Genomic DNA, 143,658 nt, shown 5'->3' on the forward strand with positions numbered 1-143,658 from the left:
TTACTTATTTTCTGTTTATTCCTTCTGTTTTTTGTGCCTCCTTTTCCCTTTTCTTGCCTTCTTATGGGATACTTGAACATTTTTTAGTATATCATTTTAAGATGGCTATAGATTTTTAAAATATAGCTCTCTTTGTATAGCTTTTCAGTGGTTGCTGTTGATATTACATTACACATACTTATGATAGGTTACTAGTATCAACCTTTTACCAGCTCAAGTGAATGTAGAAACTTTACCACCTTTAGGTCCCTTTTTTCTTCCTTTACAACATTATTGTCTTAAATTTTACCTCTACATACATTGAGAACCATGTGAGACAATGTTATAATTTTGCTTTCATCCATCAAACATAACTTTAAAAATTCCAGAGATTATATCCACACAGATATTTACCCTAAAAATTGCCTTTTCTTCATTTCTGATGTTTCAAGCTGCTGTTATTTTCTTTTCATTTGGAGAACTTTTCCTTTATCACTTCTTTCAGAGCAGATCTGATAGTGGCAAATCACTTCATTTCCTTCATCTCTTAATATCTTTATTTCACCTTCATTCCTGAAAGATATTTTCACTGGATACAGAATTATGGGTTGTCATTCTTTTCTTTCAGCACTTAAAAAATATTTTGCCACTTTCTTCTCTCCTCCATGGTTTCTGATAGGGAATCTGTAGTTTTTCATATTGTTCCTTCTCTGTAGGTAATACATTGTTTCTCTCCAGCTGCTTTCAGATTTTTCCTTTATTTTTAATTTTCAGACATTTGATTATGATGTATCTGGGTGTTGATTTATTTGAGTTTATTCTTCTAGGGTTTGCTCAGATTTTTGAATTGGTAGGTTTATGTCTTTTACCAAATTTGGGAAGTTTTCAGCCATTATTTCTTCAAATATTTTTTGTGCACTGCACTCTTTTTCCTCTCCTTCTGGGCCTCCAGTAACATGAGTGTTAGATCTTTTGTTATTGTCCCATAGGTACTTATTCTTTTTTTTTCTCTGTTTTGTCTCTTTTGTTCAGATTGGATCATTTCTACTGATACATCTTTAGATTCACTGATTCTTTCCTCTTAAATCTCCATTTTGCTATTGAGTCCATCCAGTGAATTTTTTACTTATTTTAATTTTTCGTTCTGAAATTTCCATCTGGGTGGTTAGATATTTTTCTTTGATGAGACTTTCTATTTTTCAATGTTTCAAGAGCGTTCATATTATTTCTTGGAATATTTTTATGACAGCTGCTCTAACATCCTTGTTCAATAATTCCAATATCTTTTTCACCTTGCAATTGGCATTTGTTGATTGTCTTTTCTCATTTGAGTTGTTTTTCTTGGTTCTTAGTATGAGGAGTAATTTTTTATTTTATCATGGACATTTTGAATATTATGAGGCTCTAGTTTTTATGTAAATCTTCTATTTTAGCAGGAAGTCAATATCAATATGTTTATATTCAGAATGCACATTCTGGTCCAATTTTGTGGGCTCTGGTTTGAAGACCAATTTCGTTTTCACAGCCTTTGCAGAGCAGTTCTGGCCTGCCCCACTTGCGTGCTACCCTGAGGCCGATTTGAAACCGCAGAGTATTCCCCATTATAGTTCAATACCCAGAGCTTTTTCTGTGTTGATACTAGTTGGTTTCACACATGCACTGCTTGGGAAGGCATGACCAGTACTTCATACACATATTTAGAGAATCCCTTTTTCTAGCTCCCTACTCTCTATTTGAGAGGGGATGAGGTGCCACTTTTTACAGTTATTCAATTAGTGCAGGTTGTGGATAGCCAACAGGGCTCCTCCCCACAGTCCCCAGTACCTGGTAGGGAGGGGAGAGATGCCACCTCTGCTTTGCTGGTACAAGATGGGGATGGTCAACAGGGCTTTGTCCCACAGTCTCTGCAGTACCAGGTGGGGAGGAAGAAAGGTATGGGTTCTTTTGTGGTGTTTGCCTCGAGTAGGGTGGCTGTAACCATCCTGCAGAGCTACCCTCCTCATGGCCATTTGCTGGACAGAATGGGCTTTTTTTTTTTTTTAATATTGATTGATTGATTGATTTGGCTGCGCTGGGTCTTAGTGGTGGCACTCGGGATCTTCGTTGCTACGTGTGAGATCTTCGTTGTGTCATGAAGGATCTTTAGTTGCGGCATGTGGGATCTAGTTCCCTGACCGGGGATCGAGATTGGGAGTGCATAGTCTTAACCATTGGACCACCAGGGAAGTCCCAGAATGGGCTTTTCTTAGGGCTTGGTTTTTATGGTTTTTTTCTTTTGTTTTGTTTCGGGAGGGGCTTGTTGGCATTTTTCTACTTGCAGACTGCTCTAACACCCAAGCCAATATATAGGAGGCAAAACAAACAAACAGACCACCCAGGGAACTCACCACTGAGTTGTCCCTTGAGGCCCTAGCCAGTTTGCCTTCTGTTCTCCACCTTTTGAGAGGTTTTTTGATAGTTGTATCATGTATTTTGAACAGGAATTTTGGTTGTAATCAGCAAAAGGAAGATGATGGAATGTGCATACTCCATCTTCTATGGAACTGGAAACAACATAAGGCATTTAAAATTGTTTTCTTGATAAGTTTTAGAGCGTAACTTCTCATTTTAGTAACAGTACATTTGTTCCTGTATAATGAAGAATCATACTCATTTTGTGTATTATGTCACGTGGTCTCATACTGCAGCAGCCAGTAAAAACCTAACTCCGGTATACAACCCAGACCATCTTCCTAAAGAACTCTACTCTTCAGCCCCTCTGCCTTGGTACTCTGGGCTCATTAGACCTCTCCAGATCTTCTTCCTCGTTTCATTTGTCCATTTGGGCCCTCTTCTGCAGGTGGCCAGCTGTAGCCTTTCAACCCTTGATGAACTTACGGTAGGACTGTTGGGAAGATTAAATAGGTTAATACATGTCAAGCACTTAACGCAGCAGCTAGCATAGAATAAGCAGTCCTTAAATCATAGTAGTGGTTGTTATACCCTCAATTTGGCATAGCCTCAGCTTTAAGTAAAAGAAACCCAAACTGGGCTTCCCTGGTGGCACAGTGGTTGAGAGTCCGCCTGCCGATGCAGGGGACACGGGTTCGTGCCCTGGTCCGGGAAGATCCCACATGCCGCAGAGCGGCTGGGCCCGTGAGCCATGGCCGCTGAGCCTGCGCATCCGGAGCCTGTGCTCCACAACGGGAGAGGCCACAACAGTGAAAGGCCCGCGTACAGCAAAAAAAAAAAAAAGAAAGAAAAAGAAAAAAAAGAAACCCAAACTGTCTATGGTGTCCCACCAAAGTAGGGAAGTCAGATTTTTGTCAGCTTCAGTTTGAAGATGAAATTCACTCATGCAAACATTTATTGAATGCTCACCATTTGAGTACCAAAAGATGAACAAATAAGACACAATCCCTTTCTTCAAAGAGCCCAGAGACTAGAGTGGGGCGTAATGTATATGTGAATGAGCACAATTAAGTAAATAAATGCAACGAGGGGCTTCCCTGGTGGTGCAGTGCTTGGGAATCCACCTGCTAATGCAGGGGACACAGGTTCAAGCCCTGGTCTGGGAAGATCCCACATGACACAGAGCAACTAAGCCCATGTGGCACAAGTACTGAGCCTGTGCTCTAGAGCCTGTGAAGCCACAACTACAGAGCCGCGTGCCACAACTACTGGAGCCTGGGCGCCTAGAGCCCATGCTCCACAACAAGAGAAGCCACCGCAGTGAGAAGCCCGCGCACCGCAAAAAAGAGTAGCCCCCATCGCTGCAACTAGAGAAAGCCCGCGTGCAGCAATGAAGATACAACGCAGCCAAAAATAAATAAAAATAAATAAATTTACATTTAAAAAATGCAGTGAAAATAGTCTGTGCAAGATAATGGAGACACCAGGGTGGGAGTGGCCATGTGTTTGGGGTTGAGGAAGGGTTCACAGAGGTGGTAACACTTAGGCTGAATCTTGGAAGGTAAGTAGCTTTTGCCCTGGTGAATAAAGGCATTTCATGCATAAGCAGGAGGAACACAATTTCAGAAGCTTAAATCAGTGTGGCAGGTGGTTTAGTACCCACATAATCTGTCATATGTCTGCGGTTGGATTGAAATTGTATGTTTAGAGAAGCACACGAGAGAGACTCTAACCTGATTTCCAAGGTCCTTCATGATCTAGTCCCTACTTAATTTTCTAGCTTTTTTTTTAATCGATTCTTTTTGTTTTTCTCCAATTGAAGTATAGTTGATTTACAATGTTATGTTAGTTTCAGGTGTACAGCAAGTGATTCAGTTTTACATATATATATCTATTCTTTTTTAGATTCTATTTCAGATAGTTCCCTATGCTATACAGTAGGTCCTTGTTGGTTATCTGTTTCATATATATCTAGTTTTTTCTCTTGCCATGTGCATACAGATATTTATAATTTCATCTTATATAATGTATTAATACCTGCACAGTGATACACGGTGTCCATTCTTTACAAACCGCTTGGATCTGACTCTTGAGACAAGGCCAACAGCTGGAAACACATTCAATCCAAAGTATAAAATGAGAAAAAATAAATAAAACATTCAGTCATCGATCTGAATTGAGGACGAGGGGAAAGAGTACCGGGCAGCAGATGCTTGTGTGATGGCAACTTAAGTCTTTTAACTGTAGTCTTGCTGGATTTCCCCACCTCCACTGTGTTGTTGACATGCCCTGTGGGGTCTCTTTTTATCCACAGCTGCCTCAGGCATAGTTATTTGTACAGACTTCCCTTACTTTATCTGGATGAGACTTGGGCAGATTCAATTTTATTTTCCATGATGGGGCCGCTGGGGTAGGATAGTTACTAAAGCATGCAGCTTTTCCCCACTTTCACCAGTTTGGGAGCAGCCATTGCCTGCTCTGTCCTCTCCAGTCTCTTTCTTCCTAAGACACTGCTGACTGGAGGCTGCTTCTCTTCTCAGGGGATCCAGCATGGAGGGCATGAGCCAAGGCATGTGGTATCTCCCGTCTGTATCCTCCCCTGCAGCACTTTTCCCTTGCCCTCCAGGCTCTCATCACTCCGAAACGTAGCATTCAAACACACCAGCCTCTTTGGACTGCAACCTTTACACCTGTTGATTCCTCTACCTAAAGCTCTTTCCAAGGCTCCTCTTAGCACTTCACCCCCTCAGCCAAAGACAAGACTTCCTCACAGAGGCCTTTGCTGACTGACCCCCTAGGCTAAGTTATACCCCCTTCCTACGCTATCATGACAGCCTGTGGCAGATTGAATTTTCTGAAGATGGCCACAGTAATATTTCCCATCACATATGCTCATCTTACAATATAACCTTAAAGCTTCTTCCATCGAGTGGTGGGAGGTATGTCTCTTCCCCTTGAACCTATGCAGATCTTTATGATTGCCTTAACCAAGTAAGGTAGGACAGAATTGACTCTATGGTACTTCCCTGGCTAGGTCATCAAAATGCTGTGTGCTTCCACTTTTCTATCTGGGAATGCTGGCTCTTAGAACTAAGCTGCCATACTCCAAGGAAGCCCAAACTAACCCACGTGGAGAGACAGCAGGGAGAAGAAATGTGTACATGTTCCCGGCCCACAATTCAGCAGATGTCCCAGCTGACAGCCATTACCTATGTGAGTGAAGAGGCCTCTAAGTGATTCCAACCCCTTACCATCGATCACCCCTAGCCTTTCAGTCTTCCTAGTTGAGCTCTCAGATATTGCAGAGCAGAAACGAGCTAGAATCAAAGAATCTCTGAGGATAATAAAATGATTGTTTTATGCCACTGCATTCTTTATTGGTTTCTTATGCTATTAGTGACCGAAACAGTCTTTACTACTTTGATAGTTCCAGTGCTTTTCTAACTATTTGTTTAATGTCTGACTTCCCTGTCAAAGTACATCCTCCTTGAGGGCTGGTACTATGTCTGTAGTCCTCATTGCTGTATCCTGTGTAGTGCAAAGTAGGTAGTGGGTGCACAGTAAATAGTGAACTAATGACTAGAAGGTATGTGTTTCTTCTCCTAATGTGGCACGTGTTTCTGCTCCCAGAATTGCTTCTGGCCTGCGGTTCTGTGCTTACCAGGTTGATCCATCCCTCCCCGGGAATCACTTCTTTCTCCCCATCCTGACTGATCTATTGGTGAGAGATGCACCTGATTGTTTCAGCCACATTTTTTTTTTTTTTTTTTTTTTTGCGGTACGTGGGCCTCTCACTGTTGTGGCCTCTCCCGCTGCGGAGCACAGGCTCCGGATGCGCAGGCTCAGTGGCCGTGGCTCACGGACCCAGCCGCTCCGCGGCATGTGGGATCTTCCTGAACCGGGGCACGAACCCGCGTCCCCTGCATCGGCAGGTGGACCCTCAACCACTGTGCCACCAGGGAAGCCCTCAGCCACATTTTTAACTTACAGGTGGTACCTATAATGGTTCACGCCACCTCTGCAGGGAAAAGGGTGGAAACAGTGAAGAAACAGGAGGCTAGGAGTTCCAAAGACAAACTTGATCCATTTTTTAATTCTGTTAACAACAGTCTTGAGAGAATAAATACAGGTCTTACGTAGTTTGGTATTTTGTCCTTTCTGACAGTTCTTCACTGATAGTACGGTTGTTGGAGTTAACACGACTACTGCGCCATTGTGGACGAGCTTCAGGCTGCCCTCTAGTGGGAAGCAGCACAATAAAGTCCTATACGTATTACACCCTGAGGCATCCTGGACCTCTGCAGTGAAGAAAATTAGTGTAAGAACCAACTCTGTCTTGTTGACTATGTATAATCAGCACTTATGATACTACTTGGCATTTAGTAGGAGCTCAACTAATATTTATTGAACAAACTAACCAACACGCACTGTTTATGAGCACTAGCACGTTTCTTGAGAGCCTACTATGTTTAAGACAAGCCAAGCACTGTAGATGATGTAAATCAGGGCCAGGTAATAAATATTTTAGGCTTAGAGGCCATGTGGTCTCTGTCACAACTACTCCACTCTGCTCTTGTGGTGGAAAAGCAGCCACAGACCATACAAAATCTAATGTGTCTCAGTTCCAATGCAGCTTGATTTTTAATGAGTAGAATACGATAGAAATGGTGGTGTGAGACACAAGACTAAGGCCTAAAAGGCATTGTGGCTTTCCCGTTTCTTGCTCTCCCTTGGATTACTTGCTCTGTGAGAAGCCAGCTGCCTTGTGGTGAGGACACTTAAACAATCCTATGGATAGGTCCATGTAGTGGGGAACTGAGGCCTTCTGCCAACAGCTGGCAAGGAACTGAGGCCTCCTCCAAATAACCAGGCAAGTGAGCTGTCTTGGGAGCAGATCCTACACGTGACTGCGGCCCTCACTGATGTCTTGACAGCCGCCTCATCATCCTGAGCTAGAACCACCCACTTAGGCCACTCCCAAATTCCTGGCTCTGTAAGAAAGGTTTGTTGATTTAAGCTACTAAATTGTGGGGTAATTTGTTATGCAGTGACAGATAACATACATCCAGTGTTCCAGCATCTTCCCCATTGGATTACAGTGGTGCCACTATAGAACATCAGTTGACCACATGTCTTTTTCTGGATATTCTCTTCTGTTCCATTAAGCTATATGTCTGTGAGGTTTTTCCTTTTTTTTTAATTGGAGTATAATTGCTTTACAATGTCGTGTTAGTTTCTGCTGTACAACGAAGTACATCAGCTATATGTATACCTATATCCCCTCCCTCTTGGACCTCCCTCCTGCCGCCCCCACCCCATCGCACCCATCTAGGTCATCACAGAGCACCGAGCTGAGCTCCCTGTGCTATACAGCAGGTTCCCACTAGCTATCTGTTTTACACATGGTAGTGTATTTATGTCAAACCTAATTTCCCAATTCGTCCCACCCTCCCCTTTCCCCCCATGTCCACATGTCCATTCTCTACGTCTACATTCCTGCCCTACAAATGGATTCATCTGTACCATTTTTCTAGATTCCACATATATGCGTCAATATACGATATTTATTTTTCTCTTTCTGGCTTACTTCACTCTGTATGACAGACTCTTGTTTATGCCAACATACTGTCTTGATTACTATAACTTTTGCTGTAGTCTTGAAGTCAGGTGGTGTAAGTCCTCCAATTTTGTTATTATTGTTTCTTTTGTCAAAATTGACTTGGCTATTCTGGGTTCTTTGCATATCCATATAAATTTTAAATCAGCCTGTCAATTTCTAGTTAAAGAACCTACTGAGATTTTCACTGGGATTGTACTGAATCTATAGATCAATATGAGGAAAATGGCTATCTTCATGTTGAATATTCCAATCTGTGAACATGTATCTCTCCATTTATTTAGATCTTCTTTAATGTCTCTAAAAGATTATTTGCAGATTTACTATAATGTTTTAGTGCCAAAGTCTTGAACATATATTGTTAAATTTATCTTTAAATATTTCATGTTTTATTGCTATTATAAGTTGCTATCAAGCATTGGCTATATTCCATGTGCTGTAAAACATATCCTTGTAGCTTATTTATTTATTTTTGGCTGCATTGGGTCTTTGTTGCTGCGCGCGGGCTTTCTCTAGTTGCAGTGAGTGGGGGCTACTCTTTGGTGTGGTGCGCGGGCATCTCATTGCGGTGGCTTCTCTTGTTGAGGAGCACAGGCTCTAGGCGCAGGCTTCAGTAGTTGTGGTGCACAGGCTCAGTAGTTGTGGCTCATGGGCTGTAGAGTGCAGGCTCAGTAGTTGTGGTGCATGGGTTTAGTTGCTTTGCAGCATGTGGGATCTTCCCGGACCAGGGCTCAAACCCGTGTCCCCTACATTGGCAAGCGGATTCTTAATCACTGTGCCACCAGGGAAGCCAGTAGCTTATTTCTTTTATACATAGTAGTTTGTACCTCTTAATCTCCTACCCCATCTTGTCCCTCTCCCCACTGGTAACCACTAGTTTGCTCTCTGTATATGTGAATCTGTTTCTGTTTTTGTCAGTTATTTTCTGAGCATGCGTCTTGCCCTTTAGAAGGGCATTCACATGGCCTTCTAAATTCTTATACACAGATGATTATGAATGCTCTGATTACCCAAAGAAACTCTCCCCAGCTTTTCTTCCCAGACTTTAGGCAGTCTGCATTAATCTGTTAGGGGGTTGCCATAACAAAATACCAGAGACTGAGTGGCCTACACAATAGAAATTTATTTTCTCACTGTCCTGGATGATGGAAATGCAAGATCAAAGTGTTGGTAGGGCTGGTTTCTCCTGAGTCCTCTCTTCTTGGTTTACAGATGACCACCTTCTTGCTGTATATTCACATGGCCTTTTCCCCATACACATGCATCCCTGGTGTCTCTACCTCTTCTTATAAGGACACTAGTCATATTGGATTAGGGCCCCACTCATATGGCCTCATTTAACCTTAATTACATCTTTAAAGGCCCTATCTCCAAATACAATTACATTGGGGATTGGGGTTCAATATTCACATTTTGGGGGAACACAATTCAGTCCATAACAGCAGTCCGTTGTGTGTGTCAACTGTCATATTTTAGTATCATGTTTATCTTTGTTCTTTTTTTTTTCTTTAGAATTTTATCTGTATTGCTGGTTTTGACAATTTGGCTTTGATGTGACTTGTTATAGTTCTCTTTATATTTCTTGTACTTGGGATTGAGCTTTCAGAATTGTGGGCTTATATTTTTCATTATGTTTGGAAAGTTTGGGGCCATTATTTCTTCTTGTATTTTTCCATATCGCTACTTAACTTTTTGAACATATGAAATACAGTTAAAATAACTTTTAATGTTATTCTTTGCTAATTTTAACATCTGTGTCAGGTCTGGGTCGGTGTGGATAAATTGTTCTCCTCTTGACGGGTCGTGCTTTCCTGCTTGTTGGTATGCCTGTCCATCTTTGTTTGGATGTCAGACATTGTGAAGCTTACCTTGTGGAGTGCTTGTCATTTTTTATTCCCGTATGTTTTCTTGAACTTTGTTTTGGGATGCAGTTAAGGTCCTTGGAAACAGTTTGATCCTTTCAGGCTTTGCTTTTTGATCTAGGTAGGTCCAGATCAGTGCTCAATCTAAGGCTGATTATTTCCTCTTACTGAGGCAACACCTTCCTGAGTACTCTACCCAATGTCCTATGAATTATGAGTTTTCCCAGTCTGACCAGTGGGAAGAGACACTTTTCCTGGCCCTTTGTTAGTGCCAGATCCTGTTTCCTCTAATGCTTTTGGATGGCTTTTTCTTTGGCTTTGGGTAGTTTCCTCATAAACATGTACTCTTGAGTTCTGTGCTGAATACTCAAGGAGGAACCTCTGTACATCTCTGGGATCTTGTTGTGCAGTTCTCTCCTCTCTGGTATTCTGCCTTTTAAACTTTACTGCTTTGGTAAATGCTACTGCCTGGAAACTCCAGACAGTAAGCTGTGTTGATTGTGGGGCTCATCTCATTTAGTTCCCAACTATCGGTGATCTCTGTCCTTTGTTGTCCAATGTGTAGTGTCCTGAAAACCATTGTTGCATGTACTTTGTCTAGTTTTTGTTGTTGTTTTAGGTTATAGGGTAAATCTGTGGTCCCTGTTATTCCATCATGGTCAGAAGTAGAAGTCCCTTTCCATGTATTTCGATACATTATATTTTAATTCAGTTCAAAATATTTTCTAATGTCCCTTGAGACTTGTTCTTTGACCCATAGATTATTTAGAATTGTGTTGTTTAATTATCAAGTGTTTGAAAATTCTCCTTTTATGTTTCTGTTGATGATTTCTAGTGTAATTCTGTTATAGTCAGAGAACATCCTTTGTTTTATATCAATCCTTTTATGTTTAGTGACAATAGAATACTATTGAACATCTTCACCCTTCACTTTCCTATTTCACCATATTCCTTCTCACATCATACCTGACACTTGAAGTGTCCCACTTTCTGCTGTCACAAATGTAATAACCTTACAATAGTATAATTCCATTTATCCTCCCCACAATCCAGCTTTTGGTGATGGTTATTACATCTTTTTCTTCTATATTTGTTGTATTAATCTCACAATATCTCTATTATTTTTATTTGAAACAATCAATTCTTAAATTAAATCATGACTATCATAAACATAGTTTTTTATATTTACTCATTTATTTACCATGATGGTCTTTATTCCTTCCTGTAGTTACAGATTTCTATCTGGTCTTAGCTCCCTTTGTCTAAAGGGCAACCTTTAACATTTCTTAGAGTGTATTTTTATTCACAAGGAAATGTCTTTATTTCTCCCTCGTTTTTGAAGGATTTTTTGCTGAACGTAGAATTCTGGAATGACAAGCCTTTTCCCCTTAGCATTTAAAAGAAACCATTTGTCTTCTAGCCTGTCTTGTTTCTGATGGGAAGAAACATACTTGTATGTGGTTTTGTCAGCTTCATGGATCTTTAAGTTGTTATTTTTCACCACATTTGGGAAATTTGGATGTTATTTTAAAAATATTTCTGCCCCAATCTCACATTTTCTTTTGAGAGTCCAGCTACACATATGATAGATAGCACTATTTGATAGTGCTTCAGAGGTCCCAGAGGGTCTGTTCATTATGAGACAGTTTCTACTGATCTGTCTTTAAGTTCACTGACTCAATTTTGTTGTCTCCGATCTTCTGTTAAGCCTATCTGGTGAGTTTTTTCAATTATTTTATTTTTTAAGTTTTATCATTTGTTTGTTTCTTCCTTAGAATTTCCATTTCTTTGTAATTCTTTATCTGTTTGCTCATTAAGACCATGTTTTCCTTTAATTCTTTGGACATATTTATAATATTTCCCTTAAAATCTTGGTTGGCTAAGTCTAACGTTTAGACCATCTTGGGTTCATTTATATATACTGCTTTTTTTCTTGATTATGGATCACATTTTCTTGTTTCTTTATATGTCTAAATGACCTTTTATCAAATATTGTGCATTGTGAACAATACTCTGGAGTCTGTTATCTCTCTATGAAGTATATAGATTCTTGTTTTAGTAGGCAATGTAATTACTAGCTAATGATCTTACACTTGTTCAAGCTTGGTTTTGTTTTGTTTTTACAGATCAGTGGAGAGCCTAAAGTGTTTCCCATGCCTAGCTTGGTGAGACTCAACCTTCAAACTCTTTTCCTGTGGATCTTGTCATGGTTGACTTAGGCTTTATTAGGGCAGACCTAGAGTAAGTCTAGACTATGGTCTGTACCCCAAACTGTAACCTTTCTACTGTTTCAACTGGATGCCAAGGGTGTTAAAGATGCATTTATGAGATCCCTCCACTTTGGAAGCACCACAACTCCCTTGGCAATGCTCTTATCCAAGGACTGCTCTAACTCTGGTATCTTTGTTCGAATCTTAGCCCCATATACCAGAAAGCCCCATATACCTGCTTTCTGGTGAGCCTCAGGTTGTCTCAAGCTGCATATACAGCCTGGCTGTATTATTCAGGGTTCTCCAGAGAAACAGAGCCAATAGGATAGAGATACACACACACATATTTATTATTATTATTATTATTACTAACAGGAGAAATTAGGAATTGGTTAATGTAATTATGGAAGCTGAGAAGTCCCAAGATTTGTAGTCAGCAAGCTGGAGACCCAGGAGAGCTGCTGGTGTAGTTCCAGTCCAAGAAGCAGAAGAGCCAATAGTTTGAGCTCTAGTCCAAGTCTAAAAGCAGGAAAAGACTGATGTCCCCGCTCAAAGACAAGCAGAGAGAATTCCGGCTCATCCCTTTTGTTCTATTCAGCCCTTCAGTGGATTGGTTGAGGCCCACCCACTGTGGAAAGAGCAATCTTCCTTACTCAGTCTACCAATTCAAGTGTTTATTTCATCCAGAAATACTCTCACAGTAGTTGCCTCTTAAATTTTTGTCCATTTGTATAGTTGTTTATGGCAGGAGGACTAGTCTGGTATCACTTAATCATGGCTGGATAGGTTAATTTTCAGCTGCTTTTATAGTATTTTATTATATGAATTATACCACTGTTCATCCATTCTTGTGTTAGTAGACGTTAGACATTTAGATGTATTCAAATTGTCAATTATACAAATGCTGCTGCAATGACTATCTTTGTACCCACAGGGTTATGAGATACATTATTTCAACTTTATGTGATATTGCCAAATTGCTCTCCAAATTATATCATTTTACATATCCACATACAGCACACGAATTCCAGTTGTTCCACATCCTTGCCAAAATTTGATCTTGTTGAACTATTACATTTTTCTACTTGTGCAAATGAATGCAAAATGTTATCTTGTTACATCGATAAACCATTCCTAGATTACTGGTGAGGTTAAAATATATATGTACGTGTATGTACATATATATATACACACATGCATATACATACACATATATATACATGAACATATGTATATATTTATTATTGGCTATTGGATTTCCTATTCAGTAAGTTGCATTTGATATCATTGTCCTTCTTAACAATTGGGTCATCTTTTTGTTACTGATTCTTAGGAGTTCCTAATAAATTCTAGTTACTAATCCTTTTTTGGTTAGATGAGTTAGAATCATGTTTTCCTGGTCTTGGCTTGTCTTTTGGCAGCCTGTGCTGTCTTTTCCCATACAGAAGTGTTAAATTTTAATGTAGTGATATTTATCTTTGTTTTGCTAAATGATTTGTGCTTTTTGTGCATCCATTTCTTTGACCTCTAAACACTGGGTGCCCCATGGCTCAGGCCTTGGACCTCTTTATCTACATTAATTCCCAAGAAATCTTACTTAGTCTTGTGGCATCTGTACACTGATGGCTTTTACATCTAGCTCCTCTCTTGAACACCAGTAGTATATGATTATTTAAAGGACCCTTGCTGAGCAAGATACTATCTTCCTTCTTCCCTTATTGAAGTTTCTTGAATGGGACGTCCACAGCCGCTGCCTCCATTTCCTCATCTTCTATTCACTCTTTAACCCACTGCACCTTGACTTTGTCCCACTATTCCACTGATGCCAGTACTGTTTGAGATTTTTTTTTTTTTTTGACTGTGCCGCACATCTTGCAGGATCTTCGCTCCTCAATGAGGGATCAAACCCAGCCCACAGCAGTGAAAGTGCGGAGTCCTAACCACTGGACTGCCAGGGAATTCCCAAGATTTTTTTCTTAAGGAACACAGCCCATACCCTTTCCTTTTCGAATGAAGTTTGGTATGAAATTACAGTATATTGAACAGATAGAAGCAGAATTGCCCTGGCAATGTGTTGGGGTGAGAAGAACTGTTTGTTTTTCTCATCTCTCCCAGTTGCTCCAGAGGCATCTTTTTCTGAGCCTTTCCTATCTTTCCAACCTCCCTATTCCACCAAACATCGTAATCTCCAGCCATATCAAACTGTTTGCAAACTCTTGTGTCATACTCCTTTCCATCTCTGTGTTTCTGCAAAATCCTTCTTCATCTGCCTTGAACCTGCTTTAAGCCAGTTCTCTTAGCTCAAGTATCACCTCCCAGCCCATCTTCCCCTTTATCATTCCTTCCCTTTTTGTGCCTCTGTTATCACACTTACCACGATGAATTGTAACTTTCTATTTACACATTTTTCTTCCCTACTAAACTCAGGGCTTCTAGAGATCAGCGACCCTGTGTTTTCCCCCATTACTCTTTAATGTGTATCAGTAATAGAATGAGTAAATCAATGAATGAATGGCCAAGGAAGCTGAGCTAGGCCAAAGCCTGAATTAGCAGACCACCAAGTTTTTTTTTAAAGTTTTATTAAGATATAATTCAAATACCACACAATTTCACAGGGTTGTGCAACAATCACCATAATCTAATTTTTAAACATTTTTGTCCCCGCCAAAAGTAAACTCTACCCTTCAGTAGTCACTCTCCATCCCCTGACGCCCAACACACTCCCCGGACCTAGACAAACACTAATCTACTTTCTCAGGCCACCGAACTTAACAAAGGTAAATTGATCACAAATCCTAAAAATCTACCCGATTCTGGAGCATAATGTGAAATTTGGTAGATAATTGCCCCCCTTTATCAATGTGTACTGCAGAAACGCAAACTTCTATTGCAGCTTCAGGTCTGATCTGCAGTTTATTAGACTATTAGGCTGTTTGATCGGGAATTTATTAGTACCAGATCCACATTTAATGAGGGTGGATAGTTTGGGTTGGTCTTGATTTTTACTATTGCTGTTGAAGTCAACTCCCTTTAGCAGTTTATACTTTGGCAGAAAACTGAGTAACTGAAAAAACTAGCAGCCTCAGGTAGCAATTGTGAAAGTGCCTGATAATCTCTTCTAGGGTGTTTAGGCCCCTAGAAAATAAGCATTACGTGAGTAGTCGCTTTCCGGAGCTTTTATTTCTAACAAGATTCTTCCAAGAGGCTCACCTCTGGATGGGTGCTGTGCGGGTGTACACGAGGGACAAGAATCACAACTCGGCGTTTAGCTAGGCGGCATTTTCTTTAATGGGTCGGGTCTAGCGCGTCGCCCGGCAGTAGCGTTTCCCTACGCTGTCGCTCGTCCGAGTCGCGTGCGCAGTGACGCAGTCGGCGCGCGGTGACGCGACGCGCGGCGCGGTGCACGCTGGGATATTTAAGTCTTCTCCGCGGCGCGGAGCCGCGATGTCTCCGGCGGCTTCGGCGGCTGGAGGAGGCGACCGACGGCGGCCGTTAGCGAGTGTCAGGGACGGCCGGGGCCGGGGCTGGGGCTGCGGCGGGCCGGCTGGGGCGGCGCTTCTCGTCCTGTCGCTGCTCGGCCTCGTGCTGTACCTGGTGCCGGCGGCGGCTGCGCTGGCCTGGCTGGCTGTGGGGGCTACCGCGGCCTGGTGGGGACTGAGCCGCGAGCCCCGGGGTTCGCGCGCCTTCTCGCTGGTTCGGAACGCCAGGCGTCAGCGAACACTGCTCGCCTCGCCTCCGGCCAAGTCGGCAGTAAACGGAAATCTTCTAGAGCCGCGGAGCCTGCTGGAAGGACCCGACCCCGCTGAACTGCTCCTCTTGGGCAGTTACCTGGGCAAGCCAGGCCCCCCGCAGCCTGCCCCCGCCCCGGAGAGCAGGGACCTGCGGGAGAGGCCGGGCCGACGCCCACCCGCCCGCACCGCGCCGCCCGCTCAGTCGGCACATCCCCGTGGCGTTCAAGTTCACTCCTTCCTCCCCACTCCTCTCCTCCGGTCCTCTAGGAGGCCTTCCCACCGGTAAGATAACCCTGATCTTTCCCACACTCTCCTCTCTGTCGACGGGCTTTGAATTAGGGACTTGACTTTCAAATCCAATTTTCTTTTTCATTAAGTCCAAAGTGGATTCTGTGTCGTTTTGCCATCTTAAACACCTTGATGCGTGTCAGTCGTCTCCTGCCCCCCTTTACCCTTTGGAATGAGATGTGATGCCACAGCTGTTTTCTTCCTTTTAGTTCTTAAACCTGTCTGAATTTTCATACAGTATAGATTTAGCAGAATACTTGATAAACCATTAAGTATCCCTACTTCTAGTGAAAATGTCTTTATCTTTCGATTGTAGTCATAGAGTATGTTTTGTTAGATTTTTTTTCTTTGGCCCACTAAGAGAAATTCTATGGTTAGCCGAGCTCGAAGAGATGTTCCCAGGAAACACCTCTTTGATTGATAAAACTTGGTAGATAAAGATGATCAAATCAAAGAGACAGTTTCATTTAGTCCCAATAGCTGAGTGATACAAGAGAATACAAAAATTTGGTGAAACTATTAGATTCTTGAAAAGTACATTTATTTGAGAAGATGAATGTTTAGGTGTTATTAGGTGTTAAAAATGTTTAACTTTGAGTGTATGTTACTGATGGATTAGCATAAAAGAGTGAAGCATTCTTGAAAAGTTTCTCCCTACACATCCTAACACACACTTTTCTTCCATCGCAGTTTACTTGTGTGGGCAAGGTTTTCAATTTCCCTCTCAAATTGTTGAAGTCCATTGTAGGGACAGCTGTTAAGCAGCTGTCACTTTCTGCCCTTAGACGAAATGGGGGAAAGTTGCCATAAAAATACCATGTGGGGCTTCCCTGGTGGCGCAGTGGTTGAGAGTCCGCCTGCCGATGCAGGGGACACGGGTTCGTGCCCCGGTCCGGGAGGATCCCACAGGCCGCGGAGCGGCTGGGCCCGTGAGCCACGGCCGCTGAGCCTGCGCGTCCGGAGCCTGTGCTCCGCAACGGGAGAGACCACAGCAGTGACAGGCCCGCGTACCGCAAAAAAAAAAAAAAAAAAAAAAAAAACCATGTGTTCTTTGTTGCTTAGAAAGAGGTTTAAACTCTCTGTAAAATATCTGAACCCACGTGGTTCTTTAGTCATTTAAATTTTCTGACATTCCTTTAAGCTTCTTTGGTATCTCCCATTCTTCACAGGGATTGTGGGACTTTATCACATCGGTTTGTAATAACACCTCGAAGAAGATATCCAATTCAACAGACCCAATATTCCTTGCTGGGGGTACTTCCCACAGTATGCTGGAATGGTTATCACAAGAAGACTGTGCTATCTGCTCGTAATTCCAAAATGGTGTGCAGCCCAGTGACAGTGAGGATTGCTCCTCCAGATAGCAAATTGACTCGTTCTCCGATGTGAGTATTGTCGTTGGAAGAATAGACTCCTATTTGTCCACTTTATTCTTTGGTTATTCCTGTGACAAAGCAGAAAAAGAAGTAGCTGCTTATTTGAATGAGAAATCCCAAATTCTAGTAATTGAACCATCTTTTTGTTTTGTTTGCCTTGGATTGTAGCTTTAATTGCAAAGGGCAATTTCTGTGAGTGTATAAATTATACTTTTGTTTGTTGGTTAGCTTCTGATGTCCAGTGACTGAAGTCTGTGCTATATGGCATGGTAATTAAAATATCTTGATGCTGGAATCTTATCTTTCACTGTAGACGAGAGCAAATTATCAACTCAACACTGTCCTCACCATCAACTAGTGCCCCAGACCCATGTGCAAAGGAGACAGTACTGAATGCCCTCAAAGAGAGGAAGAAAAGGACAGTGGAGGAGGAAGACCAAATATTTGCTGATGGCCAGGAAAATAAAAGAAGGTAACAGTCCCAACAGAGTAATAACAGGCCTCTCAGGTGGGCTCCCGGGATTTGTTGAAATATAGATCACTCTCCAGAAGATCTAGAGGCCAGCTCCAGTTTGTGACCCTTAGTAGGTCCTGTTCTTTGGCTTTCATGGAAGAGCTTGGTAACAAGGGCTTTAATGCTGTTCATTTCCTAAGACACATGTTAGATAAATTTTGTAATTTACCTTTTCCATAAGTACTAGAGATACGCCAATAACTGTTAGCCATGTTAGCCTCATACTTTTGATACAAACGTGTTAAATTTTATTTTTGAGAGAGCATGCTTAAAGTCTTCGCCTCACAATCTCGTGCTGTTTAATTATTTGGGTAACCACCAGTTGCAGTATTGTGATTGTGCTGAGGGGAGTGCTTGGCAAAGAAAACTGAGGACTAGGGTATGGTAGACTTATTAGTAATGAGAGTAAAACCAATTTCATTATTTTGTTTTCAATAACTTAATGAAAATGGGTGTTAAGGCTTTAACAGGCTGCAAAGGAGTAAGTTAAGGAGTCCAGTCATTTTTCTAATTCAATAAATTGAGTACCCACTATGTGCCAGAGCCTATTCTAGGTAGAGCAGAGAGAGCTTTGAACAAGACGGAGTCCTCATGGGACTTGTTTGAGGAAAAGAGACCAAAAAATAAGGATAATAAAATAAGCAAGATAATTATCAATTATAAGTGTATAGAGATAAAAAACAGAGTGATATAACAGAGGGTAATGAGAAGGAGGCTTCTTTATATAAGGTGGGCAAAGAAGTGCTCTCTGAGGAGACAGTGGACCCCACATGTAAAATCATTGGCCCCATTACCTAGAGAAGATTGTTCATATCCTATAGGTTCAAAATTGGTCAGCTTTGATACTGTAGGTGACAAAATTGAGTAGGGAAATGTTAATCAGTGCAAGTGTATGTATGTAACGGGAAAATCATGTTATCATGACTAGAGATAGGATTGACAAGTGAGCAATTTGAGCTAATGTCAACTAGCTAAGTAGGAGTGGCAGGGGGTGGGGAGGTGTGGAGGTGGGAGAAGAAATAACTTTTTATGGTGCAGATAGGTTTCTCATGTTCTGCAGGGTGGTAATTTTGCTTGACCCCAGTGAGCCTATAACTGAGGATTCTGTACTATCTTTCCCATGATGGGAATAAGCAATGATTCTGTGCACCATGCATAGGCCCTTCTTGTATGTGATATGTAAAGTTTTTCCTTAATAGACTTGCCATATTAACCTCTAGAGCACTATAGGATGTGTGGGTTAATCCCTAAAGGGTTGTTTTTGTTTTCAGTTTGGGGACGGTAGGATGTTAAATTTGTGATTCTGCTACTTTGGTGAGAAGTTAGCAAATAATTGATACACCTGAAGAGTTCAAAAGGTCTTGAAGTATTTTCATACTTTTCTTACTGCCTGGACACTGTTAGCATAAATTTACCTTTTGGAATCTTTGGAGTTGAAGCATTCCCCTTCTTGTCTAGCATAGAACCTATGCTTCATAGGAATAGTATAGGGTCCCAAGAATATGGGAATATGATTTAAGGGGAAAGAAAAGTAACTTCATTTAATTGAGAGTTTTTTGATTTGTCTAGGCGCCATGATAGCAGTGGGAGCGGACATTCAGCATTTGAGCCCCTGGTGGCCAACGGAGTCCCTGCTTCTTTTGTGCCTAAGTAAGTTGAGCATCCATGGGTGAGATACAGACTGTTTGGAAAAAGGGAATCATCAGAGTTACTGTCCTGTAGACTTTCTTTGCTTTTTTGCATTGTTTTATTAGTTCAGGTTCAAATCTTTGAAGTCAGAGAGGAACATTTTGAGTAATTTGCCACAATAACTATCTTCTAATTCCTTTTAATATTTTTTCATTGATATGGATAAAACACACTAAGGCTAAGAGGGTTTATAAATATATTTAATAACCAAGTATATAAACAGAAAGATCACAAGGTTTATGCAATGGATAAAATGTAACAATATGAAATTTAAGATAAATATTAAATCTCTACATTTGAGTTTAAATACATTTGAGGAGGAATTGGCTGGGAGGAAAAGTGGCTCAGCAATATGTGTGAAAAGCCTTGTGGTAACGTATATGCTTAATTTGAGTCAGCAGTATGCTATGGCTGCCAAAAAAGCTAATGTGCTCCTAGTCTGTGCTGATAGAAGAACAAAGACTAGAATGAGGCCAGTGAGTGGTAGTCTTGCTCGTCTTAGCTCTTCTCAGATTGTCTGTGGAGTGGGTTTGGTTTGGTGTACTACACTGTAAGCATGTACACAAACTGAAATGCATTCTGAGTGGAGCAGCTAAGATTTTATGGGCTGGTGGTGGGTAAGGCAGTTTTGAAGGGGTATGAATACTAGCCCAGAGGAGAAAAATCTCAAGGAGAATAAGGAAATTTGGATAATGGTCTCCAAACTATGGAAGGACTGTCACGTGAAAAAAGAAAAACAGTTTGCTCAGTTTGGCTCCAAATAGTATCCATGGGTGAAAGTTAGAGGAAATACATTTTCATCCAGTATAAGAATAAACTGGTCCGTGGTTGAGTATCATAACAGGGGTTGGATGACTTATTCTACAGGAAAGATGTACAGGGAATTTCTGTTTCAGTTGGAAGCTGAGAAAAATGGTTGGTTTCTCTTAACTCTGATTTTTAAAAAAAACAGTTTTATTGAGGTATAATTGGCGAATAATAAACTGCCTGTTCAAAGTGTACAAGTTGATAAGTTTTGACTTGCATACACCTGGGAAACCATCACTGCAGTCAAGATAATGCCTGTAAACATCACCTCCAAAAGTTTCCCCATGCCCCTTAGTAATACCTCCCTCCATCCTGTCCGCATCTCCAGGTGTCTGCTGATCTGTTTCCTGTCACTGTAGATTAGTGTGCATTTTCTAGAATATTATATCAGTGGACTCATATATTTGATTTTTAAAATATTTGGCTTTCTCTTCCTGACTGTCAGATATATTTAGCCAAACTGTTAATAATAAAATTAAGAGCATTATGCTCTTTTATTAAGTTTGTTTTTTTTTAAGGAAGATTTTGTGTCCATGGACAAAGCCTTAAAAGAATGTCTTTAATAATACATCTAACTATCTTTTCCCCTTTTTATTAGGCCTGGGTCTCTGAAGAGAGGTCTCAATTCCCAGAGCTCAGATGATCACTCGAATAAGAGATCCCGCACCTCTTCTATGAGCTCCTTGACAAGCACATACACAGGTGGCATCCCTAGCTCCAGCCGCAATGCCATTGCCAGTTCTTACAGTTCTACTCGAGGTCTCTCTCAGGTACATTTGTCTTGCGCTGTGGGAGAAATGGGTTCCTAGCATTAATTAATCGATCAGCCAGTGTTTACTACCTGGTAGTTACTACCTGGTTATCTGTAGATATCTTCTGTCTGTCAGATATTGGGATTACCACTAACAGAAGATACAAACCCTTGAGTGATAACTATAGACCAGTGGAACAGAATAGAAAGCCCAAAAAGTAAAGCAATCATATGTGGAAACCTGATACAAGACAAATGGGCAAAGGACGAATAATTCAGTAAATGATATTAATTTAATCAAAAGGTAGATTGACTCCAGATTGCATTGGATCATAAAAGAAATTTATCCTATAGGCATTGAGAATTTAATGAAAGTTTTAAAAATATGAAGTGGTTGGGGCTTCCCTGGTGGCGCAGTGGTTGAGCGTCTGCCTGCCAATGCAGGGGATGCGGGTTCGTGCCCCGGTCCGGGAAGATCCCACATGCCGCGGAGCGGCTGGGCCCGTGAGCCATGGCCGCTGAGCCTGCGCGTCCGGAGCCTGTGCTCCGCAACGGGAGAGGCCACAGCAGTGAGAGGCCCGCGTACCACAAAAAAAAAAAAAAAAAAAAAAGAAGTGGTTGTAATTCTTTTTTAGAAAGAGGATGTAGTATAGCCTAGGGAACAGAGCAAGCTTTGCTACAGATGTGGGTTTTTGCAGACAGATGTGGGTTCCAGTCTTGGCTCTGACACCTAGTAGCTCTGGGGCCTTGGGCAAGTAAATCACTTAAACTCTCTTTGTCTCATTTCTAAATCATTGTTGTAAACACTGAAGGTAGTGTTTGAAAAGTACCCATTACAGTGCCTGTTAATAAGTGGGTACCCAATATGTTGTAGCTAGGAAAAAATAAAGCATGTGTGGAGGAAGATTTTCAAGGGGAGAAAAATTTTGAGATAAGTTAATCTATCCAGAAGACTCTTACAGTAATATAAATGAAAGATGAGTGTGATAGGTGAGGAATAGTATTTAATTTGTGTCTCTTATGAGTGAGTTTGAGCAGCTTTTCATATACAGTATTAGAGAAACATATTCCAAATGAACTAAAGATTTAAATGTAAAATAGAAACCGTAAAAATAAATGTTTGCAAAAGCAGGCTTCTCGGAATTCCCTGGTGGTCCAGTGGTTAGGACTCGGCGCTTTCACTGCCGGGGGCCCTGGTTTGGATCCCTGGTGGGGAAACTTAGGTCTCACAAGTGGGAGCATCAGTTGGTACAGTTCCCTAGAGGGCAGTGTGGCCATTGTTATTAGCATTAGAGATGCACATGCCCTTTGATCCAGCAGGTTTACTTTTAGGAATTAACCCTACACATATACTCAAAGACATATACAAGGGTGTTGATTGTAGCATTATTTTTGCAGAAGCTTGGAAACAATGTAAACATACCTTTTTAAGGGGCTGGTTGAATGACTTACATTATTTCCATAAGTTGAAATACTGTGTAACTGTTAAAAACAGTAAGGCAGCTTTAATAGGCACTGATGTGAATGAGCTCAAAATATTATATTTAAAAGCATGGTGCAGAACTGTGTGTATAGTGTCCTCTATTCATGCTGCTGGTTTCTTTAATCTTTTGATGTGCGTAGAATAATGTTGACAGGAAACTGTAATAGAAGCTGTAATAACTATTGGATAGGAAGGAAACTTTTTACTGAATTCTTGTTGGAATTTGTAACATGTGCTACAATATTACCTTTCCTGGTTTCAGAATTTTTTTTAAGTATAGATAACCGTTAAGTAAAAATTCCCCTGTCCTGGCTATCTCAGTGTCCATCCCATAGGCACCTATTGTTAACATTCCTACTATGTATGTAAACACAGATGATACACAAGATTTCTGGTCTGTTTAACAAAATGGAATCATAGCATATATGGTTTTTCTACATCTTTTTTAATCATTATATATTGCATAGCATTCCATGTCATGTAATCTATCTAACGGCTGTTTTAAAATTAGAGTATAATGTGCAGAAAAACAAATATAGATGTACAGCTTCATGTAACCACCACCCAGGTCAAGTAATAAATCATTTTCAACATGCAGAAGCCCCTCTCATACCCACTCACAGCCACTACTTCTTCCCTTCTTCCTTCCTCAATATTAGCATCATATATAGTTTTCCCTGTTTTTGAATTTTATATAAATGGAAACAGAATATGCTTTCTTCTGTGTTTGGCTTCTTTCATTCAACATTTTACTTGTGAGATTCATTCATGTTGTTGCATGTGGTCATAGGTCTTTCATTTTCATTGCTGAATACTGTTGCATTATATGAATATACCACAATTAATTTATCCATTCTACCATTGGACATTTGAGTTTCTAGTTGGGAGCTGTTACGCATAATGCTGCTATGGACATTCTTGTATACGTTTTTTTTTTTTTAATTTAAGCATAGTTGATTTACAATGTGTTAATTACTGCTACAAGCAAAGTGATGATTGTACATAATATACATCCTTTTTTTAAAAAATTTTTTTGTTATGGTTTATCATAGAATATTGAATATAGTTCTCTGTGCTATACAGTAGGATCTTGTTTATTCATCCTGTATATAAAAGCTTCCATCTGCTAACCCCAACCTCCCACTCCATCCCTCCCCCAACCTCCTCCCCCTTGGCAACCACCAGTCTGTTCTCTGTTTGTGATTCTGTTTCTGTTTCATAGATAGGTTCATTTGTGTCATATTTTAGATTCCACATGTAAGTGGTATCATATGGTTATTTGTCTTTCTGACTTCACTTAGTATGATAATCTCTAGTTGTATCCATGTTGCTGCAAATGGTATTATTTCGTTCTTTTTTATGGTTGAGTAGTGTTCCACTGTATATATGTACCACATCTTCTTTATCCATTCATCTGTTGATGGACATTTAGGTTGTTTCCATGTCTTGGCTGTTGTGAATAGTGCTGCTTTGTATAAGTCTTTTTTTCTCCGTACTGCACAGTTTGTGGGATCTTAGTTTCTCGACCAGGAATCGAACCTGTGCCTCCTGCACTGGAAGCGCAGAGTCCTAACCACTGGACCACCAGTGGTCTAGGGTTATTCCCTGTATAATTCTTTTTAAGGTGATGTTTCAGCTGATTCTCCTACCAGCGCAGTATGAGATTTTGTTCCTGTGTTTATACATCTTCACTAACACTTGGTGTTGCCTGTCTCTTTTAATTACCCATTCCAGTGAGTGTGAAGTAGTATTTCATTGTGGTCTTAATTTGTATTTCTCTGATTAATAATGAAATAGAGGTATCAACTGTTCATTGGCCATTTGTATTTTCTTTTTTATGAAGGGCCTGTTCAAGTTTCTTGGCTCTTTTCTATTAGGTTTGTCTGTCTTTTTCTTACTGATTTTTGTAAGGTCTTTATATGTTCTAGATACAAGGTCTCTGTGAATTATATGTGTTGCAACAAGTAAGTGTCCTACTCTGTGGCTCACCGTTTCATCCTTTTCACTTATGGTTAGTGTATTTTGTGTACTGTTGAGGAAGTCTTTGCCTGCCTAAGGTCATGATGATATTGTCTTATGCTACCTTCTAGAAGCTTTATTATTTTTCCTTTTTAAATTTAGATCTATAATCCTCTTGAAATTGATTTTTTTTTTTTTTTTTTTTGCGGTACGCGGGCCTCTCACTGCTGTGGCCTCTCCCGTTGCGGAGCACAGGCTCCGGATGCGCAGGCTCAGCGGCCATGGCTCACGGGCCCAGCCGCTCCGCGGCATGTGGGATCTTCCCGGACCGGGGCACGAACCCACATCCCCTGCATCAGCAGGCGGACTCTCAACCACTGCGCCACCAGGGAAGCCCTTGAAATTGATTTTTATGTGTGATGTAAGGTAGGGATCAAAATTAGTATTTTTCCATCTAAATATCTATTTGACTCAGCAACGTTTATTGAAAGGCCCGTCCTTTTCCTATTGCTCTGCAGCACCACCTTTGTCATAATTTGTGTCAGTATATCTGTAGATCCATTTCTGTTGATAGATTCTGTTTTGTTGCACTGGTTTGTTTTTCTGCCCCGTGCCACACAGTCTTTAAGTTTTGATATCTAGTAGAGTAAGTCATCCAACTTTCTCATTTCTCTCATTCCTCTTCAGAATTGTCTTGGATCTTGGCCCTTTGCATTTCTATATAATTTTATCATCTTGTCAATTTCCATACCAAAAACTTTGCTAAGATATTGATTGGGATTGCCCTTAATCTACCAATTATTTTGGAGAGAGTTGACATTTACAATATTGAATCTTCCAGTCCATGCACATGGGTAGTCTTCAGTTATTTACATCATCTTTAACTTATCTGTGCAGTGGTTTTACATATTTTTTATTACATTTATTCCTAGGTACATGTTTTTGATGCTATTATAAATAGCATATTAGAAATTTGTTACTGATACATAGTCATACAACTGATTTTTGTATTCAGAAAATTTGCTAAATTCTGAATATTCATCTGTATATTCTTTAGGATTTTTGTATGTACATCATGTTGTCTACAATAATAACAGTTTTTTTCTTTCTTTTTAATTCTAGTATTGTTTTTTCTTTTTAGTTTTTTAGAAATTAATTTTTAAAATTTATTTATTTTTGGCTGTGTTGGATCTTTGTTGCTGCGCGCGGGCTTTCTCTAGTTGCCGCGAGCGGGGGCTACTCCGTTTTGGTACACGGGCTTCTCATTGCGTTGGTTTTTCTTGTTGCGGAGCACGGGCTCTAGGCATATGGGCTTCAGTAGTTGTGGCATGCAGGCTCAGTAGTTGTGGCTCGTGGGCTCTAGAGCGCAGGCTCAGTAGTTGTGGCGCACAGGCTTAGTTGCTCCACGGCATGTGGTATCTTCCTGGACCAGGGCCAGGGCTGTCACCCATGTACCCTGCATTGGCAGGCAGATTCTTAACCACTGCGCCACCAGGGAAGTCCTTGAATATTATCTTCTTACATACTTTTTTGTTGTTTTGTTTTACTGTCAGACGTTGGAGGGGTGGGGGGACAATGACTTGAAGCTCTGAATGATAGTATCTTCCTCCAGAGAGGTCTGTCTTTTGCCTCTGGCAGGCAGCTAGGATTGGGACAGATTACCCCTGTACAGTTGGAACTGACATGATTCTGAGTTGGTTGTCAGTTCTTGTGAGGGCTGGTTTATTTCTGATTTGCCCTGTACCCTACTATGTAGCCTTTGGGATTCGAACCAAAAGCCTAAGGTGTATATTAGGGCCCCTCTACTTTGCAAAGCCCTGAATTCTGGTTTTTGTCTTCCCAGCCCTACAGGGCTGCCGAAAGCTTTTCTCAGCCTCTCAACTGCAGCTTTTACTTTTGGAAGGAGCAGTCGCCCTGAGGCTCCTCACCTGCTGGCTCCTCTCCTCTGTCTTACCTCCACAGTGTCTCACTGCCTTGGTAGCTCTCCATACCACCATACCTTCAAACATATGTATTTTATATTTGCTTCAGCATTTTTAGTTTGTCCTCCACAGCAGGGTTGGTCTGAAACAACGTAGTCAATATGTAATAACCCATAATGGAAAAGAATCTGAAAAAGAATGTATACACACACATATATGTATGTATAACTGAATCACTTTGCTATACACCTGAAACATTATAAATCAACTATATATCAATAAAAACTAAATAAATGGTGCTTATGCATTAAAAAACAAACAAACCCATAGCCTGAAACATGGTCAGATTTTGTTTTAAAGCACCCTCACCCCTGGTAGAGCCTGTGACGTCACTACGGCAAGTAATATACTCACTGACACTAATAGCTTCTGGGTGTTTTATTGTAAGTAGTTACCAGTCCCCTGTTTGTGTGTGATATTTGAATATATAATGCTGTCAGAAGGAGAAGTTCTAGAACGGAGAGCATAGTGTACTTTCAATTTTGATCATAATTATCTTTGAAATGGTCCATGGCATGAGTTATTTTAAATTATCAAGAAAGTAAGGAAGTCATTGGAAGCGGAGATTAGAGTAATATGAAAGTTCTTTATCTTGAAACTTCTCTTTCAAAGAAATGTGTACTGAAGCAGTAAACATGCCCAGTAGTCAACAGAGAGCCCTTCTATTTGGTGCAAGTGGTAGTAGAGATATTTGACTTAATTGTATTTTTCCAGAGGAGCAGTAGTATATACCCAACCCACAGCTACCCAAACTAGAAGTTCTAGCTTTGATATTATAAAATCATTACAAATATTAGACTGGTGCCAATTAGAGAAAGTGAACTGTCCTTAGATCTCGTTGTGCGTGACATTGATATCTTCGTAAGTCTTATATAAGACTTGTCATTTTCCAAAGTAGGAATAGTAACCCTGGCCTTCAAAACCTCAAAACCCTAGCTTGCATTTCTGACCCCATCCCTTATTATTCCTTTACATACACCCTATATTTAAGTCAAAGCAGCATATTTGTTATCTTGTAAGAGCACCTAATTCCTTCCTGCTTTGTTGCCTTTTCTTGTCCTGTTCTCCAACCGGAATCATGTGTCCATCCTACTGCAAGCCTGTAAAGTTTGTCTTTCTTCAGGTGTTTTTGTCAGATTATGAAGGACCATCACAAATGTCACCTTCATCCTTTATTATTCTTCTAACCGAACTCTGCATAATCTCTCTCTTCTTGGACTCCTTTTTAGAGACTTCATTCATCTCTTATCTATTATAGTCAATTTGTGTACCATCCTATCTCTTTTCTAGATTATAAATTTATTGATGATGGGAATGGTCTTGCTTCTATTCTTTGTAAAGTATAAAGGATAGTACCTTTATGAAATAGGAACTTGACAAAAATTGAATTACAGTGCAGAACTAAATTGACTGCTGGATACATAGATTGTTTCTTTTTATGACTTGCCTTGGTATAGCCTTTGCCCACTTTTCATTTGATATGTTTATTATGTTTATATGGAATTGCAAGACTTTCACTTTTACATGTTAAGGATATTATCACTTTAGTTGAATATATCTACCTTTTAATTTTGTTTCTAGTTATGTTTTTATTTCATTTTGGAGTGTTTTTGTTTCCTGTCCACATACATTTTATTTCTAGTTTATGGAAACATTACTGTGGTTGAAAATTCAGATGGTACAGAGTATATAGTAAAGTCTCCTTCCCACATGGAGAGATTTTTATTTAGAGAGGTTCTTAGTTGTCCTACAACAGTCTGTCAGTTTTCTCTCCTTTGTTTCTGGAATAGAAAGTCTTTTCCCTACCCCAAGTTATTTAAGAGCTCATTTGGTTTTTTTAAATAGTTCTTTATGACACCTGGATTGTGTGTGTGTATAGTCTATGAAGTAGAGATAGAACATTTTCCTCCTAATTGTTGAACCAGGTTGTCTTCCACCCTGGCTAAAGGTTAGAATCACCTTTGGCACTTCGTTAAAAATACAGGTGTGAGGCCTAAGCACTTGTTGTTTTTTCAGATGGCTGTCCTTTCTCGTTATTTACCTGAGCGTAACGTAAAAAACTATTACTGATTTCAGCTTTTTCCTCAAGCTTATTCTGAGTCTCGGTTTCCTGACATTAGTCTTATGGAACTACTCTACTGCTTTACCACCTGTCTTTGATTTAAAACCCTCTTTACCTTTCTAAAATTTTTATGAAGTATTGTTGCCTCCCTGTTTGTGCTTATATGATGCAATTTTACTGAGTAAGAAATCACTAGAAGCTTCTCAGTAGGAAAATTGCCTATGGTGATAGTTCAGTATCTTTGTAAATAGGCCAGAGACAGTGAACCTATTTGCAGAGAGCTTGCTCTTTGTCAAGTACTTTGCTGCTAGGCCCCTTCGAAGGAGGCAGAGATGAAAACAGACTACCTTTGCTATCAGGGGACTCCACTTGGTGAAGAGACAGATGCATGGATAATTATAACGATAAATACCACTGATGCTGCAAAAGTCATAGATGTTATGATCGTATATATGTGTGTGTGTATATATATATATATATATATATATATATTTTTTTTTTTTTTTTTTGCGGTACGCGGGCCTCTCACCGCCGCAGCCCCTCCCGTTGCAGAGCACAGGCTCTGGACGCGCAGGCCCAGCGGCCATGGCCCATGGGCCCAGCCGCTCCGCAGCATGTGGGATCCTCCCGGACCAGGGCACGAACCCGTGTCCCCTGCATCGGCAGGTGGACTCTCAACCACTGCGCCACCAGGGAAGCCCCATGATCGTATATTTAAAAAAAATAAAGTTAATAAAGTAAAACTGAAAATTTAATGAGAGCAAAACTAAATTAGTTTATTAGCTTATCTTCATTGGAACAGTTTAATTTACTTTTATCATTTCCACAGACAATATAGAGTAAACGTGTATGCACATCATAGCTCTAAACCATTACTGAATGTGACAGTCCCCTTTTTAATATACGCCAAAAGTACATTCATTCTTTCTACATTTATTAGTTAGCGTTCCGTTAGTTTTTCAGGCTTTTTCTCCTGTAGTTAATACTGGCAATTGACTTTCTTTTCAGGAGCCTTCCTTCACAAAGAAATACTTTTTTAGTTACCTAAAAGGAGATTTTATATGCAGTGATAAATAGAACCACAGCATTATATTGAAGGTCAGATGATAAACTATCAACTAGGGTCAGTCACGTTATTTGTGTTTGCCTTTTAGCTGTGGAAGAGGAGTGGACCCGGTTCATCTCCCTTCTCTAGCCCAGCCTCATCCCGCTCCCAGACACCAGAGCGGCCAGCAAAGAAAATAAGGTAATCCATTATTGTTTGCTGCGTGGATTACTAAGCGGTCAGGAAAAGAGGGACGTTTACTCGGCTGTTAGGCTTTCTGCAACTCTGATTTGGAGGATCAAAGAAATTAACATCTAGAGGACAGGGAAAGGCCCGCCTGAATCGCTCTCATCTCTTACAGTTCTTTTGTACCAACTGTAGAGGCCTCTGGCTCTCTTCCTCACACTGTAGCGTGAGTGACAGGGGTGCAAGAGTAGAGGCCACACAGAATAGAATGAACGATGTCATCAGGCAGCGGACTTCCATGTTTTTGACTCCAGCTGACCTTCTAGGTACCTACAGTCAAGTTGAATGTCATTCTGTTAGGGATCAGATCTGTGACTAGAACTTTCAGGGACTTGGTGGGTTGTAAGTAAGGTTTTGAAGATCACTGATTTGTGCTTGTTGTAAGACAAAGGTTTCTCCTTGGTTTCCATGAACTGCCTCCATTCTTTTCTGTTGGAATTTTCTTTTGACTTCTTTTATTTTTTCTCCTGGCATACTGAGGTCTTATATCATGGTTGTTCTAGACCAGTTGGTAGGTAAGCAGGTACAAGAAGTTATCCAGTACTTTTTGTCAGCAAGTCTTTCTTAAACTTAATTCTGCCTTTTCCTCCTACAGAGAAGAGGAGCTTTCTCATCATTCTAGTTCTTCAACTCCATTGGTAACAGACAAGGAGTCCCAGGGAGAAAAGGGTAAGTTGATGAATGCACTAGGGTGGCTTTTGGTGGTGGAAGTGTTGAGCATTGCCTTGTGGACGGCCTGTTAGATACAGAGACAGGAGTTTCTGTCCTTCAGAAATTTATAGTCAGGTAAGGGAGAAAGGTGACACAGACAGGTACAGTATAACGTGTGGTAACAGTGGGCTACAGATAAGCTTAGGTTGAGGTATCTGTGACCAATCCAGATAATTATTGTCCAGCAAGCAGTTGTATACCTGCATTTGGAGCAATTCTGCCTTTATATCCTCTTGACTATATAATCTTTTTTTTTGTGTGCGGTACGCGGGCCTCTCCCACCGCGGAGCGCAGGCCCAGCAGCCATGGCCCATGGGCCCAGCCGCTCCGCGGCCTGTGGGATCCTCCCGGACCGGGGCACAAATCCGTGTCCCCCGCATCGGCAGGTGGACTCCCAACCACTGCGCCACCAGGGAAGCCCTTGACTATATAATCTTTCAGACACCATCCAAGAGCCCAAATCATGGAAGATCGAATCTTTCAGAGATACCCATTGAAAACTCAATGTTAAAAATGGGATAGGGCTTCCCTGGTGGCACAGTGGTTGAGAGTCCGCCTGCCGATGCAGGGGACACGGGTTCGTGCCCCGGTCCGGGAGGATCCCACATGCCACGGAGCAGCTGGGCCCGTGAGCCATGGCCGCTGGGCCTGCGCGTCCAGAGCCTGTGCTCCGCAACGGAAGAGGCCAGAACAGTGAGAGGCCTGCGTACCGCAAAAAATACAAAACAAAACAAAATTTAAAAAAACGGGATAGACAAACCTATCCATTTCTGGCAGAGAGGAGGAAGAAAACAAGTCTTTCTTTTTTTTTAGTTGCAGATAAAACCACATGTAAGAAACAGAACTCGTGGAATTCCCCATCAACACCTGGCAGCTCTGGGCGGCGTAAACGGAAGGTTCAGTTGCTGCCCTCCAGGCGAGGGGACCAGCTGACCTTGGTATGGTCTTGTCCATCTACCTCTGCCCACCCCCACTTAACTCTGTCTTAGGAAGGCTAAATATAGGCTTCTTCCAGTTTCTCCTGATTGACAACTTCTTTTTCTCTTTGGTAGCCTCCACCTCCCCAGCTTGGTTATTCAATCACTGCTGAAGACTTAGACTTGGAAAAGAAAGCTTCTTTACAGTGGTTTAACAAGGTCTTGGAGGATAAGACTGGTAAGGAATGTAGATCAGTTTCACACCCCAGAGAGGGTTTGTTTCCTTTGGTTTTATTTTGGTCTTTCTCATCTAGGAAGTCCATTTGGGTCCTCAGTGGAATCTGGAGAACAGTGAGCACTGAGACTGAAGGGAAGCCTTTCTAAATGAGTTGTCCTGAGGCCCTGAACTCCCCGTGCTCCATGATATGCCACTGGAAAGAATTCCCAAACAAGGGAGGACAATGTCATCTTTTCTTTCTTCCCTAGATGCTGCCTCAAACTCTGTCACTGAGAACCCACCTACCAGTCAGTCTTCTTTCACTTTTACCCTGCCTGCTGCTGGGACTGCTTCATCCCCAGCCTCCCTCCCAGCCCCAAGCACTAACCCACTGTTGGAGAGCTTGAAGAAGATGCAGAATTCCCCAGGCCTACCATCCCTTCCCGGTGAGTGGGAGAGCTTCCTTTAGAGCACGTAACGACATCAGCCTTTGTTTAGGTGGAAGTAAAAGCACCGTGCCCATCAGCTGCTGGAAATTGCTGCAAAGGTTGAACCTATTCTAACTTCCCAAACCTGAGCTGGTGCAGGCTTAAGAGCTTTAGAAATCTGTAGTCGGGACATTTTAGGGAAGGGCTGCGACACTTAAAGCTGGGGAAGGCAGCTTAGCTTTGGTAGTCAAATAGCTCTTGATTTGAAACCCAGTCCCTTAGCTGCTCTGAGCCTTGTTGTCTTCATCTGTAAAATAAGAACAGTGCTCACCTCATGAGGTGTCCCTGAAGTATAAACGGTCACATGGTTAAGGTGTCTTGTCACATGCTTGCTAGACGGCAGGCACAAGGTAATAGGCTTCCAAGGACCTGCTGGCTGTTCCAGCCCCTTGCCTTCTTGGCACTGCATATATACATACTCCTCTACTGCACTTCATCATAGTGTAGAATATATTAGGTATTCAGCCTCTCCCAGGGCTCATGGGCAGAGACCATCTCATTCATGGTCATATGCTCTGTACTTAGCGCCTGGTGGGTGAATGTAATATAGTACATCTTTGTTAGATGAATAAGGTTTATCTACATAATTAATTGGACTTGAGTTCAGGTAATTGGATTTTTTCTCAGTTTCTACACATCTAACCCCCAACTGGGCCAAGTTTTATCCTCTTCTGTTTTTCTTATGACCTGTGAAGGGTAGAAATTATGAACACTTCTTTGACTTTCAGGAATGAACAGTTTAAAGGCCTGTGGTATAGATTTAGTCGTAATTGTTGACTGTTGAATCCCTAGCACTGTGCTAGGCATTGAACACTGCATCATGTTTGAGATATTCCAAATTCACTTTCTCTACTCTTCTTCCCAGAATCTGCCGGCGTGGCAACCACTGTGGCCCATTCGCCTCCGAAGACACCCAGCCCTCTGGCCCCTCTGGGCTCTTCAGAGTCAGCACCCCTTCCAGGCACCTCTGAAGACTCCAAATCCACCACCACTTTCTTGGGGCTGACCCCTGCTTCTCCCCCAGGACCAGTCACTGACGCCAAGTCACCTCCGGACCCTCAGGCTGAGACATCTGCCAAATCCCAAGCCCCGTCCGCCCCGTCTCCCAGCCCCAAGCAGAGTATTCTGTTTGGAATGCTGAGCACCCCACCTGTTAACCCTCCTGCCTCTGCGGCCCCTGCTGTGTCTTCAGCATCTCCCATGTTCAAGCCCATTTTTGTGGTCCCACCTAAAAGCGAGAATGAGGGCCCCTTGCCCTCTAGCCCTTCCAAGGTCACAGCCGCGGCATCTTCCAGCTCAGCCGTCCCCATGACGACTAGCAGCCCACCCCTCACTTTCAAGCCTATCTTTAGCAACATGGGGCCACCTGCATCTGTGCCCATGTTAACTCCCTTCTCCCTCAAGCAAACAGCTACTCCAGCCACTACCACGAGCGCCCCTCTCTTCAGCGGCCAGGCTGGCGCCACCTCTGCAGTGGTGTCCATGACCACAGCCAGCACCTCCGCAGACTCTGCTCCGAAGCCCGCGTTCAGCTTCGGTGTGCGCACCGCGACCAGCACCCCGTGCAGCGTGACTAGCACCACCGCTTCCGCCTCCCAGCCCTTCCTCTTTGGGACTCCCCCTGCTTCCGGTGCCAGCTTCACCCCAGCCGTGGGCCCCATATTCCAATTTGGCAAGCCTCCCGCCATGCCCGCTTCAACAGCAGTCGCCACCTTTGGCCAGTCCCTTCCCAGTGCCGCCCAGACTGCCCCCAGCAGCAGCAGCAGCAGCAGCAGCAGCAGCAGCACAGCCAGCTTTAGTGGCTTTGGCAGCACCCTCACCGCCTCAGCCCCAGTCAGCAGCAGCCAGCCCACGCTGACGTTCAGTAGCGCCACCGCCCCAGCATTCAACATTCCCTTCGGCCCGAGCGCCAAGCCACCTCCCCCGTCCTACCCAGGAGCCAACCCCCAGCCCGCCTTCGGGGCTGCGGATGGGCAGCAGCAGGGGGCTGCCAAGTCGACCCCCGTCCCCAGCTTCGGCAGCTCTTTCACTTTCGGAAACTCTGCAGCCCCGGCCCCGACTGCGGCTCCAGCGCCAGCCCCGGCCCAGCCAGCCTTTGGTGGCACTGCGCAGTCGGCCTTCAGCGGTCTGAAGGCCACGGCCTCTGCCTTTGGCACCCCTGCCAGCACCCAGCCAGCCTTTGGCAGTACCACAGCTGCCTTCTCCTTCGGTGCAGCCACCACCTCTGGCTTTGGAGCTACAACCCAGACCGCCAGCAGTGGGACCAGTAGCTCAGTGTTTGGCAGCACAACACCATCGCCCTTCACATTTGGGGGACCGGCAGCCCCAGCCGGCGGTGGGGGCTTTGGGATCAGTGCGGCCACCCCAGGCACCAGCTCTGCCTCTGGAGCGTTCGGCTTTGGAGCGGGACAGAGTGGGACCACTGGCAGCACGACCCCTTTCGGGGGAGGCTTGAGTCAGAACAGCTTGGGCGCGCCCAGCCAGGGCACACCCTTTGCCTTCAACGTGGCCAGCACGCCGGACAGCAAACCTGTGTTTGGAGGTAAGGTCAGGAGTTGACTTGGTCTGCTGTGCGGCGGCTGTTCTTGGGGAGCTTTACGTTGTGGTAGTGAAGAAACAGGTGTTAAATGTGTAAATAGTGTGGCAGGTAGCAATAAAAGTATGTGATTAATGACTGTGGAGGGATGCCTTTCTGAGGAAGTAACAAATTTAACCTCCGAGACTGACAAGAAGAGCTTGGGCTGTGGCTGGGGGGAGGTGTGTGTGAGGGCACCGCAGGGCCTGTTGAAAGTGGTCGCTTTGGAGCTGGGGAGAAGATGGGATGGGATCGCAGGCAGCTTTGAGGCTGGAAAAGCGTGCTTGTGAAGTTACAGTGAGGCCATTCGGCACCGTTCTTTTTCCCCAGCGCCATTCAGTTACGAGATACAGACCTAAAATATAAGTGGTAGCCGGCAAGGCCCGCCTGTTGCAACTCACCAAGTAAAGCAGCAGGGGCGGTGGCCCGGAGGTTCTCTGAGGCTGAGGAAAAGCAGGAGCCAGAGTTGCTGCGGTGGCGAGTGGGGAGCCAGTGCAGTGCCTGCAGGGGAGGCGGGAGTGGGGGGAGAGACGGGGCCCAGGCCGGGCCCCAGGAAGCCAGAAAGACGCCCACCCCAGCCCGGCCCCCCACCCCTACCCCGGGACGAGGAAGAGCTGGGAGAGCAGGCGGCCCTCCCCGCGGGACTGGTGCGGATGGCAGCACTCAGTGAGGGCGGGGCGTTTTCTGGTGGCTGAGTCCCAGTGGGCCCCAGGGGGAGATCAGGGGACCCACCGGGTGGAGGGGAGGAGACCGGTGAACAAGGAGAAGAGGCATAACGCTTCTAGTCCTGGTGGAAGGGAGGTAACCGGGTCAGGCTACAGGTGGCGGTCCACTGACGGTCATCTGCTGCTGTGTCTGGTGGCCAAGGGAATGCAGAGGCCCTACGCCGTAGGTGGTCAGAAGGCAACCTGAGGGGCTTGTCTCCACCGCGGCACAGCTGTTAGCAGGCTGGGAGGCCCACCTGGGGCAACGCGTGTTAAGGCCTCCTTCCAGTAGGCTGAATGGGAGCTAAGGGGCCCTGCGGGGAAGGCCCTGCTGGGAGCAGACCCCCCCACTAGGCTTATAACCCTCTGCTTTGAGGCCCTCTGCTCACCGGCCTGGTCTCTACAGTTCTCTGCTGTCTCTTCATCCTAGGCACCTCCACACCCGCCTTTGGTCAGAACACCCCTGCTCCTGGGGTGGGCGCATCAGGCAGCAGCCTCTCCTTTGGGGCATCCTCAACACCCGCCCAAGGCTTTGTCGGAGTTGGACCTTTCGGTAAGCGGCCAGTCTCCTCGTTGCCAGTGTGACCTGTGTATCTCCTCTCTGAAGATGGGGTGGGGTGGGCTGGCAGCTCCGGCTCTCCGAGCGCCGTCTGGGAGTCCAGCACAAGCCAGGTTTGGAGTTGGGCAGCAGAGATGAGAAGGAGCCAGACTGCTGGCACGCCAGGTAAAAATGCCTTCCTGGGCCTTGCTCCCAGCCTATCTGTGGTCTTGGGATTTTGCCTTTTTAATAAGCCCTCCCCCGGAAGAATTGCTAGAGCTTGGCGAGGCTTTCTCCCAGCATCCGGTGTTCTTTAGAGACTGCTCTCAGGTAGCAGCTACCCTGATGAGATCTTGTTGAATCTTTCCAGGATCGGCGGCCCCCTCCTTTTCCATTGGTGCGGGATCCAAGACCCCAGGGGCTCGACAGCGACTGCAGGCCCGAAGGCAGCACACCCGCAAGAAATAGCCTTTGCCCCTGCCCCCCACACCCCCGCCTCCCTTGCCCAAATCTGGACCTCAGCACCTGCTAGGAAGAGCCTCTGACCCTTCCAGTTCCATAACGCAGACCTGCCCCAGACCTCTGGCTTCGGCCACCAGGGAGGTGGTGGCAGCCCCAGGGGCTGTTTCCCTCTTCAAGGAAGCAGAAGCCTCGGGCCTCTCGAGGGAGGAGGGGGAGGCAGGATGTGGCGGGGCAGAAGCCTATTACTACCTTACTTGAACAGTTCCACTGGTGAGGCTGGAGAGAACTAAAGAAACATCTGTACATATCGTCCACTGCCTTCCCTGACTCTCGTTTAGTGTATGAGCTTGGTCAGGCGGCCACCCTTCCCGCCTTTTCCCTGAGAGCCAGCTTTGCCGGAGGGCAGCAGGTAGAGCCCTCACCCACTTGCATCTCTGATATGCACTTGATGGGATTGGGGGATGGATTATCCCTAAAACTTTACCTTGCTTGGCTTGGCTATAAAAAGTGGTTCTCCCCCTCTGGTCCCATTAGGGGACTCTGTTTCCCCATTTCTCGCTGCTTCATCCCTTACTGGTTCCTTGCAGGATCGATTCCATTTAAAATGATCCTGACTCTAGCTTTGCCTTTGGAGACCCCAGCGGGTGCTGCTCCTGCTGTTCCACTTCCTCCTGCCAAGTCCGAGCCGCTGTTTCATCCCCGACCCTCTCTGCCAGTTTGGCCCCTAAAAGCTTGGTGGCTCAAGACTGTTAGCCTGGCAGACCCAGGGGTGATACCTTCCCCAGGAGAGGGAAGCTCCTGGAGCAGGCAGGACGCCCCCGCTGCTTTCAGCTGCCTCCTTGCCCACCGTCCCCGTTGGCCTCATTGGGCTCGTCTGCCTCTCCGGGATCGTATGTCTAAAGCCTTGTCCTGTGTTACTTTGTCTGATGCTCACGTCTATTGCTCTTTGAATCGAGTTTGGAGGAAGAACTGAATTGTATGAGTGGCGGCATGTTGGTAGTGCCGGACTTAACTGTTTCTCAAGTTCCTGGGGCCTCGCTAATTGAATGTGGAAAGTAGCACCACTTATGGCTACAAGTGCCGAGTCCTGAATTTTCAAATGGTGTTTTGACTTTAAGGGCTGGCAGCCCAAGGAGGATGGGTCTGAGGGGAAGCAAAGGCCTCTTCCCTCTGCTGTTTCTTTCCCACCTGCCCAACTTCACCGTAGGCTAGATCACTTGTAGTATCTGTTAGAAAACCTAAATTAACCACATTTTAAAATTGTATCTTACTTCCTCCACCCCTTCCTTCCTTCTTCCTTGGTTCCAAAACCACATACCCCAGGCCCAAAAACCTTGCTGCCATGCCCATCCTCTTTGGGAGAAGTATGAATGCGTGTGTCTAAATTAAAAGGAAAAATATTTAAACATTTTTTAACAAAATAAAAATTTATTTTTGTATTTAAGCTAAATTGCCTTTTAAATTCCTTCAAGCTTGGTTCATTGAGGTGGTTAAGTATAAATGCTATTGACTAGAAATTTAGCTGTATAGTTAAGTTATGCCTGTGTGGAGAAGAGGCTCAAATGCTGTCCCAGGCAGCTTTCCTGAGGGACTAGAGCTCCTTCCGGAAACACAAAATGTAATTCTTATTTTATAAATAATGTGATGTAGATGTAACTAGTCCCCCTCCCCTTGGTGAATGAGCGTGAATGTTGTGTGGCAGGCAGGGGACTGTGCCTCCCCAGCCCCAAGGAGAGCTCTGTTAGTACTTAACTGTTGTGTGTGGAGCTGAGGAGGGACCCGAGCCTCAGACACCTGCGCCTATACCTTACATAAGGTAGCCCCTCTCAGCTTAGTACCTGCAGCTACAGCTAGGTAATTTACCTCAGTTCCACAGGCAGGACGGTTGATCCAGGAGCCCCCTGAAGCGGGCGTCCTGGCGCAGCCTGAGTGTGAGCGCGTGAGTGCGAGTGTGGACATGTACGTGCACTGGACAGGGACGGGAGGCTGGGACTTTCCATTACAAATACAGACTGAATTCCTGTGAGTCTAGTTGGAATTTTTAGTATGAACGTGAGATTGTTCTCCTCGCTTATGTCATTAAAAAAAACTGTGATCTGTCGTAGACCATGTCCTGCCTTTTATTTATGTGGGAAGCAGTGCATCTCACCAGCAAGAACAGAGCCCAGGGAAGGGACCCACAGCACAGGGATATCCGCTCTTTCCAGCTGGAGAAACACGGTTACCAGTTTTCCTCCTCCAGCCATAAAAAGAGCCTTTGCAAACAAAACTGCTGCCTGGGGCTGAGGGCCTGAGACTAAGCTTGAGAGGAGGACCTGAGGGGTCAAGGCTCTGAGCACCTGCTACATGCCAGGCTGTGAGCTGGGAGCAGCTGTTGCTTTTCGCCGCCTCTTCTTTCTCTTTGGAGCTGGGTTGGGTGTAACTTCTGGGGCTGATGCTTCAGCCTGTGAGACGGAGCTGGAAGAAAAGAAGAGTGAGTTAGATGTGCCCCAATCCTCCAGCGTCTTCCAAGCAGGCCCCCTGCTCACTCACCTTGGCACCTCTACCCGTTCAAGTACAGCAGTGAAGAAGCCGCCAGTGAGCGTGGTCTCAGGGGAGGCCCGGAGGCAGTGCTCAGCACCTGGAAAAGTGCCAAGGCCTCGGTGTGGCCAGGAGGGGAGGACAGGAGCCAGCCTGCAGAGAGGAAATGGAACGGGCTTCTAGGTAAGAGGGCAGCCCTCGCCCCAAGACCCTGGTGGACACCCACTACCTGAAGGCTGCTGGGCTCTGCTGCAGGGCGGCTCGCACCACGTCTTCGTTCTCCTCCTGGTAGAGGGAGCACGTGGAGTAGACGAGGCGCCGCAGGGCGGGGAACGTGAGCGCGTGGCTCAGCGCCCGCTGCTGGAAGGCAGCCAGTGCTCGCAGGCGCTCCTGGCTCGGTACGCCGGTCCCGGGCTCCTCCAGCTGTCTGGTCAGCATCCCTAGGGAAGAGTGCTTTCACCACACGCTGCCTGATTTCGTATGAAATCCCCACATACAGATGAGCACATCTGACCATTCACAGGATAACCTGAGCCAGAACTAAACCCGAGGCCAAAACGAACGACCACCGCCACACACACCCCCATCCCCGCTCTAAGGCTGCTCTGGATCTGTGGGGCCCTTGGCCGCGTTTTCCCCCATCTCACCAGAGCCACTACAAGAAGGATCCAGCAAGATGTACTGGACCTGACGATAACGCTGGTCTGAGGGCGAGACCTCCAGGAAGTCCTGCTCAGCCAGCTCACAGCAAGAAACCCCGGCCCGGGCCAGCAGCGTAGCCGTAGAAGCCAGCCGCTTGGCATCCAGGTCAAAGGCAAAGATCTTCCTAGGGAGGAGGGCAGAGTTGAGGTGAACTGAGAATTTATGTAACACGTAAGAGCCCGCAGGTCTGACACAGTGACACGTACCTGAAGTCAGGACACACAGAAAATCATACTTAAATGTCTTTAAATTGTCAATATTTAAAAAGGGTCAGTGGGGGACTTCCCTGGTGGTCCAGTGGTAAAGATTCCACCTTCCGATGCAGGGGACGTGGGTTCGATCCCTGGTCAGGGAGCTAAGGTCGCACAGCCTGTGCACCACAATGACCGAGCTCGCGCACCTCAATGAGAGCCCACGTGCCTCAAACTACAGAGCCCACGCCGCAACGAAAGATCCTGCACGCCTCAACCAAGACCCTGTGTGCCACAACTAAGACACGACACAGCCAAAAATAAATTAAAAAATTAAAGTGAGTCATGTGAAGTTTAAAACAAAGTTAAAAAAAGTAAAGGTCAGTGGTTAGAAATAACTGCCCAGGGCCCTCTGCCCCAAGGGCTAAGGGATTCACATCTCACAGGTGTAACCCACTGGGAAGCTTAGGGAACTGCCCTAGGTCCAGGAGAAAATATTTAAAGGGAAGACCTCCTTTCAGCCTTCATGACCTACTGGAGTTGAGTTCCTTATTTCTTCTTATAAAATATAGGATCAGACCCCACCCCACTCTGTCTGACCATGGCACTCACCCTTGGTTCTTCAGAAGGGCAGCCAAGTGACTGGTCTTATTGCCTGGGGCAGCGCATGCATCGATGACATGGGAACCTGGAGGTGGAGCCAGCAGCATGGCCGGGAGACAGCTCGCCTGGCGGCGCAGAGCACAGGGGCTGGCTCAAAGGGACCCCAGGCTGACCACTCCCCTCCCGCTCCTCCCATTTCCACCCATCCACCCTACCTTGTCTTGTAGGATGAGGTGACCAGCTTGGTACAGTGGATGTTCATGCAGATCTGTTCGGGCAGGAAACACGAGCAACTCCGGCAGCAAGGAATCCAGAAGAAAGCACTTCCCTTTGAGGGCCCGTACGTCCTCGAGGCTGCCGGGGAATAAGAGCGTTCATGCCACATTTTCTGAACCCCTCCGTGCCAGGCAGCAAGCCAGACATTTCACATGTCACCTAACTGCTTATTTATGCAACAAACGGTTAAAACTGCTATGAGTAAATTAACAAGCTGATAAGATAGAGGCAGCAGTTAAGAGAACAGGCTTCTCAGGCCAGACTCTAGGTTCAGGATCCCACCTCCATCATTTACCAGTGGCGGCAGCACTGACACTTCAGCCTCTGTCTACAGTTCTGGAAAATGGTAGATCTCGTGAGGATTAAATGACATGCAAAATACTTAGGAAAATATTTTGCACAAATTAGACACTCACTAGCCAGTACTATTAAAACACAACCCTGGGGAGAGGGGCCTGGTTCAGGGAGGTAAATGCTGAGCTGATTCCTGATGTTCATATAAGTAACCTGAGGAGGTAAGGTGAAAACTGTACTCTCCACACTGCAAAGGAGCATTGTTCATTCACCTGACCCACGTAGAAAACAGGCCTAGAGAATAACAACTCAGAAAGCTATGAAGTAGCAGGGCTGGAATTCAAACCTAAACACAACCATTCTCTACCACCCTGGTCACTAAGCAGCATGCTAGAGGCAGATGGGGGAACATCTACAACAGATGGAGAGAGAGGGAGAGAGAAGAGGCAGCTTCCCAGAGCTGTCAAAGGACAGACCAGGAGGTAGGTGAGTGCAGGGAAGCCTGGGGTGAGGAGCAGCAACCACTGTAATAACAGGTGCACAGAGTGCATGGCAGATGGGCCTGGAAAGGAAGCAGGGGGCACAGCGCAATGGAGAGCCACGGGTTTTCAGCAGGGGAGTAAAGCATCAGATCTGGCTGCAGATCTCTGCAGCCAACACAAGGAGGACAAACATGACAAGAAAGTCTGGAAGTGGGGAGACCAGTTTAGGAGATTATTCTGCCAATCATGATAGGATATGATGCTTAAACCCAGGCAGTATCCAGGAGGACAAAAAGAAAGATGCTGAAGGCACAGTAATAAATGACTGAAAGGAGAGGAGGGAAGCATCTATGATGACTCAGTTTCTGCCTTGACCAAATGGGTGCATAATGGTGATATCTGTTAGGTTAAAACAGGGAATGCACAAGATGCCAGTGTCAGGAACGCAAGGATGGTTCAACACCCACAAAGTAATCAATGCGATATACACAATTAACAAAAAGGATAAAAATCACATGACCATCTCAACAGATGCAGAAAAAGCATTTGAAAAAATTCAACACCGGGCTTCCCTGGTGGCGCAGTGGTTGAGAGTCTGCCTGCCGATGCAGGGGACGCGGGTTCGTGCCCCGGTCCGGGAAGATCCCATATGCCGCGGAGCGGCTGGGCCCGTGAGCCATGGCCGCCGAGCCTGCGCGTCCGGAGCCTGTGCTCCGCAACGGGAGAGGCCACAACAGTGAGAGGCCCACGTACCACAGAAAGAAAAAAAAATTCAACATCCACTCATAAAAACTCTCAACAAACTGGGTATAGAGGGAACACACCTCAACATAATAAAGGCCATATATGACAAGTCCACAGATAAAATCATACTCAATGGTGAAAAGCTGAAAGCCTTTCCCCTAAGATCAAACACAAGGCAAGGATGCCCACTCTCGCCACTTTCATTCAACCTAGTATTGGAAGTCCTAGTCAGAGCAGTCAGGCAATAAAAATAAAAAGCATCCAAATTGGAAAGGAAGAAGTAAAACTGTCACTATATGCAGATGACATGATTTTATATAAAGAAAACCCTAAAGAATCCACCAAAAAACTATTAGAACTAATAAATTCAGTAAGGGTGCAGGATACAAAATCAATATACAGGGAATTCCATGGCAGACCAGTAATTAGGACTCCGCACTTTCATTGCCAAGGGTGCGGGTTCAATCCCTGGTCAGGGAACTAAGATCCCACAAGACATGTGGCATGCCCCCCCCCAAAATATATATATACGAAAATCTGTTACATTTCTATACACTAATAATGAACTATCAGAAAAAATTAAGAAAACAATCCCATTTACAATTGCATCAAAAAGTAAAAAATTCCTAAGAATAAATTTAACCAAGGAGGTGAGAGAGAGACCTGCACACTGAAAACTATAAGACATTAATGGAAAAAAACCTGAAGATCAAAAAAAAAAAAAAAAAAACCTGAAGATCACACAAATAAATAGAAGGATATTCTGTGCTCATGGATTGGTAGAATTAATACTGTTAAAATGTCCATACTACCCAAAGAAATCTACAGATTTAACACAATCCCTATCAAAATTCCAATAGCACTTTTCACAGAAACAGAACGAACAATCCTAAAATTTGTATGGAAGCTCAAAAGACCATGAATAGCCAAAGCAATCTTGAGAAAGGAAGAAAAAAGCTGAAGCATCATGCTCCCTGATTTCAAACTATATTGCAAAACCTATACTGCAAAACCACAGTAATCAAAACAGTATGGCACCAAGGAGAAGGTCAAGGTGGCAGAGTAGGAGGACGCTGAGCTCACCTCCCCCCCAATGAACATAGCAAAAATACATCTACAATGTGGAGCACTTCCCACTGACAACAAACTGGAGACTAGCAGAAAGACTCTTATACAACCAAGGGTGTAAAGAAAAACCCACATGGAATATGGGTAGGAAGAGAAGCAATCAGGTCAGGACCTGTGCCCCTAGGAGGGGACAAAGAAGAGAGGGATTACACAATCCTCCTTGGGTTTCAGGATGCTGGCACCATCTGGGTGGCATCACCTGAAGGACCACATGGAAGCTGATTCCCTGCCACAGACACCCTCACTATTCATTACCAAGAGGAACTCCTATTGATACTGTGGTGTAATACTTGTAGACTTCTAAAAAATCAGTATTTATTAACAACCAGGAAAAAAATGGAGCTCATACTTAACATATGACTCCATGACTTGTTTTCCCATTTGCTATATTGTCAATAAACATTCACACCATCAATGTAAGCAGCTCCCTGATATTTCACAGTCTGGATAAAACCAAAATTTACTGAACCAAATACATATTGTTGGGATATTTTAGAATAAATGTAGATCGAGACCAATTTTCCCCTATTTGAAACAAAATTATGAACATTTCAGAAGTGCAATCTAACGATAAATGACTAAAAGCAAAATTGCTCAAAAAGGATACACAGGGCTTCCCTGGTGGTGCAGTGGTTAAGAATCCGCCTGCCAATGCAGGGGACACAGGATCAAGCCCTGGTCCAGGAAGAGCCCACATGCCACAGAGCAGCTAAGCCCACATGCCACAACTACTGAGCCTACGTGCCACAACAACTAAAGCCCGTGTACCTACAGCCCGTGCTCTGCAACAAGAGAAGCCACCACAATGAGAAGCCTGCGCACCACAACGAAGAGTAGCCCCCCTCTCACCGCAACTAGAGAAAGCCTGTGCGCAGCAACAAAGACCCAACGCAGCCAAAAATAAGGGTGCTCAGGTGAGTGGTTCAAACCACATTATTAGGCACCACAGCCCTAGGGTCTGACACCAGGAAGATGAATCCCCTTAGCTGGTTTGAAAACCAGTAGGACTTACAGAACAGCTGTTAGAAACCTAGATTCCACTCATGAAAAACAAGCACATGCTTGCTTACTCCAGGGAACAAGGTGCAGGAAGCTGACTGAAACAGCCTGGGACTCTGGCTGGTTTCCTGCAAATGCCCCAGCCCAGTGCACACCCCAGCCCACGTCAAGCAGCTGCACTGATTCCCTGGCTCTGGCACAGCTCTACGCTAGGGAGAAGGCTGCCGGTGCCAAGGACAGTGCACAGTTTGGGGGGTGGGGTGGGGACGAAGCCAGCTCAGACCTGGCATGGCATTCAGTTGGGGCAAGGGCAGCCATTACTGGCATTCGTAGAAGCAACAGATCAGGAGTGGTCTGGAGCTCTGACTGGCATGCCAGGACTGCCCCAGAGTGTGCCCCAGCCCGTGCCAAGCACCCACTCCAGCCCCTCTTGCTCCAGCACCACCCCCTCTGGGGCAAAGGTGCCATTGCTGGGAGCAGGGTAGAAAGCACACTTAGAGGAAACAGAACCAGTTCAGACCCAAACCTCGGCTTCTGCTCCAGTATCCTGGGACCAGACACCACTCTCAGTAGGGCAGTGACAGCCACTGAGAATAGGAAAAGCCCTGGCTCACACCTGGCTCTGGCTCTAGCTCTAGCCCCTCCACCTCCAGCCCCACCTCCCACCAAGGTGAGAGCTGCCAGCACACCCTGGGGAAAGACATGACCTGTGCTTACTTTAGATCCAGTTCTCCCACCAAAGGCACTGGGCACACAGAGACTGCATAGTGATGCTCCCACACAAGGATACCCCTTCGAGACTGGGATAGGTAACTTTTTCACCTAATTTCATAAAGTTAAGCGAAATAAGAAGACAGATGAATTTGCTCCAAACAAAAAAAACGGAAAAAACCTGAAAAAAAACAACTAATGAAACAGATAAATAATTTACTAGATAAAGTGTTCAAAGCATTAGTAATAAGAGTGCTAACTGAACTAGGGAAAACAGACGAACACAGTGAAAATTTTTACAAGGAACTAGAAAATATAAAAAGGAACCAAGTCAAAGCTGAAGAATACAGTAAGTGAAATGAAAAAACACACTAGAAGGAATTAACATCAGATCAAGTGATACAGAAGAACACACACTTGATCTGGAAAACAGAATAATGGAAACTACCTAATCAGAACAACAAAAAAATCTTTAAAAAATGAGACCAGTTTAAGGGATCTCTGGGACAACATCAAGCGTACTAATATTCACATTATAGTGGTCCCAGAAGGAGGGGAGAGAGAGAGAGGTCAAAAATGTATGTGGTGAAATTATGGTTGAAAACTTCCCAAACCTGAAGAAGGAAACAAATATCCAGGTATAGGAATCACAGAGAGTCCCAAACAAGACGAACCCAAAGAGACCCACACCAAGACATCAAAATTAAAATGGCAAAGTTAAGGAGAGAATTCTAAAGGCAGCAAGAGAAAAACAAAGAGTAACATACAAGGGAATACCCAGAAGGCTACCAGCTGATTTCTCTGCAGAAACTTTGCAGGCAAGAAGGGAGTGGCATGATATATCTAAGGTGCTGAAAGGGAAAAACCTACAATGTAGGATACTCTGTCCACCAAGATTATCATTTAGAATTAAAGAAGAGAGAAAGAACCTCTCAGAGAAGCAAAAAATAAAAGAGCTCATCACTACTAAACCAACTCTAAAAGACATGTTAAAGGGTTTTGTCTAAGTAGAAAAGAAAAGGCTATAACAAGAAGTAAGAATTTATAGGAAAGGAAAAATCTCGCTTGTAAGACAAACATATAGTAAAAGTGTGGATCAACCACTTAAGCCAGTATGAAGATTAAAAGACAAAAGTTGTAAAATCAACTATAACTACAATAAACAGTTAAAGGATAAACATGAAGATATAAAACATGACATCAAAAACACAAAACATAGGGGAGAACAGTGAAAAAACATACATCTTTTAGAATGTGTCTGACCTTAAATGGCTATCAGTTTAAAACAAGTAGATACAGTTATAGATCAACATATATGAACCCCATGGTAACTACAAATCAAAACCTACAGTAGAAACACAAAAATCAGAGAGAAAGGAGCACAAGCATACCACTTAAGAAAAATCATCAAACCACAAGGGAAGAAACTAGGAACAGAGAAGAACTACAAAAACACCCAGAAAACAAGCAACAAAATGGCACATACCTATCAACAATCACTTTAAATGTCAATGGACTAAACGACTCAATCAAAAGACATAGGTAGCTGACTGGATTTTAAAAAAAACAAGACCCATCTATATGCGGCTTACAAGAGACTCACTTCAGAGCTAAAGACACACACAGACAAGTGAGGGGATGAAAAAAGGTATTTCATGCAAATGGAAATGACAAGGAAGCTGGGGTAGCAATATTCATATCAGACAGAGTAGACTTTAAAACACAGTCTGTAACAAAAGACAAAGAAGGGCATTATATAATGATGAAGGGATCAATAAAAGAAGAGGATGGGGCTTCCCTGGTGGTGCAGTGGTTGAGAGTCTGCCTGCCAATGCAGGGGACATGGGTTCATGCCCCGGTCCAGGAGGATCCCACGTGCCACGGAGCGGCTGGGCTCGTGAGCCATGGCCGCTGAGCCTGTGCGTCCGGAGCCTGTGCTCCGCAGCGGGAGAGGCCACAGCAGTGAGAGGCCCACGTACCGCAAAAAAAAAGAGGATATTACACTCAATAACATATATGTACCTAATATAGGAGCATCTAAATATATAAAGCAAATATTAACAAACATAAAGGGAGAAACAGACAGTTATAAAATAACAGTAGGAAACTTTAGCACCACACTTACATCAAGGGACATATTGTCCAGACAGACAGAAAATCAATAAAGAGGCTTCCCTGGTGGCGCAGTGGTTGAGAGTCCGCCTGCCGATGCAGGGGACACGGGTTCGTGCCCTGGTCCGGGATCCCACGTGCCGCGGAGCGGCTGGGCTCGTGAGCCATGGCCACTGAGCCTGCGCATCAGGAGCCTGTGCTCCGCAACAGGAGAGGCCACAACAGTGAGAGGCCCGCGTACCGCAAAAAAAAAAAAAAAAAAAAAAAAAAGAAAATCAATAAAGAAACAGTGGTCTTGAATTACACATTAAACCAGTTGGACTTAATCGATATCTACAGGACATTTCATCCCCAAACAGCAGAATACACATTCTTTTCAAGTGCACATGGAATATTCTCCAGATAAATCACATGCTAGGCCACAAAACAAGTCTCAACAAATTTAAAAGAATATATCAAACATTTTTCCAACCACAACAGTATGAAACTAGAAATCAATCACAGGAAGAAAAATGGGAAAAACACAAACACATGGAAACTAAACAATACACTACAAAAAAGCCCCAATGGGTCAATGAAGAAATCAAAAAGGAAATCAGAAAATACCTTAAGACAAATAAAAACTCAACTTTCCAAAATCTATGGGATGCAGCAAAAGCAGTTCTAAGAGAGCAGTTTATAGCAAATACAGGCCTACCTCAAGAAACAAGAAAACTTTCAAATGATCAACCTAACCTATCATGTAAAAGAATCAGAAAAAGAACAAAGCCCAAAGTAAGCAGAAAGAAGAAAATAATAAAGAGAAGAAATAAAATAGAGACCAAAAAACAAACAAACAAAAAAATAGAAAAGATCAATGAAATCAAAACCTGATTTTTTTTTAAAGGATAAAATTGATAAGCCTTTAACCAGGCTCATCAAGAAAAAAAGAGGGCTTCCCTGGTGGCGCAGTGGTTGGGAGTCTGCCTGCCGATGCAGGGGACACGGGTTCGTGCCCCGGTCCAGGAGGATCCCACGTGCTGCAGAGCGGCTGGGCCCATGAGCCATGGCCGCTGAGCCTGCGCACCTGGAGCCTGTGCTCCGCAATGAGAGAGGCCACGGCCATGAGAGGCCTGCGTACCGCAAAAAGAAAAGAAAAAAAAAGAGAGGACCCAAATAAAAGAAATGAAAAAGGAAATATTACAACCGATATCATAGAGATTAAAAAAATCGTAAGATCCCATTTGTTTATTTTTATTTTAATTTTCATTACTCTAGGAGGTGGGTCAAAAAAGATGCTGCTGTGATTTATGTCATAGAGTGTTCTGCCTGTGTTTTCCTCTAAGAGTTTTATAGTATCTGGCCTTACATTTATGTCTTTAATCCATTTTGAGTTTATTTTTGTGTATGGTGTTAGGGAGTGTTCCAATCTCATTCTTTTACATGCAGCTGTCCAGTTTTCCCAGCATCACTTATTGAAGAGGCTATCTTTGCTCTATTGTATATTCTAGCCTCCTCTGTCATAGATTAGGTGACCACAGGTGTGTGTGTTTATCTCTGGGCTTTCTATCCTTTTCCATTGATCTATATTTCTGTTTTGTGCCAGTACCATACTGTCTTGATTACTGTAGCTTTGTAGTATAGTCTGAAGTCAGGGAGCCTGCTTCCTCCAGCTCCATTTTTGTTTCTCAAGATTGCTTTGGCTATTCGAGGTCTCAAAGGAAACCATAAATAAGAAAAGACAACCGTCAGAATGGGAGAAAATATTTGCAAGTGAAGCAACTGACAAAGGACTGCTCTCTAAAATATACAAGCAGCTCATACAACTCAATATCAAAAAAACAAATAACCCAATCAAAAAATGGGCAGAAGACCTAAATAGACATTTCTCCAAAGAAGACATACAGATGGCCAACAAACACATGAAAAGCTGCTCAACATCACTAATTATTAGAGAAATGCAAATCAAAACTACGAGGTACCACCTCACACTGGTCAGAATGGCCATCATCAAAAAACCTACAAACAATAAATGCTGGAGAGGGTGTGGAGAAAAGGGAACACTCATACACTGTTGGTGGGAATGTAAATTGATTCAGCCACAATGGAAAACAGTATGGAGGTTCCTTAAAAAAAATAAAAATAGAACTACCATACAACCCAACAATCCCACTACTGGGCATATACCCAGAGAAAACCATAATTCAAAAAAGCATAGGCACCCCAATGTTCATTTCAGCACTATTTACAACAGCCAGGACATGGACGCAACCTAAATGTCCATCAACAGAGGAAAGGCTAAAGAAGATGTGGTATATACACAATGGATATATAGATATACACAATGGAATATTACTCAGCCATAAAAAGGAATGAAATTGGGTCATTTGTAGAGACGTGGATGGACCTAGAGAATGTCATACAGAGTGAAGTCAGAAAGAGAAAACCAAATCTCTTATAATAACGCATATATGTGGGATCTAGAAAATTGTATAGGTGCTTGCAAAGCAGAAATAGAGATACAGACGTTTAGAACAAATGTATGGATAGCAAGGGGGAAAGGCGTGGGGTGTGAGGAAGTGGGAGACTGGGATTGACACATATACATTATTGATACTATGTATGAAACAGACAACTGTTGAGAACATACTGTATAGCACAGGGAACTCTATCTAATGCACTGTGGTAACCTAAATGGGAAGTAAGTCCAAAGGGAGGGGATATCTGTTATGTGTACAGCTGATTTCATTCTGTTGTGCAGTGGAGGCTAACACAACATTGTAAAGCAACCATACTCCAATAAAAATTTAGAAAAATCAATCTGAAAAAACAACATAAGAGAATACTATGAACAAACAGTTATATGCCAACAAAAGACAACCTAGAAGAAATGGATAAACTTCTAAAAACATACAATCCTACAAGACTGAATCAGGAAGAAATAGACAAATCTGAAGAGACCAATCACTAGTAGTAAAATTGAATCAGTAATCAAAAAACTCCCAGCAAACAAAACTCCAGGACCAGATGGTTTCACAGGGAAATTCTACCAAATATATAAGGAAGAGCTAATACCTATCCTTCTCAAACTATTACAAAAAAACTGAAGACGGAACACTCCCATATTCATTCTACAAGGTCATCATTACCCTGCTACCAAAATCAGACAAAGAAACACTCCAAAAAAAAAAAGAAAATTACAGGCCAATATCTCTGATGAATATGGATGCAAAAATCCTCAATAAAATATTCGCAAACTGAATTTTAACAATATATAAAAAGGATCATACACCATAATCAAGTGGGATTTATTCCAGGGATGGTTCAATATCCCCAAATCAATCAATGTGATACACCACATCAATAAAAGGAAGGATAAAAATCACAAGACCATCTCAATAAATGCAGAAAAAGCATCTGAAAAAATTCAACATCTATTCATGATGAAAACTCTCATCGAAGTTGGTATTAAAGTAACATATCTCAACATAACAAAGTCTGTATATGACAAACCCACAGCTCACATCATACTCAATGGGGAAAAGCTAAAAGCTTTTCCTCTAAAATCAGGAATAAGACAAGGATGCCCACTCTAGCCACTTCTATTTAACACAGTATTGGAAGTCCTATCCAAAGCAATCAGACAAGAAAAAGAAATAAAAATGCATCCAAATTGGAAGGGAAGTAAAACTATCACTATTTACAGATGACAAGATAAAGAAAACCCTAAAGTTGCCACAAAAAAACTGTTCATTAGAAAATGAATCCAGTAAAGTTGCAGGGTACAAGATTAGCATTATACACTTTTCTATGCACTAATAATGAACTATTAGAAAGCAAAACAATCCTGTTCAAAAGTACATCAAAAAGAATTAAATAACTAGGAATAAACTTAACCACAGAGGTTAAACTTAACCACCTATACTCTGAAAACTATGACACTGATGAAGGAAACTGAGATGATACAAAGAAATGGAAAGATACCCATATTAAGGGATTGGAAGAATTTAAATTGTTAAAATGTCCATACTATCCAAAACAATCTACAGATTTAATGCAATCCCTATCAAAATATCCATGACATTTTTCATAGAACTAGAACAAATAATCTTAAAATTTATATGGAACCACAAAAGACCCTGAATAGCCAAAGCAATCTTGAGAAAAAAGAACAAAGCCAGAGGTATGAAGCTCCCAGACTTCAGACTCTACTACAAAGCTACACTAATCAAAACAGTAAGGTACTGGCCAAAACACAGACACACAGATCAATGAAACAGAACAGAGAGCCCAGAAATAAACCCACAAACTTATGGTCAATTAATCTATGACAACAGAGGCAAGAATATACAAAACAGAAAAGACAAAGTCTCTTCAATAGGTGGTGCTAGGAAAAACAGACAGCTGTATGTAAAAGAATGAAATTAGAACATTTTCTCACACCATATACAAAAATAAACTCAAATCAATTAAAGACCTACATGTAAGACCAGACACCAAAAAACTCCTAGAAGAAAACATAGGCAGAACACTCTTTGACATTAATTGTAGGGGAATTCCCTGGCAGTCCAGTGGTTAGGACTCTGTCCTTCCTCTGCAGGGGACACGGGTTCAATCCCTGGTCAGGGAACAAAGATTCTACAAGCTGTGTAGCGCAGCCAAAAACAAACAAAAAAAAAAACTAGCAATTTTTTTGTTTTTTGATCTGTCTCCTATGGCAAAGGAAACAAAATAAATAAATAGGACTAGTTAAACTTAAAAGCTTTGGTACAGCAAAGGAAACCACTGACAAAATGAAAAGACAACCTACTGAATGACAGAAAATATTCACGAATGATATGACTGATAGGGATTAACATCCAAAAACATATAAACAGCTAAGACAACTCAACATCAAAAATACAAACAACTGGGCTTCCCTGGTGGCACAGTAGTTGAGAGTCCGCCTGCCGATGCAGGGGACACGGGTTCGTGCCCTGGTCCAGGAAGATCCCACATGCCGCGGAACGGCTAGGCCCGTGAGCCATGGCCACTGAGCTTGCGTGTCTGGAGCCTGTGCTCCGCAACGGGAGAGACCACAACAGTGAGAGGCCCGCGTACCGCAAAAAAAAAAAAAAAAAAAAAAATGTGGAGAAGGCATGAATAGACATTTTTCCAAAGAAGACATACAGATGGCCAACAGGCATATGAAAAGATGCTCAACATTGCTAATCAGAGACATGCAAATCAAAACCACAATGAGCTATCACCTCACACCCATCAGCCATCAGAAAGGCCATCAACAAAAAGAACACAAATAACAAATGTTGGCAAGGATGTGGAGAAAAGGGAACTCTAGTACACTGCTGGTGGGAATGTAAATTGGTGCAGCCACTATGGAAAAACAGTATGAAGGTCACTCAAAACACTAAAAATATAACTACCATATGATCCAGCAATTCTACTCCTGGGTATATATGTGAAGAAAATGAAGTAACACTAATTTGAACAGATACATGCACTCCAATGTTCATAGCAGCATTATTTACAATATCCAAGTTACTGAAGCAACCTCAGTGTCCATCGATAGATGAATGGATAAAGAAAATGTGGCATACATACACAACAGACTATTACTCTGCCATAAAGAATGAAATTCTGCCATTAGCAAGAATGTGGACAAACTTGGAGGGTATTATGCTTAGTGAAAGAGAGAAAGACAAATTCTGTATGTTATCACTTATATGTGGAATTTAAAAATAAATTAACAAATACAACAAAACAAACAGATTCACAGATACAGAGAACACCACAATGGTTACCAGTGGGGAGGGGTGTAGTGGAATAACTGAGGACATGGAAAGGAGACGTGACCCATGAGCCCCCCCTCGGCAAACCGAGGGCTAGCGAATAAGTCAGAACCCCTCGGCAAACCGAGGGCTAGCGAATAGGCCAGGACTGCAGGCAGTCCTGGATACTTTGGGCACTGATCCATGAAATGACCTCAGTATAATCAGAACACAAGGAAACGTCCTTGTGCTACTTTAGTATAATCAGAATGATGGGAACACAAGGAGATGTCCTTATGCTGCTTATGAGCTCAAGGACGAAGCACGGCATGTCAAGAAAGCCCATTGTTGCTTGTATAATCAATAAAAGCATATGTTGCTGCTTTGGATTTCTGGAATGTTAAGAAAACAAGTCTTAAGACGTAAACATAGATAATGCTTAAATAAAAGCTACCACAGCAGGACAGACGGCGCTGTATTCTACTGCTGTGCTTCTGCACAATTCATCTCGTGTGATGAGCTTACTTTGGGCCCTGTCATAACAAAAGTACAACAGAGGGGGAAGGAGGGAGGGGCAAGATAGAGGTAGGGGATTAAGAGGTACAGTACAGAGAATGTAGCCAATATTTTATAATAACTTTAAATGGAGCATAATCTATAAAAATATTGAATCACTATGTTGTATACCTGAAACTAATATAATATTATAAATCGACTACACTTCAATTTAGGAAAAAAAAACAGTACGGTATTGGCATGAATATAGACACAGATCAACGAATCAGAATAGAGAAGCCAGAAATTAACCCACAAATATATGGTCAAGTATACAGTTAAGGAGCCAAGAATATACAGTGAGGAAAGGACAGTCTCCTCAATAGATGGCATTGAGAAAACTGGACAGCTGCGAATAAAAGAATGAAACTGGACCACTATCTTACACCGCACACAATAAATTAACTCAAAATGGATTAAAGACTTGAATGTATGTGGCATATTACTCAGCTATAAAAAAGAATGAAATCTTGCCATTTGTTGACAATATGGATGGACCTAGGGGTTATTATACTAAGTGAAATAAGTCAGAGAAAGAAAAATACTGTATGATTTCACTTATATGTGGAATGTAGAAAAAAGATGAATAAACGTAACAAAACAGAAACAGAGTTACAGATACCAAGAACAGGTGATTGCCAGAGGGCAGGAGGGTGGCAGGGAGGAGAGAAATAGGTGAGGGAGATTAATAGGTGAGGGAGATTAAGAGGTACAAGCTTCCTTGGGCTTCCCTGGTGGCGCAGTGGTTGAGAGTCCGCCTGCCGATGCAGGGGACACAGGTTAGTGCCCCGGTCCGGGAAGATCCCACATGCCGCGGAGCGGCTGGGCCCGTGAGCCATGGCCACTGAGCCTGCGCGTCCGGAGCCTGTGCTCCACAACCGGGGAGGCCACAACAGTGAGAGGCCCGCATACCACAAAAAAAAAAAAAAAGAGGTACAAGCTTCCAGTTACAAAAAAAATGAGTCGGTCTTCCCTGGTGGCGCAGTGGTTACGAATACGTCTGCCAATGCAGGGGACACAGGTTCGAGCCCTGGTCCAGGAAGATCCCACACACCGCGGTGCAACTAAGCCCATGTGCCACAACTACTAAGCCTGCGCTCTAGAGCCCACAAGCCACAACTACTGAGCCCACGTGCCACAACTACTGAAGCCCATGTGCCTAGAGCCCGTGCTCCACAACAAGAGCAACCACTACAATGAGAAGCCCGCGCACCGCAACGAAGAGTAGCCCCCGCTCACAGCACCTAGAGAAAGCCTGCACGCAGCAACGAAGACCCAATGCAGCCAAAAATAAATAAATAAATTTTTTTTAAAAATGAGTCACGGGTATGAAATGTACAGTATGGGGAATATAGTCAATAACTATGTAATATCTTTGTATGGTGATGGATGGTAACTAGACTTATCAATTGTGGTGATCGTTTTGAAATGTACAGAAATATCAAATCACTATGCTGTGTAACATGAATTAACAGTGTTATAGGTCAATTATACTTCAAAAACAAATCAACCAACTCATAGAAAATGAGATCAGATTTGTGGTTACCAAAGATGAGGGGGAACTGGATGAAGGTAGTCAAAAGGTACAAACTTCCAGTTATACAATAAATAAAGTATTAGGAACGTAACATACACCATGATAAATATAATTAATACCGATATATGTTACATATGAAAGTTGTTAAGAGAATAAATCCTAAGAGTTCTCATCACAAGGAAGAATATATTTCTTTTCCATCTCTTTCATTCTGTATCTATGTGAGATGATGGATGGTCACTAAACTTACTGTGGTCATCATTTCATGATGTATGTAAGTGAAATCATTATGCTGTGCACCTCAGACTTCTACTGTGCTGTATGTCAATTACATCTCAATAAAACTGAAAGGAAAATAAAAGACTTGTATGTAAAACCTGAAACCATAAAATGCCTAGAAAAAAACAGGTGTAAGCTCCTTTACATCATCCTTGGCAACGATTTTTTGGATTTGACACCAAAAGCAAAGGCAACAGGGGCTTCCCTGGTGGCGCAGTGGTTGAGAGTCCGCCTGCCGATGCAGGGGATATGGGTTCGTGCCCCGATCCGGGAAGATCCCACATGCCACGGAGCGGCTGGGCCCGTGAGCCATGGCCGCTGAACCTGCGCATCCAGAGCCTGTGCTCCGCAACGGGAGAGGCCACAACAGTGAGAGGCCCGCGTACCACAAAAACAAAACAAAACAAAAAAAAAGCAAAGGCAACAAAAGCAAGCAAAACAAACACAAAAACCAAGTGACACTACATCAAAGCTTCTGCACAGCAAAGGAAACCATCAACAAAATGAAAAGGCAATCTATGGAATGGGGGGAAATATTTGCAAATCATGTATCTGATAAGGGCTTAATATCCAAAATACACAGCGAACTCATACAACTCAACAGTTTATTAAAAACACCCAATTAAAAAATGGGCAGAGCCTCTAGAGAGATATTTTTCCAAAGAAGACATACAGATGGCCAACAGGTACACTACACTGTACGGTTGTTAGCATAAGTGACACCATCATAAGTCAGGACAGTTTCTCCTGTCCTGCTGACTCTACTCAGGACTGTACTGTGCAGTAAATCTTCTCTGCCGTCAGGGCTTTGTAGTTAATAGACAGTGTTTAATAATCATTAGGACCAGTGGCCTCTATGCTCCGTTAGTCCCCAAACAATGATGAAAACCTTCGCTGGTGTATTCCCAGCACCCATGAGACTCGTTACTGATTTATAAATCTTGACTTAGGAATGCACGCCCTGTTTCCAAGGACCTACCCGCATACCCTAGGTTAACTATAAAATTGTCCCATTGGCCCCTCTGCTGTGCAGAGTGCAGCAACGAATCCTTCCAGATTGTTGTCTGACCAATCCCACCCCGTAAGTTACCCTATAATAAACTGATCCATTGATTATCTAGAGCTGCCTGCCTCATTTTTCGGCCTCCTGATGCCTTCTCAGTTCAGTGGGCACTTTTCATTCCCTCCATCCTCCAACAATTGGCAAGCCAGTCAGGAAACTGAAAACGACACAGGAATGGGTAAAGGGGCAGTAAAGCCCATTGATGGTAGGGGAAATCCCAGGCTGGCCAGCCACTTCCACGTGCAGTGATTTGGCCAGGCTTAGGGAACACTTCCAGCCAGTTTGTGAGTACAGGGATGCCCCCAAAACACCAAAGGGCTTATGAGATATATCAACTGAAGCAGTGGGAAAGCAAAAAGTGGAAAAACAAAGTAAGCTATTGCATTGCATGACCTTTGTTATGCGCTCTAATGACTGGCACAGAAAAAGAATTACAGCTCAACAGGGAACTAAAGAAGACTAGAGGGGCGCCGGCATTAGAAAGGGATGTCCAGATGGCATGTTCCACCACTTCAGACATAATTAAGGACAATACAACAGGAAGAACATGTTGAAGTGATAACATGTAAGATGCCTAAAATGCAGGGCCACAGGCTGTTCCATTCAAACGTGAGGAGCTTTTCATAGGAGAACTGGGACCCCAAGAGGTGGGATCCTTGGGATAACTACATGTCAGAAGATGTGGACATAACTCTAGAGGAGGAAGACCTGCAGGCAAGACCTCTGATCCAAACTACAACACAGGCCACTAGGGAGCCAGGAGATAACCGAGACGAGATCCCTAGAATCCAAGACACAACTATGCGGGGATATTTCTCCACTGAGTTAGAATTCACTGGCAGGTTTAAACAAAAGAGTAGGAAAGGAATTGCAGCCTGGGTGCTCCGTTCATGGGATACTGGGAGAAATGACATTATATTAAATGAGTCAGAAACATCAAAAATGGCCTTGGTCACAGCACAGCCCACCCTCCAGCAACATTTGTATGCGACTGGGTTGGGAGAAACTCAAGGGTGGCTACAGCCACCTTGATTGACTAGATACGTGCAGGTATACACACGGCTGGGCCAAATGAGGGGGATGTGCCGTCCCCATCCTGAAGATGGGCCTCTACGCAAGAGTTACAAGAAATAGCTACGGGAATTGGGAACAAAGCATGCTACCTATGCTCCTAATTTCCGAGAACTTGATGAAGAGTTATTTACAACAGGTATAAAGGATGGTATCCTGCAGTCTACTCTAGGAGCTTGGTACGGGACCTTAGTTTCAGTTTTGGCCCCAATGGTTAATCGACTCATTCAGACGGGGCACCCATGACAGCTGATCTAAGCAAAACTGAAAAGATCTGGCATAAGAGAAACAGAAGGGGAGACAAAGGCAAAGAGAAAAAAACGAAAAGTGAGGACACTAAACAAAGGGGCCCAACTAGAATTTCCCACAATTATGGTAAGACCTGGTATTAGCTGGAACCCGTAAGGAGAATATAAATAACCTAATCCGATCCTTTTAACCTCATGGAAAGCATTACCCAATGAAATAAGTTTACTCTTCAGCCAGCAAGAGAAAAAGAGGAACAGGCTTAAGCCTATGCTCCACAGGGGCAGGAAGATAACGAACAGGGGTGCAGGGCTTCCCTGGTGGCGCAGTGGTTGGGAGTCCGCCTGCCGATGCAGGGGACGCGGGTTCGTGCCCCGGTCCGGGAGGATCCCGCGTGCCGCGGAGCAGCTGGGCCCATGGGCCATGGCCGCTGGGCCTGCGCAGCCGGAGCCTGTGCTCCACAACGGGAGAGGCCACAGCAGTGAGAGGCCCGCGTACCGCAAAAAAAAAAAAAGAACAGGGGTGCATACGCCCCACTCCTAGGGGTTAGGGGTGAAGTCAAGGTTGCTCCTTGGTGCAGGCCACAAGGGGCAACTGGAGGTCCCATACTGAACTATTAGTCCCACACCAATAAACAGACTGTCCTGGCTTTAACAGACACTGTGCCAAGTGTACCCTGATTTATGGGAATCCATCCAAGTTCCAAGGGGAAATACAAGCCACTGATGGATATGGAGGCCAGAGGTGAGGATGAAACAAGTGAGCCTGTATTTACAAGTTGGAAGACCCCCCACCCCCCGGACCCTGCTCATCCCCTTCTGGTTTATATTTTCCCCATACCTGAGTATATTTTGGGTGTGGATGTCCTACAGGACCTGGACCTCATAACCAGCATGAGCGAGTTCCACTTATAGATCCGAGCAGTCAAGCCTGCAATGGTGGATCATGGTAAACGGGATCCTGTAAAGTTGCCTATCCCGTGGAGAGTGGTGGCAATAAAAAATATCACCTACCTGGGGGACAGGAAAAAATAACAGCTATTGTCAAGGAATTAGGGAAGGTGGAAGTTAAAAGACCGGCACAAAGCCCGCTAAATAGCCCCATGTGGCTGGTGGAAAAACCAAACCTGGCGCATGACAGTAGATTACAGAGAATTAAACAAGGCAACACCTCCCTATCTATGCAGCAGTTCCAAACAGCCCAACCCCTGGATCCAATTCCTCTTCCCTTTAGACAGATCACTGTGTCATAGGTTTGTCTAATACCTTTTTCAGCACACCCTTAGATAAGGAGTCCCAGGACCAGTTCACCTTCACGTGGAATGGGAGACAACAGACTTTTACTGTCTTATCCCAAGGTTGTCTGTATAGTCCTGCTGTATGTCATGGGATGGTGGCCTGGGATTTGGAAAACTGGGCTTTCCCTCCCTCTTTAGTTCTCTATCATTACATCGATGAGATGTCAAGCTGTGATGCCTTGCGCTCTCTTCCCCAAGCCACTACGCCTCTTCAGGAACATTTAAAAGCACAGGGATGGGAAGCAAATGTCAACAAGGTGCAAGGACGGAGACAGTCAGTAAAGCTCTTTGGAGTTACCTGGTCTGGCAAGACTAAAGTGATGCCTGAGGCTGTTTTGATAAAACACAGGTATATCCCATGCCCTGACATGTAAAAGAACTACAGGCCTTTATAGGTCTGCTAGGGTACTGGCACCCTTCTACTCCCCACCTCGACCAGATATTAAAACCACTATATGCTTTAATGAAAAAGAACAATCTGGGACTGGAATACCCCACAAGAGGCTTCTGCAAAGGCCAAGCTGATTGTCCAAGGACTGAGGGTGTTAATGCCAGGTGCAAGTTGTGAATTGGATTTAAGTATATACATCCAGATGGGTTTGGGTGGAGGCTCTGGCAGCAACAAAATGGGAAATAAGTCCTGCTAGGAGTTTGGTCTCAATAACAGAAAGGGGCAGAGAACCGGTATGGTCCTAAAGAAAAACAACTGTCAGCAGTTTACCTAGCCTTACAACAAACCAGGGGTCTGACCACTGACCTACCGGCTGACATACAGAATTCCTACCTGTGTGCGACTGAGCACCTTACAAAGTGTAAGCCTACTCAACAGAAAAGCACCCTCTCCCGGGAGGTGCATGCCTGATTAGGGCCGGTGACCTACAGCGACCCACCAAAGACCCCCGCAACATCACCTGCTGCATCCCCTCTACCACAGGTACAGGGAGATACCGGGATGCCCCCTGCTAACACATGATACACAATGTCAGCTGTAGGGCCAAGCCGCTCGGTGGTCCTCCACAGCTGCTTGGCTCCGGATGTCCTCTGGTTCAAGGGACTGAACCAAGTAGTCAGTGGGCAGAACCCAGAGCCACGTGGCTGGTGATCACCCACAAACCCATGCCCCTCAAGCTTACCACTTGGCATCAAAATAATCGGGAAATATTAAATAAACCTCTGTGGGGGGCTGAATTGAGGGCTGATATTTGGACTGCCTGCGCGCAACCAGGTGCCAGCATGACCTTATGGCACTCGTCAACTCTGCCTGGTCATCACGAAGTAGCTGCATTAGCAAGAGCTTTGTTGCTGGAAGAATTACAGACCCCCTCTGACATGGCGGACTGGCTCCACCGAAAGTCGGGACACAGAGGCCCCAAAACTTGGGAAATAGTAAAAAAGCAGCATTTGCCTCTCCAATACGCAGACCTCTGAGTCACAGATAAGGGCGGCCCTCAGTGTCCTTTGAAGTGCCACCCTCTTCGACACACCCCAGGGTACACTGGACGCTCTGACCATCCAGTTACCAGATGACAAGCGGACTACATAGGGCCTTTGCCAGTGTCAGAAGGACATAAATATACTCCAACCTGTGCTGACACAGCCACTAGATTGATGCAATCCTTTACCAGTAAGAAAACCAACTAGGCTGCAACAATCAGAGGCCTGTCAAAATTGGAAGTTATGTATGGAACACCAGCCCAAACTGACATGAACAAGGAATCATTTCACTGGACATGAAATACAAGAGTGGACAGAAACCCCAAGAAATACTTTGAACTTTCCATCTACCATACAGTCCCACCATGGCTGGCCTTATAGAGCATGTCAACATGTCAGAAGCCACATTAAAAGCCCCATCTCCTAGACTGCACGTTAAGAGGTTGGTCCCTCCCCACTCCCTCCACGTTAAGAGGTCTGAAACTATCAGATGATTAAATGCTGCCCCCAGGATGACAACCTGCAGATGAATGGCTACCTGACCAGACACCAAGAGCCTGAGACTGCAGGTTCAGAAGGGAGGCCTTAAGCCTACCCTGTAGGAAGGTCTCCTTTCGCCACTGCCACAGGACCTCTGACCTACTGTTACTGTAATTCATTAGCATTTAAATTGGTCTCCCCCTTCCAGGTGGCTTGGTATCCTAATCCCTTGGGGCCTGGGTATTGCCTTCCCTCAATCAGGCCTTTTATATGTTAATGGGCCCCACCCAGACCCAAATCTCTCCAAAGCAATAGCACAAGGACCTGAAGTGGGTTTGCTCAAGTGGGTTCCTGCTGAGGCCCCAGGTACTGAAGACATTAAAGGACAAAATGAGTCGTACCACCTGCCAGGAAAAAGGCCAAAACCAGGGGTGGTTTTGGCCAACGGTGATCAAACAGCTACGGTGCTCACAAATGAGGATTTGCCTACCTTTCACCCCTAAAACATCTGTTTTATCACTCATAGTGTGTGCCTCATAGACTCCCTGGCTCTGGTTACCAGAAATGTCCTCCTCTCCTGGGCCTCAACATATGCGAAGGTCCACAATCGCTCTGACTGCTGGGTCTGCAGCCTGCCTCCAATGCAGAGGAGATGCTGTGGACAGTTCATCTGTCCCACAGAACGGGACAATGGCTTGGTGACCAAAAATCCCCTTGGTGATCTGGTTCCTATACATGAAAGTTCTGTTTGATTATAGTGACTCTAAACAATATGTTTTTTCCCTGGTGCAAAACTGGTCAAGTAATCCCTGGACTCCCACAGCTTATATTTGGGATGGTTTAGTGTGGCTGGGAGCTGCACAAGGAGTCTTGATGTCCAGAGCCCCCACCTGCATAGGAAGGACCAACCACGCCCAAACAAATCACAGATGTATGGGGGGCTTCCCTTTGAAGTCTGCTGAGGAACTCACAACATATCAAATGATGAACGGACAGGAACGGAAGCAGCTTCCTATAGAACAGGCGACTTCATGGCTCCCAAACAAGGGATCTGGAAATGTGGAGCTTATCTGTGGCCTTATTTGCCCTAGTGGACGGGCCAATGCGCCGTCTCTTCTGGGCCGTACATACACCTCTTTACCAGGAGTTCCCTATAACCTTCCTGCTATTAAGTCCAGGTGGTGGGCCCATCATAGTATGTCATGGTGGGAATGGCCGACAAACAAGAAAACCAGTGTAAGTGCTAAACTAGAAATCCAAGTGTTAGCAATTTACCCCATCAGCTTTGAATGACTCCCATCTCTCCATGAAACCAGGAAACCACTCAAATGAGAAAGGTGGTGCTGCAAAACTATATGGCCTTAGATATGCTGACAGCCTCACAGGGAAGGACACGCACCGTAACTGGGCAGGAATGCTGCATTTACATCTTCATGTGAATCCAACATAACCGATTAACACTCCCATATGAAAACAGTCATTAATCAAATGGATGAAATCCCCTTTGCCCATGCTTTACCCACTGGCTTACTTCCCTCCCAGGTAAATGGAGAACCATAGTTCTTACTATACTTTTGTTTATTAGGAACACTTTGTTCGTGCTACTTCTTATACTGTTGCTTTGGGCTAGGGATACAAAAGCCACCTCTCGATATCTAGCCCTAGGGTCTACGTGGAAAAATTACAGACAAGATTATACGGGCCATCACGATGTCAGGAGTGGAGTATATGGCTGTTAACATAACTGCCACATCTTGGGCCCTTACAGTTTCTCCGGTCCTTCAGCTGATCCTACCCAGAACTGTACTGTGCAGTAAATCATTCCTATGTCATCAAGGGCTTTGTAGTTAATAGTGTTAATAATCATTAGGACCAGGTGGCCTCCGAGCTCTGTGAGTCCCCAGAGATGAAAACCTTCACTGACATATTCCCAGTGCCCACAGGACTAGTTACCCGTTCATGAATCTTGACGTAAGAATGCACATCCTGTCTCCAAGCACCTACCCCATACCCTAAGTTAACTATAAAACTCTCCCAATGGCCCCTCGGTGGTGCACAGGACAGGCATGAATGCTCCCGGGCTGCTGTCTGCCTGATCCAGATCCCACCCTGTGAGTAAGTTACCCTGTAAAAAACTCATCCATTGATTAGCTGGAGCTGCCTGCCTAGTTTTCAGTCTCAAGATGCCTTCTCAGTACAGTGGGTGCTTTTTGTTCCCTCTGTCCTCCAACATATGTGAAAAGATATTCTACATCACTAACCATCAGGGAAATGCAAATCAAAACCAAAATATCGGAGAGGAACCAAGATGGCGGAGTAGAAGGACGTGCTCTCACTCCCTCTTGTGAGAACACCAGAATCACAACTAGCTGCTGGACAATCATCGACAGGAAGACACTGGAACTCACCAGAAAAGATACCCCACATCCAAAGACAAAGGAGAAGCCACAGTGAGATGGTAGGAGGGGCGCGATCACAGTAAAATCAAATCCCATAACCGCTGGGTGGGTGACTCACAGACTGGAGAACACCTATACCACAGAAGTCCACCCACTGGAGTGAAGGTTCTGAGCCCCACGTCAGGCTTCCCAACCTGGGGGTCCGGCAACGGGAGGAGGAATTCCTAGAGAGTCAGACTTTGAAGCCTAGCGGGATTTGATTGCAGGACTTCGACAGGACTGGGGGAAACAGAGACTCCACTCTTGGAGGGCACACACAAAGTAGTGTGCAAATCAGGACCCAGGGGAAGGAGCAGTGACCCCAGGGGAGACGGAACCAGACCTACCTGCTAGTGTGTTGGAGGGTCTCCTGCAGAGGTGGGGGGTGGCTGTGGCTCACCATGAGGACAAGGACACTGGCAGCAGGAGTTCTGGGAAGTAATCCTTGGCGTGAGCCCTCCCAGAGTCAGCCATTAGCCCTACCAAAGAGCCGGGAAGGCTCCAGTGCTGGGTTGCCTCAAGCCAAACAACTAACAGGGAGGGAACCCAGCCCCACCCATCAGCAGACAAGCAGATTCAAGTTTTACTGAGCTCTGCCCACCAGAGCAAAACCCAGCTCTACCCACCACCAGTCCCTCCCATCAGGAAACTTGCACAAGCCTCTTAGATAGCCTCATCCACCAGAGGGCAGACAGGAGAAGAAGAAATACAATCCTGCAGCCTGTGGAACAAAAACCACGTTCACAGAAAGACAAGATGAAAAAGCAGAGGGCTATGTACCAGATGAAGGAACAAGATAAAACCCCAGAAAAACAACTAAATGAAGTGGAGATAGGCAACCTCCCAGAAAGAGAATTCAGAATAATGATAGTAAAGATGACCCAGGACCTCGGAAAAAGAATGGAGGCAAACATCGAGAAGATACAAGAAATGTTTAACAAAGACCTAGAAGAATTAAAGAACAAACAAACAGAGATGAACAATACCATAACTGAAATGAAAACTACACTAGAAGGAACCAATAGCAGAATAACTGAGGCAGAAGAACGGATAAGTGACCTGGAAGACATAATGGTGGAACTCACTGCTGCAGAACAGAATAAAGAAAAAAGAATGAAAAGAAATGAAGACAGCCTCAGAGACCTCTGGGACAACATTAAATGAAACAACATTCGCATTATAGGGGTCCCATTAGGAGACGAGAGGGAGAAATGCCAAGAGAAAATATTTGAAGAGATTATAGTTGAAAACTTCCCTAACATGGGAAAGGAAATAGCCACCCAAGTTCAGGAAGTGCAGCGAGTCCCATACAGGACAAACCCAAGGAGAAACACGCTGAGACACACAGTAGTCAAATTGACAAAATTTAAAGAAAAAGAAAAATTACTGAAAGCAGCAAGGGAAAAATGACAACATACAAGGGAACTCCCATAAGGTTAACAGCTGATTTCTCAGCAGAAACTCTACAAGCCAGAAGAGAGTGGCATGATATACTTAAAGTGATGAAAGGGAAGAACCTATAACCAAGATTACTCTACCTTGCAAGGATCTCATTCAGATTCGATGGAGAAATCAAAAGATTTACAGACAAGCAAAAGCTAAGAGAATTCAGCACCATCAAACCAGCTCTACAACAAATGCTAAAGGAACTTCTCTAAGTGGGAAACACAAGAGAAGAAAAGGACCTACAAACACAAACCCAAAACAATTAAGAAAATGGTCATAGGAACATACATATCGATAATTACCTTAAACGTGAATGGATTAAATGCTCCAACCAAAAGACACAGGCTTCATGAATGGATACAAAAACAAGACCCATATATATGCTCTGTACAAGAGACCCACTTCAGACTTAGGGACACATACAGGCTGAAAGTGAGGGGATGGAAAAAGATATTCCATGCAAATGGAAATCAAAAGAAAGCTGGAGTAGCAATACTCATATCACATAAAATAGACTTTAAAATAAAGAATGTTACAAGAGACAAGGAAGGACATTACATAATGATCAAGGGATCAATCCAAGAAGAAGAGATAACAATTATAAATATATATGCACCCAACATAGGAGCACCTCAATACATAAGGCAACTGCTAACAGCTATAAAAGAGGAAATCAACAGTAACACAATAATAGTGAGGGACTTTAACACCTCACTTACACCAATGGACAGATCTTCCAAAATGAAAATAAATAAGGAAACAAAAGCTTTAAATGACACAATAGACCAGATAGATTTAATTGATATTTATAGGACATTCCATCCAAAAACAGCAGATTACAATTTCTTCTCAAGTGCGCACAGAACATTCTCCAGGATAGATCACATCTTGAGTCACAAATCAAGCCTCAGTAAATTTAAGAAAATTGAAATCATATCAAGCATCTTTTCTGACCACAATGCTATGAGATTAGAAATGAATTACAGGGAAAAAAACGTAAAAGACACAAACACATGGAGGCTAAACAATACGTTACTAAATAACCAAGAGATCACTGAAGAAATCAAAGAGGAAATCAAAAAATACCTAGAGACAAATGACAATGAAAACACGATGATCCAAAACCTATGGGATGCAGCAAAACCAGTTCTAAGAGGGAAGTTTATAGCTATACAAGCCTATCTCAAGAAACAAGAAAAATCTCAAATAAACAATCTAACCTTACACCTACAGGAACAAGAGAAAGAAGAACAAACAAAACCCAAAGTTAGCAGAAGGAAAGAAATCATAAAGATCAGAGCAGAAATAAAAGAAAGAGAAACGAAGAAAACAATAACAAAGATCAATAAAACTAAAAGCTGGTTCTTTGAGAAGATAAACAATATTGATAAACCATTAGCCAGCCTCATCAAGAGGGAGAAGACTCAAATCAATAAAATTAGAAATGAAAAAGGAGAAGTTACAATAGACACCGCAGAAATACAAAGCATCCTAAGAGACTACTACAAGCAAATCTATGACAATAAAATGGACAACTTGGAAGAAACGGACACATTCTTAGAAAGATATAACCTTCCAAGAGTGAACCAGGAAGAAACAGAAAATATGAAGAGACCAATCACAATTAATGAAACTAAAACTGTGATTAAAAATCTTCCAACAAACAAAAGTGCAGGACCAGATGGCTTCACAGGTGAATTCTATCAAACATTTAGAGAAGAGCTAACACCCATCCTGCTCAAACTCTTCCAAAAAATTGCAGAGGAAGGAACACTCCCAAACTCATTCTACGAGGCCACCATCACCCCAAAACCAGACAAAGATACTACAAAAAAAGAAAATTACAGACCAATATCACTGATGAATATAGATGCAAATATCCTCAACAAAATACTAGCAAACAGACTCCAACAGCACATTAAAAGGATCATACACCATGATCATGTGGGATTTATCCCAGGGATGCAAGGATTCTTCAATATATGTAAATCAATCAATGTGATACACCATATTAACAAATTGAAGAATAAAAACCATATGATCATCTCAATAGATGCAGAAAAAGCTTTTGACAAAATTCAACACCGACTTATGATAAAAAACTCTCCAGGAAGTGGGCATAGAGGGAACCTACCTCAACATAATAAAGCCCATATACAACAAACCCACAGCAAACATCATTCTCAATGGTGAAAAACTGAAAGCATTTCCTCTAAGGTCAGGAACAAGACAAGGATGTCCACTCTCACCATTATTATTCAACGTAGTTTTGGAAGTCCTAGCCACAGCCATCAGAGAAGAAAAAGAAATAAAAGGAATACAAATTGGAAAAGAAAAACTGTCACTGTTTGCAGATGACATGATACTATACATAGAGAATCCTAAAAATGCAACCAGAAAACTACTAGAGCTAATCAGTGAATTTGGGAAAGTTGCAGGACACAAAATTAATGCACAGAAATCTCTTGCATTCCTATACACTAACGGTGAAAAGTCTGAAAGAGAAATTAAGGAAACACTCCCATTTACCACTGCAACAAAGAGAATAAAATACCTAGGAATAAACCTACCTAGGGAGACAAAAGACCTGTATGCAGAAAACTATAAGACACTGATGAAAGAAATTAAAGATGATACCAACAGATGGAGAGGTATACCATGTTCTTGGATTGGAAGAATCAATGTTGTGAAAATGACTATACTACCCAAAGCAATCTACAGATTCAATGCAATCCCTATCAAATTATCAATGGCATTTTTTAGGGAACTAGAACAAAAAGTCTTAAAATTTGTATGGAGATACAAAAGAGCCCGAACAGCCAAAGCAGTCTTGAGGGAAAAAAACGGAGCTGGATGAATCAGACTCCCCTGACTTCAGACTATACTACAAAGCTACAGTAATCAAGACAATATGGTACTGGCACAAAAACACAAACACAGATCAATGGAACAAGATAGAAAGCCCAGAGATAAACTCACGCACCTATGGTCAACTAATATATGACAAAGGAGGCAAGGATATACAATGGAGAAAAGACAGTCTCTTCAATAAGGGGTGCTGGGAAAACTGGACAGCTACATGTAAAAGAATGAAATTAGAACACTCCCTAACACCATACACAAAAATGGATTCAAGACCTAAATGTAAGACCAGACACTACAAAACTCTTAGAGGAGAACACAGGAAGAACACTCTTTGACATAAATCACAGCAAGATCTTTTTTGATCCACCTCCTAGAGTAATGGAAATAAAAACAAAAATAAACAAATGGGACCTAATGAAACTTCAAAGCTTTCACACAGCAAAGGAAACCATAAACAAGACCAAAAGACAACCCTCAGAATGGGAGAAAATATTTGCAAACAAACCAATGGACAAAGGATTAATCTCCAAAATATATAAACAGCTCATGCAGCTCAATATTAAAGAAACAAACAACCCAATCCAGAAAAGGGCAGAAGACCTAAATAGACATTTCTCCAAAGAAGACATACAGATGGCCAAGAAGCACATGAAAAGCTGCTCAACATCACTAATTATGAGAGAAATGCAAATCAAAACTACAATGAGGTATCACCTCACACCAGTCAGAATGGGCATCATCAGAAAATCTACAAACAACAAATGCTGGAGAGGGTGTGAAGAAAAGGGACCCCTCTTGCACTGTTGGTGGGAATGTAAATTGATACAGCCACTATGGAGCACAGTATGGAGGTTCCTTAAAAAACTAAAAATAGGGAGCAGGAGGAGCGGGAGGAAAAAAAAACAAAAAATACTAAAAATAGAACTACCATATGACCCAACAATCCCACTACTGGGCATATACCCAGAGAAAACCATAATTCAAAAAGACACATGCAAAAAAAAAAAAAAAAAAAAAAAAAGACACATGCACCCCAACGTTCATTGCAGCACTATTTACAACAGCCAGGTCATGGAAGCAACCTAAATGCCCATCGACAGATGAATGGATAAAGAAGGTGTGGAACATATATACAATGGAATATTATTCAGCCATAAAAAGGAACGAAATTGGGTCATTTGTAGAGACGTGGATGGATCTAGAGACTGTCATACAGCGTGAAGTAAGTCAGAAAGAGAAAAACAAATATCGTATATTAACACATACATGTGGAACCTAGAAAAATGGTATAGATGAACCAGTTTGCAGGGCAGAAATTGAGACACAGATGTAGAGAACAAACCTATGGACATCAAGGGCGGAAAGTGGCACAGGGGAGGGGGGTGCTGGTGTGATGAATTGGGAGATTGATATTGACATATATACACTAATATGTATAAAATGGATAACAAGAACCTGCTGTATAAAAACAACAACAACAACAAAAAAAACCCCAAAATATCACTTCACACCTGTTAGAATGGCTATTATCAAAAAGATAAGAAATAACAAGTGTTGGCAAAGATGTAGAGAAAAGGGAACACTTGTGCACTGTTGGTGAGAACATAAATTCATGCAGCCACTATGGAAAACAGTATGGAGGCGCCCTAAAAATTAAAAATAGAACTACCATACAATCTATCAATTCTACTTCTGGGTGTTTATCCAAAGAACACAAAAACACTCAAAGAGATACATGCATCCCCACATTCATTGCAGCATTATTTACAACAGCTAAGTCATGGAAACAACATAAGTGTCCATCAATAGAAGAAGTGGATAGAGAAATTGATATATATACACAACAGAATATTATTCGGCCATTAAAAAGAATAAAATCTTGTCCTTTGTGACAACATGGATGGACCCTGACGGCATTATGCTAAATGAAATAAGTCACACAGAGAGAGACATACATTGTATGATCTCACTTTTATGTGGAATCTAATACAAAAACAAAAACCCAAGCTCATAAATACAGAGAACAGACTTGTGGTCACAAGAGACAGGGGGTGGGGTACAGGTGAGCAGAATGGGTGAAGGTTGTCACAGGGTACAAATTTCCAGTTATAAAATAAGTCCTGGGAATGTAATGTACAGCATGGTGACTACAGTTAATAATATCGCTTTGCATATTTAAAAGCTGCTAAGAGAATAAATGTTAAAAGTGCTCATCCTGAGGAAAAAACTTTACAACTATGTATGGTGCCGGATGCTAACTAGGCTTATTCTAGTGACCGTTTTGCAATATGTGTAAATATCAAATCATCACATTGTACACCTGAAACTAATAATGTGTTATATGTCAATTTTAAAAAAGGACGCTGCAAAATAATCCAATAATGCATTTAAGTACACTGTTTTGGCAGCATTTCTCTTAAATCTTAAATTTTGAATGAATAAGTTAACGTTAAAAAAAAGACAGTGCAGAGTTCAAAAGAAAGATGAATTTGGTTTGACAAGTGCTGCGACTGTGGTGTCTGTGAAGCAGTAACATGAACCTGAGAGTAGGACAATAGGAGAGAAGCCTAGACTGGGAGACTGAATGATCAGGTGAGAAGTAGGAGTCAGAGCCAGAGAAGAAATTGAGGGATACATTTAGAAAAATGTATCAGTAAAACAGGGCTCCCAAGAGAACCACTGTTTAAAGGATGAAGGAAGACAGGCCTTGAAAGGAAATGGAGAAACTGCTGGAAAAATAGGAAGAAAACCTGAGCGCAGTCACAACCACCCTGACTCTCTCCCCACTGATCCCTTTCCCCAGGCTCCTTCCTAGATGAGAGCAGCCATTCACGGTTCGAAGCTCACCTGGAAGCCCGACCCTGGTAGGAGAATCCTTGTCTCTTAAAATAATCAACTGCATCCTCAGGGCAGGTCTTCAGAGTGTTCACTCGCACAAATCGAGGCACCTGGGAGGCTAGGAAACCATCAGCAGTGAGTGGGCAGGAACATGGACGGCTCTCTCCTGAGGGCCCGATGGCTACCTCCACCTCCACAACTCCTTCCAGCTCACCTGGGCCAGGTTTGGATCCCCCTTCCAACAGGTCCTCATTCTGGCTCACACCTCGGCGAACCTTGAGCCGGGCCAACTCGGCCTTCAGCCTTGCCTGGTGCCGGTCCAGCAGAGGCTTCCATCGGCCCCCGCGCCCTTTAAAGCCTCTTCCCAGCAATAACTCATATACTAGCACCTGGAGATGGGGAAAGGAAAACAGAAAACCTTGAGCATGAATATCTTGGAACGCCACAGTGTTGGAATTGGAAGAGCTAAACAGACCACCTGTAAAGACGGTAACAGGTAAAAGTGAAACACCTCATTCAAGGTCACACAAGAAATTAATGGCAGATACATGATTTGAACCTGGTGCCTTGCTTCCCAATCCTGAACCCTTTCCCCACGGCTTCTCACCAGGAAAGCTCTGGATGCCAACCCTCCTCCCTGGTCAACGTCACAGTTTTGTTTTGCCTAGAGAGTCCCTGCCGTCGCTACTTTGCACTTCCGTTCTTTATCTTTCACACAAGACTCGAAGGTAAAGCATGTTTATCCCACCTCAATTCATAACCCAGCGAGGGGCTGCGCCTTCTCATTTCAGAGGAGCGACTTGACAGAGTCACACCGTGCACGGTGGCGGAGCTGGGACCAGGTTAGGAGGGGCTCACCCCGCCCGCCCCGCCCCCCCCACCCCGTCACCTTGGCCAAGTGTGGACGCAGCTTCTTCTCGGCGCGGAGAAGGCCGGCGCTGGCTATCACTGCGTCCAGCACGGTGGAGTAGCGCTGCGTCTCGCACACCAGCGCGTACAGCTGCTTCACGTTCTGCGCGAGGCCGAGAGAACCCAGGTGAGGCGGGGGCCGGGCCGGGGGAGGCCCCGGCCGGGCCCCCCTCCCGGGCCCGAACTCCGAACCCCGTACCCCGCTACCTGGAAGCTGCTGCCGTACACCAGCCCCTTGAGGGAGCCCTGGCGACTCTCCACGCCGGCCAACACGGCCGCCGCCGCCGCGTACAACGCCATTCTCCACGCCCACGCGTGCGCCTTTACGGCTCTGTCGCGAAGTGCGCCTGGCTCCGCACCGCCCATCCCGCCCGGACTTCCGGGGTCAAAGGGCACGGAGGTTCCAGATCCGGGAGCCACAGTGCCCATCCAGGTCCCCACAGTGACCATCCAGGTCCTCACAGGGCGTGTGCCAGGTGCCTGGCAGGGAGTGGAGGCCGACGCTGGGAGCCCGGTTCACCACTTCTTCGTAGCTCTTCTCTTTTTTCTTTCAATTTTTGCCGATTTCACAGGCAAACAATGAGATTTTATTGATGTTTTAATTTCTGTGATTGAGGTTGAATATTTTCATGTATTATTGGTCATTTGTATTTCTGTTGTGACATGTAGATGTCTTTTGTTCATTCTTCTACCATCTTTCCCTTGGTGCTCTTTATGGATTAACAATATATACCTCTTATCTTAGGTTTTGCCATTTCTTCCAATTTATTGTTGCTTTTTTTTGTTTTCTGGCCATGCCGCGCTGCCTGCGGGATCCTAGTTCCCCCAAACAGGGGTGGAACCCGCGCACCCTGCAGTGGAAGCACAGAGTCTAACCACTGGACTGCCAAGGAAGTCCCTATTGTTGCTTTTTAATGTGGTTTATAGTTGTTTTGGGCAACATAGAGTTCTCATTTTTAAGATACTTACCTTTATGGTTTCTGCCTTTGATGTCATGCTTGAAAACTGCTTCACGCCGCTACAATATAGAAATCACTTATGGCTTCATCATTTCACACTTAAATCCATTTAGAATTAGGTTTGGCACGTGATGTGAGAAATGGCTCTTTGTTTCCCAATGGCTAGCCTTTTATGCAATCCTTGTGAGGATTCATCTATAGGAACGTTTCCCCAGCCTCACCCATGGGAGGACAGGGATTGTGTGGTATTTGGGTCTACAGCACCCATGTGGTTACTGGTTACATAATGGGTTGATTGAGAAGAAAAAAAAAAAAACCAGTACACTTGTATCTCAAGCATTCAAGTAGACAGGACTCCATGAACTAGAATATTCCAGCCTGTATATTCTCTGTATTACTAATAGCACATAAGCAAGCATTTTGCAAGAAGGTTGACTCTAGTCTACAATAAAATCACTGAGTCACTTAAAGGTTTAACGCATTCCTGTAGCTCTAGGTTGGTTCGTAAGTGATCTTTTAGTGGAACTCTCCTCCTCCCCCATCAAATTACATCATCTGTTTTCTTCATAGTACCTATTCCATATGTGGTTATGATTTATTCTCTGTCTCTCCATCTGGCTCCATGAAGGCAAATCCTTGTCTGTCTTGACACTCATCTACCTTTAGCTCCAAGACCAGTGTCTTTCTCACAGTATGGACTTAATAAATATCTGTTGAATGAGCGAAGGAGTGAATGGATGAACAGAGCACAGATTGATGTGGTTCTGGACAACCAGCTGTACTAGAGTTGACCCATCCTAAAACAATCCCTCCTCCTTCAGGTGAGTGGGTAACAGGTACATCAATATTGATACAAGTCCACAGTTTATTCAGATTTCCTTAGTTTTTACCTGATGTCGTTTCTGTCCCTGAATCTCATCCAGGACACCACATTACATTTAGTCATGTCTCTCAAGGCTCCTCCTGTCTGTGACAGTTTCTCAGACTTTCCCTGTGTGTGGTTACCTTGGTTACCTTAAGGAGTCCTGGTCAGTATTTTGTCGAACGTTCCTCACTTGGAACTCGTCTGTTGTTTTTCTCATGATTAGACTAGGGTTATGAGTTTTGGAGAGAAAGACCACAGGTAAAGGGACATTTTCATTACGTCAGAGCAAGGGCACATAGTACCAAAGTGACATCACTGTTGATGTTAACCGTGACCACCTGGCTGAGGGAGTGTTTGTCCAGTTTCTCCACTGTAAAGCTACTCTGTAACCCTCTGGCCTCTCTGGCAGGATGTCACTATGTGTAGCCCACATTTAAGGAGGCTATTATGCTCCCCCTCCTTGAGGGTGGAGTATCTATGTAAATTACTGGGAATTCTGCACAGATTTATCTCTTCTCCCCCATTTAATTAAACAGTCATTTATTTGTATCAGTATGGATTCAGGGATATTTATTTTATACTTTGGACTGTAATCCAAAATATTTTGTTGCTTAGATTATTCTTGTTTTGACCACTGGAAGTGCTTTCAGTTGGCTCCTATATCCTTTTCACAGGGCTCTACTACTGTACTTTTTTTTTTTTCACGTTTGTCTGGGTTGGAGCATTTCCTTGCCTTCTGGCACTACAAGATACTGAGGCTCACTTGGTGTATTTCCTGTTCTAGTCCCAGAATCTCCAAGGAGCCTCATTCCTTTTATTGTAGAATGGTATTAAGAAATCAAGATCTGAGTGCTAGCTGACCTGGGTCTGTCAATTTTTTTTAATGTTTTACTTATTTTATTTGTTTATTTTTGCCTGTGTTGGGTCTTCATTGCTGTGTGCGGGCTTTCTTCTAGTTGTGGCGAGCAGGGGCTGCTCTTTGTTGCAGTGCGTGGGCTTCTCATTGCAGTGGCTTCTCTTGTTGTAAAGCATGGGCTCTAGGTGCGCAGGCTTCAGTAGTTGTGGCACACAGGCTCAGTAGTTATGGCTCACGGGCTCTAGAGCACAGGCAGGCTCAGTAGTTGTGGCACACGGGCTTAGTTGCTCCGCAACATGTGGAATCTTCCTGGACCAGGGCTCAAACCCACGTCCCCTGCATTGGCAGGCAGATTCTTAACCACTACGCCACCAGGGAAGCCCTGAGTCTTTTAATTTTTAAAATGTGACCATTAGAAAACATAAACCTACATATGTGGCTCATATACTTCTGCTGGACAGCACTGCCTCTGTCCTAAAAATGCCTTCTCTTAATCCCACCTTCTCCCAAACTCTTGACCCAGCTTACTTTTTCCCTTCACTATCAAACTTTTTTTTAAAATTTATTTTTGGCTGCGTTGGGTCTTCATTGCTGCGTGCGGGCTTTCTCTAGTTGTGGCGAGCGGGGGGCTACTCTTTGTTGCAATGCATGTGCTTCTCATTGTGGTGGCTTCTCTTGTTGCAGAGCACAGGCTCTAGGCGCGTGGGCTTCTGTAGTTGTGGCACGTGGGCTCAGCAGTTGTGGCTCACGGGCTCTAGAGCATAGGCTCAGTAGTTGTGGTGCACGGGTTTAGTTGTTCCACAGCATGTGGGATCTTCCTGGACGAGGGATCGAACCCATGTCCCCTGCAATGGCAGGTGGATTCGTAACCACTGTGCCACCAGGGAAGTCCCACTATCAAACTTTTTAAATGGAGAATCAGCAATCTTTGCCTTTACATCTTCATCGCATGCTATTATCTAACTGCCTGCAGTCCGTTTTCCACCAGCTGCACTGAGATGGGTCCCTCCCAAACTACCAAGAATCTCCAAATATTCCTTAGGCCTTTCCTGCTGAATCTGGGGTTTCATGGCACTGTTGAACACACCTTCTTTGTTGGTAAGCTTTGGCTTCTATGACCTCTCCTGCTAGCATACCCTCCCATCTCTCTGCCCGTTTCTAAGGTTCCTTGGCAACCCCGTCTAAGCTGTTCCCCTAGGTTCTGGTGTTCCATTCTCTGACCTCCTTTCTGTCAGTCGGATATTTTCTCCCTGAGCAGACTCGCCCACTCCCACACTGTCATTATCACAGGACAAAGTTAACATACACTAAAGTAGCACAGATGCCCCCCACCCCGGATCAGCCCCCACCATCATCTCCAGGCCCAGCTCCAGCTGCAGCATCCCTTTTGGACCTAGATCCCTGAAGCCTCTTCTCCTCTGCCTGTCTTCCACTTCTTTCAGCTTAAATGCCAACACCACACGAAGAATTAACTGCTCTTTCCTCTGCCTTCTGCACATTGGATGTGTATCAGTTAAGATCTTTCGGTTGCAGGCACAAACACTAACTCTGGTTAGCCAAACAACAGAGGGGATTTATTAAATGGGTGCAGAAGTATGCCATTGTGTCTGTCAGGGTCTGGCTGGAGGCAGAAAGGTGCACATAAGTGAGTAGCTGAGTTTAAAGAAGGGACTGTTTCTAAAAGAACAGTGGGAGTTAAGGGGCCCCTACGGAAGACGGCACGGTGCTCACTGTTCAGCGACAGGAACAAGGGAAGAGCAGCAGAGGGAGAGGGCTGCCTGCCAGGAGTCTTTGGTAGAGGGAAGGCGCCAACGCATAGCCCAGCAGGCAGAAAACCAGGAAAAGAAATACCTCCAACTCCCTCTACTGCCCTGGGATCTCCTGCCAGGCCCTCCCCTCAGCTGAACCCAACAGGAAGCCAGAGGGGTTTGCATTCCAGCGGGGCCAGCCTCCCAGGACACAGCATGGTGGAGAAGGGTGGAGAGTGGAGGTAGACTGATGGAATTGAAGGAAGAGCTGCAAAACCAAAAACCAAGTCTGGAAGGTGTCAAGCATACAGCAACCAAGGCCAAGGCCCGACAGATTCAGCTGATCAAGAGACAACAACCAGCTTTTGATTCAGTTTATTACTTACATAGACAGCAGGAGGAAGATTAGCGAAAGGTGGAAGCTGCACGTGGGCCTTGTTGCCCCGCCGAAAAGGGTGGTGTGGAAATCAAAGGGCTCGTGGCTGCACCTTGACTTGTGGGATATCCCGTTGCTGAGGAGCCAGTTCTAGATGCGGCTAAGCTCTTTTATAGACTGCAGCCCTACTGGGAGGGAAGTGGGGCAGAAAGCTTCAGAGCTTCTCACAGCCAGGGAGGTGATGTCCTGAGTCTCCCGTGAGGATAAAGGTCGGTAAAGATGGCCTTGAGGTAGCGCCTCACGATCTTCCTCCCTCTTCTGTTCCTGGAGGATCGTTCAGATAGGCTGTGGGTTGAGACTTCGTCTGTGTGGCCGATGTGGATTCATGCCAGGGTGACAGGGCAGGGCTGTGCCCCAAGGAAGGCTCTTGGACGGGTCCACAGACCTCAGGGCACAAGGCTGGGGAGCTTCTCTCTAAAGCACCAGACCTCAGATGACTCAGCCCCAGCCACTCTCTCTCTCTCTTCCAATTTTCATGTTCTTGGGAAGGAATTCAGCTGTCCCAGCCTTGGTCTGGGGTGACCACAGGGCAGGCTCAGCATGCACAGACCTGGGTTCTGGACCCACTCCCATGTGCCCGGCAGCTTTCAGGGATGGGCCACACCCCCACCTGGCCCCTACTTGCTTCTGCTCTGCAGGAGTGTCATTTCCATCTTCTCTAACAGAGAGGGAAGTTGAGAGAAGTCTCTGGGGACAGAGCAATGACGGAGTGTTTGCTGTGACTAACCAGAGACCAATGGGCAGGGGGTGGAAGCAAGATGTGGCCCCACCAGAGGCTGGAGCTGCTTTTAAAGGCCTGAGCATAAAGCAGTGGGTACGTACAGCGGTTGATAACTGCAAATCATTTGAAAAGGAAGAAATAACGTCAATTTATGATCCTTAAAGTCATTTAAAGTTCACAGTGATGGGGGGAAGTCATGTGTGGGAGCGTTTCCACCCTCAGGGGGAAGAGTAAGCAGAGATCGCGGTTAGGAGGGCCCAAGGGAAGCCCAGCTTGACCCGCGGGCCCCACGGCCTGGTTCCACTGGTTAATAAGCAGGCTAATAGCCTGGAAAGAGGTTAATAAACACACCCCTGACTGCTGGGGATGGGACCGTGGTCCTTCTCTCCCTATCGTTAAACGTTTCTAGGGACACCCAGGCAGGAAGACCTCCCCGAACGACTGCATAACCTCTGCTCACCAGAGCCGGTAGGACCCCTCAAGCCCCCGTGCCCCCCTGGGAAGGCAGCCCCCCGAGCAGCGCTACAGCTTGGTGGGCTGCGGGCGGGCGAGGTGGCTGGGCCCGCTGGGCGGGGGCAGCACCAGGGGCAGGGAGTTGCTGCCCCTCTCGTGCCAGCACGTGTCCAGGATGGGGTAGAGCTTGCCCTGGAAGTCGGCCTGGAACGTGTAGAGCGGCCGCAGGTCGTCAGGGCGGTCGGCGTCGAAGAAGGTGAGCTCGCCCTGCTCGTAGTGCAGGTAGACGCCGATGCGGTGAGGGTGGCCAGCCACGGGCAGGGGCGCCCGCGGGCAGCCAAAGGCCTCGTACACCCGGCCCTCCTTCAGGCCGATGAGCCACACGCCGTGCCCTGGGGACTTGCTCAGCTTGCCCTTGCGACTGGCTGTGCCCTTGATGACCCCCAGGCGCCAGTCGCTCTTGCTGCCCACCACCACCTCCCAGTAGTGGCGGCCACAGGAGAAGCCCCTGCTGGCCAAGACGCAAGTGCTGTAGTCGAAGCGCTCGGGCTGGCTGGCGCGCCGCTGGGCCAGGAGCCCACACTGCACCACCGTGTTGCCCTTGGAGAGCTCCAGGAGTGGGTGGGCCGTGGCAGGATCCAGCTTGAGGGACTCCGGAGCTGGGAGAGATCAGAGGAGATGTGTATTCAAGCCTCGCAGAAGGCGGCAGGCCCTGCCCCAAGGGAGGCCGATGGCAGGCCCTGAGCTCCTCGGGAGAACTGAGTCGGCCTCTTCCCTGTATCCGCAGGGCCTAGAAGGGGCGGGGCCTGGAGCAGGCAACCCTGAGGACATTTGCCGAATGAGTGAATGATGCCTAAGGGTGGAGAATGGGCTGCTGCAAGCCCAGGCATTCTGGCAAGGGAAACGGTGCAGGCGGCCTGCCTAAGGCGGAGGTGCCAGTGGAAGGATCTGGGAGACGGCCTGTCACGTGGGCACCTCAGCTTCACTCCCCAGGTTTTCTGGAGCCTCTAACAACGGCAGTGGTTTCTTGGATACCCTAGCAGCCCAGTCAAGGACAAATTATCCCAACTGACCTCTTTGCTCGCTGCCAGCTAAGCAGTTTACACCTAAAACGTGCAAACAGCATTCATGGTTCAGAGATTACCTGCAGGTTTTGTTCCCCCCTTTCCCCCTTTTGTTCTTATATCAACCCTGTTTGTGCCTTTGTTGGATGAAATCAGTCTATTGTTTGATCTTATGTGCTAGTAATGAAGGAGTTAAAGGTCCGAGTTATTTTTTGGCAGAGCAGCCGCTGCCATTTATTAAGTACTAAACTACACACACACACAGACACACACACACAGACACACACACACACGTCTACTTAGAAACTATGCAGCCCAGCAAGGTGGGCTCTTTACAGATGAGGAAACTGAGGCTCAAAAATTACACCACTCTCCCAGTCACTAGTAAGAGATGGAACGGGGCTTGAGCTCCCCCTGCTGGCGGAAGCCCACCACCGCGCCCTCACCGTTAGCTGTGCCAGCCCCCCCTCCAGTTCTCTGCACCTCATACACTGGAAGGAGGATGGGTGGGTGGGGTCTCACCTGGCAGAACCTTTCGGAAGAGCCTTTTCCACGCAGTCAGCTTGATGTCAGCCTGGTGCAGGCCTGGTTTGAAGGAGATGGGGCTGAACGCGCCTTCCAGGGGCCGGGCCTGCTGGAGCTCTGCACTGGGGGCAAAGGTCCACAGTGATGGTGGAGCTGCTTACCGTGCACCCCAGCCCTTCACCCAGATGCAGGTCCAACCAGCCAAGCCACAGCTCAGAAGACCGTGCACTGAAGATGCCCACCGTGTACCCGCCCCCCTCTGAGGACCTGCCTCCTTCCTGGAAGGGGAAACACTCTACATCAGTAGCTCTCAAAGTGCAGGTCTGGGAGCAGCAGCAGCATCTGGGGGCTTGTTAGAAACGCAAATTGTCTTGGGTCCCACCCCAGGCCTGCTGAATCAGAACTCATTACTGGGGCCCAGTGGCCTCTGTTTTAATTGAGCCCTCCAGGTGGTTCTGGTGCACTGTTTGAGGACCACTTCTCTGTATCTGGTGACCCTGGCCCCCAGCTCCAGCTGGAGTGGAAACCAAACTCAGTCAGTCAGATCCTCTGTCCATTCATTTAAGTCAATGCTCCTAACCAAATTGTCCTTAAGACTAAGGGAAATTGGAGAAAACAAGGAGACTCTCATAAACGTGGCAGAGGAAGGCTCAGGAACTGCACAGGTGATTCATTTGTTGGGTTTGGAACATGGACCCAACCCCTTCCTACAAGCCATGGTGCATGTTTCCTTACCCACCATCACCCACCTCATCTCCTGTTCTGCTCTGCACCATCCTTTACACCCATGATACTGAAATTCTCACAATACTCCAAACCTGCACACACTTTACCCTTTCACGTGAGTCAGCGTGCCTGGCAAACGCCTGTCCTCTGCCCTTCTCAGCCATCCCACCTGTGTGCTGTCTTTGCCGATCTCCCCCCAGTCACCTCCCCCTCTGTGTTAATTCTTTAGCTTGTGTGAACTTCTACTGTTCTAGGTGCCCATAGTGATGTAACCATACTTCGCCGCCGCCTCCCACAAGGCTTGGAGACCCCTAAAGGCAAGGCTGTCACTTTCCCTGGGCTCAGTACTGAACCAGATGTGGGCAGCTGCTCCCGGCACCAGTAAAACTGAAGGGAGGATCTAGTGGAGATGAGACGCCCATGCCCGCAGCCACCAGGCCCTCGCTGAGAGTGCCCTCCGAGGTTATTACCTGGAGGCCATGGCATGGTACTTCTGGAAGACAAGAGGGAGGAGGGTTAGAGCATGGACGAGGCTATGCGGAAGCCGACAGGAAGGGGGAGGCGCTTGGAGCCCCAGTGGCCTTGGCACAGGGGACACTCCCTTGTCCACTCACCCGGATGAACTCATGGTGACTCTCGTTGCCGAACTGCTCCAACACACCCACAGCCTGGACTAGCCGCTCCCGAGCGCCCCGGGCCTGCTCCAGCTGCATGTCCAGGGAGGCCACGAGGCCACGGGTGTGACCCTCCACCCCCTCCAGGCAGCGGGCCTTCTCCTCATCCACCAGATGGTGCAGCTCCTGGAACTCACTACGGATCACCCAGCTGAAGACATCAGACTCATTCTGGGACAGGGAAGGGCGGGTCAAGGCAGGAGCCATGGCTGACCTCGGCGTCCCCAGAGCCTGGCAGCTCGGGCCTTCTGACCAGGCTGGTCCTGGTACCCAAGTCCCAGGGCTGACTCCTGCCAGGTGTTCACACACTGTGCCTGGGGATCCCGGATGTGGCCCCAGAGAGAGGACGACAGTGGCAGGGCAGGGGCTGGGCCCCCAGCTCCCAGTTCCAACACAGTGGCTCTCCTTTTGCCCATCTTTGCTAACAAGTGTGAACGTAAGATTTTGCTTTATCACGGGGTTCCACAACTGAAAAAAAGTCTGAAAGGCCCTGGAGAGCAGACTTTGGAGTGAGATAACAAGGGTTCCCCGTGTGACCCTGAGTTCTGCCTCCATCAGATGGGGTAAAGCGGGCTCCCTCTCCAGGATGAGGAAGATTAATTGAGTTGACTTTCAACGGATGCCGGTCTCCTGCTCGTTTCATGACTACCTGTAGGGCCCAGGCTCCACAGACTCCCAGACCCAAGTACCCCTCATTTAGGAAAAGCAGACAGCCACCCAGGGCTTCAAGCCTTTCCGTGCCTGTGCTCTAAGGTACTAGGAGGGCGTTGCCCAGGCTGTCAATGTCAAGCAGCCACAGGTGGCGGAGGGCGGGCAGTCATGCCCACGTGTTAAGCTGTTTACCTCCGGGACTTGGGTTCTAGGTTATCTCAGTCTCAAGGACGTGGAGGACACAAGCCAACTTGGCGACAGTCCTGACAACTGTGCTGAATTCCTCCAAGAGCCTTTGCACTTCCCCCACCCCACCCTGGAATGCTTTGAATTCTGGCTTTAAATGGAAGGCATGGCTTCCTGTGAAGGACAGATTAGAGCTGGGCTCTGCAGGAAAGGGAAGGCAGGTGGCCGGCCCCAGGGGAGGGCACGGAGGGGCGGGGCGCTCACGACAATCCGGGTCCTGTTGTTCACCAGTCTGGCGATTTGCTCCTCCACCTTCTTCTGCTCCTGCTTCAGGTCGGAGATGAGGGCTGCTAGCTCCTCCTGGAGGCAACAGGCCCCATAAGCCGCTGACCCCTTCACCCCCACCCCCCACCCCCAGCTCCCGGGGGCAGCCCCGATGGCCACAAGCACAGAATAGGAAAGGCTATTCAAGAATATTCCACACTGACAGCACGGACTGCCTGGACGGATCTCCACGTCATCACTCTCTATGCCGTGGACAGAGATGCTACACGTCGTTACAGCCACCAGAAGTCACCACACAACATCCAAGTGGGGCGACTGCCAATCTGAAGTCAGCACTCCCTGCGTGGAGTGCTGCCCGTAGGGAACCCACCTGGGAAACTTGCTGGTCACCAGAAGGTCCAGAATTAGTGGGCATTTCATCAGGAGTCATCACAGAAAGGCTGGCCCCAAGTGAAGCCAATGGTGCATGCAATGGCCCAGGGAGGGGTCACCTGGTGACCCCCCACTCCCTATGAAGACCTGAATCCATCTCCAGCAGGCTTGGGCCCAGCCTGGATTTAGGGCCTCCCAGGCTGAAGTTAACTTCTCCTAGGTTGCCCTGGCCCCATATCTGACTTAACCTTAGGGATCCAACCAGAACCACCTAGAGCACCAACTGGCCGCACGACCTAATGCAGCCCTGCTGGTTTGTGCCCATGGAGTGCGCAGAATCTTTGGCTTAGACAGTGCCCAAGCAGAAGTCAGCTGCAAGAGCCTTTCCGGAAGGGAGCTAAGAAAAAAATAGAGCCAGCATGGAGATAAATGAACACAGAGTCCTTGCTCTCCATAACAAGGCATCGATCTCATAGGAGCCTGAGAAGGGCATCCCAGTGGTAACCCTCCCAAGGCAAAGAAAGATGGGACTAGTTCCTTCTCATCAACTGGGCCACAGTGAGTGGAAACAGAATTATGCAAATAAATAAAGTATCTTAAGATCCCAATCAATAGGAGAAAACAGGAATGCATGAAAGAGATCTGATAATGGAACGTAACTTAGTTGCAGCACACGGAGGAGTCTTGAGATCATAAAAACCCACATCCGAAAGCAGGACCCAAGCCCTCCCAGCTCCTAGCCAGAAATGACGGGCTCCCAGGAGTCTCCTCCTCCGCCAGGCAGCCCTCTGCTGATAAAACTCGACTCAGTTTCACTGTACTGCAATTTGGTTTCCTCCTTTCACACTCCCCTAAAACTACTCTTGCCAAGATAACCAATTCTTACTGCTAAACCAGACAGGCTCTTTTCAATCAGCAGACATTTCACACAAGTGATTTCCTTCTTGTCAAAATGCTCTGTTCCTCTGATTTCCTGGAGGCTACATTCAGCCAATGTTCCCGCTCCCTCAGTGAATTCCTTCTGGCTCCTTTTCAGAGTTTTCTCTCTACCCAAATCTTAAGTCCTGATGCTCCTGGGGGCATCATCTTCCCCATCACTCCTGCAGACTCTCCTGGTTGGTCTTCGCCACACCTGTGGCTTCAACGACCGCCTGTATGTAGATTACTCCTAATCTCTTACTCCCAGCCTCACTCTCCAATCTATCCTCTGGCAGAGCGATGGAGCCACATCACGACTCTGCTTAAAACCTTCCAACCCTGGTTCTCTGAATAAACCCCTAATCCCATCTCATGTCACACAGGCCTTTTTATGACCTGACCCCCGCTTACCTCACCTCACTCTCCCTCGTGCTTATTGGAACAATGTAGAATTCCTCAAATGTGCCATGCTGTTCGCCTCCTGGTCTTTTGCACGCGCTCTTTTTATACTTAGGATGCTTTTCCTCCCTTTCTTTTCCTTTCAAGTCCTCCTTATGGTTCAGGTCTCGGCTTACCAGTCCACTTCCTCCAAGAAGCCTTCCCTGACCACCTGAGACCACGCAGGAGCCATGTTCCAGATGGTCTCACCATTGCCTGCACTTAACCTTGACAGCAGCACCTGACACACGGGACTCTGTCAGACCCCCAGACTGTGAGCTCTGGTGCAGGGTGAACTTCTCGCCCACTGCTGTACCATGGGCGCCAGTGTAGCACCTAGCACATACTAGATGCCCAGGAAATGCCTGTGGGTAGGGGAACTTGGTGGACGACCTGGCTTGACCCTGTGCACCTTTCCTACTTCTCTCCCAGGGTTGAAGGAGCAAAGAAATGCTGCCCAGAGCACTCAGCCAGGAAAGCCCTGCAACAGCTTCCAGGGGCCCCTCTGTCTACGGATCTCAATGCTTTTCCCTCGTCCTGCCCCCTCCCCTGAATTTCCTCATTCCTCATCCTTACTGCCCCGAGCCGCCCACCCACCCAAACACTGGGCCAGGTACCCTATTACAATTTACTTCCAAAAGCCCTTCCTGTCCTTCCTTGATCTGGTGCCAGGGGAATGAAAACTGGCCTTGGTGAGTCCTAGCTCTGCCACTGACAAACTGTATGAGCTTGACTAAGACCCTTACCTTCTTGGAGCCTGTTTCCTTATTTGCAAGTACGACAATAACCTCACTCTTCATAAACCTTAGATCAATAGACTAACCTAAGATGGTATCATTATTATTATTCTTCATCGTAAACAGTGATCTGCTAGTTCTGAGGGAACAGTCCATGAAGGCAGGAATCCATTGATTCCACAAATACATTTTGGGCATTTACTACCTGGCTGGCACGGTCCTAGGCACGGAAATATCCCAGGGAATGAAACAAAGTCCCTGTCTTCACCTGCCTGAGAGTGCAGTCCCCTGAGCGCTCAAGAATCTAATGAGGGCTACAGAGAAGACTAAAGCAGGGGAGGGGGCTAGCACGTGACGCAGGGGGCTCTCCATCCGGTGGGTCACCTAGTCCCCAGCACCTGGAGACTGGAGCCGCTGCTCAACAGGTGATCGGTGGATGAGCAAATGCTCCGCAAGTTCTGCTCCAGAACAAGGCTGACCCTGGACCCCTCTGTGCCGGGCGATGGCCCCAAGGCCTCAGGACCCGGCTCTGTGTCCCCAGGGGCGGCCCGGCTCCCCACCCCCCAGCAGCCTCACTGCCCACCTTCATGCGGCTGTAGACAGTAGAGACAGGCGTGACCCGGTGGTGCTGGTGGGAGCCCAGCAGGCCGCAGAGGCCGCAGATGAGCTCCTGGTCCTTCTCACAGAAGAGGCTGAGAGGGTTCCGGTGGTGCGCACAGACCTGGGGCTCAGGGTCCCCGGGGAGCTGCAGGGCTTCAATCACCCTCGCCAGGGAGACGTTAGGCGGGGAGCTGCTGCAGTCCACCTCCTGCCGGCACACAGGGCAGCGCAGCTCCGAGTCTGGGTGACGGGACAGGGACAGCAGGCAGCCCTTGCAGTAGGAGTGGCCACACTGCAGCATCAGGGGCTCCTTGAAGACCTCCAGACAGATGGGGCACTGCAGGCGGTCCTCCAGCTCGGGCATGCTCACTTGCCACGCCATCCACGGAGCCTGCTGGAGCCCAGGGCGGCCTCCCTGGAGCCTGCTCTCTCCACTCCTTTGGCCCCCAGTCCCCAACGGCCCTGAAAGGAGAGGCTGTTAAGGACGCCAGTCTTTGATTCCAGTCCTGACCCGCTATGACTTTGGATCTGTTTTCCCATCTTTAAAACAAAGGGCTTAAATGAAAAGTGTGGTCAGTTGGAGGTCCCGGAGTCAACATTTTTAACTCGGATTTGGAGGTAAACATGAAAGAGGCCATCTGCAGGGTCATATGGAGTGACACTAATATTGCAAGCTCCAGCCCAGTAGGTGTCCTGACCTAGAACTGGAGAGCAAAAACAAGCCAAGGCCTTTCCCACCTTCTAGATCAGTTCTCAAACTGGCGAGCAGCTGCTGGAAGCAGAGTTACCATAGAATTCCTGAGTCACCCCTTCACACATCTCAAATGAACCCCAGAAACCTGCACTGACAATTGACACCTCCAGGCCACTCTAAAGCGGAGTTCTGTCTTAGAACAACACTGTTCCAGAGAGTCTGGGACCCTGGAGAGTGGTCTGCTGAACTCCCACCCTGCTCCTCTGTAAACACTGACTGGCGTCTCACCAGAAGTCGGCAGTGGGCCAGGGGAACCCCACACTGGACTACCTGGCTTCTCGGGATCCGCCGAGCCCCCCACCGGGGCCTCACACCAGCATCATTGACTTGATCTGCTCCGCCTTCTCTTCTCCCCAGGATGGGACAGCAGATGCAGAGATCTGGGGATTGTAGCTGGACACCAGTTCTACCTAGTCTCTGCTCCTTTCCTCCTCCCCTTTCCCAGAAACACCCTGGTGTCCTCAAGGTCACTCAGAATCAGGTGGAACTAGGCCATATCACGGGACCGGGGAGGCAGCCTCTGCTCCGCCGGCTCTGATAGCGGCAATACTCAGGTGCTCGCCTTGGCCAGGCATGGGGGAGGGGCAGAGACAGAGGGACTGGGTACCTATTCATATCTCACAGACCCCAAACGGGAGTGGACTCGTGCTTTGACACAATTCTTTCTGAACCTCAATCTCTCCCTCTCTCTCTCTAGAATAATGAAGGTATTTTTAGTTACCTAGATTTTTAAACTGATGTATAACTTCTATAAAGTGCACAAATCTTAACTACACAGCTGCAGTACAACTTATATGTGTATACTCACTCACAAGGTCAAGATACAGAGGAGCGGGACTTCCCTGGTGGCACAGTGGTTAAGAATCCGCCTGGCAATGCAGGGGACATGGGTTCGAGCCCTGGGCCGGGAAGATTCCACATGCCACAGAGCAACTAAGCCCGTGCACCACAACTACTGAATCTCGCATGCCTAGAGCCCGTGCTCCGTAACAACAGAAGCCACCGCAATAAGAAGCCCGTGCACTGCAACTAGAGAAAGCCCGCGCTCAGCAACAAAGACCCAACGCAGCCAAAAATTAAATAAATTTATAAAGCAAAGATACAGAGGAGCTTCTGAGTTGGTGAACACATCCATGTGCTGGGAGGGTGGTGCACCCCAGTTCCACGGGGACAGAAGTTCCTACACTTTGGACCCTTCCAGACTTCACCCTATATACCTTTTCATATGGCCGTTCATCTGTATCCTTTACCATAAACTGGTAAACATTTTAAAAAAGATCAACATACAGAACATTTTCAGCACCCAGAGGCTTCCTAACGCATCCCCCATTCAGAACCCCTAACACTATCCTGACTTACATCGTCATAGATTAATGTGGCCTGGCTTTGAATTTCAAATAAACAGAATTACATAGCATGTATTCTTTTGTGTCCAACTTCTCTTACTTAATATTGTTGAATTACAAACATTTTTATTAAGGTTATTTCGAAGGTTTAGAAGTTCAATGTCATTTTGTTGTATAGTTAATAAATATTATGGTCATACTCTACTATTCGTATCATGGCCGTGTGATGGGAACTCACTGAATGGAAAAGACAGGGGTGGGTGAGGGTCTCCAGAAGCGTTAAGAAACAAGGAGCTTTGGATCAGCAGGCCACAACCCCTGCAGGCCTAAGCACCCATGTCTGTCAGCGGGGTGAGGTCTCTACCCCAGTGACAAGCTAGACCAAGGTCTGGTATAGGCAGGTAGAAAGCCAATTTTATTGAATTGGACAAATATTTATTGAGAACCTGCTATGAGTCAAGCACTAGGCTGGGTATTAGGAATCCATTAGAGAACAAGACAGACAAGGCTTCTGTCCTTTTGGATTTTATAATATATGGGGGTAGGAGTAGGGTGAGGCCATAAATAAACTATATAATACAATGGCGTTCAATGCTATGCAGGAAGTAAATGGTGTGGTAAGAAAGAGGGAGATGGAGTGGCAGGATTGTGAGGTGCATTCTAGAAGGGAGCAGGACAATCTTCCAGGAGGGATGGTTGAGCTGAGAACTGAAGGATACCAAGAGGCCAGCCACCTGAAAGGAGGGCAGTCCAGGCAATGGGTAAGCAAGTGCCCAGGCCTGAGGCTGGAAAGAGTTCCGTACAATTGACCCTTGCGCAGTGTGGGGTTAATCCTCATATACCTTAGAGTTGGCCCTCTCCACCCATGGATTCCACCAACCACGGACGGTGCAGTACTGTAATATGTACTATTGAAAAATGTCTGCGTATAAGTGGACCCTCGCAATTCAAACCCCTGTTGTTCAAGGGTCAACCATATTTGTGAGATCCACCAGAGAGGGGGCCTGGGTGGCTGGATCACAGTTAAGCCAGAGGGAACATCAGAAGATGAGGTCAGAGGGGTTGGCAGGGAGGGCCCTGTAGACCAGGGCAAAGGTTTGGATTTAATTTCAAGGGCAGTGGGAGCTATTGGCGGGTTTTAAAGGAAGGGGATATGATCTGATTTATATTTTTAAAAGATCCCTCTAGCCGCTGTGTAGATAATAGATCACAGTGGCTAGAGCACCTGGGTGGGTGGATCATGATGCCAAGGAGATTAAGGTGAAAAAGGCAGACGGGAGAATCCAGAGTCAGATGCCTGACTGAGGACAACCAGGTGAAGCAGCTGAGTAGCCCAGTGGTCTGCAGACTTCAGCAGACACAAGAAGCACATGGGGGCTTGTTAAAAGAGAAACCTGTGTGCCCAGGCCCCAGACTTTCTGATTCAGGAGTACAGGGAGGGGTCCAACAATTTTGTCCCAATTTTTATAAGTTCCCCGGCAACACTGATGCTGCTAGTCTGGGGACTACACTTTGAGAACCACTGAAAAAGTCAATTGGACACAGGCACCTAGAGCTCTGGTTCCCAGGGGAGGCTCTAGGCTGTCCTGGTATATACTTAAACCTGGGAATGGTTGGGCTCTCTCAGGGACTGGGAATAGAGAAGGGCAGGGGTCCACAGACAGGGCCCTGAGGTTGCTAATGTTTAGCGGTCAGGAAGAGAAGGATGACTGAGAAGGGACAGCCAGACAGGTAGGAGGAAAATCAGGAGGATATGGTGACCAGGAAGGTGTGGCAGGCAGAATGGTCCCCCAAAGATACCCATGCCCTAATTCCTGGAATCTGTGAATACGCTACCTTACATGGCAAAAGGGACTTTGAAGATGTAATTACAGTCATAGAGCTGAATTATCTGGGTGGGTCCAATCTAATCACATGACCTTTTAACAGTAGAGAACTTCCCCTGTCTGGACTCAGAGGGAGATGCAGCAGAAGAGGAGGAAAGCCTGTAAGAATATCAATCAGATAATATTCCCTCCAAGCCTGAGAAGGAATTGGCATGCTGTTGCTGAGTCTGAGATGTAGGGGCCCACGTGCAAGGACCACAGAGTAGCCTCTAAAAGCTAAGGGTCACTGCTGGCTGACACCAAGGACCTGGGGACCTCAGGCCGAGACCTGCATCTGCCAACAAACTGAATGGGCTTTCAAGTGGATTCTTCCCCAGAGCCGCCAGTGAGGCTGATGCCTTGATCTTAGCCCAGTGAGACTGGTGTCAGACTTCTAACGCACAGAACCATGAGACAATAAATAGGTGTTGCTTTAAACAGCTAGTTTTGTGGTCCTCTATTGCAAGAGGGAAAGAAAACTAAATACAGAAGCCAAGAGAAGAAAAGCATTTAAAGGTCAGTCAGGTCAGCTTCATCAAATGCTGACAAGAGTCCAGTTACCTGCGGACAAAGAGGCGTCTGACGGATTTGGCAACAACAGAAGAATGGTGGCGTGGAACAGGGGAAAGTGGTATTGAAGTGAGTTGAAAAGAAAATGGAGGGTAAGGAGGTGTTGACAGAATAGCCGAGAAAGCCTTTGCAGCAACCTTTTGAGTTTTTCCCACAGAGAGTAGGAATGAGACCACCTGTTGCAGCGGGGGACATTTGGGACAAAGGGAGGCGTGTTTGTTTTCAGGCAGGGTATCTGGGGGCACATATAAGCGGAAGGAAACGATCTGTAGTCGAGGCAAGGCAGGGGCAGGAGAAAGAGAATAGCCAAAGACGTCCAGTCCTCGGTTTGGCAAGAGTGGAAGGACGCAGGAGACAGGCTGGAGGGGATGGAATCCAGGGCTATTCTTCCTTTGCTACACAAGAGCGCAGGTGCTGCAGATTTTGCAGCTCCGGTGCTGTGAAGGTGAGGGCCATCACCTTGTTTTCTCGGGAACTGGGCAGTTTCACTTTAAAGTCCTGTCTGCGTCTACGTTTCCCCTGAATGCGATGGAGAAGGACGGAGGGTAGAAATAACCCACGGCTGTGAGGCCTGACCCCTCCAGCAGCCCACCGTCTCTGGGGCCTTGTCCCCACCAGCATGTTCTGCCGGCCACGTGCCCACAGCTTGGCCATCATGTGCCCCACTGCTGATCCTCACCACCTGCGTGTCCCATTCCTTGCGCCTTCGCCACGTGCCACCACACGCCCCTGCCACGGGCCCCCGTCATGATCTTCGCGTCCTCACCGGATGCCTGATCTTGCTCTGCACACCCCTATAATGTGCCCAGTTATGCTCCACGTGCCCCGTCATGCTCCGTGGGTCCTCACTACGTTTCCCATCATGCCCTGCGAGCCCTCAACTCGCGCGGGATCAAGCTCCTTGCGCCCCCACCACGTGCCCTGTCACGTGCCCTGCCGGCCATCCCCTGGCGCGTGGTCCAGCCCCCAGCACCCACTCCCCAGCACCCAGCCCCGGCGTGGGCCCGCAGGCAGTTGGCTGCGGTTGGAGTGGAGCAATGAACGCCTCCTCGCGGTCCCTGAACGGATTGCTGCCGTGGGGTGCGGACGGCAGGGTAAAAAGGGGAGGCCGAGTCTCCGCTGGGAGAAGACAGCGGAATCGAGAGGAAGGCCGCGCGGAGATGGGGGGCAGCACCCGGAGCCCGGGAGTCCTGCAAAGGGACGACGCCTCCAGCCAGGTGAGGGCCCGGGCGCTGGGGAATCAGGAGCCGGGGCCGCTGGAGTCGGGTGTCCCCTGAGGACTCTGAGATCTTCTGTTTCATTCCCCACAAGTCTCGGTACCAGCGGTTAAGTCAAAGGATGCTGGACGTTTCCGGGGACCGGGGCGTGCTGAAGGATGTCATCCGAGAGGGTTCTGGAGAGTTGGTGACACCAGACGCTTCGGTGCTCGGTATGTCGTGCGGCCCTGGGTGCCGTCTGCCCTTGAGAGGCTGGCGATGCCCTAGTGCTGGCAGTTCCTCGGGTTTTAAGGGATAAGCGAGTGAACTCACTACCCCTTAGTGTGAGACCACTGTGAACAAGGGGCTCTGGGAGGCCCCCCAGCCCAGCTCTTCAACCTCAGGGCCAGAGGGCCGGCATCCAGACGTTGAGCGAAGGTTTCTCCTATCGCTCAGGGTGTGGGGCAGTTTAAGGGCATCTGGTGCTCACATTGCTTTTGTGTGACAGAGAGATGAGATGTGGAGGTGTGAGTGCCTTTGGTCCGTTTTCCTCCCACTGTCTCTTTTTTCTGTCCTAGTGAAATATTCTGGGTATCTGGAGCACATGGACAAGCCTTTTGATTCCAATTGCTTTAGGAAAACCCCTCGGCTCATGAAACTTGGAGAGGGTAAGTTCAGAAAAGGAGCTGGAAAAGATGCCGCAGCTTGGGGAACTGATGCAGGGCAGCGCCCTAGGACTGGAAAGCTGTCCAGAGAACTGAGTCTTCAAGTTGGTTTTTCTGAGGCAGGGTTTTGCTAAACGTTGTCTTCCACATTCCCCCGAGACCGAGGTATTTGGGAGATGGCCTGCCTGGCAAGGAAGGTAACCTTTGCATCCTGACTTAAACATGGGGTGCTGCATTCTTCTTTGTTAGTTAACTAAGTACAAATCTATTGAATGACTCTTTTACAAGGCAGGGTGAACAGAGAAGATGTACTCAGATGATTAGAAAGGCTGGGGCCAGTATGGTGGAGATTGACACACTCCAGACAACTAACCTCATGGAGCTCCTGGGAGGCATAAGCAGTGTTTTATGGGAGTGCTTAATGAAGGCCCAGTTAATTCCAGCTGGGAAGACTTCATGGTAGAGGGGGCATTTGAAATGAGCCCTGAAGTTTGAAGAAGGGTTCACTCAAGGTAGAAGCTGGGCCTTGGGGGAGGAGGACAACATTGCAGGAAGAAGGAACTGCGTGAACAGAGACGTAGAGGCCAGAATGCTGCGGAGCCTGGAGGAGTTAGAGTCTGGGGGTGGGGGGGAAACAAGGCTGAGAAGTGAGTTGGGATCACAGTGCAGAAGGCTTGGGATACTTGTGGAGAGATGTGGACGTGAAGGGGGAGGAAATGGATAGCACTGGGACAGGATACTGGGCAAGCTTCCACCATGTATTTTTCATCCCTTCTTCCAGATATCACACTTTGGGGCATGGAGCTGGGCCTTCTGAGCATGCGGAGAGGAGAGGTGGCCAGGTTTCTGTTCAAACCGACCTACGCTTACGGAATGCTGGGCTGTCCTCCCCTGATCCCCCCAAACGCTACCGTCTTGTTTGAGATCGAGCTGCTTGACTTCCTGGATTCTGCTGAGTCAGACAAGTTTTGTGTCCTCTCAGCCGTAAGTTCTGGAGCACAGATGTCAGCACTTGACAGAGTTGGGACGGGTTTGTGTTTTGGGTAATTATCCTGCCCTGCTGAAGATCCTCAGCCCCAGATTCCGCCCCAGCCTCCCGCGTGGTGGTGAGGAGCGGGGGAGTGTCCCGCCACTTGTTAGTATGCGTCTGTCTTAGTTCTGCTGGCTCTTGTGTGTGGGCACATGTGCTAGGCCCAGGGTTTGTTATGGACCACCAGGCTGAACTGACCTTTCAGTCACTGTTTGCCAATTCTCCCTGAAAGACAAGAAACATTTGTTTCTCAACACTGTTTGGTTCCCAGCAAGTCGAGCACTGATAGCTCATAACTAAGGTGATCATATAATTTATTGTCCAACCCAGGACCCTTGAGAGTGAGAGGTACTATTAACCAGATGGGATACCAGGACATTGGGTGTAAACCGGGACAATCCCAGGCAAACTGGGACAGATGGCCTCTGTCTTCATAACTTAAAAATTGCCTCTCCTTTGTAGCCTTTCACTTAACTCATCCCGTAGAGACAAGGCTTTTGATCGTCAGCAGTCACATGCACTCCTTGTTACGGTGTCTCACCCTGGCTATACATGTGGCCTTAGATGTCCACCCCAGGTTCACATCTGTATATGACATCTCCCCAGCTAAACTGTCACCACCTCAAGTGAGAGTTATTACCTTTTTCTCATCTTTCCACAAAGCAGAGGTTCTTGCAGATAACCTGGGTCCCAACTCTCGTGTACTGATTTAGAATCTTTGGGGGTGGGGCTAGGACATCTATTTAAAAAGAGGCTCTACAGGTGATTCTGATGTGTACCAAGGGTAGAGCCTCATGGCCAGAAAGACCAGCAGGGCCCTGGGCGGACCAAGACCTGTTAAATGCTTGCTGGATGAGTGGTTGTCCTGATACGTGACTTCTGTGCTTGACAAGTTCCATCAGTTTCTAATTCTATGAGAAACTGCTTCTTTAGGGAGCATCTCTGGGTAGGACTAAACTAGTAGACTTCATTTTGGCTCTAGTCTGTAGAACAGGAGCAGTAATGGCACTGACCTGCCGTGGCTTCTGTTGGGATTCACAGAGGTGACTTCTGCAGAGCCACCTAGCCCTGTGCTTGGCACACACGTGGCAGTGAACAGAGGTTCCTAACCTAAAGGAGCAGAACTGACAGCTGTAGCGACACTGGCATTGTGGCGTTCAGATTCCTTGCTGGTGTCCTTGTCTTTGATCCTCAGGAGCAACAGGATCAGTTTCCACTTCAGAAGGTCCTAAAAGTGGCAGCTACTGAACGGGAGTTTGGCAACTACCTTTTCCACCAGAATCGTTTCTATGATGCCAAAGTGAGATATAAACGGGTAAGACTGCTTTAAGGTACACGTTTAGACCCTGGAAACTTCCTTCTTTAAAAGGTACAGACTTTTGTCTCTGTCCCTACTCCTCACGTACAGCCGTTAAGAAACATCTTGCTTAAAACTCCGCATGGCAGAGGGCTGGAGGCTAGGCGAGGGGACACAGGGTGTGGGGAGCCGGTGATGTCTGGTTATGGGTCTGGATGTGACTGAGTGGGTGTGTTCACACTGTGAAAATCCACTGAGCTGGATGCTTACTTTTGTACTTAACTGTGTGTGTTTCTCAATAAAAAAAGTTTTTAAAATTCTCTTTCTAGTTCAGGGTTCTCTACCTACTGACTTCTCCACCCCATTTGCCATCTTCATTTCACGTCTCTCTGACAGTGGAGATTCATCTAATTGTGACTCGATTCTCACCAAGCTTCTGATTGTGATTTGGCTTCCTGTGGAGGTTTTGCTGACAGGAATTCACTGTTGGCCTTGCGATGCATTCAGCAAATATTATAAACACTTTCTGTGTGCCAAACTTTGCACCCTAAGTTCTAGAGGCAAACAGGATAGAGTTTAGGGGCGTTCTGATTTTTGTCTCACTTGCATAGTGACACTAAACATTCAGGATTTGCATTCAGCTGTAAACCACAGAATCCTGAAAAACAGCTTTTCAAATAAACTAGAGGTGTAATATTTCTCACATAAGAAGGGAGGCAGTCAGGGCTTCCCTGGTGGCACAGTGGTTAAGAATCCGCCTGCCAATGCAGGGGACCTGGGTTCAAGCCCTGGCCTGGGAAGATCCCACATGCTGCGGAGCAACAAAGCCCATGTGCCACAACTACTGAGCCTGCGCTCTAGAGCCCGTGCGCCACAACTGCTGAGCCCGTGTTTTGCAACTACTGAATCCCGCACACCATAGAGCCCGTGCTCCACAACCAGAGAAGCCACCACAATGAGAAGCCCGCACACCGCAACGAAGAGTAGCCCCCGCTCGCCGCAACTAGAGAAAGCCCATGTACAGCAACAAAGACCCAACGCAGCCAAAAATAAATAAATAAATAAAATTTAAAGAAAGAAAGGAGGCAGTCAAAGCCTGGCATAGCAGTTCCACAAAGCCATCAGGGATTCAGGTTCCATAGGTCTCTCTGCTCAGCTGCCCTTAAGCGTGTTTTTGTTGTTTTTTTTTTCCCCCAAGATGGTAGTTCAACCTGCAGCATCATGTGCTCATCTGGGCAGGAAGAAGGGAAGGGAGAAGAGTCTGGTGTGTTTATTTATATTAAGAGCTTTCCAGAATTCCTCCTACCCCAGCTTCCCTTTATATCTCATTGGCCAGACCCGTGGTAAATGTCCATTTGCCCTTAGCTGTGTATGTATTAGAAGCTGGGAAGTGTGGTTTAATTAGTACATTGCTGCTTTGAATGAAATGGAGGCTCTGTTAGAAGAGGAGGGAAATACCAATAGACGTTGTCTTTCTCTGACTTATTTCACTTAGCATAATACCTTCTAGGTCCATCCGTGTTGTCGCAGATGGCAAGATTTCGTTCTATTTTACGGCTGAATAATGTCCCATTGTGTATATATACCACATTTTCTTTATCCATTCATCTATTTTGGGGCACTTAGGTTGCTTCCATATCTTGGCTACCGTAAATAATGCTGCAATGAACGTAAGGTGCATATATCTTTTTTTTTTATGAATTGGGAGATGGGGATTGACATATATACACTTTTTAAATTTATTTTATTTATTTATTTTTGGCTGCATAGGGTCTGCATTGCCGCACGCGGGCTTCCTATAGTTGCAGCGAGTAGGGGCTACTCTTCGATGCGGTGCGCAGGCTTCTTATTGCGGTGGCTTCTCGTTGCGGAGCGTGGGTTCTAGGCACACAGGCTTCAGTAGTTGTGGCTTGTGGGCTCTAGAGCACAGGCTGAGTAGTTGTGGCACACGGGCTTAGTTGCTCCGTGGCGTGTGGGATCTTCCCAGACCAGGGCTCGAACCAGTGTCCCCTGCATTGGCAGGCACACTCTTAACCACTGCACCACCAGGGAAGTCCCTATAGTAATTTTTCTTAAACACCAGTCAGCCTTCAGTCATTTTCTTCATTCACTTTCTTGATAGTGGCTTTTGAAGCACAAGAGCTTTTAATTTTGATGAAGTCCAGTTTATTTATTCTTTAGATATTTGTGCTTTCAGTGTCATTATTAATCTAAGACCACAAAGATTTACACCAGTATTTTCTTCTAAGAGTCTTACAGTTGAGCTCTTAGATTTAAGTCTGTGGTCCATTTTGAGTGAATTGTTGTATGCTGTCTGAGGTAGGAATCCAGCTTCATTCTTTTGCATGTTGACATCCGTTTATCATAGCACCATTTGTTGAAAAGACTGCTCTTTCTCCATTGAATGGTGTGGCACCCTGTTGAAAATCAGTTGACTCTAGATGTATATAGGTTTGTTTCTGGATTCTCAATCTGCATTGTTGGGTCTCTTCCACTGATCTATATGTCTGTCCTTATGGGTATCACACTGGCTTGGTAATTAATAAGTTTTGAAATTAGAGAGTATGAGTCTTACAACTTTGTTCTTTCTTTTTTTTAATGTTTTTTGGCTATTCAGGATCTCTTGAATTTCCATATGAATTTTCAGATCCGCTTGTCCATTTTTGCAAATTTTGGTAGTGGTTGCATTGAAAATGTAGAACAATTTGGGCACTCTTGCCATTTTAACAGTATTAAGTCTTCTGATCTGTGAACATGAGATGTCTTTCCATTTATTTAGATCTTCTTTAATTTCTTTCAACAATGTTTTATAGTTTTCAGTCTACAAGTGTTACACTTTAAATTTATTGCCACTTATTTTATTCTTTTTGATGCTGTTATAAATGGAGTTGTTTTCTTAATTTCGTTTTTGGATTATTTATTGCAAGAGTAAAGAAATACAACTAACTCTCATATATTGATCTTGTGTCCTGCAACTTTGCTGAACTCACTTTTTAGCACTAATTTTGTGTATGTGTGTGTGTGTTCTTAGGGTTTGCTATATATAAGACCACCTTCTCTTGACCTCCTGTTTTCCTTCTCCACAGGCCTTGTTGCTTCTCCACCGGCGATCAGCACCCGCTGAAGAGCAGCTCCTGGTGGAGACCGCCAAGCTGCTTGTTCTCCTTAATCTGTCCTTTACGTACCTGAAGCTGGAGCGACCCACCATGGCCCTGCGCTATGGAGAGCAGGCTCTAGTCATTGACCAAAAGAACACCAAGGCCCTCTTCCGATGTGGACAGGTGAGTTGGAGGGCAGGGACTTGGGAATGAATGCCCGAAGAAAGGCAGCAGTGGTGTTCAGCTTGGGCACTGCAGAAGTGCTGTCTTTCCTAAAGTGTGCTTTTAAAATTTTGTCCTTTTGACAGGCCTGCCTCCTCATGACTGAGTATCAGAAGGCCCGGGATTTTCTAGTCCGAGCCCAGAAGGAACAGCCCTTCAATCACGACATCAATAATGAGCTGAAGAAACTGGCCAGGTGAGACCTGTGTTTGCAGGAGTGCAAACAGAGGAAGGAACGTGTGGTGTGGCTGCCACTCTGGCCTGCCCGCTCGGGTGTAGGCCTGTTTGATGTTGCCAGGCTTGTGCTGGGAGGCAGCGCCCCCTAGAGCTGGCTTTGTGAAGTGCTCGGCACTCTGACCCACAGCTCCCAGGCCGTGGGGGGGCAGAAGGGAGGGCGGCTGTAGGACAGACCTCCAAACCACACATGCCTGGACTATTGCCTGCCTCCCTGTCCTGCCCCAGAAGCAAGCACCTTAAAGAGGCGGCCAGTGTGACTTGCAGAAAGGGCAGTGTTCTTCAGATATTCTTCCCTACTCGCCACCAACTGAGGACAGCTGTTCTCAACTGACTGCAGATCCTGGTTTGATGTGAAATGGCTCTTTCGGGTCTAGTCATACCCTAGGGTGACGCTCTTTTTACGCAGGTGATGTGGATACCAACCTTGAAGTAATCTAACTTTTTCTGATTGTAGAAGCTACATGTTCATTGTAGAAAACTTTGACAATTTCAACATAGTTAATCACTGATAATTCCATCACTTCATATTATAACCACTGGGTTTGTTTGTTTGTTTGTTTGGTGCTCTTTGGTTCCTCTGTATTGGTGAGATTTTTCTACTCCTGTTAACATTTTTAAATGTTTAATCCAGATTGCTAGTTAAAGCTTTCTTGCCATTAAAAAAGGTCTGAGGTGTGTGTACCTCTTATTTGGATCCGATTGTTTGCATTTCAGGCCTTTAACACTTCCTAGCAATTTCCTTTCTGGTATTTATAAATATCCTGTCAAGTTAGGTGTGGAAATTTTGGAGTCTGACCATTCTTTAGCAGGAAAATCTCAAGGTAAGTTTGAGGTCTCTGAGTGTGAGGTGTTGCTTGGCAGGACTCTGCTGGGCAGCCTCACTGACAGCGGCTCCCGGCCTTCGAGGCTGCCACCTTTGCAGACGGTGCGCTTTTTGTCCAAGGACTTCCTGAACAGCCCTCGGGAGCCTCCCCTATCCCCCCACCCCCCACCCCCCAGCATTGCTTCCACTCACTCCTGATTCGATTTAAGGCCTGCTGAAGTTTTGGTGTTTCTGGACCTGAGTGGAGAATTCCAGCCACCAGGTGTCACCTCCCACAGAGACAGCCCTTCTCTAACTACTGTGTATTTCTCCCGACAGCTATTACAGCGATTACCTGGGTAAAGAGAAAGAAATGTGTCACCGAATGTTTGCTCCTGGTGAACATGGCTCTACAGTAGGAGAAAACTAAAGGTAAGGAAAGGGCTGATGCATGAAAAGCTTCAGGATTTTGTCTAGTACAGGTCTTCCCTGTAACGGTGGGGTTATGTCCCAATAAACCCATTGTAAGGTGAAAATATCCTAAGTCAACAATGCATTTAATACATCTAACCTCCCAGAACACCCTAACTTAGCCTCACTGGTCTTAACAGTGCTCAGAACGCTGACGTTAGCCTACAGTTGGGCCAAATCAGCCCAAAGAAAGCCTGGTTTTATTATATAATAGAGTGTCGACTGTCTCATGCAGTTTATTGAACACTGTACTGAAAGTTGAACCAGAGTGGTTGTCTGGGTTCAGAATGGCTGTCAGCGTGTCGGTTGTTTACCCTCGTGATTGCGGGGCCGATCAGGAGCTCTGGCTTGCTGCCCGGCATCAAGAGAGCCACTGGGACCGCGTGCTGCTAGGCCGGGAAAAGATCAAAATCCAGAATTTCAAGTACCATTTCTGCTGAACGTGTATCGCTTTTGCACCATCATAAGGTGGAGAAGTCGTGAGTCAGATCATCGTAAGCCGGGGGCCGTCTGTGTGAGGAGGTGGGCTCTTCTCCTCGGCCCCCAGTGACTAATGCTGCCTACAGTGAGGAGAGAAACCCTCCTTCCTGGAGCTGATGGGCCGCTGTGGTGCAGGGGGAGGGCACGTGCTGTGGGCCTTCTCAAAGAAGATCACAGAAGTGAGGGAGGTCCCTCCAGGGCTGGAGGTTAGATTCATAGGTTTGGGAAGCCTTAAGCCTAAAATTGAAAATGGAAATGTTTCATGGTATATGTTCACCTCCCTCACAGTAGCGTGGAACGTGAAGCTGTGAGTATAGTTATTAATGCAATGGTTTATCTGGGTGTTGAAGATAATGCTTTTCTTAATCTGGTTTCTCCCCAAAACCTGAAAGCCTCCAACCTCACCTTCCATCTAACACATCGTTAAAGACGATCCACATGTCGAGCGTGGGAATGGTTGGTGACTGCTAAGTTCCAAGTATTCCGAGAACTAGAGACGGAAGGTTTTCAGAGCAGCAGGGGGTGGGCACGCCCCGTCCTGCTGCACCCAGGGTTTAGCTGCTCGGGGTTGCGGTTTCCCCAGGACTACATGACATAACCCTCTTGTCTGGTTTACTGTTACTTCAGAAAACTAATGGAAACAAAATCACCTGCCTTAAACACCTGCTTAGCTGGGTAGATAGCTCTGCTCTCTTGAGAGAAGTTAAACAAGGGACAACAAGAAAACAGCTGCTGGACGGGCTCGTGATGATAAATCTCTCCTTTGTTGCCTCCTCCATCTCCCTACAAAGGAGGCTTGAGAGAAGAAGGCAGTGAAAAGGCCCATTCATCTCAGGGCTTTCGCAAGTGATCTGTACACTCTTGTCTCTGCCCTGTCAGAAACAGCCAGTCGGTATCAGACGTAACGTCGCCGTCACCACTGACCGTGACCCTGTGACCTTGGCCTTCAGGTCTTGCGGGGACATTGGCGTATTAGCAGGTCTCCTGAGCTGAGACGTGAGCCCGAGGACTTTTCTCGTTTGGCGACTGTCAGTGTCTGCCAGAAGTGGGCGCCCAGTGGCTTTCTGCCAGACGTTTTGAGCTGTGAGCTGGCATGTTCTGCCACTTAATGAAGATCTGATTCTTCCCAGGTCTGTCCTAGAAACAGACTTTGGAAAACCCAGCAGGGAAACAAGTGCCCTCTCTGTTGTCCTCACTTCCCAGCTTTCTGCATCTGGCAGACGTTTTGGAGCCGCTGATTCTTAGATGGTTTCGGCGGTATCCCTAAGTCTCAAGTTTGTCTTATCACCAGCAATGGCCACGATCGTCAGACTCCCACCGCCATTGAGGTTGTAACACGTTTTGGCCTTTGCGTCGTTGGTCTTGCTGCTCCCTTTTTTTCTGTTGTACTTGTGCCTAGTTAGTCACTTAAAATGTCTAGGTTTTTAGATTATGTCGCCAACTAGTTTTAACTAACTAGGATCATTTAAAATGTGTACTTGTCTTCCAAGATGTTAGATGGTACTGACTCGTCTCCATCTTGTCTTCAAAGATGTTAGATACTTCTGGTAGAACAAGAGTTCCCTCAATTGTATTCTCTAAGCCTCTGGTGATAGACGCAGTTTTCTAAGATCAATAGACCTCTATGTCCTTCTTACCTTTGTATTTTGCAGGATCTGGAACCATGCCTAGCATGTGATTGACACTCAGTAAATGTTAGTTGGATCAAATATGAAGTAGCTGAAATGCTAGCCCAGCCTCTTTGAAACTATACCTTCCAGGCTGACTCTTGTATTGGCTGTCAGGAGTCATGTTATTGCCAGTAACAGAAACCCATTTTTAACTAGTGTCCACTAAAAAAGAGGTTTACTGAGGGGATCCTGGGGTAGCTCGCAGAATCCAAGGAGATGGTGAACAGTCAGTAGTCGGGCAGGTAGAGACTGTGGGCCCCAGGGAATCAGTCTCATCTTTGCTTCATTCTCTCCTGCCCTAAGGAATGCCCAGGCATCCATTTACACAGCATTTCTATTGGAGAGGGGTATTCCTTACCCACACCTCCCTCCTCTTCCTGAACCAACTATAACTCCAGTTTGAAAAATCTTGAAGCAGGGCTCTGGCCTGGTTTGGAGGGTGTGGAGTCCCAGTTATCATATCATTTCATCCAAAAGGATTTCCCTGTGTATCTCCAAAAGATAAGGACCACTCTTGCACATTTTCTTTTATTCTCTCAACTGCTTATTTTTCTGTTCCTTTGCTTTGACTTTTCTCTTTTCCGTGTTGTAGACTTTCCACAAATGGTTGGTGTTTCTCGGTTGCTTATTCACATATAAGAATGAAACAGTAAGGAAAGTTGACAGGAGCTCTGTCACCTGGGCAGGGCTTTTCGACTCATCCTTCTTAAGGCTGAACAGATGGGAGCTGACTGAAATGCTTTAAGATCCTTAAATACCACAGGGAGGGGCTTTGCATTGGGCACCAACTCCTATACTAGCTTCCCAGATTTTCCTTGGGTGGATTTCCCCCCCCTAAAATAGGGGGTACAAGTTCTGTATTATTTTAATTTGTATATTCTCAATTTCTAGTGAAGTTGAGCATCTTCTTGCATATTTATTGGCCCCGTATATTCTTTATGCAAATTTCCTATTGATATCCTTTGATCACTCTTAGGTCTTTTCTTCATTGTTGTGTAAGAACCCTTTTTCATGCGAAGGATGTTCACTAAATGTCACATATTTTCTTCTAGTCGTTCTGAGTACTTATATATTTACATGTATCGCTGTTTTCTGTGTGGTCTCTGGAAGTCACATTATGCTTACACTTGACCTGTGGGAGTAGCGGAGGTCTGTAATGAGTGGGCAGGAGAGCTCAGGGGTAATGGGTTTCCTAACAGTTCTTCCTGGAGTCTGAGCATCATGCCACGTCCACAGTGCTCCGTAACGTCCATAAGCCCATTTAATCTTCCCAACATTTTTTTGAGGGAGAAATTATCTCCGTTTTACAGATTGGGGAAGGAATAAAGCTCAGAGAATTAGACCCTTTCCCTGTTTGCGTGTGTGTAAACGACTGTGACCATTTTCGTCTGATTTGCAATGTAAACCCCAGGTGACACCTGAGGCTTTGAATATATTCAGCTTCTTTCTTCAGCTGGAGCATTTTCACTGGTTGCTCAGGGATTTTTTATTCCTTTCTTAGGTGTTCAGGAATTTCCTCCCTCTTCTCTGCTTTTCCATACTTAAGAGAAGCTGAAGCCTTTGGGCTATAGAATTAAGAGGATTGAGCCGTGTTGCTTGGCCAGCCTCAGGGAAAGAGTATCCTAACGGACTTCATAGAAAGTGTTTTCTGGGAAGTCAAAGCAGCCCCCAGGAGGCTCAGGTAGAAATAAAGGCCGAGCTGTGGAGAGTCCATTCCTGTAGTTGATGAGATTCTGGGATTCGTTTAGTCCTGGTTCAGAATGTTGGCCGGAGTGAGCCCCGGAGCAGCAAGCCCCGCAGAGCTCGGTGCCGAGGCTCGAGGGGTCCTCTGGGGTCAGGGGTTCCCTTGTTCCAAAATAGCCTTCCTGTGTCCGGCCCGCACCAGTCAGTTGCCCGGAAACCCTAGGAGCAGAGCATCATCCCTCACGGTATGTGGCCAGATCCAGACGGAGAATCTGTTTGATCCCATTCTTCCCAAAGGGATTAAGGAGAAACTCTCAAACCTGCTGTTGAGTCTATAAAGATATTTCATGCCTCCAGTTAGACTCGTCTGAATCCTGAACAAATAATAACTTGCTTAAGTGTATTTTTATGATTTTATACATTAATTCTGACTGACTTTCCCTGCATCTCCACTTTTTTTTCTCCTCCAAATGGAGATGTATTTTCTCAAGAGTAACAGGGCCAGGCAGGCATCCTCTTGTTCTCAGATGAGGGCCGTGCTGTTTTCCAGGCAAACTGTTACACACAGTCTCTTGATCTTTAGGAAATCTGTGAAATGCCTTTTCTCCCAGCTCAGGGGTGTCATTGAAGTCACCCCTTTGTTGTGTGACTATAAATAACTCCACTTAGGTTGGCACCTCTTCATTTTACCCCTTCCTGGGAAACGTTTCCGCTGGTAGAGCTGCTTTGGCCCGTTCACCTCTCTCTGCAGCCTCTCCTGGCAGCTGTTAACAGGCCCCAAACCTGCTGCCTACTGAGATTTACTTCTGTGCTCTTAGCAGGTGAGGTATCAATGAGGGCTAATTACATGTCAGGCGATAACTAGGTTCCTTTCTCTAATCTTCAAATCAGTGATTACTGAAGTGCCATTACCTTTCCTTATGGGGCTGAAAAATGGGAACTTTGGATTCTCAGTCTCCGTTTGCTTTCTGTGACATCAGCCAAGTCATCTAACTCCTCTGGGCTTCAGTCTTGTCACCTGTAGGATGAAGCGATTAGATCTTTAAGGTCACCCTGTACCTCTTTCTCCTGTCAGATGTTGGCTCAGTTGTTTTTAATTTTTTGGATTCATAATTACCTAATTATGAATAAGCCTTGTCTCCAGGCCTATGTAAGCCAGACCCTGATTTAGGTGAATAAGGGTACAGGCAAATAGTGAAAGAAGCGAGCCTGAGTAATGAGGAATTAACATGTAGTAAGCCTCTTAGTGCCTTGAGACACTTGAGGCAGAGGATGGGGAGTCTTAGTTTGGTTCTCCTGACTGCCCTTTGAGGGCCCGGCCAGAGCATCCCAGACCCAGGGTGAAGCCGAGATGAATGGGGATGAGCCTCAGAGTCTCAAGAACCCAGAGAAGGGTTTTCAGATCTGTTAGACAAAGGGAATGAGCACAGATCATCTGTAGCACAGAGGACAAGGGTGTGTCCACAGGGATGTGGTCTGCATCATCCACACCGTGGTCACTGGCACAGTCTGAACAGAAAAGGCTGAGAGACAGATGCGGGCCTTGGCTCTTTAATTCTTTTTGGCATCCCGACACATCACAGGGCTTGGTGATGATGATGATGATGATGATGATGATGATGATGATTTTTGGTGAGCTGCATGTGATAGCCATGAGTGTAAGAAAATTCCTCTGCGCTAGTTTCCTACCGCGGCTGTAACAAATGGCCTGGAGAGGCTGCTTGCATCCCTTGGCTAGCGGTCTCTTCCTCCATCTTCAAAGCCGGTAGCATAGCACCTGCAAACTACCATACCCTCCTGCCCTGGTCAGCATCTCTCTCTCTCTCAGTCCCTCCCTCCCCTCTGCTTCTGTAGTCATGTTTTCTTCTCTGACTCTGACCTTCCCGTCTCCCTCAGAATCCTTCTGAATGCATCGGGCCCACCCAAATGATCCAGGATACTCTCCCATCTCAAGATCTTTAATTTAATCACAAACTCCCTTTTGCCACATATGGTGACATAGTCGCAGGTTCTGTGAATTAAGAGGTAGACACCTTTGGGGGGTGGCCATTATTCTGTCATACCCTCTTATGTATCACCACATACTGGGAACTACAGATCTCTTTAAAGATAACTCAGAACCATACATCCTAAGTGTTCTCCACTTAGTCCCTTCTGTCCCAAATAAGATAATCATAACAGCCTTCCTTGGAACATTTCCTCTCTTGCGGTCATCCCACTGGTGGCTGGGGGAATAATGGTATAAGGGGAAAGGACCAGAACCAGGAGGCAGTCACAGCCAAACTCTCAGCCAGCAGAATGCCTGAATGCGGATGTGGGGAGCAGGGTGCAGAGAGAGAGACTCTTTTAGGTGGCAGAATCACATGGTTTGGTGTTGGGATGAGGGAAAGAATCAAGAATGATCTCCAGATTTTCAGCTTTGATAGCTGGGTCCCTGGAGGCATTAGCAACTGAAGGAGGCTTGGGGCAGGTATTTTTTTTGTGGCTTGAGAAACTTGAGGTACCTGTAGGACGTCCAGGTGAAGGTAGCCAGCAGGAAGTTGACTGAGTGTGGGAGTCAGAGAGGAGGTCTGGCTGGAGAGCACGTGGCAGCCACGAGTATATGCAGGGCGCTAAAGTCCAGGAATGTGAGGAAGTCACCCAGGAGGAGGTGTAGAGAGGGGAAGGCCGTGGGCCAAGGATGGACCCTGGGAGCACCAACATGGAACTGAGAAGAGAGGCTGGGAGCCAGGAGGACGAGTGGGAGGTTTAGCTGGGAGTCTGAACCAGAGAAGAGAGCAGGTGGATGGGAATTAGAAACATGTTGAATAATGTAAACCTTGTTTTGAAACAAGGGTGGCAGTTGGGTGGCACTTCTGACCCCTCTTTGACCTTGTCTTCGGTTGTCTTCACCATGGCACTGTGGCACCTGATGGCTGTGAACTCTGACAGTTGTCATCAGAGGAAGTGTGCTGTGAGTCCTAGGCCACCCGCAAGTCAGGGCAGAGGCCTGGGGGTGCTCTCTGGTTCAGTTTAAAGCTAAAAAGTGTGGGCTTCGGGGGACCACTCAGAGAGCCTGATGTGTCTTCCCAGCAGGGAGGGGACACACAGTGACTCCGGCCTCACGCCAGTGGTGAGAAGTAGAGAGGCGTAGCCGGCTGGGGGTGGGGAGGGCACCAGGGAGGCTGAGGGGACTGCAGCAGGGAGAGTCGGTGTGGAGCAGACCCTAGGCCAGGGCCAAGGCGGGGACAGGCAGAAGAAGGTGGGCGCAGCAGCAAGGGATGGCTTTGAATGGTTGCCAGGGACGGTGGCGGGAGGAGGAAGGGCAGGATGGAGAACCAGACAAGCCAGAGGACACAGCCAGCTGGTGAGGTGGCCAGCACATCACATCACAGACTGTGTGAGTGGGCTCGGGCTCCTTGTAAAATTATTTTCCCCCAGTTGGATGTTTGAGATACCCAGACTAGGTTATTCCGATTAAGTAATGCGTTTTGAGAAAAAGAACTAGTTAAATGGCTTCAGGGAGAGTCTAGGAATCTTCACCTTAATGTGCAGCATTTGTGCATTTTCTGGGATTTGAAGTGGGATCCATAGCTCTCACCAGTTTTTTTGTTTGTTTTGTTTGCTTTTTTTTTTGGCTGCGCTGGGTCTTTGTTGCTGTGTGTGGGCTTTCTCTAGTTGCGGCGAGCGGGGGCTACTCTTCGTTGTGGTGCACGGGCTTCTCACTGCAGTGGCTTCTCTTGTTGCGGAGCACGGGCTCTAGAGCGCACGGGTTTCAGTAGTTGTGGCATATGGGCTCAGTAGTTGTGGCTTGCGGGCTCTAGAGCGCAGGCTCAGTAGTTGCAGCGCACGGGCTTAGTTGCTCTGCGGCATGTGGGATCTTCCCTGACCAGGGATTGAACCCGTGTCCCTTGCGTTGGCAGGTGGATTCTTAACCACTGCGCCACCAGGGAAATCCTCTCACCAGTTTTTTCAAAGGGCTGTATGACCCATAAAAGGTGGAGACCGACTATTCTAGAGGTTTCTCACAGATGCTGTGCATGTCTGCTTGCTCACTCTGGTTCACTGTTGCAGGCCTGGAGGGAAGGGCTCTAGGCCAGGGCTGCGGATGGGCAGGGCTGCTGTGGACACCGTGGGAACTCCGCTTACCCTGCCCTGATCCTTGGCTCTTTGTCCTCGGGTTTCAAACATAAACATCCCAGGCTCTGCAGCCTCCGGCTCCTGGTTCCAGGATTACATCACTTCTCCATCTTCTCTGTTACATTTTCACACTCTTCTTTGATTACTGCCCATTATTTTGTGCAACTGTTGTGGACACCTATCATATCATTGCTTGAGTTTCTGTTTCACAGTGACTGTGCCTTTTCCCCAGGCCTGGGCTGCACTCTCTTCAGAAGCGGCTTGTTTAGTATTAATGTATTCAGCTGGAGTCTGCCCTGCTGGACCTTTGTCTGTGTTCTCTGCCTGAGTCTGACTTCCTTTGTTTTGAGGGTCTCCTGGCTGAGCTCTCCTTGAGCCCTGGGCACACGATGGCTTTTCTCTCCGCCTTCTGCACCTCAGTGTGCAATGAGTATTGGATTTTCAAAATGAAATTTGAACTTTTCTGTTTTGATGCATTTTCATTTATGCTAAAGTGTTTCTTTTTATCGGTTTCAATTTGAAAATTCAGCTGACTGAACCTCATAAAATCCCAGTGTCTGATCTTGGAGGCTCTCCCTACCCATCTGCATTCCCGGGCACATGTTTGTGCTGAGTGAATATTGAATACAGGGTTTATTTCTACAGTCATTTCATGGGGCACAGACTAGACTGAGTTTTCTTTTTCATTGATGATTATTAAACTTTTTATTATGGACATTTTCAAACCTATGCAGGTTTAGAAAGAATAGCATGACAGTCTGAGTTTCAGCATTCTGCTGTTCTGTTTCCTCTACCAACCCCCACCCCATAACTTGTTGTCATATTTTAATTTAAATTATACAAATACTACCTGCTTATAGTTTTAACCCAAAGAGCGGAGAATAAAACCTCCCAGTCCCCAAACCTACTCCCTAGAGGCAACCACTGATGTTTCATATGTGTCCCTCCCTAAAGGTTTTTATGAATATTCAAGATTGTGGGTGTCAGGCTTCCCTGGTGGCACAATGGTTGAGAGTCCGCCTGCCGATGCAGGGGACACAGGTTCGTGACCCGGTCCGGGAGGATCCCACATGCCGCGGAACGGCTGGGCCCGTGAGCCATGGCCGCTGAGCCTGCGCATCCGGAGCCTCTGCTCCACAGCAGGAGAGGCCACAACAGTGAGAGGCCTGCGTACCGCAAAAAAAAAAAAAAAAGGGTTGTGGGTGTCAATGTAATCTTCCCCACAAATAGAATTATACATCTTGTACCATTAATGCAATTTGGATGTTTTCTAGGTTAGTGCACAAAGAACTACCTCATTAAAAAAAAAAAAAGACCCAGTAGCATTCCATCCTAGGAAGGAATCATCATATTCTTAACAGTGATTGATAGATAGATGGATGGATAGGTAGATAGACAGGAGATGACATAGTTATTCCCACACCTGAGTTTTCTATGGTATTTATTTAAATGTCGTGTCACTGGGTGGTAGCATGTATATCTTCAGCTGAACTAGGAATCACTAAATTGACCTCTCAAGTGTTTATACCACTTTACATGCCCTTTGGTAGTGTCTGAGATTCCATTCCATAGCTTTGCCATCATTTGTATTGTTAGATGTCTTAATCTTTGCCAGTTTGGCGCATCCAAAATGGAATCTTGTTATCAGAATTGGCATGTCCCTGATCAGGCATCTTTTCACATGTTTACAGTCACATGTCCTTTCTATAAATTGCCTGTTTCTCTGTAACCAAACACCTTTTTGAATTTTTCAGTTTTTTGATAGTTATTAAAATGTCAGTTGCTTCCCTGGATACTCTAGGCATATGATCATCATATACAAGTAATGGTAACTTTGTTTTCTCCTTCTCACCTTCTCTTATTTTATTCAGAGCCCATCTCACCATGTGGGCTGAGTGCTTCCAGAACAGTGTTAGATGGTGGTGACGGCTCAGCACCGCATCTTTCGTGACCATAGTGGGTGACCTGTTGCTGCTACACTGCTCAGCATGATGCGGACTTTCAGTTGAGATATATTCTTTTTACCATGTTAAGGAAATGTTTTTATACTAAAGGCTTCTGTCAGGAAAGATTGTTATCAAATGCCTTCCTGTCACAAAGATAAGCTTTTTTTACCCTTTGGCTTCTTATTATGGTTTATAATATTGAATCTTCGCGGCAGAGATAGAAATACTGTGCTTTTTTTTTTTTTTTGGCTGCATCAGGTCTTCATTGCTGTGCACGGGCTTTCTCTAGTTGCGGCGAGCGGGGGCTACTCTTCGTTGTTGAGCGGGCTTCTCATTGCGGCGGCTTCTCTTATTGTGAAGCACAGGCTCTTGGCATGTGGACTTCAGTTGTTGCAGCACGCAGGCTCAGTAGTTGCGGCACGCAGACCCTAGAGTGAGTGGGCTTCAGTAGTTGTGGTGCATGGGCTTAGTTGCTCCGCAGCATGTGGGATCTTCCAGGACCGGGGATCAAACCCATGTTCCCTGCATTGGCAGGCGGATTCTTAACCACTGCGCCACCAGGGGAGTCCAGAAATATTGTGCAATTTTAATTGGTTGCTTTGGGAGAGCAGCAGAGTTCCTCTAACACAAAAGAGCATGTTCCTTCCCTAAGCAAATGCATTCATAGGACATTCTGTAATGAAAGACTTTTAAACTCAGTAGGAGAATTTGAGGCAAAAGGAAACTAAATTTGTTCTTCACAGGTTAACAGGAGTTCTCTGTTTTCCTCAGGCTGCTTGATGCTCAAGAGGGAGGAGTCTGGGGGGACCGAGGACTTGGAGAAAAAAGCAAAAGGAGAGCCCAAGAGCTCCAGGAGGAGGGGCAGAGGGAACCTGAGCGAGACCACGTTGATAGCCTGGGGCTCCCAGCTGGGCGGGCAGAGGCAATAAGCTCTTCCCAGATTCCAGCGCTTAGGATATTGGTACTTCTGTTTCTGTTGAAAGGATTTCAGGAAGTGAGGATACCTGTGGGAAGGGCCTCATTATATCTTTTTGATGTTTTAATGTGTTTCGTTGATCACTAGTAAAGTTCAGCATCTCATTTATTTGCATTTCCACTTCTTAACTTAGAAGTAATGTCTTGTTTCCGTCTAATAGTTTTACTTATTATGTTTAAATCTTTATGATAGCAGTTTATTTACATCCTTAATTTGAAGTAGGGATCTAACTTTATTTATTTGTTTTTCCATTTTTAAAGCCTTTATTGAAATTGTTACAATATTGCTTCTGTTTTATGTTTTGGCTTTTTGGCCCCGAGGCATGTGGGATCTTAGCTCCCCAACCAGGGATCGAACCCGCACCCCCTGCATTGGAAGGCGAAGTCTTAACCACTGGACTGCTAGGGAAGTCCCTCTAACTTTATTTTTAATCAAATGTCTAAACAGTTGTACCCAAACCTTCTGCTTATTGACTTAAAATACCATTTGTAATACCCTGATCAAAGAGTTTAAACCTATATAGGGTAAATTCATTCTTCACATTAATGCTAGAATGAGTCTGTATGTTTATATAACGAAGTTGGCATATAGTAGTGGAATTAGTCAGTGGTCCCATGGGCCTCCCTCTCTCCTTACTGATTCTGTGGCTGGAGCTCTGTCTTGGTTCATCAGTAGGTTCTGGGCCTGAGCACTACAACTGCTGTTGGAACGCAAGCTGGACAGCAGTTCCAGGTGATCAGAGGGCATGTCAGGTTGGTTTTGGCCCCAAGGCTGGACATTTCTCAGTGTGATTGCATCACAGATCATCACAAGACCCCATTGTTTCTCCATGACTTTGCGTGGGGTTGGACAGGAAAGTGCGTCTGCTGTGTCTGCCCTCCTGCATCCGGTGTGGCCGGGGCCCCACCTAGCTGCTCTGGCTCTGCCCCATCCCCTCCTCTCCTGGATGCTGACAGCACAGCAGATGCCTCCACCTCAGCGGCTGGGGTGGCCCTCCTTCTAGGCGAGCATGTGAGTGGACTGTCAGCTGGAGCCCACAGTGGCCCTCTCCAGTGTGCTGGTCTTACAATAGTTGGACTTGTTGGCAGTGTGGGTTTGCAGAGGAATAAATGGGAAATGAGTGGGGAGTGAGGTGCTGCAAAATGAAGAGTGAAGCTGCCAGCTTTCGAGTGCCTGGACTAGGAAACGGGCACCACGTCACGACCTCACCTTGGCCTGTCGGGCAGTGCAGTGTAAGCACTGGCCCAGGCCAAGGGGCTGCTCTTCCTGCCATGGTTCTTAAGCCCCGCAGTGTCTTCCACGGAGCAGCCAGAATCATCTTTTTTCAAAGTCATTTCTCTGTTCAGAAGCTCCAGTGACTCACCTTTTAATGCCTCTGTGGCCCGTGTGACAGGGCCCCTTCCCGTCTTTCTTCCCTGCGTTCACTCCACCCTGGCCACACTGGCTTCCTGGTGCCTCTCACACACTCCAGTCGTGTTCTTGACTCTGGGCCTTTGCATCGACGTTCCTCCAACCTGGAAAGCCCTTCTGACGGTTCAGAGCTCTGTCTACTTAAATGACCCCCGCTCAGAGATCTCTCCGGTTACTTTATGTTAAACAGCAACCTGCATCATTCTGCATCCCAATAGCCTGCCGATTTTTCTTCACAGCAGTTATGTGCTTTGGTTTATTCATCTCTTTATCCCACTAAAGAGAGTCCCAGGAGGTGGCGACTTTGAGGTTTGTCCGTTGCATTTCACTGGTGCCATGGTTTTCTGTAATTTGTTATAAAGGCCAGCCAAGGAGGCTTAGGGGCACAGAAAAACAACCTTCATGGTAGATTTAAATGAGAAGCAAGATGGCCATCTTGAGGCAGCACTGGCCCTCCCTCCTGCCTGCACTGAGCCCGCCCGCTTCTGCCCAGGGGTTGGGTTGGGAGGAATGTCTCAGGGCGGGTCTCTCCCCCGACTCAGAAACTGCTGTTCAGCAAGATGGGAGTGAAGGATGTGTTCTTACTCTGACCCCCACCTCCTGGACACACACAACATGGCCCAGACAGCTGCTCACACCAGGGCACCAGGGCACCAGGCTGGGATGGCGCATCAGCCAGCACCCACCCTTGTGTACCAACCAGCGTTTTTCGTGGCTCTGGGGCCGGCGTTGGGCTCTGGGGAGGGGGTGGGGCGGGCAGCGCCTGCAGAGCCAGCACCACAGAGCCATCGATGGGCTGTCATACTAGCTTTCACTGTGTTCCTGCCCTCAGACAGTGTCACACTGGTCTTGTGACAGCCCGGTGAAGTACACACTATCCGGCACATTTTATAGGTAAGGAACAGGAGGTATTACTTGTCCAGGATCACAGAGCCGGAAAGAGTCCATTTGGGTCTCTTGGCTCTAGAAAAAGTATCACACTCTGTCTCTTCCGTCAGCGCCCACGTTACCTGTCTGTGTGGTGAAGCCAGTCGTCCTGTGGAACTGCCTGGCGAGGCCCGTCCAGGCTTCTTGTCTGGTCACATCCTGAGTGCTTCGCGCTGTCTGGTGTGTGTCACGGGTTTTGTGTGTCCCATTGAAAGCAGCTGCTGTACTTCTGGCTCTTCGGGGGTGCTTTTCGTGTCTTTGAATGGTGGAGGAAGTGTTAGTCCTTGTGGAACAGTTGAGAAAGGCTGATGAATGAAAAAGCTCTGCCTGCCTTCAGGAATTAGTCATCTATTCTGGGGCCTCATCTGAACAATGAACTTGAACTGGATGGTCTCAGGGTCCCTTCTAGTCTGGTTTTCTGAGACTGTGTTCTTGATTTGAAGTTTCAAAGCCACCGTATTAATTGGTCACCATTTCCCCGGACCCACCCCCTAGGGGCCTTGCAGCAATGGCGTCTGTCCCTGACCGCCGACCCGGGACTGGCTTTGGTGCCCCTCTGGGAGGTCTGAGTCCCATTGTGTTTCTAACTGCTGTGTTTGATTTCTAGATTCCTCAGCTAACTACAAGCAAGAGAAGAGAGGCTGCCCAGTTCTCCATCGTTATGGGGGGTGGCGAGGGAGCTTTCTGGAAGGAACTCCTCAGAGCAGACTGTGTGGCAGTGACCTGCTTGGAAGAGGGGCCGGGATTCTGCAGCCCGAGGCCACTGCCTCCTCTCTGACACTGCTGCTGAGGTGTTTTCACAGGTGCTGTTTTCTGTTTCACGTTTTCATACAGAGGAGGGGAAAGGGTAGCTACTGACAAGTAGAAAAATGCTATTTTTTAAAGGCAGTCTCTTGTTCTTCAAATAGAGTAAGTCCTAGGTTTTTCTCCAGCCCCAGCCCCTCCCGCTGCTCCTGTCTCTGGGTAAATGCAAATAGAGATGGCTTTGTGTATTTTTGTAAGGCTCTCAGTTTTGAGGAGAGAGAATTATGTTACAGATGTTTTTGTTGTAAGCAAATAAAAGACTTCCTTGTCCTTGCAAAATCCAGTGTAAATTGTGTGAATTCAATTAAACTTATAAAGTCAGTAGGTAGGGTAGAGGGACAGCCATTTGTTGAGACCAGTTGGATCAGTGAGTGGAGTTGGGTTTGTTTTGCTGGAGCCAGAGCAGTTCTTTTTGATTGACCTAAGGGTGAAACGCTTGTGCATTTGGGTTGGGGTTCCCTTGAAATCTGCTCCCTTCTCTGGGAAGCTGTTTCAAGACAGTTAATTGGAAACCTGGGAGCCAGCCAGTCCTCCTGCACTTTTGTGCACCTCGGGTCTTGCAAAACATGTGTGTTTGAGGTGTTATAAAGCCAGCCTCCCCGTGGTGTCTTGGACAGTGTGGTGCTGGGTGATGACAGCTGCCACCTGAGGGGCAGCCCGGGGCCCTCACAGCATCGCTGCAGCTCGTTCTTGCCACAATCCTGGGAGGTGAGCAGTGGCCCTGCACTTACCAGGGAAGGAACAAGCTGGCCTAGAGAGAGTAAGACACTGCCCCAGGGCCTCCAGGCTCTCCCCCTTAGAGCCGGGATGTAAATCGCTGCCTCTCCTGCCTCACAGCCGGCAGCGGGCTTGGCTTGGAAAGGCCCCCGGCTCCCAGAGGGCTTGGTCGTCCCCACCCAGCCGCGGTACTCAACCCTCTGCGAGCCTTGCTGTCCCCTCCTGGACCCTCACCGACAACTTCCCATCTCACTTAAGAGCCGTGGCTGCGGCCTAGGGTGGAAGGTCTCGGCCCGGGTCACCCAGTTAGGGCCGAGCTGGAGCGCTTCTAGCGTGGAGGGGGGGCCTTTCTGTGAGGTGCTCAGGGACCTCTCCCCACTCGCCCCCCAGGCCGGTTGCTGTCTTCTAAAGAGGGTTTGGGCTCTTTCCCCTCAAGACAAGGCCTGAGGCCCTGGCTGACTTTTGCTGAGCAGACCGGGCGATAGGTGGCGACAAAACCTGCCCTATGCTTCCAGGCCAGCTGCCTGGGCGGCGGCAGCAAGTGCCCTGGGCTGGGGGCTGGAAGGGCCCTGGCTGGGGTGGAGACCTTTTGGGACGGCTCTAGGCCTCTCTCTCGACCCAGCTGCTTCACATGGTCGCTCCATAAGACTGGTCTGGCTGGGCATTGGGGCCCAACTCCTGGGCCCCTGTCCTCCAAGAGGAAAAGGCAGCAAGTGTGGTCAGTCCTCAGCACAGCTGGAGAGGCAGAGAGGCTCTGCAGGCAGGTGACTTGTGACAAAGAAGGAGCCTGAAGGGCCGCTGCAGGCAGGCAGAGAGCATGGCAGGAGCAGAGGCCCAGAGGTGACCCACCTGTGCATCTGCACGTTTGCGAAAATAAGTCTTTGCGTGGATGTCACTCGGGCAGACAGACGGGATGGATCACGGAGAGCTGTGTTTGTGTCGGGCTGAGAAATCGCACCCTCCTTTGGGCCCTGGGGAGTCCTGCAGACTCCTCCCCAGGTGGACAGCAACCCTGGAGACTTCTGTTCCCTCTCTCTCTGGCTCAGGAGCCAGGCTGGCTGCAGGGAAGGGCTGGGCTCTTTACTTGGCTCCTTCTCTCCTGACCTCATTAAGAAGCTTACCTTGACCTCTCTAATCGCTTTGGTCAACCCGGTCATGATAATGACATCATAACAGTGAGGAGTCAGACTTAATCCAAAGCATCAGTTAAGCAAAAAAGCCTGTGTGTTTGCGTTTGCACACAGGGCACTCGTGTTTTTGGCCTAGGAGGCAAACATTCTAGAAAGAGACGGAAATGCCAGAAGATAGATAAGAAGGTGATATGATATAAATATTGTAATAAACCAAAAAATATGTTATCTTTCTTACAAATGTGATTTTCTTTTTTTTTTTTTTGCGGTGCGCTGGCCTCTCACTGTTGAGGCCTCTCCCGTTGCGGAGCACAGGCTCCGATGCGCAGGCTCAGCGGCCATGGCTCACGGGCCCAGCCACTCCGCGGCATGTGGGATCTTCCCGGACCGGGGCACGAACCCGCATCCCCTGCATTGGCAGGCGGACTCTCAACCACTGCGCCATCAGGGAAGCCCCAAATGTGATTTTCTTAATTCACAGCCCTTCACACTAAAAGCGCAGCTGCAGGTGGGGCAGCACTTGAGTCCGATCTCTGCGTCCCCGTCCTGCCCCCTTTACCAGCTCCCTCCTGCTGAGCTCGTCCTCCCTGACCACTCAGACAGAAAGAGAAACACCCTTCTAGGGAGAAGCAATGTCAGACCCAGAAAATTCACCATCCACGACGGGAATTGACTTGGGGGGGGGCGGGGCGGGGGCACTGTGGCTGCTCTTTGAGAAACGTCAGGAAATAAGAACAGCCCCAGGAGACAGACTCCAGACAAACGGCCACTTTGGAAAAGATGGACTCCAGGAAGAGCCCCACACTTTCTCCTGCCTAGTGACTCGGTGTTTGTGCAGCAACTGTGACAGGTGCTCACTGGATGCCAGTGGAACCTGAATCCAAATTCCTGATGCAGAATCTAAGCTGGTTTCTGAGAACCTCGAGGTAAATTGCGAGATGGATAAGTAAGCGGAGATATGCCAGCGTCATCATCTGTTCATCAGGAACAGGCTGGCCAAACTCATGCTGCTGTGGCTTGTGTTGGAGGGACTCCTGCGTGACTCATGAGACCTCTGCACATACAGAGTATATCTCCACACACTCACACAAGGCAGTGAAAGTCATTTCCCTCACACTGCTGCCCCTGCCGCCCCAGCCCTGAGCCAGACCCTCAGGGGCCCTGCTGCCCTCCCTCCTCCCGCTCAGCCTCATCCCAAAGCTGAGGGTTTTGCCTCCGTAGTGTCCCTTGTATCAGCCCCTAACTCTCCATCTCTCTGCCCTTCCTGGCTCAGATGTAACGACCTCTCTCCTTGATCACTGGACACCTTTCCCCCTAGCCTCCCCAGTCCTAGACTCCATCCCTCCTCCACCTGCTAGCCCCATCCTGCTCCGGCTTAAATGCTTCAGTTGCTCCCAGTAGCCTTTGAGATAAAGTTCAAACTCTCTAATTTAGCATAGGAGGCCTGGCCTATCTCCAGCCATTCCCTGCCAGGCTCCCTGCCTTCCAGCCACGCTGAGCCACCTGCGGTTCCTAAATGTTCACACCATTCCACCCCTTGTACCTCCCCATGTGTTGCTCTCAGACCAGACCACATTTCCATTCCTCTTCCAAAGCTTAACTTAAGACAGGATCCTGAGTGGAAGCCTCCAGGGCTCACAAAGAGGCAGGACACGTGTCCCCAGCAAACTGTCAGTCATCCCAACAATCATGGAAAAGGGGCCATTCAGCACAAGAGTGAACTTCTCTGCCCCCAGTCTGGCAAATAAAATCATAAACCTTCCTCTTTTCTTGGTATTAAAACATTTCTCATATTTTAAAAAATTATTTTAATTTCTTTATACAAAAATCACACGTATAAGATAGTTATAAATACATGCATAAACCTGGAAACAAAAAAAAAACTTAAACGTCCCCTCCAGGCAGCCTTCCCTGACCACCCTGACATAGCTGCCTCCGAGATGCCCAGGGCCTTGGTTCCCAACACCCCACAGTAACTGGATGGTCTGGCCTGACTTCCCCAAGGCTGTGAGCTCCTCCAGGACAGGGACAGGATGTCACCTGACTGTGGTCCTCCATTTCCCTGCATAGTCAGAGAGACAGGAGCCCCAGTTTGTTGAAGGAATAAATAGAGCTCACTTATAAGCTATGTTCACATACCTCATGAAATCCTTATGGACAAGTCAAAGACAATGCAGAATAGGTGGCTTGAAATGAGGTCTGCCTTGGCTGGCTGTGTTGAGGAAATCTGGTTCAAGGACCCTTGATGGAAAATAAAGATGAACCCGGGTCAGACAAGAAGACTGTGAACTCAGCATGAGCCATGGGCGGCAGCGACTGCTAAAGAGGGCAGGGCAAGCACTGGTGGGGCAAGTGGGGGCCGTGGGACCCCAGAATCCCGGGCAGGGCTGCAGATCTAGAGACGATCATCGACCCAGAGAAGGGCCGCGGGCACACGGACACCTTAACAACAGGGCTATCTCCCTCCGTGGTGGTTGTGAAAGCCAAACCTGATGGCATCTTCGGTGTCAGGGGAGCCCTAGGAGCCAACAGCAGACAGCAACTAGTTGGCTGGAAATGCGGTGAGGGTTTCCAACTTAATTGTGAACAGTTGTTGGAAAATGTGCAGTTGACTAGGAGGACTGAAGGTCACGACAATGTCAGCCCCTCTGAACTACCCAGTTCAGTCCCCACCCCAGAGATGGCGTGGCTCCCCAGCCCAAGGGTCACTCCCCGGGCACCACCCATGCTGTGCCCCTCTGCTAGGGCTGGCGCCTCCACCCCCGTTTCTCCTAAACCCCCGCAAGGCCCACTTGCCCCACCCTGTGCGGTGGCGTTTGGAGTCTAGAGCAGACGCCTAGGTGGGCTGACCCCTCCTTGGCCACAGCCGATAGCTGCCCGCCATCAATAGCACAGTGTCCCGGCACACAAAGAGCCTTACTCAAGCTCCACGGAATGGATGTGAAAATCACCGAGGTGGATTTCCAACCTCAGAATTACTCAGCAGCCCCCTCCTGCGTCACTGGTTCCTTTCTGGATTCCATGAGGGAGCCCTTCCTAACCTTGCCCTTGATGCTCATGCCCCTTCTTCCCCTCCAGCACCCCCTTCTCCTATCTCCAGGCCCAGTGACCTGGCCTCTTCCTCCACAGAGCCAATAAACGTCATTGGGCATGAAATAAGACCCCCCTTTCCCCTCACTCCTACTTCTGTATCTTTGCCCCCCTTACCTCCTCCCCAGGGTCCTCGGGGCAGGAGTTAGGGGTGGGGGAAATGCCCACCCCTTGCCCCTTTCTGTGCTGTCGATCTGGGCCTCAGCGGTTCATCAGCCTCCTCTGTTTGTGACACACAGGCTTCTTCTCCCCTTCTGCCTCCAAACATGGCCCAGCCTCTCCCTCCTAAAAAAGACTCCTTCAATCCTGCCTCCTCCTTTCACCCACAGCCATTTATTTTGTTCTATTTATTTACTTCTTGAAAAATGTAATCCATTCCCATGACTCAGAATTGATGTACAAGTGCCCTCCCTCCCATCCTCGCCCTCTGCCCCATTCCTGGTCCCTTCACTGTTGGCAATTTCCTCGTTATCCTTCCAGGAGAGTTAACAACTTGTACAAGAGGATGTCTTCACATATTCCTCCTCTTTTAAAAAAATGAGACATAATTCACATACTGTGAATATCACTCTTTAAAGTTACATAATTAAATGGTTTTTTTTAAAAAAAAAAAAAAAAGCATGTTCGCAGGTCGTACAACCATCACCGTATCTAATTCAAGAATATTCTGATCACCCCAGAAAGAAAGGCCATACGCATCAGCAGTCACACTCCACTCTCTTCTCTCAGGCCCTGACAGCCACCAATCTCCTTTCCACCTCTATGGATTTATCTGTGCTGGACGTTTCACATAAATGGAATCATACAATATGTGGCCTTTTGTTTCTGGCTTTTTTCACTTTAGCATAATGTTTTCAAGGTTCGTCCATGTTGTACTGTGTATCAATACTCCTTTTTATGGCTGAATAATATACAATTGTATGTATACACCACCTTTTGTTTATCCATTCATTAGGTGGTAGACATTTGCTTTGTTTCCACTTCTTGGTTATTATGGATAATGCTACTGTGAACATTTGTGTATATTTTTGTTTGAACACCTGTTTTCAGTTCTTTTGGGTATATACCTAGGAATGGAATTGCTGGGTCATGTGGTAATTCCACATGTCATTTCTTAAGGAACAGTCATACTGTTTTCCACAGGAACTGCACCATTTTACATGCCACCAGCCACGTATGAGGGTTCTGATTTCTCCACGTCTTCGCCAACACTTGTTATTTTGGGGTTGTAGCAGTAGTAGTAGTAGTAGTAGTAGTAGTCATACTAGTAGTGGTTTTATAGCTGTTCTAGTGGGTGTGAACTGGTATCTCATTGTGGTTTTGATTTGTATTTCCCTGAGAACAGCTGAAGTCAAGCATCTTTTCATGTGCTTACTAGCCACTTGTATATCTTCTTTGGAGAAATGTCTATTTAGATCCTTTGACCATTTTTTAATTAGATCATTCGTCCTTTCATTGTTGAATTGAAAGACTTCTTTATATATTCTGGAACTAGTCCCAGGGGGCACCTTCCTTCTGGAAAGAAGTCTTCCCATGGACCTCTGAAATCACTTGCCACTTTGGAGCAGTCCTTTATTAAAGCACCTTCTCATGTAGCTTTCACAAAGCACTCTCCTTGTTCTGTCTTCTTCACTGACCTTCCTCCTCTTCTCTCCCCACTGCGCTCCCCCCACCTAGCCCCCCTCCTCTGCCAGTCCCGCAAATGTTGGGATTCTGTCCTTGATCATCTCCTCTCCCACATGAATGAGTTCCTCTCGGGTGAACGCATCCACTCCCAAGGCGCTCAGCCTCCACCTTTACCTCCGAGCCTCCTGAACCTCTTCCTCCAGCCCTGTCCTCTCTGGACCTTCTGTGCTGTATCCCCAGGGGCCTTGAGACCTCCCCTCCCTGGTCTCTTCTGGGTAACCCGGGCGTCCTCTCACGTTTCTGAGTTTAGTTAATGATCACACCCACACCAGAAACAAACCAAAGGGGTCACCGTATTTGACTCTCCTCTCCCGTCCTCACTTCCCAAATCTCATCCATTGTCACATCCTGTGGTTTCTGCCCCCTCAGTATTCAAAAGGCACACCTAGAGCAGCATGGGACAGGCTCCTGCCTTTAGCCCTGACTCTCTGCATTGGGGAGCAAGGTGGGGATACAGCAACCCAGCCCACAGCATCGGAAGCACAAACACCAAATGACTGGTGCAGACTGCAGGCTCAGAGGAGGGGGAGGGGAGGCAGACACACACTGAGCTGTGAAGGACAGAGGTCAGCAGCGGAGGCGGGGGAGGGGGGGACCACAGCCACTGCACTGTGGAGACACCCGAGTGTGGGGTTTAGGAGCGGGTGGGAGGGAGGGCTTAGGAGGGGAGAGGGAGGCTGGCTGCTGTGGCTGGGAGACTGGCTGTGGTCAGAGACAACTAGGCTGGAATTGGTCCACATTATGCCTCTGTGACTCTGGATACGGCACTTAACCCTGAGGCTTCAGCTTCCTTATCCAACACCTGCGTTGTGGTCAGGATCGCCTCCAATCACGCTTGTGAAAATCCTTCGTAAGTGGTAAGGTGCTGGACGGGCAAAGGCAGCCCAAGGCCAGAAAGGGAAGCAGGTTGCACATTGTGAAGGTCACAAGTACCAAGTGCAAGGGCTCCGGTTTTACTGTTCAGGTGTGGTGAGGATATTAGGTGGGACTCTCAACTCCAGCTGACAGAAACCCAACTTACTCGGGCCCAAACCGAAAGAGAATGGATTGGTCATTGTCATGGGTGGCCCGGGGTGGCTCTGTCTGCAGCACAGCTGGGTCCTGCCGACCCAGGATGACGTCTGTGTCTCCGTTGGTGTCTCTCCGGGTTTTCGTCTTTCTCGCCCCCTCACCCACCGCCTCTCTCACCTGTGCTTTCCTCTAGGCATTGGGGAACCCCTAGCAGCCTCAAGCTCACTCCTCTCAGGCACCAAGACCCAGAGCCTCACTGCCCGCCTTCACAGGGAAGCCTTGATTTCCGTAGGGTGGGTCACTGCTCATCCCAGAACCAATCAGGCGGGTGGGTGGTGTTCTTTGATTGGCCAACAGGACCAGTGCCCTCCTCTGGCATTGGGGTGGGAGCCAAGTGATGAGGTGGGATTGGGAAGGAAGATTCCCAGGGGCCAGGCTGTGGGCTGACATAACCTCTCCCACTACGGGGAGTCCTGGAGCTTCTGAATAGAGTGATTAATCCTCCTGTGAGGGGGTGGGAAGCAGTGCCTTGGCGGAGGCATGAGTAGGGCAGATCTGGGCAGTGGCCAGGAGTGCCTGTCTCATAGAGAAAGGCCCGGGCACCCTGCAGTTCCCAAGCCGTCCTTACCTCTCCTCAGACTTTTTCCTCAGCCTCACACAAGTCCTGAGAAGTAGGGAAGGATGACTTGGCTGTGCCCATTTAACAGGTCAGGTTGAATGGCTTTCACAACCATTAATTAATAACTATTAATGGGAGTAATGGTCCTGGGTTAGCAAACCATTAGGCTGCCCATCCTCCAGCGAGAGGTTTGTATGGGGAACACTCAGCAGCCACGTCTGGGGCCGGCGTCAGGCATGGACCCTCTCTTCGCCCCACGGACACCTTTGGGGATGGGAGAGGTTCGCACTGGGTGAGGGGCTGCAGGAGGCTTGCAGACTCTGCTTGGGCCTAACAGGGGTCTCGAGGAAGGACCAGGTACGGCCCGTCGGAGTCCAGCGCAGGGATGATCCAGGCGGGCTTCACGGAGGAGGCTGCCTGGAGCCCAGTGAGCACCCACGATGCGCTGAGGGCTGGGCTGAGGACGCGCAGCGGCCCGGGGCAGAGGGGCGGCCCCAGCGAGGGGAGGCAGGCAGTGGTGTTGACCGAAGCGCGCGGATGGGAAACTCCGGGCCCCACCTGGGCGCTCCGGGCGCTCAGGTGAAGCTCGGCCAGGAACCGCGCCCCGCAGCCCGGCCCGGCCCAGCCTCCGGCGCTCTCTCCGCGGCCCCGGCGTCCCCGCCGCCCGGCGATTTCGGTGCGTCAGCAGAGCGGAAACGGGGAGCGGCGCCAGCCCGCGAGCGGCGGGGACGCGGCCTGGCAGCGGCCGACGGCTCCGCAGGTTCTGTTCCGCCCGCGTTTGTGTTGGCAGCTGCCCGCGGCGCGCGGCCCGGCCGATGAAAGAGCCCTCTGTCTGCGCCTGAGCGGCCCCGCTCGCCTTTCATTCTTAATATAATCTTCACTTCATTTTTAACCGAGCAGAGGTTCTCTTGGAATTCTTCCCCTTCTTCCAAAAATACATGTGCGTGTGTGTGTTTGCAAAAGTTCCTTCACGGTGAAGGTCGGGATTGTCCCGGGGAAGGGAAGTGCGAAACCCGAGGCGGATTCAGAGCGAGACAGAAATGCCTTTCTTCCTATGCAGGGGCCTCCCTGGGGGTCGCCGCTTCTGCTGGGGTGTCCCCCATCCCGGCCCCGGGGTCTGGGGCAAGAGGACGGGGATCCTTCACCACCGCCCACAGCCCACCCCCCGACCCCTAGGATGAATGGGCTGTTTGGAAGCCGAGATCAGTGGGGAGGGGGTGGGGTGCCTTCTCAAGGGGTCCCTGCCCAGGGCTGGTTGGAAAGCACTGTGGTCAGGTGTGGCCAGCACGGGCTGTCCTCCCAGAAATGGATGCAAAGGAGAAACAGGACCGCTGGGACCGGGGTTCTGCCTGGGGAGACTTTACTCTGTACTCCTGTCTGCGAGGAAGCTCAGAACAGCCTGCAACAATGCCTGGAAACCTGCCTCCAGCCAGCCCTCCATTCACCTGGCTGGGCAGAGGGGTGTTACGCCTGAGGCAACGTTCTAGATTATACCAAAGACTGCCATTTGGAGAGACTCCCACCTCAAGCATCGCAGGGCCAGGGCTTTCCATGCATGTTCCCAGGTTCTGGGAGTTAGGTATGGTCATCCATACAGAAGAGAAACAAAAGGCTCAGAGAAGCTAAGTAACTTACCCCAAGTCCCAGAACATGATGCGTGTGAGGGCCAGAACTGTGGAAGCAGGTGGCAAGAAGCCTGGGTTTGCCCTTCTGTTTCAGTGGTTTTCAAACTGTGTTCTGCAGATCTTCTACCTGCTTTGACAGCCAGGAAATTTTGATTCCAGTTCTTAAAAAAAAAAAATTTGTGTTTGTATTTGGACTTGTGTTTTGAACAATAGAGTAGATTATATAACCTGAAAACTATCCTGCTGTAAACACCTAGGAAAGTTCAGCTAAAACTAAAACAAAAAACCACCACCAACAGTTTCCTTTCAAATCCAAGAAATTAAGAACCAAAAGGAAATCTCCAAGAGCTAGAAATGAAGAGGGTAACAAAGGTAAACTGACCACAGCTGCCCTACTAGGGGGATGAGGGAACCTTGAGGGCACAGGCAGAAAATGGGGGCAGGTTGTCATCCAGAGAAGGTGATGCCTTGGATCTACGCAAAGTGGGGTTTGAAACAGAGACTCCAACTAAAGCTGGGACTGTCTGGGGCTATACCTTCAGTGAAATAACGTGCAAAAATGAAAGGAAAAAAAAAAACACAAGACCTTTAGGCACAAAAGGACAAGAAGGAAATTTGTCTGTCTCAGCGTGGCTGGTAGAATTTTTTAAATGCCTCCTGAGAGTTTGTGAACCAAGAGCCAGTGCTCACACAGGTCTTAGATTCAACGTGACTCCACCTGTTAACCTATAACTGAGAGATTAACATAAATATTGGTCCCAGGCTTAGTAATATCTGTGGGTTACTTAACAGAAACAAATACAAAACTTGCTCTAAAAGAACAGGTCCTCAACTGAGGTCACACAGCACTCCCACAGATAAAGCCCTGATGAAGATGAGTTGATAGTGCGCAGAAGAAAACTCAACCCCAGTCAAAAGTCTGGAGATACAAAAACAGCAAGATTAAGCACCCAAAACCAATCTGATAGACTATAAATATGTTTTTATTTTTATTTATTTATTTATTTGGCCGTGCCACAGAGCATGCAGGATCTTAGTTCCCCCACCAGGGATCGAACCCGTGCCCCCTGGAGTGGAAGCATGGAGTCTTAACCACTGGACCACCAGGGAAGTCCAAAATAAGTATGTTTAAAATGATAAATAAAGTAGTAAAAAAAAAAACATGAGAGAAAAATGACACAAATACAGAGGTACAGTATCACTTTCTTAATTTTATAAAATTCCATTTTCCTCCATGTGATTTTGCAGCTGCAGCTCCTATCATCAAGAAGCGGAGTCTTTTCCTCCACCCTGTTAATCTAGGCTGCGTTTGCAACTTCATTTGACCAATAAAATGTGGTGGAAGTGATGCTGGTTCTGAGCTTTGGCCTCAAGAGGCCTTGGGCACTTCCGTTCATTCTCTTAAAACCCTTAACGAATAAACCCAGAGTAGCCTGCTGGAAGATGAGGGACAGTGTGGAGCAAAGAAGTGCCATCCCAACTGAGGCCATCCCAGACCAGCCAGTCCTTAACTGACCACATATGCATGAGTGAGCTCAGCCAAGACCATAAGAACCACCCAACTGAGCCTAGCCTAAATTGGTGATGCACAGAATCATGAGCTGAATAAATGGTTGTTATTTTAAGCTAGTGCATTTGGGGATGATTTGTTATACAACAAAAGCTTACTGATCCAGAGAGCATAAGAGACATGAATAGAATGAGAAGGTCTGACACACATCTAACAGGAGTTCCATGGGGAAGAGAATAGGCAGATGGTGGAGACAACATATTCGAAGAGACAGTGTCTACAAAATGCCAGTTTTTGTGAAAAATATAAATCCTCAGTTTCCGAAAGCACTGGTTCCAGTAAGACGAATAAATTCAGAACTATATACATCCCTGTGAAACTGCCAAACACCATAAAGAAGATCTTAAAGGCAACCAGAGAGAAAAGACAGATACCTTCAAAGGAATGACAATGACACTGCCAGGAGATTGCTAATGGCAACATTAGAAGCCTGAAGACTGTGTTAAAGAGCATCTTCATGGACTTCCCTGGTGGCGCAGTGGTTAAGAATCCACCTGCTGACGAAGGGGAGACGGGTTTGAGCCCCGGTCCGGGAAGATCCCACATGCCACGGAGCAACTAAGCCGTGTGCCACAACTACTGAGCCTGTGCTCTAGAGCCTGCATGCCACAACTACTGAAGCCCGCGCTCCTAGAGCCCGTGCTCCACAACAAGAGAAGCCACCACACCGCAACGAGGAGTAGCCCCCACTCACCGCAACTAGAGAAAGCCCGCACGCAGCAACAAACACCCAACGCAGCCAAAAATGAATAATTAATTAATTTTAAAAAAGAGTATCTTCAAGTTGCTAAGAGAAAATAAGAGTGTATCTAGAAATTCTTTAGCTAAATTATTATTGAAGAGCAAGGATAAAAATAAGGTTATTTTTTGAAAAGATTGAGAGATTTTACTACTAACAGACTTTTTATGGACTGACTATATATCTATATAAAAGTATGTGTCCTATATATCCTTTGTATTGTACACATATCTCCTATATATGGTATATATTATAACCCAGGAAGAAGTGGTGTTAAGAAAGCAGCAACGATAAACAAAAATACAAATAAAAGTGAGCGAATGTGAGTAAATCTAAGGATAACAACAGTAACCAATTTGGGGGTATAAAAAGGTGTAATTAAAGTATTGGGCACCAATGGTGACTAAGTTCCTTGTATTAGTTAAAAGGGTAGACATGGGGCTTCCCTGGTGGCGCAGTGGTTGAGAGTCCGCCTGCCGATGCAGGGGACACGGGTTTGTGCCCCGGTCCGGGAGGATCCCACATGCCGCGGAGCGGCTGGGCCCGTGAGCCATGGCCGCTGAGCCTGCGCGTCCGGAGCCTGTGCTCCGCAACGGAAGAGGCCACAACAGTGAGAGGCCCGCGTACCGCAAAAAAAAAAAAAAAAAAAGCGTAGACATATGCTGCAGACATTGTTAGTTCAAGTATACAAATTAAAAATTTAAGGGTAACCTACAAAGGGAATGAAATAGGATGTATAACTTCCAAAGTAATATGTGGAGCAGGGAGTGGGAAGAAAAGAATACAGAAAATGTAACCAAGCTAATGGAAAACAATAAAGGAGAAAAGGAAATAAAGGAAAAGGAAGATAAATAACACAGTCCAAAATATATAACTGATCACAAAAAATAATAAATAATAAATGGACAAAATGTATAGATTAAAGGAGCATGTCAAATGAAATAATTAAACAAAAGCAAAAAACATAAATATCAGAATACAGGAATACTGGAAGTAATGGAATAGGAAATATTTATTAGGCAAATTTTAATCCAAAGAGTGGTATATCCATATTAATATTAATAAAACACTTTCTGTTTCCAGATAAGACGGCCTATAATATGGAGCAGCATTCTCCACCCCAGCTCCCCCGTAAAATAAAGCAGCAAAATGTGAACAGACCATATTTGAAGAAATACTGGCTGGACACTTTCCAAACTTGGCAAAAGACATAAGCCTACAAATTCAATAAGCTCAGTAAGCTACAAATAGGATAAACCCAAAGAGATTCACAACCAGACACATTCTGATTAAACTGCTGAAAACAAAAGACAGGGAAGAAATTATGAAAGAAGCCAGAAAAAAACATTCATTTTTAAAGAATAACAATTCAAATGACTGTGGATTTCTCATTAGAAACCATGGGGGCCAGAAGGATGTAGAACGACATTTTTAAAGTGTGGAAAGAAAAGAACTGTCAACCCATATTCTGTATCCAGTGAGAATATCCTTCAGGAATTAGGGTGAAATGAAGACATTTTCAGATGAAGGAAAACTAAAAGAATTCATTCCCAGCATACCTACTCAAAAAGAAATACTAAAGGAAGTTTTTCAGACAGAAGGGAAATAGTGCCAGAAGGAAATTGAAATATCAAGATTGGGAAAAGCGACAGAAATGGTAAACATCTGGGCAAATGCAACAAACTATTCTTACGTTTTTACAACTATGATGGTTGAAAGCAAAAATTATGACATTATTTGGTGGGATTTCCAATGTATGTCAATCTGATATATGACAACCATTATGTAAATGGGGAGGTTAAAAGGACATATACTGTGGAAAGTTTTCTACATTCCACTTGAAGTGGTAAAATATTGATACTAACTAGACTTGGAAAGTTAAGTATGTATATTGTGCTCCCTAGAGCACACTTGAAAACGATACAAAAAGATAATAGTCAAAAACACAATAGATAAATTAAAATGAAATACTAAAAAACATTAAAATAACCTAAAAGAAGGCAGGAAAGGGGAAATAGAGAAACAAGAAAAAAACAAAATTAATAAAATAGTAGATCTAAATCCAAACAGATCAGTAATGACATTAAAAACAAAACAAGACTGGGACTTCCCTGGTGGTCCAGTGGCTAAGACTCCATGCTCCCAATGCAGGGGACCCGGGTTTGATCCCTGGTCAGGGAACTAGATCCCATGTGCCGCAACTAAGAGTTTGCATGCCACAGCTAAGGATCCCGCACACCGCAACTAAAGACCTTGCATGCCGCAACTAAAAGATCCCACACGTGGCAACGAAGATCCCGCATGCTTCAACTAAGACCCAGCACAGCCAAATAAGTAAATATTTTTAAAAATAATAATAAAAATATAAAAGAAATAGTTTATAAGTTAAAAAAAAAGACCTAACTATAATGCCGTCTACAAGAAACTTACTTCAAATATAATGATATAGATAGGCGAAAAGTATAAGAATGGAAAAAGATTTACCATGAAGAAAACATTCAAAAGAAAGCTGGAGTGGCTATATTAATTATTATTATATAGCCAAAGTATTTAGAGCAAAGGATTACAAGGGTCAATTTACCAAGAAGACATAGCAATCCAAAAAGTGTATGCACCCAAAAACAGAGCTTCAAAATACATGGAGCAAAGGCTGTCAGAAATGAAAGGAGAAATAAACAAATTCCCAATTATCATTAGCAGTTTTCTCTCAGAAAGTAATAGTACTGGTAGACAGAAAATCAGAAAGGCTATTGAAGAAGTGAACAATACCATCAACCAACTGGATCTAACTGACATTTATAAAACACTCTACCCAACAATGGTAGAATACACATTCTTTTCAGGTGCCTGTGGAATATTCACCAGGATAGACTATACCCAGGGTGGTAAAACTAACCTTTACAAATATAAAAGAAATGAAACCATACAAAATATCATCATAGTGGACTTAAACTAGATGTCAATTACAAAACGATAACAGGAAATTATTCAAACACTTGGAAATAAAACAGCATACTTCTGAATAATCCATGGGTTTGAAGTCCCCAATTTGTTCTATTACTCTGATATCAAAGTCAAAGTCATACAAGAAAAGAAAACTGCAAACTAATATCTTTTATGAATACAAATGAAAAAATTCTCAATAAAATACAAGCAAACTGAATCTAGCAGCATATGAAAAAGAGTATACACCATGACCAAGTGGGATTTATCCTAGAAATGCAAGAGGGGTTCAGCAAACAAAAATCAGTCCAAATAACTCAAAATGTAAGAACTAAAATGATAAAATGATAAGAACACATGGATAAGACGTCCCTGGTGGTCCAGTGGTTAAGAATCCACGTTCCAATGCTGGGGATGCAGGTTCGATCCCTGATTAGGGGACTAAGATTCCACATGCTGCAGGGCAACTAAGCCTGCGCCACAATTAGAGAGACTGCGCGCCACAACTACTGAGCTCGCGCACTATGGAGCCTGTGCGCCACGACTAGAGAGCCTGCATGCTGCAACTACTGAGCCTGCATGCTCTGGAGCCCGAGCGCCACAACTAGAGAGAAGCCCGTGTGCTGCAATGAAGATCCCGTGTGCCACAACTAAGACCTGACACAGCCAAATAAATAAATATAAAAAAAAAAAAACATGGATAAATCTTCACGACCTTGTATTTGGCAATGGTTTCTAAGAATGACACCGAGGGCTTCCCTGGTGGCGCAGTGGTTGAGAGTCCGCCTGCCGATGCAGGGGACACGGGTTCGTGCCCCGGTCCGGGAAGATCCCACATGCCATGGAGCGGCTGGGCCTGTGGGCCATGGCCGCTGAGCCTGCGCGTCCGGAGCCTGTGCTCCACAACGGGAGAGGCCACAACAGTGAGAGGCCCACGTACCACAAAAAAAAAAAAAAGAATGACACCGAAAGCATAAGCAACAAAAGAAAAAAAATAGATAAATTGGACTTTATCAAAATTAAAGACTTTTCTGCTTCAAAGGGTACCATCAAGGAAGTGAAAAGATAACCAATAGAATGGGAGAAAATATTTACAAGTCATATCTCTGATAAAGGACTAGTATCAGGAATATATAAAGGACTCTAGGGAATTCTCTGGCGGTCCAGTGGTTAGGACTCGGCACTTTCACGGCTGTGGCCCAGGTTCAGTCCCTGGTCAGGGAACTAACGTCCCGCAAGCCACACAGCACGGCCAAAAAAAAAAAAAAACTCTAAAAACTCAGCAATAACTAAACCAACAACCCAATTAAAAATAGGCAAAGGATGGGGACTTCCCTGGTGGTCCAGTAGATAAGACTCCACGCTCCCAATGCAGGGGTACTGGGTTTGATCCCTGGTCAGGGAGCTAGATCCCACATGCTGCAACTAAGAGTTCGCATGCTGCAACTAACAAGCCCACATGCTGCAACTAAGAAGCCCGCATGCTGCAACTAAAAAGATCCTGCATGCCTTGATCCCGCAACTAAAGATCCCACATGCCGCAACAAAGATCCCACGTGCCGCAACTAAGACCCGGCACAGCCAAAATAATTAAATAAATAAATATTTTTTAAAAATTCAAAAAAAAATAGGCAAAGGATCTAAATGGATATTTCTCCAAGAAGACATACAAATGGGCAATAAGCACATGACAATATGTTCAACATCATTAGTCATAAGGGAAATGCAAACCAAAACCACAAAACTGCTTCATATCAGTTAGGATGGCTATGATTTTTTTTTTAAAGAAAGAACGAAAATAATAATAAAAGGCTGTGGAGAAATTGGACCCTCATATATGGCTGTATGGGAATGTAAAATGGGGCAGCTTCTGCGGTAACAGTTAAACACAGAGTTACCCTGTGATCTGGAAATTCCACTCTTAGGTGTATTACCAAGAGAATTGAAAACATGTTCACACAAAAATGTGTACATAAATATTTATAGCAACATTATTCATAATAGCCAAAAATTAGAGGCAAAACTGATGCCTGAAGAAATAGAAAGGCTCAATGGACCTATAATAATGAAATAAATTGAACTGGTAGTTTCACAGCTTCAAAAATAGAACACTAGGTTTAGGCGACTCTTTAGGTGCGTTCTTACAGATATTCAAGGAACATAAAATACAAATCATGAACAAAATATTCTGGAGGAGAGAAAAAGATGGGATGCTTACTGACTCTTTTTATAAGGCTGTTATATTATTGAACTCAAGTGAAAGCCTTTCTCTGTTCATTTTTCTTCATTCTTTTTTTATCTGTGCTCTTCAGACTGCTTAATCTCTAATCTATCTTCAAGTTCACTAATTCTCCTTACAGAGCAAATCTACTGTTGTGCTTCTCTACTGAACTTTTCGTTTTAGATATGGTACTTTTCAACTTTGGAATTTCCATTTAGTTCTTTTTATAATTTCTCTCTGTTTTGTTTTTGCGGTACGCAGACCTCTCAGTGTTGTGGCCTCTCCCGTTGCGGAGCACAGGCTCCGGACGCGCAGGCTCAGCGGCCACGGCTCACGGGCCCAGCCGCTCCGCAGCATGTGGGATCTTCCCGGACCGGGGCACGAACCCACGTCCCCTGCATCGGCAGGCGGACTCTCAACCACTGCGCCACCAGGGAAGCCCCTATAATTTCTGTCTCTTTATTGATATTCTCTATTTGATGCAGCTTTCCCATCACAGCTTCCTTTACTTCTTCTATCATGGTTTCCTTTAGTTCTTCGAACATATTTATAATGGCTACTTTGAAGTTTTGTCTGTTAAATCCAACATCTGGTCATTCTCATAGGCAGTTTCCATTACTTGCCTTTTTCCTGTGTATGAGTCATACTTTCCCATTTCTTTGTGTGTCTCATATTTTTTGTTGGAAACTGGACATTTTAGATAATATATTGTAGCAACTCAGTATGGTGTCCCTCCCCTGGGGCATTGTTGTTATCTGCTTATTTATTGGTTTAGTGACTTGGTGGATTATTGAGTAAAGTCTATTCTACCCTCTCCCCTTAACGTGTAGCCTCTGATGTCGCTCCTCGGAGAGCGCAGGCTTGGTGGTTGCGGCCACAGTCACCCTGGAATGACAGTGGTTTTGGCAGGGCTCTCTTTGAGTCTCTCTTTCCCTGACCAAACACATCTGTTAAGCGCCACTAATTGCTAGTTAGTTGCACCACTGTTTTCATCACCGCCCTGTGGCATATATTGTTCCCAGGCTAATCCAATCAAATCTAGACTCCTTTGAAGGGACGGTTCCTGAGGTCAGTGTTTGAGATCTGTTTTGACCCCAGAAGGGCTCCTTACAGCTGTCTCTTTCCCTGGTTCTCTCTGACAAACTAACTAGCCTACATCTCCAATGAATCTACCAGTCTCCTCCCAACTGCCTGCCACCACAGCCTCCAGTGTTTCTGAGGGCACCTCTGGGCTTGAACTTCTCCACACTTTGCTGCAAATGAAGTCGATTCCTTTGAGAAGAGATTGGGAGCTCTCTGTTCTACAGCCTGCCTCTCCCTCTGGGCAAAATCTCTGTGCCATGACTCTGGAGCTGGGGCTAGGGACCAGGGTGTGCTTCTCTCTGAAAGGCACACCTCCTTTAGGAGCTGAGTGCTCAGTGGAGGAGAAAGGCTATTGCCTCAGGCCTTCTTGGCTTGCCTCTGGCAGAATGGAACCTCTTCCTAGAAAGCCAGGGCAAGGGGATGGGGGCCCAGTGTTCTGAGTGGTGCCACGCCCCTGGTAGAGTGGGTGCTGGGCAGAATAGGGAGCCCCCATTTCTCGGCAACACTTACAATGCCTCAGCAGCAAGTAGCTGGGGGCAGGCTGACAAATGCTGACTTCCTGCCTGTTCTGGGAAGATGACCCCTGCCTTGGAGCTGAAGGGAAGGGACCTCTGTGCGCTGGGCTGCAGCAGCCTAGAGGGGAATTTCCATCCTGCTGAGCTGGGGGTGGGGATGGGGCAGGATCTTGTTCAAATACCACGGACTCTGTTCTTACCAAGTTTTAGTAGAGTTTCTTGTATGTTTCTTCATTTGTTCTAAGCCTTCAGGACCATTTCCAAAGGGTGCCTGAGTGCTGTGATGAGCAAAGGCCTCCTGCCACCCACAGTGGACAGGTAGCACGAGGGAGACTTATTCCTTTACTGTTTTAAGCCACTGAGCGCAGGGAGTTTTTGTTACCACAGCAGATCTAGCTTAGTGGTTCTCAAGTTTGGGCATGCGTTAGAATCCCCCAGAGGGCTTGCTAAAATATCGAGTGCTGCATCTCACTGCCCTGAGTTTCTGATTCAGCAAATCTGGGTTGGTTCCAGAGAATTCACATGTCTAATGAGTTCCCAGGTAAAGGTGATGCTGCTGATACGGGACCATACTTTGAGAACTACTGCTCCAGCCATCCTTTCTGCTATCTGGGGATAAATAATAGTACAGTAGTGTTTACCTCGCTACAGAGTTGGTAAGGATCATTGCATTAACATCTGTAAAGCATTTAGAATAGTGTCTGGCATCCAAACAGCCTTAGCATTATTATTAACATGTCCCAAGGTTTCTTTTTCAATATAAGGATATTCTCAGGTGTTAAAAATTTTAATACTATTTGGCCTTTTACTGGAATAACCCAGATGACTAGACTTTCCAGCATTTTCAGCTGTCTCTTTTTATTACTTCTTGATCCGCTTATAGCTCAGACCAATTGCTGAGGAAAGATAGTCATCCAGGCAGGATTGTTAACTAGGCCCCATAATCTCGCCTGCTTTTCTAAATTGGTGTGCTGGCCCCTGCAGACCTAAAGGCAGCTCTGTTCCTCTCCCTGCTGGGCTTTGTGGCTGCGGTTGCCCTCTGTTCCCATCAGGGCTAGACTAGGGGTGGGCCAGTAGCACCCACTACAAGACCCCAAACTAAACCAAGTCAAGAAGGAGGGGAGGTCAGTGTTTCTGCTGCTTCTTCCACGCCCTTTTCCAGTTGCGTAAGGAATCAGGAGGTTATCTGTTGTCTAGGAGGCTGTGGCCCAAGAGGAAAAGGCAAGGGCAGGTACCTTTGAACTCGTAAGAGGGAAAGAATGCTGGGGCTGCCATAGGACAAATTATGATACTTGGATGCATAATGTCTTGTCATAATCCTCCCAACGTTCCCTGTGAGGACCTCGGGTCAGGCACTGATAGTGACAGCAGCCAACAGCCTGTGCCATGTGCCATTAGCTCATTTAATCCTCCCAAGAGCAAAGCAGGCATCATTATTGCCCTCACTTTACAGATGGGGAAGCTACAGCACAGAGCAGTTAAGTATTTTGTCCAGGGTCATACAGCTAGTTGAGAGTCAGAGCCAGAATTTGAACCCGGGTGCTTCTAGAGTTTCCACTCTTAACCCTGTTGCTGTGGCACTGGGATGTAAGTGCCATCTGGACAGGACCTCGGCCTGTCGTGCCCCCTGCTGTACCCCAACGCTGGAAGTGTGCCTTCCCCGTAAGAGGTACTCCATCAACACTGGTAGAGCGGATGAGAGAATTCCCGATTTGGAGCTGGTCAGTGGAGACTGTCTGATGGATATGTGCTCATCAAGCATTTGTTGCACCGCGAGGCTCAGAGAAGAGGAACTCCTCTGAGGTCTCCTAGGGCGCCGTGTGGCCGGAACCACTGCCCTGGTCTAATTAGACGAATTAACGAATTAAGTGCCTGCGGTCTCTGCCAGAGTGAGAGCCTTTCCCCTCAGCCCCCAGGGCATGGCCAGGTCCTGCTGGGCAGAGGCTGCTGCCCAGGAAGAAGGGTGTGGCTCCAGGGGGGCGGGGCGCCAGGGAGGCAGGGCCCAGTGAGGGGAGGGAGAGGGGGAGGGGAGGGTACCCGGCCACCACCCTGGTCTGGTCGAGGCCAGTCGCCCACATCTTGGACATCACAGGAGAGAGACGCTGAAGGTAGCTCTGTGGCAATACTGAGCTTGGACACAGGAAAGAATTTGGGGTTTTCCCCTGTGACCTAGACCATGGGCTGTGGTGAGAGAGACCCCAGTTCAAATCTCAGCTTCTGCTTCCTCCTGTGTGAAAACACTGGTAATAACCTGCGGGGAAGGTTCTTTGTGCAAACTGATGAACATGATCACAAACAGCACTCGGCAGGCCCTTCCCCCATTGGCTCCCCCCAGACCTGAGCCCAGGCCTCATCCCTGAGAAGGCAGCCTCTCCCTGCCCCCAGCCCCGCGGGAGTGGGTTTCCCAAAGAGAGGCTGGGAGGCTGGGAGGGTGTGATCATGCCTCAGATAGGTCACTTTTGCTGGAAAACTGGCTTGCCGAGCAGGAACGGTAGAGGGGCGGCAGGGGGGAGAGGGCCCCGCCCCGTGTCGTGCCTCCCACCCCCCAGGGCTCCAGTCTAGTGGTGGGGGGCGCATCAGAGCGGGGCGGCCTGGGCTTAAGGCAGGTGCAGTGGGCCCCAGAACTGTGGGGTCTTGTTTAAAAATGCAGTGTCCCCCCCCCCCCAGAGTCCATGCCCGGGAGTCTCCACCAATTGCTCTGATGCAGACCTCAGACTGCCCTTTGCGGTGCACTGGCTGAGGGGTCTCACCCGATATCCAACCCTGCTTCAGGGTTGCCCTGAGTCCCTCCTTCCCCTTGTGCCTGTTTCATCTGGTGTCAGGTAGTGGACGGCCTCATGGTGATCTCGGATGCTTATTTGGGGTCTCCAGCCTAAGTCCCCCGCCCACTGGCCCCAAGCCTTATTCCTCACCCACTGCTGGGCTATGAACCTTTCCCCACCTTCACCTGGCCGAGGACGTGTGCTGTCCCCTCTGTGGCTAGCCTGAGTCAGCAGTCTTGGCCTGGTGGGCAGAGCTTCGGGGGGCCTACCGAGCAAACCCTCCATCTGGGGCATCCCCTCTGTGGAGGTGAGGGGCCAGCAGCAAGCCTGATGCCCGGCGGGGAGGAGGAGGTGGAAACTTTGTCCCAATGACCAGAGGGCGGAGGGCTTGGCGGGGCCAGCTCTGTTCCATGCACAAGCATGTGCAGGATGCCGTGGGGCTATTTTTACTCCTGTCAAGGAGACAGTGTGATTTATGGGAAGCCTGGTCCCCTTCAGGGCTGTGTTATAAATACACCTGGCCCCATGCTCTTGTTCACTGGGAGGGGAAACTCAGGCCCCGTCCTCTCTCCTGCCTCCCTCCCTGCCTCACTGGGCCGTGTCCATACGTGGCCTTTCTGGGGGCGTCCTTCCCCTATGCAGCTGTCCCCCTGTGGTGGCCCAGCTCTCCTCAGTCACCAGGGCCTCAGTGTGAGTTTTTCAGATGCTTTTAGGAGTGACGGTTATCTGCGAACTGCCTTTGATAAAGGGAAGAGGAGAGAGGCTTCAAATCTGGGGTTCACACTTCCTTCAAGGGCCAGATATAGCTAATAGGAAGGGGAAAGGGGCACAGGTAGGAGGCTTAAGAAACACTCTGCCTCTCTCCCAAGATGTACCCATCTGCCCAGAGTCCCCTCCTGGAAGGTGGCAGGCCAGCTGGAGAGGGGCCTGTCTGGGCCCAGGACTGGTCCCTGCCCACCCCCTTCCTTCAGCTGCAGAAGGGCAGACAGCCCTGGCGTGGGAAACGGGGGCTGGTCTGGTCTACTCACCGGCTGTGTGGTCTTCCGCAAGTCCTTTAACTTCTCTGACCCTCAAGTGTTTCTTCTGGAAATGGACGCAAAGATGCCTGCCTTCTGGATCGATGTGTGTGACATGCAGGCCAGGCTGGGCTGACAAGGGAGATATGCAGGCAGGCAGCCCAGCCTGTGTCTGACATCATCCCCTTCCTCTGAGGAACCCTGGTCCCTCATCTGCAGGGGCACAAGGGCAACACTGATCAGAGAACCCCCCTCCTCTGTCCTGCCTGGAGGAGGGAGAGGAGGTAGGGCTGCTTCTCCATGAGCCCCTGGGGCTCAGTTCCTTCACTCTTGGGAGGCAGGGATCATTCAATGCAACATCCAGTCCAGACAAGTGGATGTTCAAACCTGGCCAGGACTGGTCCTCTTGTAGAGGCTAAGAGCTATAAGCGGGGGCTTCCCTGGTGGCTCAGTGGTTAAGAATCCTTCTGCCAATACAGGGCACATGGTTCGATCCCTGCTCCGGGAAGATCCCACATGCCACGGAGCAACTAAGCCCGTGCGCCACAGCTACTGAGCCTGCACTCTAGAGCCTGCGGGCCACAACTACTGAGCCCACCTGCCACAACTACTGAAGTCTGCGCACCTACAGCCCGTGCTCCGCAACGAGAAGCCACCACAATGAGAAGCCTGCGTACCGCACCGCAATGAAGACCCGACACAGCCAAAAATAAATAAATAAAATAAATTTACAAAAAAAAAAAAAAAGAGCTATAAGGGGCCTCAGAGTTCATCTAACAGTACCAGTCGGATGTCAGATATTGCCCCAATAATGCTGCGGAACAAACCACTCAAGTGTTTACTTGCTTATGCTTCTGCCGGGCAGCTGGGCTTGGCTGTAAGCCCGGTTGGGTCCCGCATTCTCCATGGATCGCTCAACCTCTTAGCTCAGGTGGGCTGGCCAGGGCATGCGCTTCCTATAGGGCTAAGACAGGAAGCCCAGGGGGGCAAGCACTTCTCAAACCTCCTGTTCACCTCGTGTCTGCCTACCTTGCATTGGCCAAATCAAGTCACGTGGCCAAGCCCAACCTAAATGGGGTGGGGACACACTGCTCCCCTGGAAGGGCGTCAGAGGGGAGGGAGTGACTGCTGCTGACTGATAATCTAATGAACTGACTTTCCAGCTCTGCACTGCATGACGGTCGGGGGTTTCTGGACGTACTTTGGGGCAGCGAGAGGGAGAAGGGGCAGCTTGGGTGCAACATCTCCCACCCGGCTCCATCCAGAGCCGTGAAGAGCCTTGCAGGTGGGGAGTGGGGGAGGCGCCTAGTTATTCATGTGCTTCATTCACTCTTGTGCATTTCTGAGTCACGTCCTTTGGTCAGCCTTGGGGAGGCCAGGATTTGTTACTTTGTTACGGAGGCAAAGAGAAAGAGGGAACACAGGGGCCCCTCTGACGCTCAAACATACGATCTCGCCGTCTTGAAAATGAGTGAACTTAACGCCAGTGTCTCCCGCTGTAACTTACCGGGGTCCAGGCTTGGTGAACTATCCGTTTTCTGTAGAGTTTATCATGAGGAAAACGGCCCCATCGAGAAGAAGGGGAGGGGTCTTCCACTTCCTGGACCCTGGGAATCATGGGAGAGGAAGTGACGAGATTGGGCGTCCGGGTTTGGGCGTCCCCACCTGGGCTTCTGCCGGGAGGGGCAGTTGCGAGGGATAAACGGAGAGGGGCGCCACGGGCAGTGATGTCTTGCGCTGCCACCCGTGGGGACTCAGCCACGTCAAAGCAGACACGGTGGCCGGCGTGGTCGGGCCGGGGAAGCCCGGGACGCAGAGCTCTCCGAGGCCTTCACGTGGGTCCTACAGGAGGAGCCCCTGGGTTAAAAGCCAGCGGGTCAGCCGCGGGGGCAGCCCACAGGCACCAGCAGGCGCCAGCCCAGCTCGTGGGCAAGCAGGAAGCTGGACCCTTCGCCCTTTCCCCATATCCAGGCCACCCTCTTTGTTACAGAGAAGAGGCGTGTGGAAAGTGTGGCTCTCAGAGAGACAGGGTTTGTTCTAATCTATGAGAGACTAAGAGCCACTTAAACGGGCTTCACAGAGCAGACATACAGGATTCCTGCCCGGCCTCCAGGCCCCTGCCCGTCACCCTAATGCAGCCCCACAGAGTAATCCTGCTGGCATCATCCCCCGACACGCGTCTGAGCAGTCTTCACTCTCTTGCTTAACACGTGTGCCCATCCCCTTGCCCACAGGGCTGAGACCCACTCCGGGCAGCCCTCCAGGCTGGCAGCCCCTCCTCAGCCCTTGCTGCAGCTGGTGGCGTACTTCCTTCCCCAGGTCAGCCCTTCGAGGCGGCACAGCTGGGACGGGAGCCCAGGGAACTGCCGTCCACCCCAGAGCCCTTTCCGCCGTCAGCTGCTGTCTCCCCTGCCCGGGAATCCCTGCCAGGGGTCCCTGGCTCCTGGGCTTCCTCTCTGGGGGCAGCCCCTGGCTGAGGGCGGGGACTGGAGGCACGGAGCGGCCCAAACCCTCCGAGGTCCTGCTCCTCCGGGGGTCAGCAAAGCTCAGCGGGTGGGGCCTCGGCCTCCCCGTCCCACGCTCGCGGCTCCACGCCACCTGTGGCCATGGGGCTGGGGTGCAGGGAGCAGTAACCCGGTACCCTGCTTTCTGACCCCGGCCCCAGATTCTCCGTATCTGTTTATTTACCTTGGAAAAGGCCCTGTGGCCCAGGCAGGAAACGGGCCAATTCCAGGAGGCTCGCCGGGCTGGGGAACAAGGAGCCACATTGTGCTCGGTTCCTGGCCACTCCCCACCCTGGGCCTGCGAAGAGCCCGGAGAGGGGGACCAGTTGGGGGCCTGGCAGGAAGGAGGCGTGGGGGCTGAGGGCTGCCAGCGCGCCAAGCCCGCCCGCCGGTGAAAGGGCTTCTGTGCAGGGGTGGGACGGGGGGCTGCCGAGTCCCCACCCCGCCAGTGAGCGGATGAGGCAGGGATGCTGGGCGGCGGCCCCTCGTCACGGCCTAGGGCCCACCAGGCACCGACCTGCCGGCCACCGACCTGCCAGCCCAGGGCAGAGGGAAGAGACCCGGGGAGCCGGCTGGCCCTGGTGCCCCTGGCTTCTCTTGGGCAGACGCCACCCCTCAGTGGAGGGACATCCTGCCCTCAGCCTCCCCTCCCCTGTCCCAGCTCCTGCCAGGCAGCTGGTCCGACCTCAGGCCTCCCTGCCCGGCAGAAGCTGGAGGCAGGAGAGTCCTGCGGTCAGAGCCTGGCCCTGGCTGACGAGGCCCAGGCTGGCGTGCGGCTTGATGTCGTCATGGGGGCACTTGGGAGGGCTGACCCCTCCCCAACCCTGCACTCTTCCTCACTGACCGGCTGGTGTCCGTACGGGCTGACCTTCCATCCATCCATCCATCCGTTCATTCATTCAACACGGGCTCCCTTCCTCTCTCTTCCTGTCGCCCCAACTTGCAGTGACAGTGTCCTCCAAGCCCCCTTCCCCGGTTCCCAGCGTGCTGTTTGAGAAATGTAGATCTGATTACGTCATTCCTGTCTCTCAAGGTCTTCAGAGACTTCCTACTTGTTTCTGGGCAAAGAGGTTCACAGGCCCTTTGAGCTCAGCCCCACCTGCCCCTCAGGCCCATGAACACCAATGACTGGGTTGAGGGCGGGCAGGGGACTTGAGGGGGTCAGAGGTGAGATGGATTTCTCCCACCCAGCACTGGGGGGGACGGGGAGGGGCTCTGGGTGGGCATGTCCTTCCAGTTGGAAGGGAGTCCGAGGGACCTCAGAATGGGGATGAAGACCTGGGACAAGAAATGTGCACGGCTATCACCTGGCCAATGCCTCCGCATCCTTCTAGGACAGCCCCTCCCAGCTGAATTGCCACCTCCCACCCCCACTCAAGGCATCACTCTCTGCCCCCAGCCCTGCTGTCCTCGCAGCCGACATCACTCCATGTATGTGTTCATCTCCAGATGGGCAGGCTCGATGTTGTAAAGATGTCAGTTCCCCCCAAGGTAATCTATAAAGTTCCATAAATCAATCTCTAAATCCAGTAAGATTATTTCTGGGACTAGAAGACAAAGTTCATCTAGAAGAGAAAATGAGGAGAAAGAGGCAAGACAATCATCAAAATAAAGAACAAAGGCAGGGAGCCTGCGCTTCCCAGTAGAAAAGTAAACTGCACGTTTACAATCATGAAAAAGAGTGTTTCCTGCACATTTACTGCTGTTATAGCCAGTGCTGTCGTGCTCTTCTTACCTGTGTCAGGCACTGTCAGGAACAGCTTTCCCTTTATTGACCCCTTTGATCCTCGCATTAATCTCGTGGTACAGCTAAGGAAACTAGCTCTAGGACAGCCTGGTCTGCCCCAGGTCCTGTTCTAAGCACTTCACATCCAGGATGTCAGTTAATTCTCACAGTACCCCCCTGAGGTAGGTACTGTTACTAATTCAGTCCAGCTATGATATATTAATGCTATAGAGAAGATGGCCCATTGAGCTGCAAATGGGCCCAAGACCCATCAGGTGAAAAAAAGTTACAGAATGACATATGTATCATTTAAGGGAAACACAAGAAAACTCCTAACCTGTATACACTTGTGTATAGGGATGTAAGTGCATAGAAAAGTGTCTGGAAGGAAATGAAATGAAACCCACGTCATTACCTCTGCAGAGGGGAGAAGGGTGGGGACTTACCCTCTTTGCCTCATGTATTTCATGGGCCTTTTCCTTCTTTTTTTTTTTTTTTTTTCTTTTCCTTCTTAAATAGTAAAATACAGGGCTTCCCTGGTGGCGCAGTGGTTGAGAGTCCACCTGCCAATGCAGGGGACACGGGTTCGAGCCCTGGTCTGGGAAGATCCCACGTGCCGCGGAGCAACTAGGCCCGCGCGCCACAACTGCTGAGCCTGCGCTCTAGAGCCCGCAAACCACAACTCCTGAAGCCCGCGTGCCTAGAGCCCGTGCTCCACAGCAAAGAGAAACCACTGAAATGAGAAACCCGCGCACCACAACGAAGAATAGCCCCCACCCACTGCAATTGGAGAAAGCCTGCGCGCAGCAACGAAGACCCAACGCAGCCAAAAATTAATTTAAAAAAATTTTTATAATAAAACAAGAACAGGATGACGTAAAAAAGGAAAAAATAGAGAACAAGAAAGGGCTCTTGCAAATTAAAAACATGATGGTTAAAAGTAAAAAGGTGAAGGAAAAGGAGAAATAATAATACAAGGTTGGAAGATAAAAATGAGGAAATTTCCCAGGAAGCCACTGAAAAGATAAAGCAGTAGACAGACAGAAAAGAGTATCAGGGATCAATCCAGGAGGTCCAACATCCACCTAATAGGCCTTATGCATCAGGCTCAGAGGGCACCACGCCAGGCCCACAGCACTTCTAGGGGCCCACCGACAGGCTTTCTCTTAAAAGCAGGAAAAAACAAATCAATTTTAGGTCAAAAAGTGTTTTCGTAGATAATATATTCATCTTTATACTAGTGTAGCCATAAAATACAGTTTTTAAAATTTTATTTTAATGGTGGAAGGGACCCAGGAAAGCAAAAGTGCCTAAAGACCATGAAAATCAAAATGTGGCCCCAGGCTTCAAGCAACAGCTTGAGACAACAGTTCACCCCAGAGTCCCCGAGAGTTGAGTGGAGGATGTGTGTCTGAGGGAGGGAGTGAGAGCAGACCAGGGTGTGGACCGGCAGTGACTGTGACACTCGTTTGAGTGCAGAGCCCCAGCCCACACTGTGCAGATCACCCAACCCTCCCAGCAGCCCTGGGATGCGGGCACCGCTGGAGTGTTCCCTTAACTGCTGGGAAAAGCGCAGCCCACAGAGGTTGGGCAGATTAGCTAAGATGACAGCTGCGGGGTATGATTTGAATCCAGGCCGCTGGATCCAGAAACCACGTCATGGCCTCCCACGGCCTGAATACCCCCCAAAATATACTTGAGATGTTCCCTGTGTGGGCGCCTGCAGAAATGTTAACACAAGCAGCAGAAAAAGACCTGTGGGCATGGGGATGGTGTGGGGGGCGCTTCTGTCCTTCACGTGGAATAACTCCCCCTGGCCTCTCCCCACCGCACACCTAGGAAAAGCCAGGACCGGGGCAAGGACCAGGAGAAGCCAAGATGGATAGGGACACGCTCCCTGCCCATGGGAGTTTCTGGAGCAGCCCCCTGCAGATAGACCAGCAGGTCTCTCAGACCCACTGACCAGGCCAGGGGAGCAAGTGGACCCATCCTGTGGGATGACCTCAGAGAGAAGTGAGGCAGGCTGCAGGCCTAGTGTCCGGAGGTCTAGGATCCAGCTCTACCTTGCAGCCTCCCAAGGTTCAGTTTCTTCATCTGTATAATGGTGGCAAGCAAGATCATGGGTGTGAAAGGGCCTCACCAGGCACAGGGACGGTTGGACGAAAGGAAGGGGAGGCAGGCTGTGCGGTGGAGAGCTGGAAGGCCCTCCCTGGGCTGGGGGCAACGTCCACACCTTTTCCTCCACACCTCCACCCCTGCCTGAGGGACCACAGGGTAGGGAGTGGTTAAAGGTCACGGCCTCGCTGAGCTCCGCCCTCGCACCTTGAGAGGCAGTGTGGCCTGAAGCCAGGGCCTGCGATGGCTTCGGAGAGGGTTTGTGGGGGCAGAAGAAGGGTTCCAGAACACACTAGGGATGGCCTCCCCGGAGCCTCCCCCGGCAGAGGCGGGGCACCGTGATGAACTGAGGCCCGCATGTCCTGGAGAAAGGTGACTTTCCTTGGGAGGAGCCACAGGGGGACCCCCAGCCAGCCAGCAGCCTCAGACAGGTTGGGGGCCCCAGACCTACCAGGCCCCCCTCTCCAGGGGCAGAATGAGGCCCACAGCTGCTGGGAGAGCCTGGGCTCCATCCGAGGCCCCTGGCTGGGCCAGGCTGGGTGGTGAGGGCCAGGCTAGGGCCTCTTTCCTCCTAGCTCGGCCGCTGAGGTTATTTTTTTCCCCTCGTTTGCTGCTGAATTTCCCTTCGAGTTGGATAAATAAGCAGCAGGTTCCAACGTCAACGAAACAGGAGCCCAAGCGGCCGCACAAAAGCAGCTTTCAGCAGCGTCAGGCACCTCTGGCCCATCCTGGCCGCAGGGTGGCCACAGCGCCCCGGCAGGGCTGGGGAGGGGTAGGTGGGCACGCAGACGCCACACCCCTTCCCAGCAGCTCCCCCACCCCCACCCCCGAGCCTCCGCCTCAAATGCCCGCCCTCCCTCTCTGGGACTCACACGCTGGTCACCTCTTCCGGTCCCCGCCCACCCCTAGCAGAGCCCACGCTAGTCCTACGACCCTGACAGCACTCCGCGCAGACCGTGTAAAGCCTTCCCTCCCTTAAAACCTTCCGAAGCACGGCTCCCCATGGCCGGAGGGTCCAGCCCGGCTTCCCAGCGTCCGCTGTGGGCTCCAGGAGGCTGCTTCTGTTTTCTCTCCAAAGCTTCTGCGAAGGCTGTTCCCTCTGTCTAGAACATCCCCTGTCTCCTGCCTGGCTCCCACTGGGCTAAGCGACCCTGTTCAAGTATCATCCCCTCTGATGCCCGCCCCAGCTTCTCTCTCATGTCACAGACATCGGCTGCCCCCAGAGTGGTCCCGATTCATCACCTGACCATGAGCAAACAGAGGGCAGGTTCATCTCGTGTGCTCAGCGCCCTGCTCGGCCGTGCTGTGTGCTATGGGGACACAGAGGAGGCGCCCAGTTAGAGTTTGCCGCTCCACATCCCTGTAACATCACACTCACCTTGCACGTACCTGAACTAGATGCACACTAACCCGTAGCGACAGCAGTTCAGGGGCTGCCTGGGGAAGGGACGGAGGGAACAAAAAAGCTTCGGGTGGTGAAGAATATGATTTTTTTAAATTATATTTTAATTTAATTTTTTTACCGAAGTAGAGTTGATTTATACAGCGTTTTGCCAATCTCTGCTGTACAGCAAAGTGACTGAGTTACACACATAAAGACATTCTTGTTTATAATATTCTTTTCCATTATGGTTTATCACAGGATACTGAATACAGTTCCCTGTGCTATAGAGTGGGGCCTTGTTTATCCATCCTACGTATAATACTTTAGATCTGCTAATCCCCCCTCCGCCCAGCCCGCACTCCCAGTCCTTCCCTCCCCCACCCCCCTCCCCCTTGGCAACCACAAGTCTGTTCCCTATGTCTGTGAGTCTGTTTCTGTTTCGTAGCTAGGTTCATTTGTGCCATATTTTAGATTCCACATACAAGTGATAAAGAATACGATGGGTTTTTAAAGTCTCGATGCTATCACTTGCCTGAAGCGAGTTTCTTCCATTCTTTCTAAGCCTGTTTCCTCATCTAGCATTTAGGGTAATAACCACCTCATTAGGGTGTTTGAGGATTAAATGAGATGTGAATTAATACTTAATAAATGGTAGTTTTATTAAGCTCATTTCACACTGTATTGACCATATATTAATACATATGCCATTTATTAACATTTTAATGTACTACTTCTCAGTAAGAGAGTTGCATTTTAACTAGAGGATATTCATTATCTGGATCAATTGTGGTGATGATTTCCCAAGTATATCCTTAAGTCAAAATGCATCGAATTGTACACTTTAAATAT

General features: G+C 47.0%; 4 protein-coding genes across 6 annotated transcripts; 2 read left to right on the top strand and 2 right to left on the bottom strand.

Annotated features, from left to right (window-relative positions):
- Positions 1–15,503: 15,503 nt before the first annotated feature.
- On the top strand, positions 15,504–36,610 carry LOC309973316 (nuclear envelope pore membrane protein POM 121C-like; the record flags this gene model as incomplete). Of its 3 annotated transcripts, XM_082857493.1 has the most annotated exons (13): positions 15,504–16,072; positions 17,248–17,463; positions 17,768–17,926; positions 19,538–19,618; positions 21,063–21,234; positions 29,856–29,947; positions 30,588–30,661; positions 31,517–31,641; positions 31,756–31,858; positions 32,107–32,283; positions 33,191–34,867; positions 36,035–36,157; positions 36,513–36,610. In XM_082857493.1, 13 exons carry the CDS (start codon positions 15,504–15,506, stop codon positions 36,608–36,610), a joined length of 3,666 nt encoding a protein of 1,221 aa, XP_082713619.1. The 3 variants fall into 3 exon arrangements, with proteins under 3 accessions (XP_082713619.1, XP_082713620.1, XP_082713621.1); XM_082857494.1 differs by lacking the exon at positions 32,107–32,283; XM_082857495.1 differs by lacking the exons at positions 29,856–29,947; positions 30,588–30,661; positions 31,517–31,641.
- Positions 36,611–38,703: 2,093 nt separating this feature from the next.
- Positions 38,704–71,872, bottom strand: NSUN5 (NOP2/Sun RNA methyltransferase 5). Its single transcript, XM_082857496.1, has 10 exons — positions 71,779–71,872; positions 71,552–71,674; positions 70,877–71,051; positions 70,672–70,780; positions 40,836–40,974; positions 40,630–40,745; positions 39,772–39,950; positions 39,354–39,564; positions 39,137–39,277; positions 38,704–39,061 (listed from the first exon to the last, which is right to left on the bottom strand). Exons 1-10 carry the CDS (start codon positions 71,869–71,871, stop codon positions 38,947–38,949), a joined length of 1,401 nt encoding a protein of 466 aa, XP_082713622.1. The 5' UTR covers position 71,872; the 3' UTR covers positions 38,704–38,946.
- Positions 71,873–77,678: 5,806 nt separating this feature from the next.
- On the bottom strand, positions 77,679–85,173 carry TRIM50 (tripartite motif containing 50; the record flags this gene model as incomplete). The annotated part of the gene is made up of 6 exons (XM_082856861.1): positions 84,769–85,173; positions 81,700–81,795; positions 80,539–80,769; positions 80,395–80,417; positions 79,196–79,320; positions 77,679–78,268 (listed from the first exon to the last, which is right to left on the bottom strand). Exons 1-6 carry the CDS (start codon positions 85,165–85,167, stop codon positions 77,679–77,681), a joined length of 1,464 nt encoding a protein of 487 aa, XP_082712987.1. The 5' UTR covers positions 85,168–85,173.
- A 5,307-nt stretch (positions 85,174–90,480) lies between these two features.
- FKBP6 (FKBP prolyl isomerase family member 6 (inactive)) lies at positions 90,481–98,297 on the top strand (the record flags this gene model as incomplete). Its single annotated transcript, XM_082857104.1, has 8 exons — positions 90,481–90,537; positions 90,632–90,749; positions 91,095–91,184; positions 91,963–92,165; positions 93,407–93,526; positions 96,595–96,789; positions 96,915–97,024; positions 98,207–98,297. The coding sequence occupies 8 exons, from the start codon at positions 90,481–90,483 to the stop codon at positions 98,295–98,297; spliced, it is 984 nt and encodes a 327-aa protein (XP_082713230.1).
- Between the last annotated feature and the right edge of the window lie 45,361 nt (positions 98,298–143,658).

This window comes from Leucopleurus acutus, assembly GCF_964270905.1.
Source record: "Leucopleurus acutus genome assembly, chromosome: 16".
In the NCBI taxonomy this organism is placed as follows: domain Eukaryota; kingdom Metazoa; phylum Chordata; class Mammalia; order Artiodactyla; family Delphinidae; genus Leucopleurus; species Leucopleurus acutus.

Coding starts and splice junctions, on each gene's coding strand:
- NSUN5 (XM_082857496.1), bottom strand. CDS start 71,871: ATGGCGTTGTACGCGGCGGCGGCGGCCGTGTTGGCCGGCGTGGAGAGT. Junction 71,675..71,778: donor TGTACGGCAGCAGCTTCCAG/GTAGCGGGGTAC, acceptor GGCCTCGCGCAG/AACGTGAAGCAGCTGTACGC. Junction 39,951..40,629: donor GCCCTTCTGAAGAACCAAGG/GTGAGTGCCATG, acceptor CCTCCTCCCTAG/GAAGATCTTTGCCTTTGACC.